This window comes from Rhopalosiphum maidis, chromosome 2 (genome assembly GCF_003676215.2).
Source record: "Rhopalosiphum maidis isolate BTI-1 chromosome 2, ASM367621v3, whole genome shotgun sequence".
Taxonomy (NCBI): Eukaryota; Metazoa; Arthropoda; class Insecta; order Hemiptera; family Aphididae; genus Rhopalosiphum; species Rhopalosiphum maidis.
Genome location: NC_040878.1, coordinates 19,339,251 through 19,471,645, shown reverse-complemented (window position 1 = coordinate 19,471,645; position 132,395 = coordinate 19,339,251). Strand labels below are relative to the sequence as shown.

The 132,395-nt window shown below is 24.9% G+C and overlaps 6 protein-coding genes and 1 long non-coding RNA gene across 14 annotated transcripts; 2 read left to right on the top strand and 5 right to left on the bottom strand.

Annotated features, from left to right (window-relative positions):
* Positions 1–33,390: 33,390 nt before the first annotated feature.
* LOC113554621 (syntaxin-1A) lies at positions 33,391–57,485 on the bottom strand. 5 transcript variants are annotated; one of them, XM_026958539.1, is made up of 10 exons: positions 57,185–57,485; positions 55,145–55,249; positions 52,100–52,199; positions 39,569–39,643; positions 39,308–39,490; positions 38,471–38,544; positions 38,280–38,417; positions 35,989–36,099; positions 34,905–35,023; positions 33,392–33,658 (listed from the first exon to the last, which is right to left on the bottom strand). In XM_026958539.1, the coding sequence occupies exons 1-9, from the start codon at positions 57,215–57,217 to the stop codon at positions 34,937–34,939; spliced, it is 906 nt and encodes a 301-aa protein (XP_026814340.1). In that variant the 5' UTR covers positions 57,218–57,485; the 3' UTR covers positions 33,392–33,658; positions 34,905–34,936. The 5 variants fall into 5 exon arrangements, with proteins under 5 accessions (XP_026814343.1, XP_026814340.1, XP_026814339.1 ...); XM_026958538.1 differs by having other exon boundaries at positions 34,915–35,023; XM_026958541.1 differs by lacking the exon at positions 35,989–36,099 and adding an exon at positions 35,542–35,652.
* A 6,805-nt stretch (positions 57,486–64,290) lies between these two features.
* On the top strand, positions 64,291–66,605 carry LOC113554622 (GTP-binding nuclear protein Ran). Its single transcript, XM_026958543.1, has 5 exons — positions 64,291–64,460; positions 65,245–65,499; positions 65,762–65,950; positions 66,010–66,180; positions 66,251–66,605. Exons 2-5 carry the CDS (start codon positions 65,257–65,259, stop codon positions 66,293–66,295), a joined length of 648 nt encoding a protein of 215 aa, XP_026814344.1. The 5' UTR covers positions 64,291–64,460; positions 65,245–65,256; the 3' UTR covers positions 66,296–66,605.
* A 1,511-nt stretch (positions 66,606–68,116) lies between these two features.
* Positions 68,117–77,603, bottom strand: LOC113551821 (centrosomal protein of 192 kDa-like). 4 transcript variants are annotated; one of them, XM_026954334.1, is made up of 23 exons: positions 77,237–77,603; positions 76,364–76,566; positions 76,159–76,299; positions 76,026–76,098; positions 75,803–75,964; positions 75,480–75,658; positions 75,239–75,412; positions 74,190–74,300; positions 73,913–74,111; positions 73,586–73,845; positions 73,034–73,278; positions 72,861–72,974; positions 72,667–72,798; positions 72,012–72,454; positions 71,859–71,935; positions 71,713–71,784; positions 71,496–71,650; positions 71,263–71,421; positions 70,569–70,731; positions 70,302–70,500; positions 69,054–69,177; positions 68,568–68,695; positions 68,117–68,271 (listed from the first exon to the last, which is right to left on the bottom strand). In XM_026954334.1, the coding sequence occupies exons 1-23, from the start codon at positions 77,296–77,298 to the stop codon at positions 68,253–68,255; spliced, it is 3,594 nt and encodes a 1,197-aa protein (XP_026810135.1). In that variant the 5' UTR covers positions 77,299–77,603; the 3' UTR covers positions 68,117–68,252. The 4 variants fall into 4 exon arrangements, with proteins under 4 accessions (XP_026810135.1, XP_026810131.1, XP_026810132.1 ...); XM_026954330.1 differs by lacking the exon at positions 74,190–74,300; XM_026954331.1 differs by lacking the exon at positions 74,190–74,300 and having other exon boundaries at positions 75,803–75,922.
* Positions 77,604–81,117: 3,514 nt separating this feature from the next.
* Positions 81,118–88,447, bottom strand: LOC113551631 (biotin--protein ligase). The gene is made up of 18 exons (XM_026953983.1): positions 88,196–88,447; positions 87,840–88,073; positions 87,625–87,773; positions 86,904–87,074; positions 86,653–86,812; positions 86,480–86,572; positions 86,312–86,420; positions 85,892–86,245; positions 85,560–85,814; positions 83,794–84,123; positions 83,565–83,724; positions 83,338–83,502; positions 83,092–83,274; positions 82,501–82,633; positions 82,119–82,282; positions 81,940–82,054; positions 81,658–81,871; positions 81,118–81,581 (listed from the first exon to the last, which is right to left on the bottom strand). The coding sequence occupies exons 2-18, from the start codon at positions 87,985–87,987 to the stop codon at positions 81,410–81,412; spliced, it is 3,075 nt and encodes a 1,024-aa protein (XP_026809784.1). The 5' UTR covers positions 87,988–88,073; positions 88,196–88,447; the 3' UTR covers positions 81,118–81,409.
* Positions 88,448–90,499: 2,052 nt separating this feature from the next.
* LOC113551817 (proteasome subunit alpha type-3) lies at positions 90,500–92,006 on the top strand. The gene is made up of 6 exons (XM_026954321.1): positions 90,500–90,650; positions 90,812–90,894; positions 90,962–91,085; positions 91,155–91,403; positions 91,551–91,663; positions 91,727–92,006. The coding sequence occupies exons 1-6, from the start codon at positions 90,630–90,632 to the stop codon at positions 91,896–91,898; spliced, it is 762 nt and encodes a 253-aa protein (XP_026810122.1). The 5' UTR covers positions 90,500–90,629; the 3' UTR covers positions 91,899–92,006.
* A 505-nt stretch (positions 92,007–92,511) lies between these two features.
* LOC113554474 lies at positions 92,512–96,385 on the bottom strand. Its single transcript, XR_003405269.1, has 4 exons — positions 96,249–96,385; positions 95,837–96,118; positions 95,595–95,784; positions 92,512–92,647 (listed from the first exon to the last, which is right to left on the bottom strand). It is a non-coding gene; the product is annotated as an uncharacterized LOC113554474 (long non-coding RNA).
* A 3,603-nt stretch (positions 96,386–99,988) lies between these two features.
* On the bottom strand, positions 99,989–131,699 carry LOC113552185 (solute carrier family 22 member 21-like). Its single transcript, XM_026954923.1, has 11 exons — positions 131,390–131,699; positions 109,084–109,250; positions 104,240–104,489; positions 104,062–104,168; positions 103,038–103,192; positions 102,495–102,663; positions 102,216–102,378; positions 102,009–102,103; positions 101,666–101,880; positions 100,673–100,854; positions 99,989–100,542 (listed from the first exon to the last, which is right to left on the bottom strand). Exons 1-11 carry the CDS (start codon positions 131,393–131,395, stop codon positions 100,396–100,398), a joined length of 1,656 nt encoding a protein of 551 aa, XP_026810724.1. The 5' UTR covers positions 131,396–131,699; the 3' UTR covers positions 99,989–100,395.
* Between the last annotated feature and the right edge of the window lie 696 nt (positions 131,700–132,395).

Below are 132,395 nucleotides of genomic sequence, written 5' to 3'. Positions count from 1 at the left end.
ATTGTAATAGTCAAATAATCACATGGTTAAGTATGGTTATTAATTAATATAACTATTTTTTACATTATTTAATATTATAACAGTTTCAACAAATAAATGTTCCATTTTTAAAATGAAAAAAAAATTCAGGTTTTAAAAAGATATTTATAAAAGTTAAATTCTCATTGCTAAAAATATCTTATGAACAATGACCAGCGGTCCGGTTCTGTAATTTTATACTTCAAACGTGTACTATAAAAGAATGCGGTCAAAAAGGAATGGATACATAGGGACTAAACACAAAATAATAGGTTAGAAAAAATTGAAATAAAATGTTTAGTGTATCATCTTTAGTATCAAGTTGTTATAAGCTTATAGATTAGTCAGGTGCGTTATTTTTTTTTTTTTTATTGCCCTCTAATCAATAATCAATAAGAACATGAATGGCAATAAATCAACAATGTTTATTTTATGCAGTTAACCGGTCTTTATAAAATAAAAATAAATTGTAAACGACCCAATAAAACTCCTCCCGTGTACAATAAAGAACAACTCTTTTCAACATCAATTTCGCACCAGTTGCGTTCAACGTTAGAAATAGATTGCCGCACAATATTATTAAATAATAATATATTAATAAGTGTATTAAAATCACTTGCCAAATATTTAAATGCACCTAGGTACCTATAAACTAGTTTTTTCACAAATTTTTATAAAACTAAACTATAAATTACCTAGGATTAATTATCGCTAACTAATCTAATAGGAACTTTCCGGTTTCTGTATTTTACTTATGCTAGACTCTTATTTATATTTACATGTAAATAAGTTTACTGACTACTGTACTGTATATATTATATTAATATCTGTATGTCTGATTATTTGATATAAATTATAGAATACCTATTATAACATACATTTAAATATACTTATTCTTTATACCGGATTTATAATATAAATACATATATATATATAGTCATATATAGTTTGATATATTATTAGTTATGTATATTTACTATATTTAAAATTATTATTTAAAAACAATAAAATTGATAAGTACCTAATTCAAACTTTAATTTCACTATTTTTTGATTTCTTATTTTAAAAATAAGTAAATTATTGAAGATTGAACTATACGCTATGCTTAATTATTGTACATATTTTTATATAAAACTATTGAATACTTGAAAATTTAAGTAAGTTTTCAAATCTTATGAATCCTTTATAGAATAAACATCGATAAAAAACGGTAATATTTATAATTACTCATCGACAGTCACAGTATTATCCCCGAAAATTTTTAAATAGCTTCCTCGATCATATTTGTTTTTATTAACTGAGAATAGAAACATTCAATCAAATATCAAATGTCTTTAAGTAATGATAAAAATCTAATTTTAATTAAATGTTTAGACTAGTATTTAAAACGGTTCACTGTGTTATGTAAAAACAAAAAATACACAACAATTTTTGTGTTTTAAAAGTCAAAAAATATATAGATTATTGAAATGCCTAATTTATACCTATAATTATACTATAAATAATAAAGACAAACGTGTTTAGATGTTTAAAACTAAAATCATATTGTTCATAACTCGTTTAATTAATTTAAATTAAATTAAATTTTCAATACATATTACTATAAGATTTAAAGTATACTATTCTATATATGTATTCCTTATTAATATTAAAATAGCAAAAATAATCAAAGTATAGTTCTTTACTATTACCTACAGATAAAATCCGCAATTGAGCGGTGTACGTTATTTAAACGGGTCAAAGACCTGAGTAATACCAGAGAGAGAAAGTGAATCGGTACCCATTTGACAACGACACGCGTTCAATTTATTTACACGTGCACGTGTTCTGTCATACGTACACAATACACCCAGCTACCCCTAACATTTAATATATAATAATCAAAATTTAAAAATGAAATACTTGTAATAATTAACCAAACTGTCCACTGTTTTTTTCTCTAACGGATTTGCTTTTTTTTTTTACACACAATGTTTCGATAACCTTTCAATATAATATAAAGTCAATGAACTGTAAAAAGTATATTTTGAAATATTTTTCAAGGCTTTGAATATATCTGTGGCTGTTTGATTGTAAAGATATATTTTAGTAATCGTATTACAATAAATTAATTATTGATTCAGCACCCCCAAACTTACGTCTGACCTTAGTATGTGGAAAAAAAAATGTAATCAATTTAAATATAAAAAAACAAATATAAGATAGTATATAATTTAAATGTAGAGAAGGTTAGTAACCTTTTTTTATTAGCTACTTAGTTACATTTTTTTTAAATTAGCATGTTTTTGACAGCTATTTTCAATGAGCATCGTCTTTGCGGAGAAAGTAATACTTCTAGCAAAAATCTCTTAGTTATATGTTGTGTGGGTCTGGTTTTCCCCTCTTCAGTGATTTTACAATCCAAAATATAGTAGCAGTGGTTCCTTAAGCCGGTTTTTTTTACATATATTTTTTTTGTATAAGCAAACTTATAGTTTACAATTTACGTAAATCTTAATGTAACTAATAATGAATAACGATATATAATATGATACACATTATCAAACGGTATTAATATAATATGATATTGAATTAACACTAATAAAATATTTAAGTTCCTAATTATCATAATCTAGATTATCATATTTACCTTCTCTAGAAGGGACTCTGTATATAGTAAGTATACCTGTCTTATATTTTAACTCTCGAAAAAATATCTTACACTATAGGACTAAAATACTTAATATTCTGCATAATATTATATAATTATATAACTGTAAGTAGCTTATAAAGGTACATAACTTTTAAAATTATTATTTTAATAACATCATACCATTTAAGTTATACTTATTAAGTCTATTCATAGTTGTATATTATATAACTGTAAAAAATTATTATATATATATATTTTTAACTGTATTTATATAAATATTGTTTTTATATCTACATACCTATGTTTTAAAATGTTTTTAAATTATCAAAATATTTCAGCTATAGTAGGTATCTATATAGATATAGGTACTATTTTAATAAATATCAATGATTGATTAACTTTAGTTACCATCATGGTCAAGGTGAGTTATATTTCATTAGCAACATTAAGCAACCATATGGCTTTTACGGTAGTTCGTAACTCGTAAGTTAATAATACAAATACTAATGATTAAGAACGATTATTCCAATAACCTGCGCAACACATCGTGATTTTTAGATTATAACTTTTCTGACCATTCCTTATTTAAGCAAAATCTACATAACAAACAAGGTTTAGGTAATATCCGTGTTCCCTCTGGTCGATCATCCAGACACAGCTGTTGCGTGACATCCAACCATACAGTGAACTGTATGAAATCAAACGAACCTAATTGCTGTACAATGTGTGTATGTGACTATAAACATTTTTAATGTTCTTTTATGAGAGGTTTTTCTTTTTTAAGAATATCAAACGATTGATAATTTAAATAACATTATAGTGGTCAGGTTGGATGTCTGGTTCCATTCAGTGTGTCACTGTGTCTAATGATGAACTGGTTTTTTTTTTACCATGCGGTCAATGACCTCGAACACTTGAGGCGACAGCACCTTTTCCTTGCTGGAATATAGTCAATTTGAAGCAAACACTACTATTTCTGACTACTGTACAGACAAAAACTGCCTAAGTATATAAAAATGAATTTCAATCAATATTTGTGTGTTGATATCATACCAAGGTTATCACAACTTTCATAGAATTGATGCAAAATTAGGTAAGTATACTATATAGGTATAGGCGTATAGCTAATATAATATTATACTTGGTTAATATAGTAATTCGAAATTATAAACTATTAAAATAAATAAATTAATATTTTGTTGTATAATTATTGTTAATAGATCTTTATAAAAATACTCAAGACTAAAAAATATAAAAAATCTATTTACCTATGATTAAACGTATACAAATGCTTATCCACGTATAGAATTTGAATAACAGTGACTCTCCGTGAATTTTACATTTTTACAGCTAAAATATAATATTTATAAACAAATATATATTATATATTATGTGTTATATTAATTTTCATGTATTAAACTATAAAAAATTGGTACAATTTGTATTAATTGTATTCTATATATTAATATAATTGCCTGTATCATAAATTTACATCTGCTTGAATGCTTGATACAAGTGAAGTAGTATAAATATCCAAAAAAAAATCTCTGAATATATTTATCCAGTCATTATAATATATTATTAATATAATATGTTTGTGACACAAAGATAAGTACAAGTCTTAATATAAAATAATAACAACTTATTATACATACAATTTTACTTCTTTGTATCATGTGATAAATATTTAGCTTAACTACATTTCTAAGTATGTTATGAAAACTGTGTATGATATTTAGTTTGTTTTCTGCATTACTATGTATTAAAGTTTTAAGGTTTGATGATAAAAATAAAAATGTTATAGTTATAAAAATGAAAGACAGCGTCTACATTTCAAAATGTCAACCAAAAAATAATCAAATATATTTGAAAGTATTATAAGTGTAATTTTTACATATAACGTTTCGAGTCGTAACATAACTACGTATAAAAATAGCATAGCAAGGCGAGAAGTACCTAATGAATAAGGAATCGTATAGCTAGCGGATGTTACAGGTTTAAAATGGTTTGACGCTTCACGCGCTAGTAGTATACGGTGTACACCGACCATAACCATGTTCTAATGATTCCTACAACATAGATTTATATAATACTTATTTTGTATAAATCGAAAGTGTGAATTTAATTATTATAATTCATAATAGGTTAAATATTCAGCTATTTAATGTTATATATTTTAGATGGAGGTAAGAGTTTAAAATTAATCGTTTAGGAAGTATAATAACTGTATATTTGATTTTTAACACAAAGTATTTACTTTTTTTGTTGAATTCGGAGAAAATATTTATAAAGATAAAAATACACGTACCTAACGATTTTCTGCATTTATTTTAATTATCTATTTGGGGAACCAGTTATTTACCAATTCAAGGTTATTGTATGTAGGGTTAAGGGCACTTGGTCCTGGATACTTGTGCATCTCATCTATATTTCCATAAGTGACAATGTGACATTATATTATACAGTCATAATTGGACTATGTATTTATCATTTTCAGATATTTATACTGATACGTACGAATTTATACAATAGGATCATTAGATAGATTAAAAGAGAGGTCGCTTCCTTGTGAAATACTAGCAATAAAATGGAAAGTTATAAGGATAATAAATAGAATCATTTCATCTAACCGAAATGTTGTCACTGTGATATTATTATGAATGAATTAACAAATAACGCAGTATTCATAAATATATTTATGGTGTAAATCTAAATTATAGGCAAATTTTAGATTCTGAGAGGAACAACTTCCATTACGGAAAACAGGGAATTATTTTTTTTCGTCGTTATTAAAAAATGAATAACTGTTGAGCGTATGGCGATTTCAATTTTTCACCAAATATATAAAATATAAGTATTTTTATGACACATAACTTTTTTCGTGTTTTCTTGTTATTCGTAAATTGAGTTCTATTCGGTATGATAGCATTTTTATATGCTAATAAAAAGAACATTTAATATTCGTCAATTCGTCATAAGTTGTTATTACTAAAATTAAAAAAATATCAAAATACATAGTTAAAAACAATTTTATAAGCATACACAGTTCAACATTTTATATTATTCATCAAAGTCACAAATAATCAAAAATTATGTTGTGCTTAAAAATGTATACAATTTTTAATTTTAACACTTAAGGATTAAAAATTTAATACAAAATTACTTTTAATTTTTTTTATTGGAAAATATAAATAAAAATAATTTAGAACCACATCATTTTTTTATGAGCGATTGAACTTCAAATTTTGATGACATTAAATATTCAAACATATATAATTATAATTTATACTTTAAAAAAAAAAATAAGCTATTGTTCGTAGATATATTATAAAACATCCCATTATTGGTGATTTTATTTTCTTTATTACATTTTATGTAGGTACAATAATAACATCTTCAAAATATTTACATTTATTTTTAGGTAGTTGTAGTACTATTTATATATTTCCTTATAAGTATATAACTATATAAGCAACATATTTTTTCAATTAGAAATATATTACTATCTAATATCCATATCTAACACAAGCTTTTAGCTTAAAATAAATAAATAAACATGTAAGCTAATTAGTACTTTATTTTATATAAGTAAAAGTTATGATGATTACAATAAAAAAAAAAAGATAGATAAGTATATTATACTTGTTGATATATTGTTGATTCATTTTTATGTATGGTCTAAAGTTTGCACGTTTAAAATAAGTTTCCTTAAAGTTGTACATATAAAAATATAAAAATATTACAAATACATAGGCTTAATTTTTTTATAAACGTTTAAAGTTTAATGTTAAAGTGTTGATGAAATAGTATATTTAATTAGCAAATGATTAATTTAGTTATTTTTTTATAGTTTAAAAAATATTATTTTAAAGGATTTGAAATGCAATTACTATATGAAAACACAATTAAATTTTTAAAAATTTAGAATAATTTTAAACTATTTGTGTAATAATATCATGAACCTTTTTACATCGTTCAAGTCATTCAATGGTAAATTTTATAGTGTTGACTAATTGATAATAAAACTAGTAATACTAAATGAAATAATATAATAACTTAGAAGTAAGTATATTATACAATATATGAGATTTGTTTTTTTCCAAAAACTAATTCAACAAACGTATTAGAATTCTATCACTATTCGGAATCATTTTTCGTATACAATAATTTAGAATTTAATTAAAATGTTACACATCTTCAGACTCAATGAATAAAATACAAAATCGTAATAGAAGTCTTTAAAACTATAAAGTAATTTATTTTTAAATACATTACAGTACGGATTAAATTGTATAAACACTTATACAAATTTTATTAATTTAAACATGTATAACGAATTCACTAACTTTTTAAATTATAAAATTAATATTGAGTATGTAAGAATACCTACCTATCTATTATTTTCAGTTATTTAACATTTATTTTTATATTATGACGTCTATTTTATAGATAAAAATTTACAAAATACATTATTATATTAGTAGTATTGTAACTATTGTATGGAAAACCGTATGGCATATACCACTCTGGCTACTAATGGCCATAAAAATCATTTTTTATTTATCAAGAACAAGTTTAATTAAATAATTATGAAGTTATTTTTATTTATTTAATTGTATCTTCGAGCGATTACATGTGTATTATTTGTATTACATCCATATAACATGGTTAAATTACGTAGATTCTAACACATAATGACATAACATATTAGTATAATACGGTACATTTTTATAAAGAGGTTTTTATATTTTAATTTTTATAAGTGACTACTTGTATAGAAAATATAGGTATATATTTTTTAATTACTTATAGAGATCGACTTAAAATACTCATAAATAGATAAATAATTACGTTCTCATAATCTTCTCGACAAATTTGAGAGATATCTAGTAAAATATATTATATTTTAATGTATATTACCTGAAGTAAACTAAAAGCTGTATCGTCAATGTTCATAAGCGATAGGAAACTACCTATACATATTTTAATATACCTATTACGCATATGTTAGTCGTAAGACAAAATACTCAAGTGTTGCGTATTGGGTCCTCTTAAAATGAATATTGGATATTATGATATAAGCGACAATGTGACATGATAATTTATTACTTTATTAGACAACCCACTCTGTATATAAATATTATAAAATATATTAATTTAATATTTATACAATACAACAGTGATGTTTAATAATTTACTGGTTAGGTACCTATTCAATTTTCTATAATATCATTGAAATCTAGTAGATTGCCTATTAATATTAATACCTTTATAGTAAATAATGTTATGTAATTTACAACTCCATTTAATACCACTACACCTAATGCTTAATAAAACAATTAAAAAAACTAATTGAGTATACATTTTAATAATACTATATAAAAAAAATCTATTATATTTTTTTTTTCATTGATTATTAAGGTATATCAGTAAATATTAGTAGTTACCTCTACCCATTCATTTATTTGCGGTACTTACACACTTTTCAAGGTGATAAAATATAAAACGTTACGTAAAACATCGTTTACACATTAAGCTGCTTTATGATTTCTGAATAATGTAATAGAACATAACCCACTTCGTACACCTAATATATATATATATATATATATATATTTAGTTATTTAAACAATTTTAATTAAATAATAATTAATATCTTTAGAATAATAAAATATAATTATCTTTTTAATAAATTCTATATTCATAATATAGTATATATTTGTATTATATATTAATGATATCGATTTTACAATTATGTGTTCTATATATGTTTTATTTTTAGCATGTATAATTCAAATATTTCATATTAACATACACATAAGTTAAGAATTTCATCTAATCGTAGTTTAATTTTCTTAATAATTTATCAGAGCACACAGAAAACAAATAAGGAGCTGTATTCAAACAATAAATTCCACTTAATGTTTAAAAAATGATTTTAGTTAATCAATCCAACAAGTTTGTATTACATCTTTATGTAGGTATTATCTAATAAGCTAAAAAGTAAAAATAAAAACAGTTAACTAAAATATAATGACATGTTACATAAATATAACAACAATTAGCTAGCTTTTTTCTAAACTATATAAATATAAGAAAGTATTATTGTCGTTTATTGAATGTACTAAAAATATAGATTATAAATAATCATATTATTACTTCTGATCTAACTAACCAACCTCCATAATACGAAAACTTTAGTTGGTACCTCGTATTCCTAATGTACCTATATAAATATTTTTTAGGCTGTCATAGAGACATAGGTATTGGCATATTTTTGTAAAACTTGCTAGTATCTACCTAATGGCTAAAACACCCATTTCTTATTCTAAAATAATATATTGTACTACTACTATTACAGTAACAACACAAAAATGTAGATCGGCGCCACTGATTTGTCACGGTACATTCTTATAAAAAAAATAATAATACATAATATAAAAGGACTGATTATTGATATTACGCTACATATTATAGTCTCGTGGTCATGATATTGTCGTGAAATTTCGGTATATTTTATAATACATTTTAAAATATTTATTGAATGTTTAAATAATACAATAAATTATATTGTCTTGTTAAATTTAAAACATAGTTAAATAAATTCCTAAATAAATCGGACACCTAAAATAATTTTTAAAAAAGTAAAAATTAAACCATAAGTTCAATAATAATTTCTTACATTTAACTATACTTTATTTATTAATTATTTATATGACTTTATTACCAGACATTGTTATATCATTTAATTAAATTAAACTCAGATTTAAAACTAAATAAAATTAAATCGGCGAAGGCGAATGAAAAAAAAATTATCTCTAATCTATAAACACGTGACACAAAATACTTAAAAACTACACATGTTTGCACTCTTACTGGAGTTATAATGTAATAAAATAAATGAACATGGCGTAGAGAAATTAAATTAGAAAAAAGTTAATAGCCTACGGGAATGGCAATAAGTACTGTTGAGAAAGCAGACAACCTAATCATGATTTAAAGACTGTAAACTATATGTAACTGTTAACAGCAATAGATAAAAACCGAAAATGTTTTTATAAATAATATTTTTTTTAAATATTATATTAGATGTAAATTGACTTTATTTTAAAACTTAAAACATTTTTCTTTACTAAGACCATTCTATAAACACGTACTTACTATACAAAATATTTCTGTGAAGTTTACTACCTATTTGTAAATAATATTTTCAATATAATACATAGATTAATTATATTACTACATAGAAACTAAATAATTTAAACAAAGGTTATCATTATTTATAGAATAATATATTCCTAAAACAAACAGAAAGCATAATAAAGACTGATTCTAACAAACTATTCAATACCTCACCTGGCTATGCATCTGTAAAATATACATATATTAACATAATATTATTATTATTATTATTATTTAGTTATTACTAAAATTTACGGCAGATAATTTACACCAAATTTGACACAAAGACGTTTAAATGTTTAAAACTAGTCAATTTTGGATAAGTAAAATATTGTTGTTTTATTGTAGTGTGTTGTTTAAAATATTTTTTTGTCCAATAGGTGATAATTGATGAATGTTAATGTGCAAATTTTAAAAATTATCATAGTATGAATTTAATCTTCACTATACCTATCCATAGGCTATAATAACTCTTTTCATTTACACCATAAATAATATGGTCTAACATTAACAACAAAAGGGGTAGAATTTTTATAAAACTACCTATCGGATAAAATGTGTAGATTGTGTAATTTACAGTTTGATATAGGTACAGTGTTTAAGACAACAAATTCAGTTGGTAAGTATTAATAAAACTGAAAAATAATACAGTTAATATACATAACAATAAAGTAAATATATAAAATAACTGATAAACTTATACATTCTTACTAACTACCTACTACACTTACATTTATTTATTCTTTACGATTATTATAGTTATTTTATAAATAATAGATCTATGATTTTATCAGAAAAATAATTTTTCATTAAAATTTCATTTTCATTTTAAGTAGATTACCAAAGATATCTTTATATCAATTGGAGCAAATGTATTTTAGATAAAGGATGCTGCAGCATCTAAGCATCTTAGCCACTTCTTGTCTGGCTATATATAAAGTTGTAAAACTAGATTTTGTAAACAAACCAAGTAAAAAAATGCATTTAAACAAATTAATTCTATGTGAGATACTTATTCCTTAGTAAGACGAATCCGTGTAAGATATAAAATTAATTACACTATGTAATTTAAATATTTTAAATTATATATTATCATGCCTCAACAGCACTTAAAATTACTTTAAATTTAAAAATTTATTATTTTTAATATCCTAATAAAAATTTTCAATCCTTGAAATGTCAATTTGAAGCAGTACTATTATTTATTACTAATATTTACATTGTACTTTTAAAAAATGTAATATTAATTATTATAATATTATGTATTAATCACTTTGAATAATATAATTTCTATTTATGGTCTCGTGATTCAACTTTAAATTTAACAAAATATACAATTTATTATTTAAAGAGAACTTTTTTATGAAGAGAAACATAGGTATAAGTACTCGATGACACTAATTTTCCGGGTAAACTATAAGAGTATGGTGTGTGGATAAAAATAGGCCCTTCCTAACTTTTGTAGCGATAATTCGGCCTTCAATAGAATTGATGTCAAGGCTAAACATTGCCTGAATGGTTGAATGTTACTAATATAACACCAATCAATTAGAATCCAATATGAACACATTCAATTATTATTACAATAAAAAAAAATTTCCAAGGTTAACTTAATAGTAGGTAATGCCTATACTTTATTTTTGGGATTATTTTTAGATTCTTATTTAATATATAAAATAAAAATTAATTAAAACTTAATTTAATACATACAAAGATAAATGTATTGCTCTTATTTAACATTCATTTTAAAAAAAAAATTTTTTACTTAGTCAACCAATCAAAATAATTAATTTAAACATTTTTCTCAACAAAAATGTTTAATATGAATAAGTAAATAATGTCAAATTGTCTGTTGTAAACTAAGCTCAATATTTAAATTGGTGGATACACTATAATATGTTTTATGTAACGACTAGTGCACGTCTCAATATATTATATATAGGTAAATATATATACCTATATTATATCATATTTTGAAACGAAATACGGGCCATGGTCAGTGAATTTTAAAATCTAGGTCCGTTATTCAATATTAATATTCTATTATTTATAAAACACGAATATTTATGTTAATATCAATATGTTATCAAAGATCAAATATACTTATTTTACGTTTATTTTATATACGATATAAAATTATAGATATATTGAGGTACTACTGTACAAGTCAATTTATTAATATTTGACATTAGGACTATTAGTAAAACTTACTCTAATTTTAATTTTTGAAATTATATTTCATAATAAAATAATAAATAATTTGAATCTCACTATAATACGCTAGGTTATACTGTTATATATTTGTTTTACATCGTAAAGAATTATATTATAACTAATTCACTTTGAATTTTAAACTTTAATTCAACTATAAATTACGATTATATTGTAATAGTTTAATTTGCAAATTTATAAATATATATGTATACACATCGTATACAGACGTAAGTGTAACAGCAGTAAGAAGTAAAATCTATGGACTAAGAATTGGGAATACAACAAATTTTCTTAAATAAAATATCAATATTTGTAAAATAAATAATATTAGTAGTTACAGCTATATAAGTAAAATAATAATGCATAGAATAATATTCCTATTTCTAATTTCAGCATATTAAATTAATCGTTAATATTAATAATACGATTTAATTATATCATAGTAGGTACGCAATTTGATTTGTAGTATAGTCTTTGATCGTTGATGATAATATAATAATACGATTTCATTATATCATAGGAAGTACGCAATTTGATTTGTAGTATAGTCTTACATAAAATAACAACAAAACAATTACATAAATATAAGACGTGTTTATAATATAATGTAAAAACACAATAGTTATCTTTGTAAACTAATAAATTAAAAAAAAATTTGAAAGAAATCAAAGTTATAATAAAGATATTTGCCAACTAAATAATATTGAATATTTGAATGAATAAATTTGATTTATTAATTAATTATTGGCATATTGTATTAATTATCAATATTTTTAAAGTACTATTAAATTACAGTTATGTATCCATTATAGTTTATAATATATTATTCGGAGTAATTGCATTCATTAATTATCACAGATATTGGACTAAGTACGTTCGTTTTTATAATAAATAAGCTTATTATACCATTAGTTACGTTTGTATATTAATTATAATATAAGTTAATAATTCTCTATAAATCTATTCTATCTTCGAAAAAACAATAATATTTAATATACCGTTTTTATTTAGTTTAGCACTGAAATTTATAACCGAATAAATATTAAATAATGATCTAAACAAATTCTAAAATGAACGAAAACTGTTGACAATATGCTATAAAAAATATTTAAGCCATAAAAAAATGAAGATAAATAATGCTTTTTCTAAATAATTGTAATGAATTCATAGTATAACAAATAGTTAAAATAAACTAACAAAAAATTAATTACTAATTAACCTAATTTTTTTAAATTAAATTTATAACTAAAATATGTTTAATCATGGAAAATTATATAGTTATTAATAAATAATGATACAGTTTATTTTTAATTTACAAAATAAAATAAACAATAATCTTAAATTAAAAAATTCTTCTATCAAAATATTAATTCATAAATATTATTTACAAGATTAAGAAAAAAAAGCCAAGTTACAATAGGTAATTTAAAAATAAAAATAATTTTATATAGTTTATAACCATATGCGTATGACTTACAATGTATTAGTGTCTTGTTAACAGTTTTATTTACTTGGATAAATAATTAAAATATAGGTATTTACTTAAAAATAAAAAATTTTGAAAAATCCTTATACCAACTTTATTATTATAAACCGTACATTCGTATTGACGTTTTTTTTAAATTTAAATTTTGACATTTAACCTTGAATTTTTTTTTGTAGCATAAATTAGATTGTTTCTAATTAATAGTACAATTATTAATTTCGCAGACACATTAATGTGACGTAAATGCATTATGAACACGTGCCATTCTTTTCACCTAGGTTAAACAGGACATTGACGGCACTTGTTTTTCATAACTAGTGTTTGTACTACATGCGCCAAAATCAAGGGAAACCACATGTTTTTATATACCTACAAAATACTTAATGTTTACCTACATTACTGGACTATACTGATGGATAATAATAATAATAATAATAATACATAATATTTATAAATAATATAAAAATACAGGTGGCTAATTTTTAATAGTAAGAAATATTAAGTTTGTCCAACTTTTTATTGATTTACTAATTACTTACCGTATGATCATATTAAACTTTTTTGTTAACTTATAAATTTATTGTGAATAAAAAACTGATTTTTTACTATAGTTGACCTAATATTTGAGATTGCTACAAACGTTCTGAAATTTACATAGAAAAGTAAGTAAGATAATATTACTTAGGTAGTCATTACACATTACACATTATCTTATATATTTTCTGAAACTCATAAATACGTAAAGAAACTGTGAACTTAAAGCATACCTACTTTAAAATCCATTTGTCTATACTTGTTTTTATGTATTCATAAGTGAATTAAATACCTATTTAAATGCCCCAAAATGTATATTCTGAAAAATAAATTATGATATAATCTACATAGTTATATAAAAATATAAAATATGACTTTTCCGCTCTGTTCACAACTTAAAATTATTTCCGACAATTTAGTTTATGATTGACCGGTATATTATAACCTTCAACTCAGTGAATATTGAAGACAATTTTCCCTGTTATAATTAACTGACACCTCAAAATACAATAATATTTGTGTATGAACGGTTGCTGCAATGCAGTAATAATGCAATATAATAATATTGCAAGGTCGTGAATCATCTAATAATTGCTGATTGCTCTATCCATTATTAATAGTTTTAGCTGAAGGTGTTTTCCGCATGCCATCACTGCAAATGTGTTGAAACATTTGTTAACTATTGTAGTAAACAATAATTGCATTTTGTATGCACTTATTATAGAAAAAAAATCGGACAATCATTGCACGTTGAGTAGGCCACTATTTTGGATGGGTCGTAGACGCACAAGGACACGGGTATACTACAGAAACTGGGTGTTGTCGTGTGGGGCCTTGCTCGCTTTGCTCACCTCTAGATACGACTACACGTCATTGTGTTAAATATTATTATATAATATTAAGCAATAATAATGATAAAATATCACATCTACCATTCGAATAACAAAGTTCGGTTTACTATTTACTATGGTAAGCCGAATCGCACATGGTTTTCAAGTCATTTTTCGAATTTTAAATGTTCGTTAAAATAAAAATATGTGGACATTTTTATTTAGTAATTTGCACACCTTACATATCGTACAAGTTAACTTGAAATTAATATTTTATTCTATTTTTAAAAATGTATTAAGGTATTTAAACCCGCATGAAGTGATGTCTCCGTAAATACCTATCTACAATATAAAACATTTGAGTTATTATTTTGTTAACTTTTAACCTAATATTTTTATTTGATTTTCAATCACTCGTGCTACTGCCTACCTATATTTTGTCGGAGTTAGGAATATTAAACTTTTAAAACATTTAACTGTGCAGAAGTAATCATTATACAACAATAAAATATATCAATAAATAATAATAAATTATATATTATTTTAAGTTATGTTAAGTTATGACATATTGATAATAGCTGTAATATTATAAGACATTAGAAAAACATCAATTGTTGAAGATATTTAATTGCATTGATAAATATTATATATTATTATACTATAGTAGATTTATCACTTTTTCATTTGTATTGCACTTTTATTGTTCATGTTAGATTATAATGTGAATGCAATTTAATAAAAATTAATCAAGTTATGTTTTCTTATAAAATTACAAAGATTTAAAGACTTTAAAGAGCTTGAAAATAATAAAAATTCTATACTTACTTTATAAAAAGTTATTTTATGAATTGATAAAAAACAAGTAAGGAAAAACATTCATTACAATTGTCAAACATATGATAATTTCGTTTGGTTGATGTGCAAAATATATCAAAACAATTGAATAATGTAGGGGATACTAATTGAATAATTAATTACAATTAACTACAAGATACCTATAAAAACGCGGTTGACCTTTATTTAATGTTACCAAAGCGTCCAAAGTTATAAGTATTTTCGATTAAATGAATATAAATTTAGCATACATTTTTTTAATATTAATATTTTTAAGGGTCTAATCCAGTGTTATCCAACCTTTTTTTACTCAACGACCCTTTTAGATTTTAAAAATCTCACACCGCCCCCCCCCCCATGAATTTTTTAAAATAATAAACGTTTTATTTTTTAATAAGCTATTTAATTTAAGACAAAATATCATTTAACATTTTAACGCTACAATTTAATTAATTTTAAATTTAAATACCTACTAATAATATGAATTATATAATTTGATAAATACTTATGTGACTAATGACTGCCCTGAGGTTGATGGTTTCCTGTTAACGAAATGATATCTGGCTATTGATTAGCCGCTAATCGGAATCTAAACGATAACTCCGATAAGACAATAATAACGTCAAGTACCTGCCTAGTATCTAGAATCTATAGTCCGATAAGATAATTATTTTTATGTTATTTAAGTGTCTATACTCTATACATATTATACCTACATAATTATGTGGATTACATTTGGTATTTTAAATTAGATTTTATTCTACGCAGTTATATATTTCATTACAATCAGTTATAAACAAAAAAAATTTAAATGATAGATGAGCGCCCCCTCATAAAAACGCCCCCTTCAACATAAAAAATGCCCACAAGGTGGCGGTAGCGCCCACGTTGGGAATCATTGGTCTAATCTATACCCTATAAAGGTCAAAAATATCTTCAAAGGAAGATAAGATAACTATCAAAGGTATTGGAAAGTACTTTAGGAATAGAAAAATCTTAATAAATATAGGTACTCGAATTCAGATATCTATTGTAATTAATTTGAAATTAGTTATAAAAGTTTAACTTTAGATGATAAATTCAAATCAAACTATTTAAATATAATAAAGTTTTATTTTAAATAATAATAAATTCAGATAATAAAAGTTTAAAGTTTATATTGAATAATTCAGTCAATACTTATATAAGTAATAAGGTAAAATTACAATACATAACATTATGATATTAAATAGTTGAATCGGATTTTAATTTTAGTACCCTATTCATATTTTTATATGAGTCATTTATGGTTAAATACTGTGTATTATGATTTATTATAGCATAATAAATATAACTATAATTTATTTATATATTTTTCATTATTGACCAGTTGTACCAAAACATCAAGTTGTACATAAAAAAAAATGTGGTTTCCCTTGATTTTTGCGTACGAACCTAATACAAACATCAAAGTCAGTGGTGGAAAACAAGTACCTACCTACCTACCGTCAATGTCCTGTAATAACCTAGGTGAAATTGGCACGTGTCAATTGACTTTATAAAATTATATAGGTAGGTAAAAAAAAATCACGCATTATGAATTTAATTATATTATATTATAAGTTCCTCATTGTTTCTAATTTTTATTTAATGTTATAAAAATATGAAAGTATAATCGGTTAACTATCTTATTCAATTTATATTTTAAACTCCAAAACGTACTTAACTTACTATAATAAGACAATAAACACTAGATGATAGATAATATATATTATAATTATAGATCTAAACACTCTTAACATCTAAATTACATACAATAATTGATTTAATGTAAACATTTTAAAACTTGATGAATTTAATGTTATGTTACACATTTATAGCATAATAGTACATTTTTATAGAAATATGAATAAATTTTTGAAGTCAGTGGATTGAATATAGAAGTTCACTGTGATTTCGGGTATTTTGATTTGTAAGCAGAACTATATTATTTCATAAAAATCGTTTTTAAGTGAAATTAAAAACTTACAACATTTTTAAAATGTTCTTAAAAACCATTAAACATAAAAAAGTATTATTTCTTATATTATACAGGCAACTGTTTTTTATGTTTTTTTTTAATTTTCAATATTTTCGGAAGTTAGAAGTTTATTAAAATTATATATATTTATAAATACCTTATACCTACATACGGAAAATTAGTGAAAATAGTACTTGAAGAGTTCAATTCCCCAACAAAAATATTTTTATTTTTCTGATTCCACAATATAATATTTTTATCTGTAGATTAATTTCAATACAATTTTATTTTATGAGGTTTGGTCTTAGTAAAAATAAAAATAAACTAGAAAATAAATTTAAATTTAAACACAAAGTTAATCAAATTAATTTGCACGTAACAATATATACCTACATAAGTATCTTAAATATAAAAATAATTAAATCCACAATTTTTTTATGAAATTTAAACTTAATATAATAAAACTAATTAGGTAGTTGTATTACTATAATATTATATAATATACCTAGCTTATATCGTTTTTAGTATATTAAATATTATTCATATGTCGCATCCACTTAATCATTTTCTCATGAAATTAATACCCATTTCATCAACTACGAACATATTCTATAAATCGAACTAGGGCTTTGTACCCGAATTAACCCGAATGATTTTTTTTTTTCAAAACACCCGAATAAAATATTCTATTTAACCCGAAATCCGAATAATTTTGTTTTTTACAATCTCCATGTGATATTAATTTCATTTTGTATGTATTTCTTGTGATTAGTTTAATTTTGTAAATGGTTTAACAATACTATTAACAGAAAACATTTTACAATTAATTATACGTAAACTCAATAAATATTTTCATGAAAATAAAATATAATGAAATAATTAATTGATTATGATTAAACCAAATAGCCTACTAAATATAGTATACTAATTTTTTTTAAAAGATAAATATTAAATATAATATAATAATTTATTACTTTAAACTAATTTTTAATTTAATTATTTAAAATAAATCCAAATATAGCCAATAACAATATAAAATATAGATATGGTCTTAACTAACTAACAACGTAATCAACGTATTGACAATCGTGACCAAATACTAATAATAATAAGTAATAATAAATTAATACCTATTTTTTTTTATAATATTATTTTCTAACCAAGTTCCCAAGCGGCGATATTATTATAATTAAGTAATGAATATCGTAATTCATTTATTATTTACCATTTTTCCGGAAATTTACTGAATCATAATTTATGTTTTATTTTTATCTCTAGCTCCTACGCCGCTCTTATGGTCTACAATTTGGTGTGACCTACCTAATTAATTTCCCATTATCTTAGCACTTGAGTTTAGAAAAGTTTCTCAAGCAAAATAATATGCAACTTCTGTACTTTAATCAACTGAGTTTGGTCTAAAACAAATATTGTGTATTCATGTTAAGAATTTATATTTTATCAATTGTAAATTTTTTTTTTCGAATTTACAACTGTGGGGGGGGGGGAATAACCTTCAATAAAAAGTTGTGGTTTTTCTTTATTTAAATATCCGTATTAACCAATATTAACTCGAATAATAACGATTAATAACACTCAAACGTTTGTTTAGTTTTATTATTCTGGTGTTTAAACACCCGAATACATCCAGCACCCGAAACCCGAATAAAGATTCGGATGCAAAGCCCCAAATCGAACTTTAAATTTGGCTTCAGGACATATGTATTGTAAACACTATATATATTTTTTTTTATCAAAAAATGAATGTTATCTGTTATGAAAATCATTTATAAGACTATAAAATAAGTAAAACTATGAATAAAGACTATGTTTTCAAGCTAATAAATTATTTCAGTGACACTCCTATATATTCATTTGTATAAAATTCCAATGTTTCCTAATGAGTTTATAATAAGATTAAAACAAATAACATTGGAGCTTAATTATTAAAATTATTTAAATTGTAATTTGTAGGAAGGTATGTTAAAGTGTATTGTATGTATTTTTTTTTATCTAAAATTTGTAATTTTTACACTTATTTAATACTATTTACTAAACATTGTTTAAATTATATGTTCTTTTAATTATAATTCATTATTGTAGATGCTTGTAAATTTCAATATGACTGTTTTGTATTAAATTTATTTAGTTTTTTTTTTATATTACAACATTATGTGTACATAGATTTTTTATTTAACCTTTCCATTATTCTTTTTACCGATAATATATAGGTAATTAAAATTGTTTTTTAAATTATTAAATTATGGCAATGATAACAAAGAAAGAAATTCCATCAAAATAATGCTAGTCCATCATAGTATTAAGGCATTGAGCACACTTTATAAGTTTCATTTTATTATTAATCATATGATTCCATTAATTATAAGAAAAATATTCCATTAAAATGACACTCATATAATTGAGGTGTAATCAATTTAATTAATTTAAAAGATTTTATATTCATAATTAAATGGGTGAATTTCATAGGCTCCAAATCATACCCGTTTTCCAGTAAATTTATAGTCATTTTTCATTAATAATAAAACATTTTTTTCTGGGTGTAGAAACCCCTATTTATATTGTGTAATATTTTTAATTAATTGCATCAAACAGATAACTTTTTGCGAAATCCAAATAAAAACATGACCTTAACATATTATTTTACAAGCTTTTTATACATGTATAACGAGTTATATTTTTAGACTGCGAAATGCTAATAAAAAAATATGAGAAGTGTTTAAATCATTAAATATATTTACAATAATACGAATATGTAACTCAAAAACTTATGGTAGAGTTAAATTCATAAATTATATGTCACCCCTTTTTACTATTTTGAGCGCGGTTTAGTTTTAGCAGCTAAAAACCTATAAATAATAACTTAATCAGAATTTGAGTACTGAAGTACTGTGATAAGGGAATTGAGGTAAATTAATTTGACAATTACTATGCATACAGACATAAATACATAGGTAGTAAGCATAGAAACTTCAGTTTTCCAATAGCCCTTTTCAGTTTTTCCTTTACTGGAACTAATTTAAATATTTTAAACATAATTATGTATTTTAAATACATCAATATCAGACAAACTTTAAAAACTGAATAAATTGAATAAATTTCATATTAGTTGAACATTTTTTAATATTTAGTCAATTTTAAATATACTTAAATCGTGAAAATTTAAAGATAGAAATACTCATTTCCCTACTGGATATATATTTGATTTAGAAAAAAACATGTAAGGAATATATTATGATCCATTTCATGAAAAATATTATTACTTAGATACACTAAATAGTAAATGGATACAACATATAATATAGATAGTACTTAAGATTTTTAGAAATAGTTTTCCATTTTTAGTTGTTTACCAAGTTTAGTAGTATTTACAGTTTTAAGTCTATTAAATTCTCAGTCCCGTTAGATAGGCACTTGTCTACATAATAACTACGAAATATGAATAAGCAGTGGCGTGCTCAGCTTTTTTGAAAGGGGGGGATATTCATTTTTGACTTGTCATAGAAACTACATTTTTTTTATGTAAATAATAAATCATTACAAAAAAATCCAAAGGAGGGGATATGACACCCTGATCTCCCCCCGTGAGCACGCCACTGTAGTGAATGAGTGTACCGTACCTCAACAGTAAATAGATACCAATATAAATACTATATAACTGTATACGATGAACGTTTAAATAGGTGTAATCATTTTAATCAAAAAATTAATAATCCATTTGGCAACTATCATTAATTCTATCATTTGGACGAGTGAAATAAATTTTATTATTATACCTAATATATTAACTTTGATGCGGACAGCGCTAGACATTAATTACACTAAATTACAATATTACTATACCAATCAATATACTTTAATATACGACTAGAGTTAAAGTTTATTATCAATTCGATACTAATAAAGTATATTGTACCTGTGGGTTATGATATTTTATTTTATTATTTATATTTTTTCAATTGAAAATGTACATAACTCTACTACAATTCGTACAAATATTAATTAATTTACTTATAAACCTAATCATACTTTTAGTCAAAACAATATTTGTTCTGGAATAAACATTCTCTCTCTTCTGGTGTACTAATAACTATTCGCGTACACAAACCACATTTTGATTTTTGAGGCGATTACATGACTCGTGAAATGTAACTAAATTGACCATTCGTTGGCTTACCATCAATAAGAGTCATCACTCGTTGTATGTAGAGTCATCATTCATCACTATAAAGATAACCACCATTATCATTACCTAAATATAAATTATTAGTCCTTGGCTCCTTGCGTATCTACGAAATTTTAACTACGATCGAATAGCGTCTCAACTAGTAACCACGATTACCTATTATTTTTTATTGACCTACATACAGGTGGAATATAATAATTTAATCTATTAAGTAAATAGATACCCGTATCGCAGTACTCATTACTAACTGTTGACAGTCATTTATTATAATTTGTATTTTGTAGTGTAAAAATACTGTTCTTAGTACCTACAATTACGTGAGCCTATATTAGATTATTAAACTATAGGTGACCTGTTTGCAACTGAATTATTTAATCGAGAGCTGGATCAAACAACATAATAATTAGTAATTACCTACACATTAAAGACATATAAACCCAAAAATTATTGTAATTAAATATTTGGGTAGATGACAAAAAATAGAATAACCATACAATTATACACACAAAAGGATAAATCAATTTTCTATAAAAATTCCCGATTTTCCTAATTCAATTTTAAAATTACTATTTACTGAACAATTTTAATTTTGTCCTAGAAGGCTAGAATTAGGTACTAAATACTAGAAAAACAACCGCTACGAGTAAAAATATTAAAGTTGAAAATTAGTTAAAATATGTACTCTCGTAAAAATAAAATTTATTAAAACAAAAAAATAAGGGATATGTGAGTACAACTCAACAAGTGTACCACGCAACAGTGGCAGCAACGGAATTTTTTCTACGTAGGGCCAATGGGAGGTCAACAATTATAAGATAGGGCCACAATAAATTAAAAATGAGTATGTATATTATTATGTCTAAGGTTAAGTTAATGGTATAGGGCTATGGCCGCTCTACTTTGTCCGTCCCGGGCGCCGCTACTGTTACGCAATAAGCCAAGTAGAATTTCAAGGGAAATATCAACTATTATTACTATTGATAAATATACATTTAGTTACGAGGTACCTATATAGAGTGTGTAAGCAAAAACTGAAAACACTCAATATGTAGTAGAGCCCTACAATTTGAATTCTGTTTTTTTAGTTGGTTGTTATGACATAAAAATACATACTTTTATGGCCTATGACTTGTTTTGACATAATTATACATAGGCATGCGCAGTAGTGCAGTGTAACTTTTTTTTCTTAAATGACAACTAAGAGCTACTTATTTTTTTACCATTTTTTTAATGAATTTTGGTAGTTTAACCAACTTTCTAAGTCCAAAATTGACTAAATTCAATAAAAAAACTACAAAATTCGCGAAATTTTCAGGTTTTTTTTAACTTTAACTCTGAAAATAATTATGTTAGGTTTGTTTAGATTTGACATAAAGCTCTATTTATTAAAGTGATACTTATAAATATAAACATTATTATAGTTCTAACTACAGTATAATTTTCACTTTAATTTGTGTATGAATTATAATTTATTTATTACTAATTTATTTAAAAAATACTTCAATACACAATAATACAAGGATGTTCTTGGTGCTCATATATATAACAATACCGTAACTGGGAAATTCAGCGGTTATGAGATTGTTATGGAAATTGTTGAACTAGATTTTTATCCAGTCTTAGAGAAAAGAGAAACTAGACTAACCTTAGAGCATTAGCCATTATTAGTTATATTCTCAAAAATTTGAATTTTATACTTTAAATTTTGTTGAAAAGGTAGAACAATTTTAATAGTGAATAATGAATATAGTTTATTAATTATAATTGTTTTAAGCATTTAGGCATTTAAAATAATATAAAATATATCATTTTATTTAATTCCAACGTCGTAATAAAGATTAGGATTAATATGCAAGGTTAGCCCAGTGGTGTATTTACAACTAACTTTTTTTTTTTAGGGGGGGAGGGTGAAAAGTTTATTACATTATAATATTATATTTATGTATATAAATGTAGTCAAATTATAAAATCAAGCTTTCTGTTTTTATTTGCTAAATCATCAATCACTTCATTGATCTCAAATGTTAGCTGTCAATGAATTGATGATAAAGCGAGGCCTTTTAATTTTGTTTCAATTCCAATTTTTTCTAAATTTTCTATGATCAATTCTGCTAATACTGCTCTGGATAAAACATAAGTGGGAACAAACTGTAAAAATCTTCTCGTAAAATGTTATTTTCTATCTAGCACATAACGAAACTTGTTCGACACCCGATACATCGGAGGTTTAATTGGCAATAATAGTGAAACATTTTACTAAATCTACTCGAGATACAATTTTTTTAATAATACATTGTTAAAAGAATCAATAATAGCGTTTTGACTTACGGGACTAATATATTTATTTCGATGCCCTGGGTTTTCAAAAACATTTCTCAAATGTGTTACCAAGTGCCCTGTACCGTAATATCTCTCGGAAATTTCCTTCATTAACATTCTTAGATGATAATTCTATTATCAGTTGACCAGAATCTCTTTGTCCTCTAAGTGCTAGGTCTTGTCTTTCGTATAAAGTTATGGCTTCAAGCTTCAATAATAGGCTTAATATTCATACGAATTTCCATGACTTGTCTAGCTCAGGCCGTGTCCACCTGATTTATTATTACTTTACTTGGACTATTTTTTGTTTTTATAAAGATATCTTGACAAATTAAAAATGTTTTTCAATAGGTTTAAAATAAACAAATGTTTTTAAAAAAAATTCCTAGCCTAGGGGGATGGAAACCCCAAGCACCCCCCCACCCCGTAAATACGTCACTAGATTATCCAGTTAAGTATTAGGTACAAAAGAGAATAATAGAACTTATAGTCTTATAGACCTAACCTGTCGGGCACAGAAAATCCAAATTATTTAAGAAGATAACAATTGAAGGCATCGGTGTAATAACCAGATAAATCCATTTCTTAAATTTTTCAGGAATCAAAAAAAAAGTTCAATAAATTGATAAATTAACTAAACATTAAAAATATGGTGTTATTATATATGTAAAAATAAGAAATATCAAATAAAATAATTCATAAAAACTAAAAAATGTTGATAAATACATTTTCAATAGTTGCAATAACAAATTTTTTTTTTATTAATAAAAATATTGACAGCACATGAATAAATTGCGAGGAAGTTGTTCATTAACAACACCTCAAAATAGTTTTTAAGAGCAGATCTCTGGATTCCGTTGTAGACGACATTTAACATAACCTGGGAGAGATAAGGAGGTCAAAGGACATATTGTGGATGAAGGGATTAGAGTGGTTTATTTATTTGGCGTGGTCATATGGACAATAACTAGTTATATCCATTTTTGATTTTGGACATACCCGGTTATTGCAACTACTTAGTAAGCAAATAATACGGATACGTCCGGACGGCAGTTTACCAATTGTGCTAAAATTACTTTTTTATATACCAATTGCGCTCTAAAAATTTTACATTACCTAAGGAAAATGTATTTGTTAGTTATAATTATTATAAAATAAATGAAAACACTAACAGATTTTTTTTGAGTACTAATTCATACGTAATATTTTATAATATAAATAAATAATTAAATTTTTTTTCGCATTTTACAAGTTACATTACATTACAATTCGTTTCATAAAATTCCCGATACTGTTATAAAATATATTATACCCAATTATTTTAAGCACTAATCAGTAATTAATTGATCAATAAATAAGTTTTAATTTGTAAGCATTTTAGTATGTGTTATACCTTTTACATGCTTAATTGGTAAACTTATTCTAAAATGTAAGGAGCGCATTGATATACTGACCCTAAACAAAAATGTTCTGTTGAGTGCGATTGGTCCATATACCCGTTCGGACATACCTGGTTATTACAACCGAAAAAAAAATCAAAAATGGTTTTATAACAATTATATCTCTTATAATAATGATCGGACGTATCCTGTTGTGTCAATCGACACTGACTTTTTTCCGAACAATTTTGTATTAAAAACGAGGTTTTGAATAATCTAGACTTATCTGGTTATTACATCGGTGCCTTACTTTATTGTAATACTTTCTTTGTCACCTGCATGAAATTATTGAACAAATTTGGTTTTTTATTATTGCCTTATTTTACTTTTTCGTAACGTAAGAATAGATAATTTGCTTACCCCCTCACCCACTTCCAATGCACTCACCATATACCATTAACGAATGAATAATTTGGAAGATACAATTATACACTTCTGTTAATGGTGTGATTAACATTTGTTGCGCTCTTTTATCTACCTACTTGACCTAAACAGTGGCGTACACAGCTATTTTCAGTGGGGGGGGTTATTTAAAAAATATTATATACATATATATTTAATAATCAATAAATCAAAATAATATTATGTTGTTTAACTAAGATTTATTAATTATTTTTATCGTAAAACAATATCTATTCTCCTGGGTTTTTATCCCAACTCATCAATGACCTTTTCATGAGTTAAATGCATAGCTCGCTATACCGACAACATGGTCAATCCATATTTTAATCTGTCCTATGTATAAATAATTATTTTTCAGTATAAAATGTAATGAATACAGATTAAAAAAACTTGCCAAGTCGGAGATCGACATGTAAACTTTTTTGATTTACAATTTTTAGAAATTTATTAATTGTATGCAATATGTATGTATAATGTATTTTATTTCATTTTCATTTAGTGAGATAGATCTCGTATAACTTTATCTTTTATAGTCAATTCACTACAGAGCTTCAAAAAAAAATTAAAACACATTTTATTGGGATTTCTTTTTTATGTTTTTCAGCTTTATAGCTTTATGTAGTGAGTTTATGATTGAAGATAAAGTTCTGGAGATCTTTACAGCATTTCTCCTAGCTAATGTGAATCTAAAAAGACCCCAAATAACAAAATCCGTTCTCCAGTTTCGGTAATCTACCACGCTAAATGAAAATCTAGCAAATAATAACTATTTTTTAACTGTGAAAAATTAAATAATTTTTTTTGAAAATTTTTAATCTCACATTTCGTATCTAATCGATCATCCCTTTTTAATGAATTATTAACCAACATTTTAGCTATAATAGTTTTGGAGAAAAGTTAAAAAATAGAAATTTTTGGACTGTTAACGCCGACATTTTTGTGGATTCAAATCGTTACACCGCTTGGGTGTGATATCGGATCTCTGTCATAGTCTCATTAATATTTTATGTTAAAGTTAGTTTAATTAACCACTTACTCATTACAACTGAGTTACATTTTTATCATTTTCCTATTTAACAAAAATTCTTGAAGTTTTAAAAATTCGAACCTAATCGAAACTCTATGATGACGATAACACTACGATTCGTTGAACCCCCAACCCCCACCGTGTATACGCCAACATTACTTAATATCTACGCAATTTGGACGATTTAAATAATTTTTTTTTAAAACTGCTGAAAATAATAGAAATGATAAAATATTTATATTTATGCCATTTAATTGGAATTTTTGCACTAGTTATAAAAAAACCACATTTAAATATATTCATTTGCTAGTTCAGTTGCCAAGGAGATAGTAAAAGTGATATAATACTTTTAGGACACACTCTATATTGGGCCAGTCCATTTTCCTTCCCAAAAAAAGGTTATACTTTTCATTTTCTCTCAAATTTTTTTTTTAACTAAAACTATGTCCATTTCCCACCAAATATTAAAATATTAAGCTGATATTTTAACTGACTACAGTGTTGTGTGCCGAACTATAAAGGGAGAGTGGATCATGTTAAATGCCTGCGTTTTATCGGTTACCGATTCCATTTTGTCATTTTGGTCACGGATCTGCAATTAAACGAAAAAATCTAGGAAATGATAAAAATCAAAATAGTAATCATTCATCTTTTTTATATTTAATTTCTTAAAATAAAAAAAAAAATATTACTGAAATATCCTATGGTTTTTTAATTATTCATAGGTAACAAAATTTTATTTATTTATGCAATGTAACTGACTTAAAAATAAATATTTTACTATATTATTAATTCCTAATCGGAGGAAAATAGTATCTTAATTTTGTTATTGGAGGAAAATTTCTATTACCTGTAGATTATTATTACTCTCCCAGTAGACTTTGACAATTAGTATCCTTTCATAATAAACATAACATGTTACCATAAAAATTTAAACATAAACAATTTGAAAAAAAAGGTGATTGAGTGGGTATTGCTCTGCTGTATAGTAGACATGGAGAGTAGGTCACTATAATGGATGTTTTAAATTTAAATACAATGACAGGTATCATTGTATACAAAAAACGATTCTAAAGTTCTGAACGGAGATGATTTGTCAGCCTAGGATAATTAGTAGGATATATTAGGTACAGTAAAACTTCTATATAAAAAAAAACTTCCATTTCACGAAATTTTCTGTTAAGCGAAATATTTTTAAAAATTACGACCTTCATTTTTAATGAATACGTAATCTATTTAACGAATTCCTCCATATTACGATATTTTTTTTGTTGATTATTTGACTTCGTTATATGGAAGTTTTACAGTATATTATTACCTATATTTAAATTGTAATATATCGTTATTTTACTCGATTTTGTAAAAAAATAGATTTCATACGCTCATAAAATTTTTTCTATATTAACGATGGAGTTTTTATAGTCACTTGAAGGAAAACTTATGATTTTATATTGGATTTTTTAACATTAGGTACAAATCATAAAAATTTTACGAATTTCTAAATTCGAATTTTATGATTTTATCGAAAAGTGATTAGGCGTAAAAATTTCCATTATTCCGTTATTTTTTTAGGGTTTTTCCTGACGCTTTTAACAACTATTGGAATTTTTTTACTTTTGACTCCCCCCCTCCGAAGTACCAACTAGATGAAATTTCCTTTTCAAAGAAAAACTGAAGTCAAAAATCAAAGCATTATTACTACTCCAAATGTGATGACAGACACAAAAATAAAAATAAAACACATATCATTGTAGAATCAATACATTTATCACTCTGTTCAGAATATAAAATACATAAAACATTATTATTTATACTAATACTTTTATTTGTCTAACATTATTATTATATTTTATTCTACAGTTAAAAAAACCGACACAACAATATTATTTATACAAAACTTTAAACGTGAAATATTATGATATATTTTATATTATTATTATTAATTTATAACGTGTATATACCTACTATTAATGTAATATAATATGTATACATTATTAAGTGACCGCAACTTGTACGTACCTCTAAACCTGGGCCGCTATTCACCAACACCACATGAAATATAGGTATTATGTCCGTTTAACAATTTTCGGATTTTCCAACACACTAAGTGTCTAAGTACCTATTTGAATATACTAATATATGGCATAATAAACATTAGTATTTTCTCCGATATATACAAATAAAGACATTATTTCCAAGACCAATAATCTATAAGCTATAATAGCTATAATAACCGGTTATTTAATATAAAGTACGTATATAGAGGTGTATTTAATATTTCATTTATTAATATTTTTAAATAGTGTATTGTGTACTAACATTATTAAAACATTTATTAACAAATCCTACAATTTACCTTAATCAGTCCTAATCCTATAAATTGTTTAATGGACAACACCTATATTTCATGAAGCGAAAAAAACATAGGAAATCCAGCTAACTTATGATTTTATACATATTAATCGATACGGTACTTAAACATTTCTAGTATAGGTAGTTTGTACTATAAAAAGGACGGTTTTGGAATTTTAGATATTTCTTGTAATACCTCGGTACTTTATCAAAAAAAAAAAAATTATCAAAGTTTTTAACATGACCAATTTGAAGTACCTATCTACATTTGGAAGATGGATTTCCATTTCCCAATAGATAAAATAGGCAGCTGTCTATGGCGGAAAAATTTCCAAGGTGGAAAATTCTATAGTGCTTTAATGAACATTAAGTTACATTATTTGTATAAAAAAAAAATAGAAAATTTCTTATTTAACATTATGTATAATAATATATATTTATTTTGATTCATTTTAATTTAGTCTTATGTGCATTATATAAAAAACAGTTTTTTTTGACACTTTTAAATATAAAAATAGTCTATACTTGCGCTAAACCAAGATACTGAAATACTGAATGTCAGCCATGTAGGATATAATATTTAAGAATTAATTCATGTTTAAATTTAATTCGACAATCCCGGTGGTATTTCTGTAATACTGTTATCGTGAACTACCTTATTAGAAGTAAGGCTTGTTTTTTTCTTGTTTTATTATCATAAAATGGAAATATAATAAAATCATTCGCCAATCAAAAAGCAAGTTGTCTATTTCTAAAATTAAACTTTCTTAAAGGTTAAGAACTATTATGTAAAAATATTTTTTATAATATCTATTTTAAATTCCTATTATTATAAAAAGTTTTAATTAATTACTAATTTTTTAAATTGGTTTTAATTTTGCTTCATTGATGACGATTCATAAAACTGATCAATAAATTTTCATTAAAATTTGGTAGACATCCATTGAAACTTTTCCAAAGTAAGCTATATAACTAAAAGTAAGCAAAAAATAGTCTAAATATTCACGTTGCTTTAGGTACTTTAAATTTAATATTTAGAATATTTTGGCAGGGGTATTATAACTTGTATACTTATAATGTAAAATTAATCAAATTTTTAGAAGTTATAGCAATAAAAAAGTGAAATTTGTCTATACCTATTTAATGTTAAAAATGTTCTTTGGAATGTTCACACATTATTCATAAGACTATAAGCTTTAGTATAATATATAAATAAACCTACACACACACATACATATTAATATATAGTTTATTATTATCACATATAGTAAGAACAAATTAAAAATACTTAAAAGTGGTATGTATCCCTTTATTTGTGGTTTGATCTTTGGTTCTCAAAATATTTTTTGATAATCATATAATATCTACCAAGTACCATCTGTGAATTAATATTTGTAAACAATTATAGAAAATTGTATTTACATTACTCATAATTATAATAGGTCCATAAAGCTGTATACCCTCATATTATTATAGTAAATTTAATAAAATAAAACAAAAAATACTAGATAAGTGAGTATCACTATATCCCCAATACAGAACAGTAAAAGCAAGGGAAATATAACCTAGATGTGTATATGCTATACAATAGAGTAACCTAAAACTAATGAAACAGATTTCTGAAAAACTGTATAATCTGAACATAGAAATTTAAAATTTATATTATATTATATTAAGTATATATTATTTATATTCAACAATAATTGGTATTCCACTGGTTAGTCTAACAAAAATTAGCTATATTAATAACGACAAATATATTAATACATTATTACGAGTTTATTACCAATTTGATATTACTTTATAATGAGTTATTATCAGATAAAATTAAAAAGTAGATACAATATCATGACTTCTGACAATGGTCAATAAAAAAATGTATTTATGACCAGATATCAACATTTTATTTTTTTAGAAAAAAAAATCTACAATAATTATAATACTTTACTTTTAAACTATATAGATCATACAAAAAATATAATATGTATAGCAAAAAATTTAAATACTTCAAGTTAAACAGAAAAACATCTTAAAATGTTGCTAAAACAGCTACAATTAAATAGTAGTATGATTTTGTTTAAAAATATGATTGACAATGTGTCAAAACAAAGTACACAAAATAGATGTGATAAGTACAAGTTATATTGACAAAAGAAAAATGACATTGGAATATATTAAGTGCCCAATGGGTTAATGGTGATTAGAACACTAAACATTTTTTTCTTTCAAATATCAAATTTCATTGTTCAATTGATTTTATTGTAAAGCTAAGTGTGCAAAAAAAAAACTATTTGTCATGGCCCTATTAAAATTACTTATTAATTAAAAACAAAATTGACGTACTAATTTTATAACTTAGGCTGTAAGAATTTAAAAAAGAAAAAAATCTTATTGATGATTTTCTGTATCATTTAATAAAATGCTCTCTTAATAACTAATAAAAACAAATTGTTTTATTAAAAAGACTTAAATTGCACTATTTTTACAATATTAACACTTAAACATTAAAAAAAATTAATATCTTCACTACAATTATAGGCAAAGATCAACAAATTTAACAAGAAACAATTTTTTCACTGTACAATTTTTATATTTTAGATATTCATAATTTAATTAATATTCTATAATTAAAAAAAAAAAACGAAAATAGTTCTCTAATCTATAAAATTGTATATTCTGATTGAAAATGTAAATTACATTTCTATCATTAACAAATAATAATAAAATAAAATAAAACAAAAACATAAATAAATAAAGAGAATAATAATTATGAAATGTATAATAAATAATCTATTATTTTTTCTAAAAATGGTATTAATTATTAATATTGTAATTTGATTAGAACACAATAACAGCAATATGGCAAAACATGTAGTATAATTAAATGTATTTACAGTAAAATTGTATGTATTTATATTTTTTTCTAATTTAAATTACATTGTAAAAAAAAGTCTGTAAATACGAATACTGTGACTAAAAACATAGAATATCAAGAAAAAAAAGCATAGTACCAAATATCTTTAAAATTACATTATAATTGTTAAAATAGTTTAAAAAAATTAATTACGAAAATACTAGTATAGTAGTTTAAAATAAAAATAGGTAACACTCTTACACAGGAAAAATAAAAAATAATTAATTAAGACATAATATTGTCAAATGAGATGTGTAAATAATTAAAAAAAAAAACTTCAGAAATAAATAATATGTCTTGAGCGAATTTCACTTTATATTAGAAATTTAGTAGTAAATTGAGATCTACAAAATATATGTTGGGAAAACATGTATTATGTAAACACTTTTTGAAACTTTGAATGGCTATACATTTCTAACAGTTTTGTTATTTATTATTACCATAATTTTAATAAAAAGGTGAAGGAAAATTAAATTTTCAAAGTGAAACAATAATTAAAAAAAAAAAAAAATTATGTTAAATTTAGAATTACAACAATAATAATACATAGTTAATGTACATTAATATTGATAATAATACGCATTTTCAAATATTAATAAGCATTAATGTCTAAATTACTGTTGGTATTTGATGACTACTCCAAGGCACTTTCACTTAGTTAAAACTATTATGGGATTTACTAAAACTAACACAAAAAATAATAATCTCAAAAGAAAACCAATGTAAAAACAATACATTAGTTCTTCTAAAGCATATACTGATGAATAATACTTAAGTAGAACAAAACAACTATTTTTTTTTTTTTTTTTATTTAAAAATTGACATTATTTCCAATTCACCTACGCATCGCACTGCAGAAATTATAAAATGATAAAACGAGGAAGCCAAATTTTTTTTGAATATCTTAACGAATTATCACATGAATGTCTATATTATAATATATAGTAAATAATTATTATATATAGATATATAAATTGGTTTTAAAAATCTAATAATTTTATCAATAACAATATAACTATAATAATTAAGAAAGAGGTTTTTAAAACAATAAATATTATAATATAGTTACTTTTAAAACAGGACAGACAGCGTTCATAAATAAATCACATGGACTTTTTTACTTGTTTTTTTTTTTAGGCAGGAAAAGGAAATAAAAATTTAATAAATTAAATGAATAAAATGTTGTTTTTCGTACACTATTCCAGTCTTTACAAGCCGAAGAACTAGTAGGTATTGAGTGACTGCTCTGCCGGATGTACCCGTCAAAAAATTGCTCTGTAAATTATTTAAATAAACCAATTTAATACATTAAATGCTTACATATGTATTAAGATTTGTACTAAAAATTTTATATTTTTTAAATCTTATTCTTGGTATACATTTATTATTGAATGTAAATATGAATATTTGTTAAGAAGATGTATTTGGAGAATTTTAATTGTTAATAGTTATACTGAATTTGAGTATACAACATATGATGATAATTTAATAAAAAAAGCAATTATATACATAATAAACTTAGTTAATTTGAATTATATATATATATATATATATATCATTGATCATAAATGTATGTATGTAAAGGTACACTTTCATATGTGCATCTAATGCCAGGAATACAACACGAGTGATATGCAGAGTTAGCAATATACCCTCCAACAATCATGACCATTGTCTGGATACACCTAAGAAAGAGTATTTTTATGAACATAATACCCATGTTTGCAAGATACAGAGCGAGAATTATTGAGTGGTTTTTACCTATAACATAAATGTTTATTTCAGGCAGGGAATTTAAGCTGACAATTATTGAGGGATGCCTGTAAACAGAGATTCAGTATATAGGTATTTAATTTAAAAAAACCAAAGAAAAACTGTAATAATTTAATGAGAATATTATTTTAGTATAGTTTATAAATTATTAAAAATTACATGAGATTATGAATCTTATATACTACATGCCATTAAGAAGTTAAAATTAATTTAATTAATTTGTAACAACAACAAAATATTCATCTTTACAATGGGATAAACTAGTCATATTCAGTATGACTACACTTAGAGAACAAAACATACACATTTGAGATAAAATCCATTAAATACAAAAGTATAATTTATAAATTTATGTATTACACTATACATAAAATAAGTCTTTCTACAGTGTAAATACATTTAAAAATTGGTAACTAACATTTAGTTACACAAAAATAAACAATAAACATAAATAAATATTTTAAATTTTTAAAATAAATAAATTATTCAATACAGTAAAAAATATAAATAACAGAAGGTAAAAAAAAAGAACCGATCCTAAGTAAAATTAATTGAGTATAATTAATTTTTTTTTAAATTATTATTATTGTTCTAATTAAAAATCTAAAAATTATAGATGTTTACAATAATTGACATTGGCGTGATAAAGATTATATATAATAACATTGTATCATAGTAAATAAATTATATATTTTAAATAATTTATTTTACATAAAATTATTATGAAATTCTAAAAACTTTAGTTTACCTATGCTTACTTATTTTCACGAAGATATAAATTTAATGGAGCTTGGGAAGAAAACTCATCACAAATCCTCCAAGAATAACAATGAGAATTGTCAAGCATATCAGGATCATGATTTTCTTCTAATCATTTAACAATAATAATTATATATTAGTATGAAAATAACAATAATTAATATAATATACAAAAACATCAATTAAGTAAAATAATAATGGGGAAGCTAATAGCATAAGCAAAAAAACAGTGTTTACACAAACAAACAGTGCACTATTCAATACTTATTGGTATTGCAAAATCAACTTTAACTAATAAAAAATAATAACAGCTAAATTTCCCTTAAATTTTTTGAAAATAATTAAGTTTAATTCAATTATCAAATAATAGTACAATACAAACACAATTGACTTGCCTTTTATTTAACTGTAACTTGGTGTTATATTGTATAATATATCAAACACAAAATAACATAATAAAAAAAATTAAGGATGTTCCTAGATAACTATTAGTAAATATAATTAGAAAAAACAATTTATGTTTGATAATATGTTACATAATATTAATTCAAAATTCAGTTATCTTATATTTTGGAAGGATACATTGTTTGATAAATTTTCTTTTTTGATAATAATTAATAACTTACTTTTTGGGCTCCTTTATGATAATCTTCAGCAACATCCAATTCTTTTTTGCCTTCAGCAACTTTTTCAACAGTGAATGATACATGATATTCTATTCTATCAATAAGTTCACCCTAAATTGTTTTGTTTTTTTTTTTTTTTTTTTGGATAACATTTTCAATTGGAACAAGATTAGGATAAGGAATTATTATTTGAAAAACCCAAAATTATTTATGTAATAAAAAAAAGTAAACAAAACATTTTGAAAAGGAAAAAAAACAAAACAAAACAATCTTTAGTAATAATTAATTAATGGCAATCAGTTAATATTAAAACACTAAAAACTAATAGTATTTAATTCTTCTAAATACAAACAAATATCAAATAAGTAATAAAAACCTACAAAAACAAACAAATGCATTCAGCAAAGCGAGTGGGACCATTGCAAACTTCTACGCCTTTTGACTTACTCTTCTCGCTTTGCTTTGATATTTTAATGCTTTCTTAGTATCTTGAGTTGCCGTCTGTACATAATCCACGGCGTGTTCAACATGATACTCAATTCGATCAATCATTTCGCCCTAATTTTGTTTTTGATTTATAAATTAATAGGAAACTAATTTTATTTATTTGTTTTCAATTGTTAAAAATAATACTAATGATTTTAAAATTAAATAATGCAATTAAGTTGAATACAATTTAAGGTAATAAAAGATATTTTTTTATTAATTAAATTAATATTTTAAAGGTATAAATTAATTTTAAACATTAAAAACAATGCTCATATAAATGTAACTTAATAATATTCTGATTAATGGGATAAGTATAGATTTTAAATATAGAATATAGATTATAATGTATAGAAAAATAGACCATAATGTGTTAAGTCCAAAGACTGTATTTTTAAGTGAAAGAGCACTTCAAAATGTAATGATACAAGGAATGTTCTTAAAAAATATAATAATATTTTTCCACTATATTTTCATTAGTTAACATTAATGGAGAGTGATGAAAAAAGTTAAGTTATTATTGCTGAACCTAACACAACTATAACAACTATAACATTTATAATGTAAGATTAAAAAACTTTTTATTGGGATATTTATTTAACTAAATTACTATCATTTAGTTTACTTTCTTTATTATTCAATAATACTATATGTAATAACCACAGCTATTTTTTTGAAATTTATATAGTACTTATTATAGAGCTAAAAATTGTTATTTATTAAAAATCCACAATATTTTTCCATAAAATGCGAATATAATATGCCAAAATATCTAAATTCTATAAAATTATTGTTTTTTAAATGACGCAATATTATAATTAATTAAGATTTTATATTTGTCAAAAAGGACTGGGGATCAGGGGCGCCATTTAGAGTATTGCAAGGTTTATTGGTGGCCTATTTTTTCCTGTACCATATTGACCTGCCTTAATTTTATACTACGTCGATACAGTTAAAATGTAATAAATAAACTATAATAATTATTATTAAAAATATTTTATAAATAATATATTGTTTTAATCTTTATTATAGTTAACTTTTCTTGAGAGTTGTAAGATTATATCAATGGATCAAAATTAAAAAATATATTTATTCTGTCTTATCAAAATGACACCATACCCGCATGGTGTTATCTTTGTTTTGTTAATTATTTAAAAACTCCTCGTTTCAAACTTCAAATAATTTAATGATTTACAAAAAACTATACGCTAACAGCTTACATTAATTTTTTTTATAAGATATTGCTTACAACTTCAATTGTATAATCAAATATTTGATTTGAATTAATGATATTAGTCATTCTTCCTTATTATAAATTGAGATGCTAAAGTTAAATTTATGAATTATATTTAAAAATAATGACAGTATAATCAACATTCAAAGTAATAGAATAGGCAATATAAATTTATTTGGCTTTGAAAAAAATATATTATAATAAGCATTATCTGAGTGAAAGTGTAGGTTTTAAATAACTTTAAAACTCACATCTACAATGTGTTGCAGAATCAATATTTGCATACAAAAATGTATAAAAAGTTATATTTTTTTCTTATATGTCCTGCGATCACCTATTGACTATTTAAAAAAAAACCAAATTATTCATCTTTTTAAGTGTGTAGGCTGGTTGTGAGACTTCTACAAATAGTCTAAAATGTATAGCAATAAATTTTACTATTTTTACTAAATTTTGATATGATGGACAAATTTGGCCTACTTAATAACTTAGTAGCCCTATTTTAAAGCTGAATTGACGCCCCTGACTAGGATATTTTAAAAGTTATCTAAAAAATATGTTTTCAGTGGCATCAAACTCTTTTTTTTTTGAAAAAAAAAAGGAGCATTAAATAACATTAGTTGGTAAAAACCCACAGCATACCAACCCATACTATTTTACCCAATAACTTTATTCACCAAAACACATTTTTTCCAAAAATAGAAAATTAAAACAACTTATTTTGAATAACAATCCAAATAACCAATTTCATAACATACATAAGAAATTAGGTATCAATAAACTATTATAAATACACAAAAAATTCACCAGCACATCATAAGGTTAGTACCTCTGGTATGTATTTGGTGCCATAATCTGGCATAGAAAAGATTTTATAAAACTATAGAATACTACTTTTATCCAAAAAATTGTTAACAGACAAAAAACACACATTTTAAATCCAACAGCTTCCTTGCTCTACTCAGTATCTGAATAAAAATTGGATTATAAACCATTACACAATTTTTAAAATACATACTTGATTTTCTACCAACATTGCCATATCCATGAACATATCATGAAGTTCTCTGATTGAGTTTTCCAGTTTTATAATATCAGCATGCCTGGCTTCAATATCAGCCAATGTTTGCCTAGCTTGTTGTGTTTCCATAATTATCTAAAAGAAATAATATTAAAAAAAAAAAAAATATATTATATTTTTATAATTACGCCTTGCGTGAACACAGCTGGGTTTCCTTGTTCTAACATTTCTTCAAGTTCATCATTAGTAGTTGTTCTTCCCGCTAAAATATAATATTGAATTAATACAAAATAGACTTATAGTAATTCATAAAAGCATTATAAAAACATTTATGTATATATAAAACACATTGTACAAACTTAGTTTTCACATTTTTAGATTCTTGTAAAAACTTATGAGTAACCTTATATTAAATTTGATACAATATTGAATATCCCCAATACATTATTCTTTTAACAGTTTAAAAATATCAAGAAATAAATAAGTAGACACAATTTTATAGTTTTATAAACTTTATCACAATTTGAAAGCCAACACAAAAAAATGTGCCCATCTTTTTTTAAGGTATTTTTAACTGCTTAAGTACAACTTATCAAAAGTATTTATCAAATCTTCAAGCTTATTGACCGAGTCTAAGATCATTTACTTAGTTCAAAATTCTAAATACCATGAAATGATTAGGTTTAAATATCTTGAAATTATTAATAATTATTGTGAAAATTATATTTTTAGAAATAGTGTTTTAAGGTTTTATAATCAAAATTTGTTGTATAATATAATAACATCATAACAAAAATTGTTGTTTTATGTTTAAATAACCAATGTCACTAAAATTTGAATGTAAATCACTTATAAACAATTTAAGCAGCTTTAATCTAAACTTTTTTTTAATTTCAGACAAAATAAATGTATAAGGAATTTTTTATTAAATTTTAAAATTTTAGGTGTTACAATTTAATAAAAATTATTTTAAAACTAATATATTTATTACTCTGCTCAGAACCTAAAATGTAGTATATACTTACTTATTTCTAATTGCCTTTGAATTCGACCTTTACAACGTTCTCTGTAATCTGTCTGTGTACGGTTATATTCTGTCATCACTTCAACAAATTTACGTGACAATGTTGAATGTTGTGTTTTGCGTATTCTTAAATCTGCTGATGATTTGTTCAATTGCTCTTCTGCTTCTATATTCTGTTCAATTTCTAATAAAAATATATATATATATTTAATACTTTCATAATACCAAAGAATATTATTGAATAAACAAGTTTGAAACAAACCTTTGAGTTTGGCACGGACTCTATTAGCAGTTTTTTTAATATCCACCATAAGATCTTCCAATTCTTGTTTCACTTCTAATAAAACAATTTTTGTTAATACAATTATAAAGAAATATACCTTAATAGTAAATAAAATTATTATACAGTTTATTTTCCATTTTATTTTATAGTGTTAAAATGATATAATTAAATATTTTTAGTTTTAAATAATTAATACATTTTTAGAAGGTGAATTATCATTCATATAAACAATAATTACACGCTTGTAAATTATGTATAGTGAACATTGTACTTGGGACATTTTTTGGATAAGAATTAGGAGTACTTAAACTACTTTATGTAGTAACTATAAAAATTAGAAATTAAGTCTGGGCCATAAATGGAAGAGAGGGTTAAGAGTTGATACCCACCCACCAAAAATAAATAATACAAAATTGTTTGTATGACTATTTTTATTCGCCACAAAACAACACATAATAGAAATGTAAAAAATATAGACTTTTTTAGTTTATAATTTTCATTTCTTATCTATTGCTGTAACAGAAATTAATCTTTTTGAAAAATAAAGTTACTTAAAAATGATAACAACATATTATAATAACATTTTTCCAACAAAAAAACCAAGAAAGAATTAATATTTTTGGTATGACCTCTCCTGATTTAAATGTTTTAATAATTAGGTATTGTTAATCATTTAATTTTTTTAATTTTTATGGATATTTTTTGTATACTATATACTAAATAAATTTCTTTATTTAGCTATTTTTTTATTTAATATATGTATAGTTCAAGAAATAATGTTTAATAGTTATGTGGATAATAATTTTTTTCTATGTAAGGAACCCCGAAATTTAATATTACACTAGGCTTGGTAGACTTAAGATTCAGCAACACTTAACGCTATTGAGAAATTTTGGCATAATATGTGATTTCAATTTGAGTAATTCAATGCTCCTAATAATATTTAAAATGCATTTTAAAATCCACACAAGTTTGTAAAACGCAAATAATCTAATATGCTATATAACCTAAACCAGAGGTTCCCAAACTTTTTATTGTACATTTTGTGAATTGTTTTAAATTTGGTGACTCACAATATCAATGAATGACCTTTCTTCTTTTTTTTTATTTGTTGCTGTTTTATAAACTAAAAGTAATAAATTATTAAAAAAAACATATTATTTAAAAATATAATGTGACCTACCAAAATTATAATCGCGACCCCCAGTTTAGGAACCTCTGATCTAAACATTTTTTTTTTAAACATGTATTAAAATAATGTATTAGAAACACGCTGTCACTTTAAACATAAACTCAATTTTGAATAGAACTAATTTACTCATGAATAATAATATAATATTAATATTCATAATATTTACTTATTTAATAATAAACAATAATACATATATTATTTTTTATACAAGTTTTTTTCGTTAAGTAGGTAGTGAATATTTTGTAATTTTTAGCAGCTTAAATACAAATTACGTATAATATTTTTAGGGAGACTTGATCTCATTTAACAACTTATAAAATATTTTCCAAAATGCAATCATTTCCACACTTTCTACAACCTTCCTCTATTTAACAAACCGTAAAATGTTCATTTAAAAATGTTTCTATTTAACGAATTTATTTTGTCTAAATTTTCTATATTAAAAACTATTGTATTATTACATATTTATAAAGTACATACTCGTAAATCAGACAGACTTATTTAAAAGAATGCGAGCATTTTTATAGTCAAAATGGTATAAAAGTTGTTGTCAACAAGATATCAGAGTTCTTTTAAAATAAAAAATAAAACAAAATTATAATTTACATACTTAATATAGTTTAAATGCATTATTTTATTAATTTATATATACATAATATGTATTACCTATTAATCATATTATATATCATAGTATTATACTATTTACATTATGTACCCTAAAAATGAGTTTTTAAGTAAAAAAAAATTATTTCTTTTGATAAAATTTCTATCTAACGAATATTTTTCAAAGAACTTTCAATTTTGTAAAATAAAGGTTCCACTATATTTATATGAAGTACCGTTCGTTACCAAAGTAATACCGGTTACCATATGGATAAACGATTTTTATTTTGTACTGGTCAATAGTACATATAATATCATTATCATATTAAGGTTTTTTGGTGTTTCAATATTACGGGGTTTCCGGTATATACCGATATAACCATATACTAATACTGACTTCTGTTTCTAATACCATCTTGTAATTAAAATACGCGTTTAGGCTGATGCATTAAATTGAGAATTCCCACCCCTAGTATTGAACTTATTAAAATTCATAGTAATTGAGATACATACTTTATACATAATGTTATATATTATTAATATATATGTTACGGGTAATGATGACATTAATAGGATAATATAATATTAGCCAAGAACTTTTGGATGATGTCTTAATAACTATAAAAATGCATCAATTATCATACACGAGATAAAACAATTTTAAATCATTAATAATATTAAATATACTCAAGACATAATTAGTGAGTACCATAAAAGCCATAAAGATAACATTTACTTTTTTAGTAACATGATTGAGAACGATCTTTTGAACGACGTTGTTGTTTATCTAAATTTTTAACAAGCATCTTTCTACACATGTAGTGATTTATGTTTTGAAGGAAACAATGAAATCAATCGAAAATAATATTATCAAAACCATGGCCAGTAATGACTATGATCGTATTATTTCTACAATTAATTCTAACTTAGAGTTTAAACAAAGTAAAGATATAATGACTTGATGCGATATATATAATTAACTGGAAATAAGTACTCAGGATAAAAATTTAAATTGTATCTTAAACAGACAAATAATTGATATTAAATTAGTTTATTTTTCAAATGGCAAAAAAATGTATTTCAAATATTAATAATATATCAATTATCATATTAAAATTTAATATTAGATATACTATTTTGTATTTTTAATCAATGTGGCAAAGTTGCATAAAAGTTAACAGGTAAAACGTTCTCAATCATGTTCCACCCTATAAAACAATATGAGTTTATTTTTAATGAATTATCTACTAATGGTACAACATTAAATTGATAATTATATTTTATATTCTAAATTATTATTTTAAACATCGAATTAAGCTATTATCCTTCATTATTACATGTCATGCTTCCATGACATTTTGAATAGCACAAATGCTAGATGATTTACACTTACATAGATTAGTGAAACATTTCCCCTTACATAAGCCCTTTTTGTATCCTTAACCACCACCCACCGTATGACATTTGACTCGCAATTTCCCTCAATGATTTGTCTACGTGTACCACCTCATCCAGTGGAATTAGAGTCGGACTAACACCAAACTGGTTTCTAGTATATAACTGTGGCAAAGTACCATATTTATTGGAAAGGTTATAGTATTGCCCATTCTCAATAAACACAGCTACAAAAAATAAAATATTTCTTGGATCTGCTTGTCTTCTGTCGACATCGGGTAAACAGGGCAAAGACAATGTCTAACCTAACCTAACATAACCTAACCTAACCATACAATGTCTTCATTGTAGCCTGTGAGAAACGTATGAATAGACCTAAATTTAATTTTTTCTGCTTGATTAAGTAAAAAAAAATCAGAATCGAGTCTATTATTTTCTATCATCTTATTTGATAAATAAGATCAATTAACTTCTCGTTTTGCGGATAACAGTTTCTTGAATAAATTATAAAATTCTATTTTTGTTTCCATTTTATTTAAATAAAACAATTAAAACACTTGACAATTGCACTCGCGAATATCATATGTGAAAACAGAATAACTACTGATTGGTGTCGTGTATTATATAGCATATAAAACATAATAGAATTATAACAAAAAAATCATACAATTAAAATATAATACCAACCTAAAATAATATAGTCCCGTTTATTTTTCAATTTAAATTATAAGTTAAGATAATATACGTTGTTATACTTTGGCAGTCCAACGCTTTATTATTGTGATATTAAAGTATATAGACCGTTAACAAAAACTTTCTCTATTTAATATATAACTTTTATCATAATCCAATATTGACTGATTAACGTTGACATTATCCGGATAATGTTAATATTTCATGTTTATAAACAAAAAAAATACACATTAGCCAAAAGCATGGCTAATGTTGACATTATCTAAATATTATCATTATCCGTAACATGTATACTTTTATGTTAAAAACTAAGTTAATAAAAATCATTATTTTTAAATAATTGTCGATAAAATGCGTTTTCTTGAAATACAAATATTTTTTGTTTAAATATTTTAACACATTTAATGTTTATTATTACACACAATATATTGTAATACCTACATTTGAAAATTATAACAGACATTTAACTTAATATTTCATCACTTTTTAGTTTTTTAATAACATATTATATTCACGTGGAATTAAGTTTTAAGCTTTAATCAAGCATACCCAATGTCAAAATGAAACAAACAAATTATATACTTAGAAAATAATGGCATTTAAATAATACACATACAGAACAAACTTAGAATAAGGTGATGATGGCTAGAAATAAAAATTAACAATATAGTATAAAAGTTATTTGACAATATTCATCGAGTTGTCAAGGTGACTAGACTGTATTAGAATGAGGGTAGTAACGGTAGAAAGAGAGTAGGTTCAGAGTTTTGGGTTGGGTAGTTTATCGATTAAAATCACTGTAAAGGCAAAAAGACACAGTATATTGCAACGTACATCGAATATTAACAGAAAAGTATACAATTATGGCAATTAATACTTTTAGTTTAATTTTTTTTTTTTGTTAGCATCTAAATTAAAATTATAATTTTACAGTACATTTTGTGTAGTTAAAAAACGAATTTAATACTTCGAAATTTTCAAGTACAAGTATTATATATTAAACAGGGCGTATCTCATATTATTATTTATTATCTTGTTGTTTATGTGGTTTTTTTTTAACGATTAAATAAAATTTCAAAAAAACGACAAAATTCCTTTATTTTTATAACAATTTTTAAATTTTTAAGCATACAGTTTTATCAACAAAAAAATCAACTTTATTTTATTTTAGTTTTCTAGTAATGTTTTTTTTTTCTGATAGTCAAATCATCAATTTTAGATACATTATATTATTAACTCTTTTTTCATTAGGAAAAATAAAGTTTATTTGTGACATAAGAAGCACTCTGTATACTTTTCATATAACACAATATTATAAACGATAATAATTATAATCACATTCATAAAATTCATTGTACATTGAAAGATTAACTAACTAACCTTTTAAAGATGCGCCATAAAGTGCTATGCCTATATATTTAACGCTGAATATATAAAAATGTGACTAATCAATGGGCTATTTCAAAACTTAACATTTTATAAATATTGACTTTTATCTGCTTACAAATTTCAAGTATTTTTGACTTTACATTCATGAACAATTTTAAAACAATATTTAAACAAATTTATATCAAATCATTAAAAATATTCTCAATAATTTTTGAAATGGATTATTTTACTCTAAGATTACTTGACAAAAAAAAATTAACGTGAACACGCCGTCATTCTCTTAATAAGAACTTCTTATGATTTTGAGTTAATTCAAAGATTAATCAAACAATGAAAGATCATACATTCTGATAATATTCTTCTATCAAATAGATTGTATTAAGAATCCATAAAACTAAAGTTTAACCAACGAATAACTGTAGTTATAAAAAATATTAAATGATATAAATTCGGTAAAACAAAAATACAATTTCTAGGAGATCTATGTTTATTAAAGTAAAAAGTGTTTATAAAACGTTAAAGATTAAGATTACTCGTAAGAAGTAACGAAGAAAAAAGTATTGATATAATTAATAAGTATTATGATTAATACCATAAAGCTTTAAATATCAGTGTGATTTCAACAAATAACTCAATTAAAAATTTAAATTTTTAAAATAATTTTTAGAATATTCTATAGTTAACATTTTATTGATTGTTAAGTAAAATAATTATATAATAATATATCCTAACTCTCAGGGCTATAAAATTTATAAAACAATAACAAGTTTAAAAATTATTTCGATAATGGTGAAATGTCAACAAGTAAATGTTGTAAAATTTTTTGAAAAATTTAAAAAATTTAAAAGTTGAACGTATTAAATTAAACCAATTTTTTTTTTTAAAAATGATTAACATTAGGCGTCGATTGAGAAATTATTATCGGTAAATTAAATTTTAATTCAATGATATAGGTATAATATAATTCTATACGAAAAACTATTCTAAGCGGAGTCAATAAGCCTATAAAACAAACAACATTTCATATTTTTACAGTAGGTTGATATATTTTTTTTCCGAAAATATTGCATTTAACTAATGTACATTTTACAATATTTAATCAATATACGTATATATGTTATATAACTCATAACTTAATAACATCTTAAAATAAATCAAAAATGTCATGCGTATAGTAAAATTCATAATAATTCAAAGTTCCCACTAATTATGTATATATTTAAATTAAAACAAAATAATTAACATTGTTATTTGACTTTAAATGTATGAAAAAAATAATTGTCTTTATATATTTCTTAGATTTTATGGTTTCAGTTTTAACCACTTATGAGGAATCTTGTATAACATTTTCAAAATTAGATAAAAAATAAGTTTTTATGAAATTCTCACTACAAAATAGTTTATTATTTTGACGACATACGTCAACATATATTTATTTATACATTTATCAACATATAACATCACCATATTTGGTGATAATTTCAAATATCAATTGTTATTCGTATTTTAATTACACAAAAAAAAAACAAGATTAATTTTATCAAAAATTGGATTTGCGTAAAAATTACTATTTTTCCTTAATTTTAACTTTATTTTCTTGATAAAAAAAAAAAAAGTATTTCCAATTTTTACTTTTGACCCACCAAAAATCAGTTTACTACCAAGAACCACCCTAATTTTTGAAAATCGAAATTTCAATTTTTTTTAGCCTCAGAAGTTGATGACAGATAGACAAAATACACACATCATTGTAAAATCAATACATTCATCGATTCTCTTAGAATCTAAAGTAAAACTACTCTTATAAGTACGTTCATCTTAAATTACGAGTATTTATCATATTGTGAGAAAAAATTTCAAAACTAACTCCTTCCATTATCAATTTTAACTGAAATTTTGCATTGATAATTTTTTTTAAATATAATGACAACACTTTCTACGTGGTAAGTATATCTAATTGTTTTATGTTATGTGAGATTAATGAAGATAATTATTATTATATACTATATTAAAATTATAATAACATTTTTTTTTCAATCATGTAAGTTAAAAAAATGAATAAAAATAAACCAAACAAAACTTCACAGTTAATTTTAACGTCAGCATTTAACTCTTTAAAGTACCAAAGTTATACATAGTTAACCGACGATGGTATTACATTTTTATTTTTACCAAAAATTGGTTGTTTTTTTTATATTAATTTAACATATTTTATTTTAGATACATAATCAGATTATCTACATTTGAAGAGGAAAATCTATATTTTAAATTTTGTAAATAGTAATTTTAGTAGGTAACTAAGCTATAAATTTATGTAGCATCCTTGAGTTTGAAATCAACTCATAATGAAGGACTTTACACATCAGTGTCATCATATTTTCTATCACAAAAAAAAAAGTGCTTACTATAGCTAAAATGTATACATTTTTTGACTACACAATACACGATTATGTATTATGTATTTTTCATTAATATGTATACAATTATCTTTTTATATTTCTCTATATATATAGCTTAATCCCACAACGATTAAATACATAAAAATAATTTTTTTGAAATTACTATTCAAATAGAGAATATGTCAGAGAAATGTTTATAAAAATAATTTACATAACGACCACGCAGTTTATAAATTAGTTACGATATTAAAATGAATAAAGTGGAATAATTTAAAAATCAAATTAAATATACACCTTTCCAACTTTCTTTGTTCTGCAAATTGATAGAAGTTATTAATAATTACTAAATAATAATAAGATAAAAGTGTGGAACCTCTAAATGTTTTAACTCAGCATAAACAATAAAATATACACAACCTAAAATGGCAGCATTGCATTTTTTCTGATCCCAACTAACTAATTGTCTATATCTTTAGTACAAAAATATTCGCTGTAATTAGAAATCAAATTTGTTTAAGAGTACGTAGTACCCGCATGCGTTGTCTCCGTCTTATATACCTACGAGATATAGAAATTTTTCGTTCAGCAGTTTCAATAGTGTGCTTTTAGTTTTGATATTAGAGTTAATTCACCAATTATAAAATTTTAAGGGTAAAATTATTTTCTAGAATACCACGTAACCTTTTATCGATATTATTTTTAAGTTATGATCATTTTAAAAAGTAAAATTAAAAGATCATAATTTAAAAATAATAATATCAATAAAAGGCTACATGGGACCCTAGATAATACATTTAAACTTTATAATTGATCAATTCACTCTAATATCAAAACTAATAACACACTATTGAAACTGCAGAACGAAAATTTGCTATGTCCTACGTGTGTAATCTGTAAGATGGAAACAACACATGCGAGTATTACGTCTGCTAAAACTGTATTTTTAAACAAATAAACACATTAGAAAATTACACTTGTTAGATTTCAACTTGAGCGTAATTAATAAATATACCTACCTAATTTTATACCATGCCTACATGCTAAATTTAATTTGATTTGTTAAATATTTTTATTTCAATACCATTAATTATAGGTGAATATACTCTGCATTGAAAATATAACTATACCCAATATCTTTAAATATCACAATCACAGTTAGTTAATTAAAAAACATTAATTTTTTAACAAGGATTAAGGAAATAATATGATCGTAACTATAATATTCGATTAAAGGAGTACGTAAACGGAATATTCTCAATATTCTACTTCAGTGTTATATTTCAAGATCTTTTTATTTTTAACTAAATAATATACCAACTTGTATATTTCTTTTATTTTCAATAAATTAAAAATATTATTAATTCGTAAGTAAATTAATTCAAATGAATTAATAAATTTACTATGGTAAATATTTTTATTTTCATAAAATCCTTATAGCAATTTAAAAAAATAGATACGACACGTGTTTTGAAAACAAATAAGAGACATCATTTTGTAATTACAGCAATAGCATTCCTAAATATAAATGTAAGGTTAGATTAAATAATTATAAAACTATAATGGTTTTTAGTTTTTTACATCGTCGTACCTTATTGTTTATAAAATTCGTCATAAGACCATAGGTAAATTATCTTAAATCGTGGTACTAAATTATCAACTTTCGGGAAGTATAGTATATTCATTACAAAACTATACTTAGAAATTAAAATAATATAGATTTATTATTATAATTAAAAAAAAACAAGAAACTCAAAATATTATATTAAGGCTGGAACTATAAAATATATCACAGCAATCAAATTACAATTGTCAATAAATATTTTTGAATATTATTAGTAATTACATAGCTACCAACGTCCAACACCCACTAGTTAAACAAAATTATGGCTAATAGGCGTTATAAATATAACCTTGTACTAAATTTTCATTCTTAGCACCTAATTTTACAAAGTTATAAATGATTTTTGAAGAAAACTAATATAACAATTCTAAAATTAAAATATTGATACATATTCAATATAATAAAGAGTAACAAAAAATAATCCTAACTGCATTTTCCTAATTAGGAAAATAGCTATAAGAAATTAGATTAATATAATATTAAATTAGTATTTTAAAATGGAGAAAACTATGTTTCAATATATTTTTATGCTCACTCTACATTCTGGCCGAGCACAAGAGTGTAGAACAGTAGTTTTCAACCTTTTTAACCATGCACAACTTCATCTCCTACAAAATTTTCGCGGCACACCAATCCATATAATATGAGAAGTATATTTTATATATATACATATAAATACATACTAATAAAACTATTAATAGATTTTTCGCGGCACACTGTAAGAGCGCTCACCACGGCACACCGGTTGAAAACCACTGATGTAGAACAATAAGTTAGATTATGTATTTCGCCCACGAGATGAGGCGAATCCAGTCAGTTTATGGTCACGAGATACGTAGCAAGAGTGTAGAGGTAGCATAGAATCAAAAAAAAATTGACTGTGAGTTGCCTAAAAAATAACGAACATCGTGGTAAAGAAATATAATAGGTTAGGTACCTATATATAGTTCATTGAGTAAAACCAACTAAACACCAATTTTCATAAAAAAAAATAAACAAAATTCACGATTATCAAGGAATTTGTGATAAACTAATAAATAATTCTGAGATCCCGTTTGGATATTTTATGTTTTATTTATAGTTTTTATTAGTAATTTAGTTTTCAAATAATGATACAGTAACTAGGTTATATTTATTTTTGACAAAACAATACTAAAAATATTGTTTGACCTTTTTAACATCGTAACTCAAAGCCATCATAAAAAAAAAATTGAACATTTAAATTTTTAACATCATCTTGTAAAACTTACAAGGAACTATAAATTAAATTTGATACAATATCCCCGATAAAAAGTTATGGCAATATTTAAACTTCAATCGCTTATAAAAAATTATTATAATATACACATTTTTAATTAATTTTCAGAAATTAACTTATAAAACATCTTATGTCAAAGTTTCAAACCTAGGTGATGAAATAAAATATTTATGAGTTTTTAATTATTTGCAATTTTAATACATTTTGGAAAATTTTGAACTTTTATGGCTTGTAAAAAAAATTGTGATTATGTATTTAAAATATTTTTATTTGTTATAAGAACAAATAACGAGAAAGTTTCTATAAATTTTCAGTTTTTTACTTTGAACCATCTTATAATATAGGCATGTCAAATATTTATGAATAGCGCAAAAACAGTCAAAATATTGATAATTGTATCATATTTGGTAATATAAAAATAAAATTGGATATTCATACCCACAAACACAAATTAAATTCAATACTTGAAGTTTATGATTGAATCTATTTATTTATATTTTTCTACTTAAAAAAGTGTATAGATATAAAATTTAAAAAAACAAACTTAATTTAAATACAATATCTTGACCAATACATTCATTACTTCACTCTGAATCTAAAATGTATTTTTTTTTTTTAAGTTAAATCCATTTTAATTAAATTATTCTAATAAATATTTTTCAAAAATAGAGATGTTTAATTTGTATACTTAAACTGCAAACTGTGTCAATAAAATATAATAGGATATAACTTATTTTTATTTTTAGAAAACATTATTTACGTCAAAACTTTAAAATATCAAACAAAAGACAGTAAAATAAAAGATATAAGTAGAAATATCATATTAATAGTAAACTTTAAATATATACGAACTAAAAATTATTGATTATACATATTTTTGATAAGGTTGACAATCATGCTAATAATATTATTTAAAAAAATTATAATTACAATATACGATCGCCGTTTTTCAATAATTTAAATATTTACAATTCAAATAATTATTGCATACCTAATACCCTATAACTAGGCTAGATTGGTTCACTCAATACAATACAATATAATATAATAATTGAAACAAATTTTGACAAGAGAACACAATGAAAAAGAAATAGCGTCACTAAATTGTATTTAGAACATTTTATGTATTATTTGTATTATTAATGTAATTATAAAAGAGAATATTAAGTTAAAGTCATAAACAAAACTAAGACCAATTATATATTTCAACTAAAACTTCAATTTTTTAGTTTACAACCATTATGTTTGTTTAACAAGAATCTCTATTCTTTGTTTAGGATAGACAGAGAGAGAATAATGGTTATTCTTTCTTAAGATAGTATCCTGCTTGGAGAAAGAGGTCAGAAGTGGCCAAGTTTTAGCTGGAACACTACACTTTGGCACTACCACTTTATTCTGATTGATTACTTATAATAATATAAATATTAAATATTTTTCTTAATTAATTTTATATTAAAGCTTTATTGCCTACAACTATTAATAAGCAATTTATATAGCTATAAAACTTGTTTATTTGAAACTTATTATGGTTTAATATATTCAAAGTAATTTTATTTCAGTACATATTAAAAATGTAAGTATAAAATAATATTTATTCATTTATATCATTTGTTACACTTTTAAACATTAAACTTTGAAGAATTATCAAAATCTAATAGTCTCAGTAGACAATTATAATATATCCTTAAAAAATCAATAAAAACTGCTTTAAAATAAACAACTCAAATATTTGATTTTTCTATTAATTTTCAAATTTGAGTTTTAAGCTTAATACTTATATTATTATAATATGACATAATTCATTTTTTTAATAAAAATATTACAAGCTTGATTTCTGCAGTTCAGTATATAAATCCTCAACAAATATTTCAATATTAATTTATATTACATTGTTGTAAGATGTTGAAAGAAAACCAAAACTTAAATTATTAATTATTTATTATAAATTAAGTTATATTACTTTCATCAGTCTGAGGAGCAGATAAAATTGCACTATGTTTTTTCTTCACTTCTTCCACATTTGCTTGAATCTTATCTATCATCCCTCGGATACCCTCCACCTATAACAAATAGTTTTGAATGTTTTAACAAATTTACACTTATCTTATATAATAAATATTTACTAATAGAACTAAATAAGATATTTTAAAAATAACCTCAAGCTTAAAATCGCACAATAAGGGTCTGTAAATTGATTTCATTATAGTAAACTCCTAATTTTTATCACACAAAAATGAACATTTTCTTAGCAGAATAACTTACAAACTGATACAATTATCTATACTAATTAAAAAAGTTTTATCTGTAAACAGGTTTATCTTTTATTTGACTAACTAATATTATCATGAAGTACTTATATAAAATATAGTTTTGAAGATTTTAATGAGTATTGAACTACTTTCATTTGTATAATACAAATTAAGAATACTCATTTTTGTACTTTACTAATAATTGTTTGTCAAAATTAAATGAGTAAATAAATCATTAATGTATATTATAATTTAAATTGTTAAATTTTAACTTTTTATTAACAATTAATATTTTCATACAAATAAATACTTCATGATACAACTATACAAGTAAGTATCTAAATAATACATTATATAACATAACATAGTTATTTATAGATCATAAAAGTATCAATTAACTAATTACATTTTATTTTATAAATATATAAAATAGAAATATGGTTAAATTAATAAGTCTTAAATTTATCTCAGAAAACTAATTTTAGTAGTAAATTTTTTTACAGTAAGTCTTTAAGAAAATTGTAGAAATTACAATTGACATTATTGGCAATTTAAAATTAAATAATTTTTATAATATAATAATCATTATGTTTAACACCTTGAACAACACCCTTGATCAACAACTATGAAGTTAACTTCGTCAGACATCAAGGCAATGCTTTTATTTTTAAATGTGACTATTCAGTGGTTTTTAGTGTTACGCTAGAACCAACATCAACACATAGTTTCTGATACATGAGCAATACCCATAAAATACTATAAGACATTCAACTAGTTAAATTAATATGAATATTTAAAAAATTAATTGTTTATATTATTTTATTTGTTTAATATTTTTGATTACACATAATTATCCAACATAGCAAGTTTTTGTTTAGTAAAACCAACTGTGAGTTTTTGGTTTAAAAGGGCGTTACACCCGCTTGTGTTGTCTCAGTTTTACAAGTGCGCATCAAAGCATGATTTACACTCAGCAGATCACATTTAGCTCTAGTAGTTTAAAAATTGAAGTAAATCGACATATTATAAAACTTGATGGTAAAAACATTACCTGAGTTTGTATGTTGGTTTTTACGATAGTTCAATTTTTTAGCAAGTTATGCATATATAATACAGTATAAATTAAAAATGGTCAAACTCACTTAAAAACTGAACAATTGTAAAAGACCAACATACCAACACAGATAATGTTCTTACCATCAAGTTTCATAATAGATTAATTCACTCTAATTTTTAAACCAACGGAGCTAAATGTTATCTGCTGAGCGCAAATCATGCTTTGGTGCACACTTATAAGACCGAGACAACACAGCAGGTGTTGAGTTCTTTTAATATGTAAATTTTAAAATAATATAACTAGTTTTAAAATAAGAATATCAATATAAGCCTAGAGGTGTTCTAGAAAATATTCTCACCTTTAAGTATAGTATTAGGTCAATTCATCTCAATATATTAAAGTTAACACAATTGGTTTTGCCGAACATAATTGTTGTATGTTGAGTAAAATTTGGAGAAAAAAAAACAAATAGTGAACTGATATCCTTTTAAAATAAATAATATATACAAATAATGTATTTAATGTTTATAATAGTAAACTATTAAGTATAAGTCATTATTAAACTTGATATTAATATTTTATTTATTAATCACTTCACCAAGTTTAAATTTCTAGTATTTTGCTTTTTAAATAATACTTATTAGCGGTATAGAACAGAAAAACATAAATTGCTCTGAATAACTAATGATTATAATTCATAAGAATTAGATATATCATTAGATAAAAATGTATTAATTTCAATAAATACTACAAGACCGTTGAATTTAGCAATACTAAAAATTAAGATGAAGTATTATTTGTTACAAATAAATCAAGTTTAATAAGAAAAAACCAAGTAAGAAATGAAATAAATCATGGTCCATTTTTGAAAATTAAATCAACTTTTATAAATTATAATGATTAACTATATTTTTTTAATTATTATAATATTATATTACATAACATTGGCTCATAAAGTATTAAAAATTTAAAGAATGTCAATAATATATTTATTGATATTTACTATTAAGTGTTAGTACAAAATAATTTTAAATTTTGAATTATTTAATCCTTTGATTTTATAACCAACCTAATTTTTTTAATTTGAAATATTTAATTTAAAACAAAAATGTTAGTTCACAAGTAGCAAAAATATTATTTTTAACAAATAATAAATAAATTTGAAATTGTTTTTAACACGTTCAAGTCCGCGTACATTTCAGAAGTCGGGCGCTACCAGCCACGTAAATATTGATAATATTACACTCATGAAGACTAGGCAAATTAAAAACACAAAAATTCCGAGAAATCAAAACCAGCTGTTAGTTGTTGTTCTAAATGTTTTAATAGTTATACTGAATGGCCATACTAAGTAAAATAATCGATCACAACCAGCTAAATATTTTAAAAAACTAATAAAAGTAATTATCCTATGATGACTACGAGTCGTCATCGGCTTATAGTGCCCGACATTGAATGACAACTACACGTCGTCATCGGAGCTGAACGTGTTAACCAATAACTGTTTATAATATTCACAAACTATATCATATTTATACAAACGTGGCATACATTACATTATTGAAATTGAAGCGCAGGATATGAACTTCAATTTATTTTTTTATTTATAAATTATAATTTATAAGGCAAATAGATTTTTGAGTTTAATAATGATCTACTTTGATTTATTGTTTTCATTTTCTATAGTCAAAATATTTACCTCCTCAAAAAATTTATCCATAAATCCAGCTCCCGATCCATCTTGCCGGCCCTCCAAATTGACAGCCACATCATCGGTGCCTCCTTCTTCATCATCACTTTGAGCCTAAAATAAATATAATTTATAAGTACAGTATTTAATAAAAACAACTTATGAAATTTAAAGAAAATAACTATTAATTAAATTGACATTTTTTAAGCAATTTCAGAAAGTATGTTAAAAATAAATGTAAGTTGATAAAAGCTAACATTTAACTTTATTCTTTAAATATTTGTAATTCAGTTCATATAATTAGAAAATATTGTATATACTTAATATAAATCCAAATCACTAAGGTCTTAATAAAATAGTGAGTAATCATAGAATGGTAATAGAACTAGTATGTACATACAGAAGTTGTTTTAGATCAAAATTGTAGATTTTTTTTATAATTATTACTTACTACAAATACTAAGTAGCTTGGTATAATAATTTATTACATAAATATAGTGCTAGCAAAAATAAATATTTTAAATTTTAAATGGATTTATAAATAGAAAAAAATTATACCTTTTATAAATTGATGGTTATAATGAAAATAAAAACGTTTATATAGATTAGAATTTTCAATATTTTGTTTTTGAAAAGTTAAAATATCACCAAAACTTTTTTTGGCACTTGTTTGTTATCACCACTACCATTCCATATAAAATGTATCACCCTGGTACTGGATAACCAACCATAGTAAAATATTTTTTGTATACGGTTACAAAACGATCATATGAATTTAAATAATAATAATAAATAATTTAAAATTAATCGTAGACATAGTGAATAATTAATATTTCACATTAATTACAAGAATAAAAATAAGAGTTTCATGCCCATTACACTCAATCCTTAAATATCACACATATTATTTATTATACGATAATTTTTGTAGTAAAAATTGAATGTTAATATAGAACATTGAATGGAAATAACTCATTAAAATTAATTTTTAACAAAATTTTAAAATAAGCTGGTAACATTTATATAAGATAGATATGCACTTTAAACCACACATACAATATTTAGCAATAAACTGACAATATACTAACATGATTTCAATATAGCAAAATTGAATTTCAAATATTATAAGTATTTACCCTTTTCCTATAAACAGATCATATGATAGATTAACCTACTCGTACATGATAGAGATACACAGAAATATTTTTTTTTAAAAACAGGTTATCTGATGGCAGGGTGATTAATAAAAATCGATGGCAGGAAAAAAATAAACAAGTACCTTTTATAAGTACTTACACCCATCATAAAGTTAATATTTAAAAAAATACTGTTCATTTCAACTATCCGAGTAAAATTATGACTGATTTTTAGTTTTTAGTTGGCTACCTAAGTTTAGTACTTTGGTAGGGTCATCATAATATCATATATTGTCTTTTAATAGTTCAGAACTAAAAACTACTAATACTTTTATTTCATTTAATACTACAGTAATAACTATACATAAACATAATATAATGATCATGAACTTGATTATTATATTGCTATTGAATGATTAAGAATAATAATTTGAAGAAATAATTAAAATATTTAAATAATTTGTCATCATTAAAGAAATAATAAACATCATTGACAATATATAAACATTATATTATTTAATAGGTAGGAAATCATTTATCATAAATTAAACATGGGTATATACAAAACAGCATAGGTCTAGTCATAGGTTCATTCACTCATTAATTCTTAACTAACTAGATACTTGGCTACCTAATTAGAATAAAAAAAATCAAATACATAGGTAGCAGATAGTAGTTATCTACAATAAAAAGTATACATCAATTTTACGTATACTCATTCTCAAAATTGAGTGCTTCTATCGCACGTCTAAGTAACCGTCTGATAACCATAAGTATTAAGTTAAAAAAGCAAATCGATGTTAGATTTTAAGTTGTTGATAATGATAAAACTCTTTTACTAGATGTACACAGTTAAGAATGTTTACAACGTAAAATTGTCACCAATATCAAAAATATTTTTTTTAAATCATACCGCTTTTAAAGCCGCTAGCCTGTCTTTAGCCATTATTTACAGTATGGAAACGCGAAATAGATACACAGACTAGCCGAAAACGATTGGGTCTCATAAACGCGTCATTTGGCAAAAACGGTGAAACAGACACAAGTATAAATAACACTATAATAAAAATTAAAAAAAATAACCGAGAAAAACGATAAAAAATTAACTTTTATAATATTAAACTCCGAACGTGCGGAAAACTCGAAAAAGGGACGAGATAAAAATCAATACATACTTCCTAACTACAGCACTGTCAGCGGCAGACCTGCGAGTGAAATATTGCGCGGCTGCGCGTACCGTGGACCAAAAAACGAATCTATACCAGTCTAGCCAACGCAAAAAGTTAGCGCCTTTCGATAATATTGATTAACATTTTCAATATTATATTTTGTTATTTCACCTCATATTGTTATTTGTAATTGTATATTATTATAATAAGTTTTATAGTAAAAGTTTAAGCAGTGTTTAATATATTATATAAAATCTAAGTTTCAAAAGAATTTTTTTTTTTAGGGAATTGTTTAATATTTAGTCTATACATACAAATGAATAAAATAAGTAAATGATAATGATATGATGAAATATAATATTGAAAGTTGGCTTGAATAGACTAGAAAATGGAAACCATTCAGCAACAGTACCTCCTGATTAATTTGATGGATTTTGAGGATAAAAAGTTTTTCTATTATTTTTATTTAAATAAAAATGTCTCTTCCATTTTCTTTTAAGTCTTTTCGGTGGGTTATTAGAAATGGTGATTGATGACATAGGTACGACCAAGCCCGTATACAAAATAAAATTTCGGGTAGAGGGGGGGGGGTACAAAATTGTACCATAACATAATAAAACCTAACCTTCCTCATTACTTAAAATTATTTCGGGGGTAACCCCGACCTACCCCCCTTCCAAAGCTGTATACGCATAGACTTGTCTATGTGTATACGTGCCTGACATACCAGCCTGTATACCTAACCTAACCTGGGTACAACAGATTATTCAGTTCTGGTTTAAATAGTTTGTAATGACATTTTTTGTAGTCTTGAGTTGCTTATTGCTACTTAATTTACTGTTGTGATTTATCGCTATGCAGAACATTTATAATGTATTATGTATCATCGGACTGCAACGATTTGTCTAAGACTTTTGATTAACAGCTTGTATTGGTCTTGTCTTATATTAGACTGTTAGAATGTTTAGCTTGGCCCCAGATCTAAATGCCATATGAGTCTATGACCAAAAGGCAAAAGAAATTATCAAAATATTTATTACACCTAAATAATTTAATATAAGAGGTACCTACTTACGTAGTCATAAATATACTTTGTTGCTTTAATAAAACACAGAACACGCAACATGTTAAGACCGTTTGGACATATATTATACATATACTATATTTTTTATACTATAATTTTACTGCACTATACAAATTTAGTCGTATTTGTTTATAGTATATACTTTTATTTTTAAATTAATGAATTTCAATAAACATGTTATAATAGTAACAACAACAAAAATAGGTTTTTTTGCAATAGATATTAGATACCATCTGAACTAGAATATAGTAATAGTCTAAACAAATATTCAAATACGTGTATATTGTGAAGAAAATATTACCTACTTAACTAAAATTCGATCCAAATAAGTAATAATGACTTAAACCAACTAAAACAATTTAACTAAATACATTTAGTACATTCAACAATAATTTATGTTGTCACATAATATGTAACTCTAAATTATAGTTGATTCAACCATAAAAATTGTTAAACCAGCTATTTAGTTTTTTCCGTGATATGTAACTGAAAACCGAAAAGACGACTGTAATAAAACTTAAAATACTTAATACAATTTAAGGTAAAGATAATTACAGATGACCAAAGATTAGATAATAAAGTATAGTACCTAACGTGGACCTAGTGTAGAATTGCAAAACTTGTAGAATTACCAAACCGAATTATTAGCACTGAATATTTTTATTGAATTCTATGTATATCTATGTAAAAATCAAGATTCAAACGAATGCCTGTCATCGAAAAATTTTGGTTCACTGTTCACTCATAAACATTTTAAATACTTGTAAAATTATAGATATCCACCACTTACCTCTTAGATACCTATATACCTAACTTATGTATCATTAACATTGATATTAAAAACTTTCTGCTTTGAAATATAATGAAATCAAAAGAGTGTGCTGTAATTCAAAAAAGTAAAAAACTTTAATCAGGTGATGAAGAATTTCATGAACCGAGTGATCGCTTGTAAGTTGTTAGGCTAGTAGAGGGAAGGTGTATGCCCAATATTATTTTTCATGTTTAAAATTTAACCTTTTCTGAATAGAATGATATGTTTTTTCGTTATTTTTACGTAAATAAATGTAATCCATAGCAGTTTTAAATCCGGCGTTCTTTTTAAAACACCTTTTATATATTTATGCATTAGGTATATACTATATATCAGGTGTTCAATAAGTTTAGAAACTTAATTACTGTATACATATTATTTTAATACCTACAAAAAGCAAAATCAAATATTATTAATGAACAGTTCAATGGTATTTTGGAAAAAATACAAAATTGAGGACCAATGGAAAAGTTATAGGTACAATATTTGTATATGGTATTTATAGTTAAAGATTTCATTAGATCTGAAAGACTAGGAAATTTGGACGGACATTTGAATGCTATGAAAAAATGCTTTCCTTTTTTCCACGCTTCTGGACATTTTTTTGTATGCAAAATCTGATCACTTGTATCTGCAGGATATGCTCAAATTAAAAAATAATATGGATGAACAGGCGTCTGAAAAATTTACCGACGAGTTTTTTACAATTAGACGCAGTATAGTAAATTTAGCTGTGGAACCTGGAATGATATGGTAATCAAGTAATCCCTAATGAAATCAATGAAGAAATGCAAGAAGACGAGTGCGAAGTTGATGATTAATAATAATTAAAATGTAATATTAATTACTTTGTTTTGATTATTAGATAACTTTACTATGATAATATAATTGTTGACTACATGAATTAAGCCTACTGGGGAACTATGAAAAAACTTTTTAACATATTCAATAGGTATATTAAATTTCAATTTAGAAAAAATAAAATTAATTGTAGATCTATATCTCGCTACCAGGTAACACTTTACAATTTAATATATGTATTATACACGGAAATATACATTATTTAAATTATATTAAATTACAAAATAATATAATATTGATAATAAATAATAATATCTTTACTTGATCGTTATTGTATCAAATATAAAATAATTAGGAAAAATCTTCGTTTATCGAAAAAATATGTCATATATTAGAGTTAAATCGAAAGAAATATATTATATTTAAAAAAAGATCCACCAAAAAGTTTAAAATGGGTATAATACAAACATCAAAATTCTCGTTAAAATATTATAGTACTTATTCTTAAGTGGGTAATATTAATTAATTAGCATTTTAACAATATAATAATGGTCTTTGGAAAAATAACGGACATACGGGACTCGTCGCTGGCTAGTAATAAACAATACTGTACCCGTCGTCTGGGAGATTTTCAATTTTTTCGTTACCAAGCGTAAAATATTTTAAAGCCTCTCTTACAATAAATTCTCCGGACATACTACACATTTATTCTAAATCATAGTACATACGACTAAGTACTGTTATTAGTGTAACAATGTCACAAAATATAGATCAGTTTATTGAAAAACTACGGTCATTCAATAACAAAAATGTACGAGCAATACAGAATGATTTACTCTTGCGACCGTTATTGTCTAGCGGAGATCGCTCTGTAGTTAGTGACGACGAACATGAAATTTATATGGGAATTGTGCAGACGGAATTAAAAGGTTCATCGCCCGAAGATGACTTGGCTGATGCAAGTAAAAATCAGTTAATAAAAACGTCCGTGATACCAGAAATAGTGGAGTCTTTGTCGATCGATAAATCACTAGAGAGTGATAATAAGGCGGCAGCGACAATCGATACAGACGTCGTGGAGATAGAACTACAAAATTCGTCGCCCGAAGATGATTTGGCTGGTACAAATATCTTTATTTGAAATAGAAATGTCCGATATACCAGACAAAATATACGAGCTGTTACGCGAAGAAAAATTGGTTGGTGCAAGTGACGAGGAAGCGGTAGAGAAAGGCAACTGTGCCGTCAAAAATCGATGATGATGCGTTGCCCGAAGGCACACTTGGTGGCGGCAATGAGTTGGAGCCGATAGAAAAGGACGTTGTGACAGCCAGAGGCGAAGGAGTAAGAGATAGTTTTGGAGAATTAGTCGGGTGGCTGGTACCGGGTATAACCATGTAACCACTCCGTCAACCCTCCACATTTTCGAAAATTTTCGACGGCGTGGAAACGGGTAGATACAACGGGTTTTGGGATGCATGTGTTGCATCCGGACCGATTAGCGGCACAAAGTCTCAAGATCAGGTGGTGCGCGACTACGGCCGGTACGCCGGATGCAAACACGGCAGACGGGATCGCCGGGACGAAATTCAAGTAGACTCCGAAGATAGCGTTGCGTCGTTGTCCGCTGACTCCCTTTTTCGTCCCGCGGCGATTCCGTCGGTGGTCGTCCGCACGCCTTCGGTCGTCGCCGATCCGTGTGTTTCGGTCTCCACTGTCCGCTGCCCGTCGCCAGATCTGCACCACATCGCGCATAAGCCGCTCCCGAAGCCGAAGCTCTCTGGACTCGCCTGCCGTCATGATGGTCGTCGAATCGCGCTGCCGGGCAAACGCCTCAGCAACACGCTCAATCTCCCGAGAGGTCGGTCGCGAAAACGCTGTACAAGTGACTGCAAAAGCCTTTATCTTACACGCTTGCGTGCCTCCTCCTTTTTTTTTTTACCTGATTTTGTTTTTCCTTTTTTAAAAGGCTAATTATTTTTGTTTAAGTTAACACGTTTTGTTTTGATTATTGTTTATACAATGTTTCACACATTTAGACAGACTCAAAATTATACACTTTTTATCAATTATATATTCAATATTACAAAATTTAATTTGATATGCTGTTTGAGTCCTTCGATCACAATTTGTTTTGATTTTTTTCAAAAAATTTTTACTGTTAAAAAATTGTATTTTTTTCGTATTATTAAGTATATTAATCAATTATTACAAAATTGACAACTTAACTTAGTATCATGAAATAGTGAAAATATCTTACACTACCTTAATTATACTAACCTAATAAATTTTTCGAAAATGGTAATAGAAATAGGTCATGCTTTTAAATAGAACTAACTACCTATAGTTTGAATAAAATATGGGTATTTTATTTGATGTACCTACCTACATGCCTTATTCTGTATTCATTGAATTAAAATGGTTGAAACCCAACAAAAATACCTGGAGTTAATTGTTATACTGTACTTACAACAGTAAATGTCGAGTTTAGTAATACGGCGGACAAGATTTCGAGAGTTGGCTATACAATGGGTGTGTGACTTGAATCACTATTTTGAATTAAATATAATTCGACTATACGAGTATTGTTGCAGTTTTAAACTGGACAAATGATAAAAAAAAATTGAGTACACATATGTCATCAAACATTAATAAAGGAAAAAGTTGGTAAATCACGAATATTTACCATATTTAAATTTAGTCAGCTCATATTTATAGATTAACGAATATAAGATTCTCTCCTAGTTAGATGATTTTTAACATTTTTTTTTTAGTTTCTGAGGGGTATTAGTCGACACCCCTGACCCTCCCTGTGTGTGCCACTGAGTAATAATAATAAATGTTTTATTTAAACAATTCATATATTTAAAAAAATACCTACCAACATTTATTTTTCTTTAAAAAGATCTTATATTATTTAAGTACATACTACTACATACAATATAAATTATTTTCATTCCAATAGGCAACAATAGTAATATAATTCACAATGGTAAATAGAAGATATAACCACTGTCCACTATAACCTACAATTTACATAATTATATATATATATATTTATTCAAAAGTTAGTACCTACCTATATATTTAACGCAAGTATTTAAAATAATGATCAAAAATTAATAAAATAAACAAAATATGTAAACCTAACCTACATCAAATGATAATTAATTTTGGAATACCGCGAGTGACGTTTATATCATTATAATATAGCCATTGATTAAATATACTTATGTTTAAACCATATTATATAAAATTATAAAACTCAAAATTTAATAATATTTTTCTGTAAATATCGAAAAATAGTAAAATTAGATTAATAAATATTATAGTACCAATAAATAGGGTGAATATCGATTGTCATAAACAATTTTACTTGAAATGCTAAGCAAAAATTAATTTAGATTTTTCATATCTATTAATTTCCAATTGCAAAATAATTTATGAATTTTCGTGATTTTTGTGAATTTTAAAACTTTAAACGCATGTGAAAAAATATTGTAATTATACATTTTCAATAGTTTTTATTAAAAAATTAATAAATTTTAAGGAGTTTTATATTAAGTTTTCAAAAATTTCTAACTGGTAAATAATTTTTATACGATATTTATAAAAAAATTTATGAAAATTTGTATTACCTATAAATAGCTCAATAATAGTAGAAATATTTTGAAAATTGTATTGTAAATAGAAAACGATAATATTATAATTTGGTGAAAATTTCAAGTATTTATATTTTTTAGTTTTTGAATTACATTGATAAAAAAAAAATCGAGTTTGTTGAAAATTGGATTTGAGTAAATATTTCCGGTTTTACTTATTTTTTTTTTTTGTTTGTTTTTCCAATTATAAAAATAAGTACTGGGAATTCTAAGATTGACTTCTCTATATAAACTAGATCCAATTTAAAATTCAAAATCATCTCCATTTTTAAAATTCGAAATATTTTATCGACTACTTATCGTGTACTCATACACAAAAAAACGCATCATTAATGAATACATTCATTGGTACGCTCAGAAAAACACAGTAAATAATGTTCAAATAATGGCGCTTAAAAATACAAATCACACTTATATTTTGGCGACACTGTATTTCATGACAGTTCCCTGTGGCGGGTTGTGACGTGATAGCGGCATCAGAGGCGGTCTCCTACTCTCCTGACGCCATCATTCCTTGTTTGCAATCACGATTCACCGACTCTCTAGCGCGTTTTTTTCACGTCTCCGACGAAGCCGTTGGAATCCGTTACAGTTGTGCTGTACGGCATTGTCATTACTTAATTTGTTTCCACCTACATTGCTTACACAAGTCTATTAAACACGTAAGTAATCCAATATTTTGCCATTGTTAGTGTTTAAGGAGAATACGATTATTGTCGCTTCTATTCTAATACATTATACTGAGCATCTTTTCCTAAACTATGATTCATAAAATCTTAGGTTATAATCTTTGGTTACTCTTGAATGAAATGCTATTCAATTCTTCTAAGTAATAGTCAATCATCTAATTTGTTTTAGGATGCATACTTCAATTACGTACAATTTTCCATCAAAATATTTTTCTCTAAACCATGTGATTTATTATAGTTACATAGGCTTGCTGCCTACTTGTACTTGGTAAAAGTTAAAATAAATTGTACCTTTATTGATAAAGTATTACTACTAACATTTTTCAATTGTCTATAATTTGATTTAATTACAACAATCGTCTTATTTCAATTATAATGATATTTGTACTGGTTACCAAGTATTTATTTGATTATTAGGTTAGGTGTCCTTATCAAAACAATTAACCTTTTTTTTTACTCAAAATAAAATATAAATATCTTACATTTTTATAGTACTATTTACTGATATTGGTTTTTGCCATTTTTGCTAAATTTAAGTAGTTAATATATGCAAAATTTTAAAAGTTTTGATGCATGTACAAAATTAACATAAAATAAGATGATTTTGTCAATAAAAAAAATAAAATATCTCAAAAGTATTATTACTAATTGAAACTATTACATCAATTTTGTATCTATATTTAGTAAATAATCAAAAACATTGTATCTAATTTTGACTATTAAAAACTTATTTTCACTAATTATTGATTTTATACAGTAAACATTAATAATGAATGTACCCGATGATGTTCCTACGTTCAAATGTGTATTGGTTGGTGATGGAGGTACTGGCAAGACGACATTCGTTAAACGTCATTTGACGGGTGAATTTGAAAAAAAATATGTGGCCACATTAGGAGTAGAAGTACATCCATTGGTATTCCATACAACTCGTGGTGTCATTAGATTCAATGTTTGGGATACTGCTGGTCAAGAGAAATTTGGAGGTCTCAGAGATGGATATTATATTCAAGTAATTATGTGTATTACATTATCAAAATCATATTTCATAATATTATGCAATTGTTTTATACTCCTTTAAGTCTGATTAGTTTAACTTATAATTTTATTTTATTTTAAATTAAAAAATTTTATAGTGTATAAGAACATTAAGAACTTCTTTTATAATATTATTATTGCATGTAGTGTCACCTTAAAATTAAAAATATATCACATACTTATTTTAAAAAGATTACATTATATGATGTTAAGATTTTAAATTAAATGATTTTCAGGGTCAATGTGCTATTATCATGTTTGATGTAACTAGCCGCATCACTTACAAAAATGTACCTAATTGGCATCGAGATTTGGTGAGAGTATGTGAAGGCATTCCAATTGTGCTTTGTGGTAACAAAGTGGATATCAAGGATAGGAAAGTAAAAGCTAAGACAATAGTTTTTCATCGCAAGAAGAATTTACAGGTTCATTTTAATACTTTATATTTAGAAAAAGGACGATTGATTATCTTTTTTTTTTTTAGTATTACGATATCAGTGCAAAGAGTAATTACAATTTTGAAAAACCATTCCTGTGGATGGCCAGAAAATTAATTGGCGATCCCAACCTTGAATTTGTTGCAATGCCTGCTCTTGTACCTCCTGAAATTAAGATGGACCCTCAATGGCAAGATCAAATTGAACAAGACCTCAAGGTAAAAATTAAAAAATTTAATTATGACAACAAAAACTTATTAATAATTAAAAAATTAATAATTATTTTAGGAGGCTCAAGAAACTGCATTGCCTGACGAGGATGAAGACTTGTAATTTATTAGTCCCCATAATTCAATGATTTGTCTGTCATAACTGTCTCAATTAATTGATTATCTTGCACATTAAGTTGAACCTTTTTTTTTTTTTTATATATATACTTATTAATAATAAACATTGCCTGTATTTTTCCAACAAACAAACAAAAACTAATAATAGTTAGTTATTATTTAACTCAAAAATCAGATTATCAATCTAATGTACAGTTTATTTATTAATTTTTTTATTTAATTTTGTAATTATATGTCATAGTATGTGTGGCTTATTATGAACATTTAATTACACTCAGTAAATATCAACAGAATTATCCTGTTTATGCGTTTTTTATTGAAATTGAAATATTAATTTTTTTTTTAATTCAACCATTTTACAATGGGGCAAACCAAAAATACATATTTTAAATTGAAGTTAGTTATTAATTCTTATTATTATTTTTTTTTTTTACATTAAAATCAATTATCTAAATCATTTAATGTAGTAGTAAATCTATTATATATATTAAAATTTTTTTTTTATCTTTGAAAACCAAGTTTACCCAACTATATTCTTTTATTATAAATTACTTAATATATAATAGAATAATATATATATTATACAATGATTTATAAACTAATTAAAAATTTGGTCTTTTTAACTCGTGTTACATACCTACTATAAATATTATATTTATTTTAGAATTAATAAAAACCTAATTTTTAAGTATTTACAAAATGCAATTGGACAACTTTAGAATACCCTGCTTAAAGTCTTAGAATTAATCTATTTTAATTGTTAGAATGCTGTTTAAAATGTGAATTATCAAACAAGATGTTCTAATTTTCTATATACTACTATCAATTCAATTTACAGTTAAAAATAATGTGCTTCATTATTAAATTAGTTAAGCTTATCCCATTTTAGTTTTATTGCTTAATTCTTATTAAACATTTACTTAATTACCTTGTTTTATGCCTCTCATTTAAATTTATTTAATTCTTCGGGTATTTTTCCATCAATTGCCGCAATAGCGAAAACCCAGTCAATAAGCAATCTAGTATTTATAATCATTAATCAATGATCTGCCTTATTGGGTGTGAGGGAATTTTACTCTCAAAGCAAGCCGCTAACTGTTAGAAAAGTTTGGAAAGTACTTTTATAATTGACAAGTTGACTATTGAATTCAATGCATTAATATGTTAAAAAAAAATCTTATTATTCCGTAAAATAACCTAGAAGCAACTATCCTATATCTAGCAAGTACACGCCAATTCTGCATAAGCCCCCCCCCCAATTATCTTACTATTAAAACTGCTTCGCCCATGGCTAGGTGTCACTTGGGAATGTGTAGAAAAATTGATTTTGGTTGGTCTGCAGCGCTAGACAAAATATAAATAGTTATTACATAGCATTATTTTGATAATTAGTTATTTTCATTATAGTTTTCTGAATAATATGACAGCTCTCCCAACAAAGTATCTGGTAACTACCCCTGGTTAAACATCATTTATAATAAACTATAACCCATCTCCCCCCTCCATAAAAAACCACAACAATATTTACCAATATCATCTACAAGTTACAAAATATTGATACACCTCTAAAGGTGACCAATGGCAACATCTTTCTTTTCAGCATAAATTTCATCACTAATAATTATTACAATGGTATCTTTTAGGTTATGAGAATATTGACTATTATTCTTGTTTTTTGTAGAAAAATAGAAAAAACCATAACTGCCAAAAGAAATATGTTTCAACTTATATTTATTTAAAAGCAAGAATAATATTAAACATGTTTCACATTGTACATAAAAAAAATAGAGATATGAGAGATCATCAAAATATTAAAAATGTATACCAAATAATATGATTAATAGTAATTCTAAAAATATAAAAAGATAAAAAAAAATATATTTATATTCAAAACAATTTATTACTATATTCTTAAAAATATTTGACAAGGAAATCGCCAATTTCTACGGGAGTCTGCTAATTCTGTAAAAATAATAAATATGTTAAAACAATTTTTTAATTACTAATTTGTCATAATATACAATACATATGTGTATACATGGAATTACTAAATTATATCGCTAGTTAATTTATAGTTGGTAAAAAAATAAAAAAACATTTTTAATACTAACAAAAGCCGAAATTAAAACATGTTATGTGATATGCACAAAACAGGTATCTTAAATATTCATTACTGTATTTTAAATTATAATGATAATAAATTATGTATAATGTAATTTGACATATTGAATCAGAAATGTAAACATGCATATACTTACACAGTTGTCTCTAATTCACTAAAAACTGTTGTTGTGTCACATAATAATGATTCTAAATTGCTTGTTTCCATTAAAATGACAATATTATCTTCACTTATGCCTGTTTTCCATAATTTAGATAATGATTTCTATGAACAAACATTAAGTTAAGATTCTTATTAGATGTGTATGATTATACTGGAGGTGGGAGATTATTTTTTGTTTGGAAATAATTAAGGCTATGCTAAGATACAAAAACTAGAAAAGAGCTAAAATAAAACCTAAAAATATTTATTCATAAGCTTTAATTTAGTTAAACATAATATATTAATAAAATAAAAGTTAAAAAAGAAATAATATTAAAAATAGTAGATACTTTTTTTTTATTTAAAGAATAAATTTACCATTAGGAATTTATCCATTACATTAATATTATTGTTATATTTTTAAATGACTTTTTTCAAGTATAATATAAGTATTTATTTATAAATAAACGTTATAATTTACCTCGGTGTCAACGAGATGACTCACATCAACAAGACTAACATCATTGAACATGTTAGATATGTCATCTAAACGTTGTTGATTTAGGTATACAATTTTTTTTTTATCATTACTATTTTTCCAGAGCCTATAAAAATACACATACTAGTTATCTATTATAAATATTTCTTAATTCAATAACATATAATTTTAAACATTGTACATAAAATGAGATAAATTATTTATTAATTTTAGTTTTTCTAAAAATTATAAAAAAATAATATTTTAGGAACTATCAAAAGTATAGAATTAGAATCCCTTCTAAATCAATATCATAATAATATAATCTTTTAAAACAGTAAATACAATAACAAAACTGGGAAAAATACTTAAGAGAATGTCTCATCTGCATGTGTTGTCTCAATCTTACACACGTTAAGACATAGTACATTTTCATTCACCAATTTCAATAGTGTGCTTTTAGTTTTAATATTACAATGAATTAACCTATTATCAAATTTTTTGGCAAGAACATTATCTGTGTTTTCTCGTTAGTTTTTTACGGTATGTTAAGTAGATTATGAGCATTTTCAAATATTTAATAATTTCATACTCAATTCACCTAAAAATTAAAATATTATGAAAAACCAACGAGAGAACACAGATACTGTTCTTGCCTTTAAGTTTGATAATAGGTCAATTTACTCTAATATTAAAACTAAAAGCACACAATTGAAATTGGTAAACAAAAATTTACTATGTCATACGTATGTAAGACGGAGACAACACAAAATATGGGTGAGATGTCCTCTTAATTATGTTTCAAAAGATAGAATAAATAAAATTTTTGATATGCAATATTTAAATTAAGTATATATTAATATACTTAATACAGAAATTAATTAGTTTTGGCAAACCATTGGATAATAATTTTTAAGGAAAGCAATTAAAATATGGTGAAATTAAAAGCTTTTCTTGTATAGCTGTATCATATTTTACACTTGTTTATTCTTATGTATATTTTTTTTTGACACTGAAAAAGATTATTACTCAATATTTTATACACAATAGTATTGTGACAATATCCACTGATTATATTATAATTGAGACTGTGACAAAGTATATTATATCAGTGATCATTTATATAAATATGATAATGAAAAAATAAATCAACTCACATTTCATCATAATAACTTATTCATAGATTTAATCTCAAAAAATATGATAAATAATATATATGTTTTAATAAATTTAATATCAACATATACTAACCTTGACACACGCATTCTAGATGCTTCATCACCATAAATCACTGATATTTTATTTATATTAATGACTTTAGAATTACAATTTTGTCCAATTAACATTTCTAACCGTTCAGGACTCATAATTATTGTAATTTCAACATTTATAGTTTCTCCTTTTTTTAATATAAACTCATGAGGATGAATTATATCTTCTGATGAATTTTCTAAAACATTAATTTTGGTTGTTATTGTAAGTACTTAAAAACACAAAATAATTAAAATAAAATGCAACCTTGAATAATTTTTACAAATGCAGCAGTATTTCCAGAGTTTGTAATGGACAATTGAGATGACATAAGTTGGGGATTTGGATATAACCACATGTTACCAAAGTTATCTTCAAATGGACCACGAATTACAATAACTGAATGACCGCAGTAGCCATATAAAGAAATCTGAAGTAATACATTAAAACAGTTACAAAATTAAAAGTATTTTACAACATAAATGACAAAAAAACTTTTTAACAGCAGAAAATAATGAGGCGTAGAAAATTAAAATAAAAATAATAAAAACAGTTTTTCAATTAATAAAAATTTATAAAAAAATTAGGTAATTTACTCAATCTTATAGTTTCCGCTATATAGAGATTAACAACTAATTACTCAACTTGAAAATTAATGTTTTTTTTATACTTAAACTTATGCCATACAGATATGAAAAAAAATATAATATTTAATTGAAAGTATTCACTGTAGAATTTTGAAAATAAATCAATTTATTATCGGTATGACCTTACATGCTGTTTTAAAAATATAAATAAATACAAAATTATATTTAATAAAAATCAATAGATTAAAATGAAAAAAAAAATTCTGAGCTAATTTACTCTTATAAAATAGATAATTTTTTTAAGAATTAAATAATTTTGCAATTAAGTTGAAAAATAAATCAATAGTATAATAGTAAATAATTTACAAACTAACCACACGTTTTTCATCACTACGTTGTCTTTGTAAGACTAATTGACCATAAGCCTGGCCTTCATTTGATGTTGATATAAGTGCTACACTCAGTTTTTGACTTTCCATTGGTTCTAATAATAATTTCATTTCTGATACTTGATTTTCACCAGAAGATATCAGCTTGAAAGTAAAGATAATTAAACATCTTATACAAAAAATAAAAATAAATTAAGTTTAAAAACAAAATTACATACTTTAAAACAATTTTTATTATCTCTAATTTTTAAATGCAATTTTTCCTTGTGTGAACCACGGTTACGTAAGGTAAAAATTTGTACAGATTTAGTATTTGGAGGTACACTTCCCCATATTAAACTTGAACTTGTAGATTCTAATTCCAACCGTCCAACTATAAACAAATTAAAAAAAAATAAGCTAGTAAACAAATATAATAATTAAATAAAAAGAAACCTGCACTAGATGAACTTGTACTCCAAGGAGATATAGGTCGTGAAGACGGTGAACCCATTTGTTGAAACTCAACTAAAAAATAGTAAAATAACTTAAAATATACTTTCGATTTTTTAAAATGTAAATATAAGAACACAAATTATTACAATTAGATTCAATATAGTTGACTTTGAAAAAAAATTGTTTCTGTGAAGACACAACTTGTAAACAAATACTGGTTTCACTAAAAATAAAGCAAATTAAAAATAATTTATGATTAATTATCAATAAAATATTTAAATGTTCAAAAATTATATTACTTGAAAGAATTAATTGACTTGGATGGGAAAAACACAACTTTCAATTTTACTTTTTCATTAACAGCTAATTTGAATTTATCAGGCTGAATTGTAAATTCTGCACATTGTTTGTTATTTTGTTGTACAACTAAACTTATTGGAATTTCACTATTGTTGGTTATTTCTATAGTACCATTCAGTGAAAACTGCCCAGTTTTTTGCAATAATAATGGATTTTGATCAAAAGAAATGGATGTAAACCCAACATATCCAGTTAAATTGGAACAGAATAATAACGGTGAATAATTGGTAGACAATTCTTCAACAGAATCTAAAACTATTTGAAGCCGACCAGTTAGTTTGCAATTATTTTTTGAAAAATGTGTTGTGAGGATGTTCACGTCACATTGCCATAATTCAGATGGTTTTAGAATGGCTTTACCCTGAATAACATCACAGTTATCCTAAAACAATTATAATTTATTATCGTATATAAAGTAGTAATTATGCGTTATAGTTTTGGTGAATATATTTCACATTGTAATATTGTACAAACCAAAAATATTCTTAAACTTAAATTAAAATACAATTATTTATAACATCATGATATTTATTTTTATATCATTATTTTATGTATAGGTAAGCGATATCATATGAATGATAAATTTAAACAAACCTGGCTTAAAATAAATTTAATTGGAACTTGATAAGTTCCTTTGTTTAAGAGTTTGATTGGTAAAGACTTTTGAGATAACTCTGGTAATAAGCCAAAGTCCATAGAGCCAAAACTGTTATTTATCCAAGTAACCTAAAAATAAAAATATTTTATTAAATGAATTATTTAAAAATTTTGACCAAATAATAAAATACCTGTGGCTCAATAGAATGAATTTGAATGTTACGGTAAATTTCTTGAGTTATATCATTACTTTTAAGCTCTATATAAATATTTATACTTCCAGAAGTTAAGGGAACAATCCCAATCTAGAAAAATAATTTCATAAATATATTTATACATCAATAACAATTTTTAGTTTCCATACAGTAAACGAAGCTTCAGACAATGGAGGTATGATGCAAGTTTTATCTGAACAAAATACAGTTGCCACATTTGATCCAAACAGCTTATCATCAACAAATTTAGAAGTATTTATATGGTTAAGTGACATGTCCAATAAATGTAATGTATATTTTGCTTCAATGGTTAATCTATTTTCCAATGTAATTACAGCTTGAGAGTAAGTTCCAATACATACATCACCAATTTCGAGTTTTTTACTGATTTTCCCTTAGAATTATACATACAAAAAAAAAAAAGTAAAATATAAAATAATAATATAGAAAATATTTATTTATATTCTAAAAATGTATATTTCATTACAAAATAGTAAATACTTTTTTTGTAAAATGGGAATCCAGAACAAGAAAAATCATTATTGTGCGTTATTTAAAATAAACTAAATAAAATATAACTGTTAAGAACAAATTTATCTAATATTCAAATTCTACTTATAATAATTTTTAAATATAATGATTTTTCACTGTCAAAATATTTTTAGAGCACTGTATTTAAATAAAAAGAAATTAAAACTAACTGTAATCTTGAACGTTTGACTGATTCAATTTATCTTGTTGTATAGCTTCATTACAATAGACAATTTTAGAAATATTAGTAGATTTATTAAATGACATTTCAGTCAGAACTTCATGGTTATTAGTTAAAATAGAAAAATTTGAAAGATCGATATTGTTTTCTGATATCTCTGATATTCCCAATGTGCAGTCTTCAAAATATCCACTTTTAGGTGTTAAAAAAAATGTGCAACTATTATTTATTTGTGCTTTAGTCTGTTTTCTGAAACATTTAAATTATAAATTAGATGTTTCAGTTTATATAGCATTTATTTGTGTAATGAGTTTACTTCTTAAAATTATTAGATAAATTGTACTTGTTTGATGTACACTGATTTAAGGTATTAATACATATTTCACTTTTTTCGTTTTTATTTTCATAATGTGTTTCCAAATTAACATTTTTATTCAATTCTGAAGTTGTTTCATGGATATTTGTAATATTTTTTTGAGGAGAAATAAAACTTAAATTGTCTAAAGATTGAAAACCTAAAAAATTAAAATATAATCCACATGTTATGTAAAAAAAAAAAAATGCATCCAAGAGAAAATTAAATAGAAATTTACATAGTTCTGCATGCTCAAGATTTTGCGAAGCAATAGAGAATCTAGTGGAAGTAGATAATCGTCTTTGAGGAAACTTATAAGACTCATTCAACTGTCTATCATCAGACAAATCTATATTTACAAGAAATGAGATACTTAAGTTAAGTAAAAAAAATGTATTATATAAATAATATATAATACACATTTTATGTGTATAAAATATAAATACATGTTGTTACCTTCAAAACTCGACCAAAATAATTAAGCTTAAATTTTAAAAGAAAATGGTATGATAAATTAATTATCACTAAAAAATAAAGACCAATTGTTATTTTTAGGCATTTGCTAAGAATGTTTCATAATATATTTTTAAACAAACCAGTTACTATTTTGTATACAGGCTTGCTTATTATGATGAATTAATTATATAATTTGAATTAAAAAAGAAATTTTATTTAACGTGGATATTCATTATTCTTATTCAATCTGTCAATATCAATACTATTAAATCATGATTTATGAGCAAGAAAGCTGTGGTTTTAAGACTGCCCATAAACAAACATGCCAATTTACAATGAAGGTGAAAATTATAAAAATTACAATAAAATTAAACATTTAAGTTTAGTTGAATAATATTGATATTTTATTCATGATATGGTAGAATAAACATTGACTGTGTTTGATCTTATAATTTTAAAAAATAGAAAGTGAAACAATTCAATTTTTATGAAATATTTATTTACTGTTAATTGACATTATTTTCTATTAAATTAATTAAATTCTATTTTGCTACATACAAAACAATGTGATAATAATTTATTTGGTTTCATTATTTAAGCTTAATTGTTTTATAAAAAAATGTTTAAATAATCAATTATATTAAGTTGATAAATTTCATATTATCTGGTAATTATCAATTATAACTTTCCTTCTATATAAAAAGACATTTTAAAATTACTAAGCATTTAGAATAAAACAAAAGCATAATATACAATATTATTTAATAATCTACAGAAGAATTAGTAAGCAATATTTCTTAAGTATATAATTTATTGAAGCAATTTTCAAACCTCCTGATAGCAATACTTCAGTCAATTCCTTTGGATTAGCTGAATTTGTTTTAGATGTTAATACTTCAGAAATATCAGACAAACTTGTTAAGTTTAACAAATTATTGGATACATGACTGTCAGTCCAAGATGTAATTGAAGACATTGTCTTGTAGCCTATTTGAGCTTGTTGATCTGAATAGTCAATAAATACATATTATACAGGAAACATAGTTGATTACAAAATGTAATAATAAATTACCTTCTTGGTTATTTTTGACATTATTAGGAACTAATAATGAACAATGACTTTCTTTAAACTCTTTTCTAAATGTTTCATTGCCGTTTTTTCGTTTAGGAAAAATTGCAGATAAGTCTTCAACAGGTATACTTTTGGCAGCAAAGTAATTTGCTGCAAATGATGCATTTTCATTTGATTGCCTATAATATTAATGTTTTTTACATTTTAATTTTATTTAATTAGTAATACATCTATTACTGGACTTCTGAAAATCATTATCACAGTAATAGGTTGTTAACATGTCTAAAAAAAAATCCAATTTAATAATTATGAATACTCATTACTTTTCTCCTTCTAAAGAAAAATCAAAACGACTTTCAGACAATGAACCAAATTCTTTACGATTAATTTCTTCAGTTTCAGCTAATTTTTCTTTAAATTCACTGCCAGATATAAAATCATCACTGGAAAATGAACTACTTGAATTAATAAAATCTTCTTTCAACCTAAATAAATTAAATTTATTAAGTAGGTACATTTAAAAATAATGTCAAATTGATAACTAACATATCATTGAATGCGAATGCATTGGTTACATTTGTTAAAGATGTCCTGACATTCAGCTTATTAACTTCATTATCTTTAAAAAATAAATAAATAAATTACAATGGAATTTAAACTTGGAAAAATATATATTTACTATTAACAATATTTTTTATTGAACTTGCTCTAGCAAGAGTATTTCTAGCTTGAGTAGCTTGACTTAAACGGCGTTGCAGAGCAGGCTGGTTATTATTAATATTATATTGAAATGATTCTCTTTTGTATGTATGACCTATATCTAGAAGTTAAAGAAATATTAAAAAATGTCAAAATATTTAGTAAGTATTATTATTTATTATTACCAGACATATTATCTAATTCAAGAATTCCCAAAGAAGATTGCCCACCAAATGACGAATACATACTTTCCATTTGTACATTTTTTTTATCGCTTGACATTCCTGATAAAGTTTTAGTTCCTAAATTAATATTGGTCAATTCATCAGAGAATGTTGAAGCAAATGTCTCATCATTTCTGGAATTCCTAAGATAATTTCTTATGGATCTAGAAAATATAAATTATAGTTATAGGTAATTTAATAACTAATTGCATTTTCCTAAGTTGTTGAAATTAAATTAAGTTAATTTTTTAATTGATTTTAAATTTAAATTTTGGCTTAAATGACTAAGTTACTACTATGGCAGTAAAATTATGGCATTTGCATATTTTTTTTTATTTTAGTACAATTTTAATATAATTTTAAAGTATTTTAGTCAATGATGTATAATATAAATATATTTGAATGGAAAAATAAAGTATGTAAAATGATTAGCAGAAGACTGCTGCTTAAAACAATGAACTAGTTTTTTTCTAATATGTGTCTATTACACTTACATGCTCTAAATTTTAAAGATTTTTCAGGAATGATAATATTTATTGTAGGTACTAGAACTGACAATTTGTCACCTTCAAACAATTAAAAAATCTCTTGTTATATAATGCAATAACTTAAGCAATCTTTAAATTTATTTTAATATTGGTTTATTAAATTATATTAGATATTATATTAAACATAACATAATCTTAGAGATATTAAGTTCTCAAATATTGCGTTTAAGGCACAATATGCCAGAATAATGTTCTCTTAAGTAAAAATTTATATTTTGTATTCTTATAAGCCCTATATTACATAATGTAACAATATTATTAATACTATTTATAATTTGCAACATACCGTTGATCTTGAGATTTGACAGCAGTAGACGAAGCTTTAGGTTCTATTCCTGATTTGGACATGATTATAAACTCAAATTATAACATCAATTATTTCTAAATACTAATGTATATTGTGATAATTAAACCACTGTAATTGATAAAATATCATTCTAATTAATAAGTATGTAATACGTGTAGTGAAGTCGTCTACACTTGTCAGATGAATAGTTTATCGTAAACATTAAATACTAAAAAACAGTTTGAACTATCAACAAAACTGATTTAAGAACTATATAGGTAATACCTATTTAGACGTTTAGACAGATCACAGATATTTGAATTCCGAACGGTCGAGTATTCAAAACAAACGAAGATCGTTAACCATGAAAAACGGATTAAGATAACAAATACAATAGCATGGCTATACAACCGTGATTATATAGAGACTGCATCACTTATCAGTAAATTTTGAGTTAAAAATATAAATTAACATATTATTAAATATTAATGTCTGTAATTTTTACAACTTAAAATCATAGGTGTTGATATAAAATCAGCAAATGCATAATATAAATGTACCTAAAACTAAAATCATGACTAAAATATACAATTGAACAACAAAAAACGTTCAAAGCGCAAAATGGATCATTATCTTATGTTCCAAGTGCTCCAATGACCAATTGTTCGATAATATATTTTTTGTTCTAAGGCTTATTATTACAAGTTTTAATTAATAATTAATCCAATGTTGGTTTATTCTATATCTAGATCATATTTGCTTTTATTTTAAATTTTTATTACGTAATATTATATTAATTAAATTTGGAAAGTTTTTGCCACCTTTTAAAATATTGCTACTTTTGCCGCCTGGAGCACTTGTCGTAATTGTCTCCTCCTCCCCTTTGAACGGCCGTGAGTCTTCCTTTAAATGTAGTGAATACTTGACAATCTAAATAAATACTGAATGCTGTTCATAATAATGCATTTTCAATTTTAATATAATTATATTTTTAATTTCATTGTTAAAGGAATCAATCAACTTATTTGATAATAGGTCCTCCAAAACGGAGTCCACGAGCGGTACTCGGAAAATAAGTCCCGAAAAAAGTTTAGTACCGATTTTTTTTCTGCGACAAAAATAAAAATTTAATGATGGAAAAAACTAAATTAACAAACGATTCGCCTATTCAAATTTGATATTTGATATTAATAAATTAAAAACTAAAAAAAAAATGTATTTATCATAAGCATCTCCTTTAGGTGCAACAAATTTATTTACGTATATGGCATATAAATAAATAATTACAAAATATTCAATAATATTTATTGTTAAATCAGTAAATAGTTAACTAATATTTAAAAAAAAAAGTATCATGAGGGCAATACGACACCCCCCCCCCTCAACCCATATACACCACCAAGCCGTATACAGGGGGTTTTAGCAGTTCAAACGCCCAGAAATTTTTAAAGTAGAATTATTTTTTTATTATTAAAACAATGTATTTTTATAATTCATGTATTATAAATATTTTACTCCCCCCTTGATAATTGAATCTGAATACATGCTTGTACTCAATGAATACAAGAAATTTAGTTCACATATTTACAAAAGTGTATTTATATATTTACTGCTTTTAGGCCTGTGGAAAATGGCCACCTTTAATTATGATATAATACAATTTAATTAGGTAGGTATATGTAAAACAAATTTTAATTATATTTTAAATAAAAAAACATAAGAATTGGAGTTGAATAACATTAGAAAAAAAAGAAAGGTATAATAAAATGTTTGTATACATTCTAAATTTCTTACATAATAAATTACTTGTTAGACGATCGATTTACGTCGACATTTAGTTCTTGCAAATGTGTCAATTAAATCCTCGCAATTCAATTCATTTAACATTTCATTCTCTATCAACAATAATGCTAACTGTTCAACTTTTAATCAGTTTGAATGGACCTTAAATAATTTTTTACGCGTTTGAGAAATGAAAACGATTTCTCGGTAGTACAAGTGGATACTGGTACACTCAGGAAAATTCTTAATGTTGTGTCAATATAGAAAATTTTAAAAATAATAAATTCGAATTTTATTTTAAACCAATACCATTGTTTTCAATAATTTAAAATAATCGTATTGGCTGTTGTGGCTATTAGAATATTTTACAATAACAGAAAATGATATAAGTCTCACCGAGTCAATATGCAATACCATCAATATTGAAAAAAATTTTCCTCTGTAGGCACATGCCTATAGTGTCTACATATAAATACGCCACTGCATATTTAGCTGTTTTATTATAAATTATAATATATCACAATATCAGTTGATTATTAAATATTTAATTTCCTTGCATTATTGTCATTTAACATTAAATCGTTTATTAAAAATAAATAAATTTGAATAAAATTGAAGAAATTAATTAATAAATAATAATTTTAAAAAACCGGGTAGAACCAAGCGTTCTATAGCTAAGAATTTTCGGGCAGGAAACTACCTAAATATTTATTGGGAACAAAATGGTAGAAACAAACTGTCCTTTAAGTCAACATTTTTTGTATCTAAAAAACCTATCTAAAATATTTTGAATTTCTCTTATTTTGCTTTTAAAATTGTATCCACAAGATGAACTTTTCCTCTATTTTTCATAGAAAAAAAAAGATCTCTTAATTAATGATCATGGGATTCACATAACGGAGGCATTGTTAGGATAATAATTGTGCATCCAAGCATAGATCAGAAAATTGACATTAAAAACTTTATCTATTTGACTATTTTTTAGGCTTCAATAAATATATATATATCACTAGTAGAAGTCTGCAAATAAGAAAAACCATTAATGTATGTTAATTGTATAATATCAATATTTATTGGTATTTGGTATATTTTATATGTTGAAACAATTAAATGAGCTAGTATAAATACCTATATTGTATTGAATGGATAAAACAAATTCTTAATAAGTGGTCTAAAAACTATTTAAAAATATTGTGCTTAATAATTAGTACAGTATATTAAACATTTTATTACATTAAAAAAAAACGAACATAAACAAATTACATTATCATACATCTACAACCGAAGATCACATGAATGGAATGATCAAGTACCAATTTATATATATATATATATATATATATATATTAAAAATAAAACAGATAATCAGTCTATTAAATACATAACAGTAAGATAAACTATTCAAACATTAAAGATATATTTTATAATATAATATGTAAAACATTTTGTTACAAATGTTGAACAAAACAATTGTATATTTATCAAACAATTTTATATTATGTGTATTAAATTAAAAAATAGGGGTAAAATGAGTTATGCTACACTAATTTTGCGCATAGGTACACAGTAAATATCAATGGATACATTAAACATATAACCATATAAAAAAGATAAAAATTTTAATTCCAATAACAAGCGATGAGCATTTATACAATAAGGAGAATAACAATTAATTATATTTTAATCATATTATTTAGTAGTTGCTGAGGTATCTATAAAGTATTTATTGTTTATTAGAAAAAATATTTCCTTTTAATTTTCTATTTATTTACTATGTACTAAATAATGCAAAGTATAACAAATCGGTACTTAAACATAACTTTTTTGGTAACAATATTTGGTACTTGAAATACAAACATACATACATATTATAAACCCCTAAACCAACTAGAAAAAAAATCAAAAATTATCTGATTAATATTAGTCTTATATATTTGAAATGCCAAGTAATTAAGTATATAGTTTATAAGCCGACCCAGTCTTGATACAAACAAAAAATGTTTAGTTGAAAACATTTTTCTATTAATTAATAATAATGATTATTAAGCATTGTAGCTTACTACAAAATAAATTTAAACATGCTATAGACTATTTTTAATTCTAAAAAATGATCCAATTATTATTATTATTTATCAAATGAAAGTTTTGAAATGTAATGAAACACGAGATTTCATTAAAATTGTAAAATAACCAAATAATTTAAATAAAATTATAGTTATTTTGTATATATAAGATTGATCATATTATAAAAAAAAAAATAATAATAATAATTATGAATTGTTTTAATTGATATGATAATATAATTATCATGAATAACTAGGCCTATAAGTATTGAAAAATAATAAAATTTGCAAAAACCACACATGGTAAACATAAATATCAGATTGGAATTTATTTTGGGGCTATGAGACCAGCAAGCATATCAAAGGAGTTTCCATCTGGTCTGACATCTATGATGTCTCCATCTTCTGAACGAACCCTTAGAAATCCATGGTCATCAAGTCCTATCACCGTGGCTTTGAATGTCGTTTTGTTCGGTCGAAGCACTGTTACTACAGTATTACTAATGGAAAAATACATAATAAATATATATTATGCAAAAAATATTAATATGATAACTAAAAGAAAATTATTTTTACCTGTGAAGCCAGTATTTATAATAAAGATCAAATATAATGTCTACATTGCCATTTTGTACTTGATTCAACAGCCTTTCGAGTTCAGTAAATACAGTGGCAAAATACTGCTCATAAGTCAATGTGTTGAGTTGGTTATGAGAGTTAGCATTATGTTCAATTATTATATCATTTATGCAAGTGGTAGGTAAATTGTTATTTAAATTTACACCACATCCTGCAAAGTGAATAATAATAAATAATCAACAATAATCAAATATAATCGTATCATTTTTATCATTATACCAATCGAACAGATGGCAGTGTTTCCTGCTGCAGAACTGCTGATGACTAGGCCACCAATTTTTGCATTTCCTCCAGCATATATATCATTTGGCCATTTTAGACCGAGATCAAGTTTCTATAAACAATTGAAAATAATAACCTATATAAAGTACAATAAATTAAATAATACTAATATTTACATTATAACCACCGGGCAGTGAACATATAGCTGACACAACTGACAATGCAACAACATGTTGTAGCAATGCTAATCTTTGACCAAGTTGAGAATCAAACGGAATGTGTAACTGTACAGAAAACATGGCACAGCCACTTGGACTCAACCATTTATTACCGCCTCTACCTATTTACAAAATATATAATATAATTTTTTTTTTTTATTTTATTAATAAAAATAAAGGCTTCAACAACTAGGCCATTAGCCTGCTATAACATAATTATTAATGTTAATATTTTAAAGCAATTGGATATATACTATATGCATATGGTTCACAAATGGTTTTTTTTTTTTGTTATTTTAATAAAAACTAAAATACAAACAAGAAAAAAAAAGTAGTTTACCAATTCCAGTAATTTGTTGTTTTGGAATGACTACAAGCCCATGTCGGGATATTGGATCATTTAATAGTTTCATAGAAGATGACATGACTTCTCCAAATATTACTAAACGTCCTAATTCTTCAGTATGAAGATTCTATAAACATTTAATTATGTAATAAAATATAATAAAAAAATGTATGAAATATTTGTTTAAATCATTCAGTGTAATTAAATGGCATTAAAATCCGTTTGATTTGTTTTGCTTTTTTACATTTATTGATAAATTTTTTTTATTATAATTAATCAATTTATAAAACATAAATAATTTATTAATGGGTCATTGAAAACACTTAATTGGTCGAGTAAGAAATAGTCTAACAAAATTAATAACAATTTTAAGTGTAAAATGTATTTTTTACAGTTATTTGTTTCATTTTTATTTAAAAATGTGTAGTACACAAAATGTCATTCTAAGACATCACTCAGTCTTATTTATTTTAATTACTAAATTATTAAATGTATAAGCAGAATTTATTTGTTTAAACATTTAATTAAAATGTCATAATATGTTATTTAATACTTTTATTATTAGTAATTATATGTAACGCTTACTTTGAAATATTCTTCTTCACTGAAGTCCACTGGGAAATCATTACAAATTACAGGTAAGGAGTATTCACTAGCTCCAATACACATTTCATCTTTCGTACAAAACTGAACTTTTAAGTCTTTTAATAACAATATATTATTTTTAGATACTTTTCCATTTAAAGAAGTTAAAAATTTAACTTTATCCTATAAGAAAATTTAAAAAAATTGAATATTAATGTAAAAAAGATAGATAAGATTACATTATACATTTTCAGTTCCCAGCAAATAAGCAGCTGTATGTTTTGGTTCTTGATCACATGACACACAATCCAGTCCCAAATGGGTGCTTAACAAATCCTTAATTAATAGGTATCTATCTTCAGTAGTTGAATGGTATTCTCCATTTTGATGAGGATCGATTTCCAAATGTACCTAAAGTAGTTATAATGTTAATATATTTATTTGTTTATTTATATATTTTAATACAATATTACTTGAGAGAAAATAACTTTTCCTCCAGATGGAGCAGTTGCTAAAATTAAACTTGGTGTTTCCCAAGTATCTTCAGCAGCTAGGACTTCAATGTTGATAGTATGATGTTTGTTGTTTGTATCAAACATATCCACAATGTCTAAATTCTTATCTTCTTTAATGCTAATGGTTTAACATATATAACTTTTATTGCAGCTCAAATAATTACTGAATAAAGTAATTTCTATTTACCCGTTTTCAGATGGAAAATGATCATTATTGGGGGTGCTGGGTTGGTAACAGAGAATGTGATGTAAGAGAGATGTTCGCATGGATAATGGACGGTATGTGAAGCTGACTATGTCATCGGAACATACTTCAGCTGTACTAAAAGCAGTTGGTAGCAGTGTACCAAGAAAATCAGAACACAAGCATAAGATTCGACCTCCTTCTGTTAACAGGTATTGTTCTAGTAATGGATAAAGTTCATCAGGTACAGCACCGTAGACGACTACCATTGTGGCCTGTGATGTCCATGGTGAATGAAGCATTTTATCTAAGCTCAATGTATAGATTGTGTATCTATATCATTGATTAATAATAAAATATAGATATTTAGTATTAGAAGACCCTACATCAATAATAATCAATATATTTTATAATTTAAAATGTTTTACAATATTGTAGCATCTTCTAAACTCTAACTAGGGAGCTTCAAAAACATTTGTTATTATTTAAAATATAAAATACTAAAATTTTATAATATTATCATATGTCAAGTATGAATTGTGCACCTATTGTGTATAATTATGGTTTTGGGTAGAAAAATGCATCTAGTTTGTACTTTAGAAATATTTAAATTAAAAATTCCTGGTATTTTTCAAAATACCTAAGAAAAACAAATATAAAATTAAGAAAAAATGGAAATTTGTATACTGAATTAGTTTTTAATAAATTCAATTTTGTTTTTATTTTGCTGTAACTTAAAAATGAGTAATAATTTTAGATACTTGTGTTGTCCCATTTTTATAAATGTCAAAAAAAATAATTCACTAGTATAATATGCTTGACAATTTAATACAAGATTCCTTATAAGTTGTTTATTTACCATAAGAAAATATCAAAAATGTATAGTCACAATATTTTTTTAATAATCTAAAATGCTAGCATAATTTTTTTTTATAAACATTTTAAATTCAAACTTGGACAAAATAACATATTCAAATTATGAATAAAGATGTTCATTAATTTTGTTATGATTTAAAAACATTATTGTGGAGTTATTAAACTCTTACGTTTATTATTGTATTTTATATATACAATTATATTTTCAAATGCCAATTATTTCAACAAAAATTTACTTAGTAAATAAAAATGCATAAAAAATAAAAAAAATAATTAAATTTTAATATAATTTTGAGCGTTTTTTCTAATCTTATATAAAAGTTGTGTACAGTATATACCTAAGGCAATTATCACTGAAAATAAACACAAGTATCCACATTGCATAAGGATACATCAGATATTTATATGTCTTATGGCTATTGCCTAATTTACCAATATTGGTTAACATGTGAAAAATAAAAACAGAGTATAAATTTATAGTTGTAGGTAATAGACACATAATATTATTGTGATACACATCATCATAAACATACAAGTGGTTCATGACACCATAGTAACACTCTCCTTGTTACACAAATTTATAGAATGACCTCAGCTATAAGACATATATATGTTAAAAACACATACATTATTAAATTGTAATAAGTGTGATGCTAACATAATCAATACTGTAGACTTAGACCTAATGTAACATTGTGGTATTTATATCAATAAATATTAAATACCGTTTTTAGTTTTACCAATACTTTATCATACCAATGAGAGGTACATAAAGTCTCAAAACAATCGGAAATTGTTTGAATCAATGGTTACCAATAAGATAATAAAGATAGGGAAATGCTAACACTGAAACCGATGACAGGTTAAATTAAGTATTTTGAAAATAATTTTACCTGTATCTATGCAAGACAGACTCCAATGAATGTTGAATTTGTTGTGCACTAGAAGCACTTTCACTAAATATAATAATATTTGGTGGTTTTCCAGTTTTTGATTCACCACTATGTTGTACAGGTGTATGACATCGAGGTCTTGATTCAATATTGTTACTAAAATCTGAAAATGATCGATGACTTCTCATCATCGAACTATTTAAGGAGTTATTATATATCCCAAATACATCGGGGCTACTTTTGATTGGTTTCATTCTAAAAAATAAAATAAATATAAATTATTGACAGAAATATTATCATTGATATTTGTTACACAGTTAAAATCTTCATACCCGCATGATAACTTTACTTCATTTTCTTCAATTGGAGTGAGTACTATTCTTCGAAAACTAATAGAATCAGTGGAACTAGTATTTGAAGCACTATCATAGTCATATTCACTATTTGATTTTCCATTAGATTCATTGTTTAATTCACATTCATTATTAAATTGAACATATTTTAAGTGATTTTCTTTTGGAATTTCAAGTGTAGGAAGAGTGTTTTTATGAATTTTACTCTCAGTAAAACATTTTGATTCAACATTTTTCACAATAGTACTGTCAACTTCATCTTGTACATTTTCAACGACAACATAATCGTCCATACTTATTTTATTATTTAGTTTCTTTGATAACACAGCTGAACTGAAAATATTGATAACTCATTAAAGAATTATGAAAAATTATTGAAGACTGGTTAAAAAATGTTACCAAAAATTAATGGGTTTTCCAAATTTTAACACATTTGTTGCAGCAACAGAGACAGCATAAAGTGTGTCACAGTAGTTTTTCCACTGAACAGTTGTAACATTATTAATACCTAAGTGGAAAATAATTCTGTAAAATTACATGTCTTCATAAAAATTAATTACAATTTACCATAGTTATCATGTAAACTATAAATAAAGTCAATATTAGAAGCAATTGATTCATTATTTTCAATATCACACGGCTGACCTTCAACTTTTACAGCTAAACAAAAAAAAAGAAGACAAAATATAATTTTAAATAATATAATTAGTAATATATTTAAAAAATAATATATAACAGACTTTGTATTCGTAGTAATTCCATATGGTTTCCCAAATATAATGATTTTGAATTGGCCATAAAATTACTAGTAAGCTTAGCAAAATGATCCAGATCAGTTTCCAACAAAAGTCCAAAATTTTCACCAGCGTTCCAAGCTTTAAGCACACCAAAATCTTCAATCTAAAATAAAAAAAATATAATATTATTAATATTAATATATAATTACAACATACAAATAAAAAAAAAAAATCAAGAGTTATCTTTAACTTACTAAACATCTGTCTATGTTTTGATGAACGTTGAACATTCTATAAGTGGCTTCAACCAATAAATGAAGTCTTGTTTCTAAACTTAAAGTTATTGGTTTGTGTGTATTCAAGAGTGCAGGAAATGTGATAGGATTATTTGGAATAAGAATCCAACTATCCACATTTAATATTTGCTAATAAAATAAAATAATCTAGTCAAGACTGGCATAACTAAATTAGATAATATATGAAATTTATCTATAATACAATTCTTTTATAGATTATAAATTATTATTCTTCTTCTTCTTCTTTAATCCAAACTATTTAGGATCAGCATTTTGTTCAACATTTTTATAGGAACCATATTTCTATCACATACACCCTTAGTACTCTTTTCCTTCCCACTTTTGAACTCTCCTATTGCTTTCCCTAAATGTATAAACATCATACATAAAAATATTTTCTTCTTGTACTTCTTCACAATCTGCCTTATACTTAATATTGGTTCCATAATCGATATTCTTTGAAATTATAATCTCACTTTCTATTACTTTTTCCTGAACTTTTATACTATAACTTATAAGTTGTATACCGCTATTAAACATTATTAATGTTTAATAGCGGTATATATTAAAAGTTGCATTGTAATATTTTTAAATCTAAATCAAGTAATAACTACTATCTTAAGGGAACATTTACAACTCTAACTATGTTATAAAATCTAAATATACATAAATATTTTACCTCAGGTAAAACTGAACATGACCTTTTGTGCCCAACAAATGATATGATCTGATCAAGTTGAGCAGACTTAGCATCTTTGCAACTGTCTGAAGTAATACCACGAGGTCTTATGGACAAAAATATATCACTATTTTCTTTACTGTACAACTCTAAAGTTAGAATCTCATAAAAATGTTATCATAAATAAAAATAAAGTTACTTAATAATATACATACGTTCATTGTCTAATCCTACAAAATCTTTTTCTTTGTACAGCACAAGAGTTAAATTCTTAGTCAAGTATTTTTTTAAATTTGATTTTATAATCGATAATCTATATGATTGAAACCAATTTGTAGCCATATAATAGAGCGTCAGCAGCATTGTCTCTTTAGGATACCATCAACAAAACTCGTAAATTTAAATAAATTGGTAACATTAGTGTTTACCAACAATCAAACAATTACTATCTGAAATATAAAATAAAAATAAATTACAGCATAACTTGTAATTTGATGAACACCATAATGATAATTATGTTCCATGTTTAAAAAAAAAAATTTTATTTGTAGAAGGTCATCTGTGCACTTACTTTCATCTGGATGACAATTACGAATTACGATGGCGATAAATAAGCATAATTTATTAAATTAAACTCGAAAAATTACATTTCTTATTAGATCCCATGTAATTACATAGCCAGAATGACATTCAACTGACTTTAAACCGACATAATCACTAATCAGATTAGAAATTATAGGAATATTATATTCGATAGTTGTCGATCGTTGTTGATATGAGAAAATTACATATTTATTTTTTATAGTTCTGTTTTTTGCATTAATTATTTGTATACAACCAATTGTAAGTACTATAAAAAAATAATCTTTGATAATATAATCTAATTTGTCATAATCCAATGCCTCTGACAGGTATGTAGATAATACCTAGATAGCAGCACAAATGTTGCATATTATTAATTTATTTTTGCCTTTTTGATGTTTTATAAATATTTTAATATAATTCTAATTTTAATTTAACCAAGGTGATCCACCTTGATTTTAATTTTGGGTAAAAACTAGTAATTTGCTAGAGGTGGGTGTTAATGAATGATTTGTACCTAATTTTTTCATTATAAATTATTATTTTTTAGTAAAATAGTATATAGACTATAATATACTATTATGTTATGTTAGGTATATAATATAGTAAGCTGATAAGTAACTAAGCTGCCTCATTTTGGAATTAACGTGATGAACAGTCCATTTTGGCACTTAATAATTTCTAATTTAATATAGTTATTACTTATTAATTATTAATATATATTACATATAACACAATAACATATATATTACGCTTTATAAATTGTATTTGGTAGGTACTAGGTAGGGTACCGCGAAAAAAATAACCCCGGAAATTTAGTCCCCGAAAAAAAACCCCATATGAGATTTTGTGAGATTTTAAATGATAATAATTATATAATATTCAAAACTGAAATGTATATTTTAATAAATACGTGTATGTGAATATTTTAATTTTTAAGTAAATTATGAGCATTTTCAAATATTTAATATTTTTCATACTCATAACTCACCTAAAAATTAAAATATTGTAAAAAACCAACGAAAAAACACAGATTACGTTCTTACCTAAAAGTTATATATATTTTTTATTCATTATAATTGACATTTAATATTATTAATATTACATACATTTTTTTATCTATACATTATTTACCGTAAATGAAAAAATTGACTATTTGTTTAAAATTATTATATTATTTATTTATTTATATGTTATTGATATTTCAAACTAATTTACTAAGTAACACGGGCAGATTAGGAAGTCTATATTTTAACAATATAAGTATAAATATAGGACTTATAGATATTAAGATATAGGTACCATATCTTAAGAGGACGTCGCACCCACAAAATACTTAGTGTGCTTTTAGTTTTGATATTAGAGTGAATTGACCTATTATCAAACTTTTAGGTAAGAACGTAATCTGTGTTTTCTCGTTGGTTTTTTAGGATATTTTAATTTTTAGGTGAGTTATGAGTATGAAAAATATTAAATATTTGAAAATGCTCATAATTCACGTAAAAAATAAAATATTAGACTTACACGTATTTATTAAAATTTACATTTTAGTTTTGACCTAAACTTTATGGTTTAATGTTACATCGTGAATTCGTGACGCGTTAAATTATTATAATAATTATTATTTTTAATTTTTCATCCAGTCTTGTTCAAAATTTGTGTATACGAGTAAATTATACACGTGCTAATTATTTTGATTATAAATTTAAATTAATTAGTATATTTCTATTTTATAGTATTTATAAATTAATAGACAATAATACTCAGGACCAAAATATTATACACATTTAACACGCGTCTAACAAGTTTTTTTGATTTTTTTTTCAAAGAAAGAGTGGAATTTTAATAAGGTTCTGATCAGGACATGGACATATTTTAAATAATGTATTAAAATAGAACAACTAGACTACCTACAATCTAATACTTGAACTCCTTGAACGGCTTGAACAGATTATTGTGATTTGCGAACAAAGCGGCGTTCGTTTTGTCCATGAACAAGGGAATACATTGATAATTAGTATAAGTACTTACCTAATAACTATTAAGTCAATGAGGCCACAAACTAAGAATTAAATGAATGAGTATTTGAAATGATTATTCCGTTTTGAAATACATTGTAGCTAAAATCAAATTTTTAAATTGCATTCTATGCATATTTTTACAAATTAGGGATATTTTGGATATAGGTATATGACAAATGGTCAAACTGGTTTTGTAAGGTTATGTTTTTATAATCAAATTTATTTGCATTATCAGTGTTAGTTTGCAATATTTCATACATTATATTAATTATAAAAAAGCTTGATAAATATTCAATTGAATACTAAATAGTATACATTTTTTTCTTTTAATTTATTTTATTATTTAGAGGTATTTAGAGTTTTTTAGTTTGTATAAATTGCATTAATTATAAATCATCCAAAATGAGTTCAATTGGAACTGGTGTAAGTATATGTTTTTATTTTTTAATAACAATACTCATTTTATATTTTTGGTAATTATTTGTCATTTATTAAGTTTGAATCACAAAAAAAAATTAATCAATTAAATTATTTGACCATTTTTTTGGATTTTATTAAATACATGTGAAATTTTATTTGTATAGTATGATTTATCAGCATCTCAATTTTCGCCTGATGGTCGAGTATTTCAAGTTGAATATGCCTTTAAAGCAGTTGAAAATAGCGGGTAATGCCATATAGCTATTTAATTGTTTTTTTTATTTTTAATTGAATCCATGATTTATATTTGCTAGAACTGCCATAGCTTTACGTGGTTCTGATGGTGTTGTTTTTGCCGTGGAAAAATTGGTTACGTCAAAACTTCATGAAGATAGTACAGGAAAAAGATTGTTTAGTGTGGAAGATCATATTGGAATGGTAAGTCTTGAAATATTCAAATATATATTTACTGTAGCCTATAAATTAATAATATATCTTTCCATTTAGGCTGTTGGTGGATTGACTGCTGATGCTAGTGCCATATTAGATGTTGCACGCGAGGAAGCGAAATCATATCGCCAGTCATATAATATGCCTATTTCATTAAAATATTTGAATGAACGAGTATCCATGTATATACATGCTCATACATTGTACAGTGCTATTAGGCCTTTCGGATGTGCTGTCATTATTGGTTCTTATGATCCTAAGGATGGTCCTCAGATGTATATGATTGATCCAGCTGGAGTATCATTTGTATGTTTTTCTTTATAAATATTGTACCTATACATTGATTGTAAAAAAGTTCATCTAAATTTCAATAAAATAATTTTTCTAATGCTATATTATAGTCAAAACTATGAATTTAGTTTCTCATATTTATTATTTTTTTTGTAATTTTAGGGATATTTTGGATGTGCTATTGGTAAAGCTAAGCAAACAGCAAAAACTGAAATAGAAAAATTGAATTTGAAGACAATGACATGTAAAGAATTGATTAAAGAAGCAGCTAAGATGTATATAAATATTTCCTATTTTGTATTAGTATGGTTTTAAACATTTTTTATTTTTTTTTATAGAATTTACATGGTACATGATGAATTGAAAGACAAACAATTTGAACTTGAACTTAGCTGGGTTGGTAGCCATACTAATGGAAAACATGAAGAAGTTTCAAAAGATGTATTTGATGATGCTTTGAAATATGCTAAAGCGTCTCTAGATGATGATTCTGGTTCAGATGGAGAGTAAACTATTGTTAATAATTTAAGGAAAATTGACTTATTTGTCAAATTATGGTACATAAGCTTAAAAATATATTTTTTTTTTTATTTAATAAAAAATAATAACATTTTTGAATTTGATTTATTTTTATTACTTTTTAATAGATTTATATTTAAGGTTAGGAAAATGATATACTGAAAATATACAGTAAAGGTGTTTAACAGTTACCAATAACACTACAATTTAGTTTTTTATAAGCTATATCCTGGAGTACTATGATAAAAAATACAAATGCTATAATTTCTTAGCCTTAGGTATAGTAATAATTAAAAAATGTTCACAGTTTAGTATTATTTTTTTTACTATACCTACTCTGATTACTGGCATATGTAATATTAACATTTTTTCAAGTGTTTTATAAATATTAATTTATAACAGTACAATATAGAAAATTATAACTCTTGGTAAATTCACAACTTACAAAATATACATCACAATAATTAATATAAAATTATAAAATAAAGTTTACTTAAAAAAAACTTATAATATTTACATTAATTACATTAACAAAAAGCTAAAAGCAATATTTATGTATTAATTTAATATTAATATTAAAATAAAAGTAATGATATAGATTGCATTAAAATTAAAAATAGACATATCCTGGTACGTGTAATTCCATAATTATTTGATACCATTTTCTTTAAACAGCTAATTTTCTTTATGAATCATTCCAAATCCAGTTTCAATACGTGTCATATGTGCAAAACTATTTTCTGAACATACAAAACAATTAAAATTAGACATTTATTTTATTTAGAGTCAATTATACTTTAAATTGTAGTTGATATAAATAAAAAATGTTAAAGTATAGTTTTAATATTAGTATAATAATACAATACAATAATAGGTTGTATTAATCTTTCCCAAAACACTCTATACATTAAATAGTAATAATAATATTATTAACTGTTTACTTTTTATTGAGTTATAAGTCAATACTAACATATTGTCAGGGTCGGCTTATTATAAGAAAACTAGGAGCCTGCGCCAAAAATAGGGAAACATTTTTTTAAGTTTAACAGGCTTATTCATAATTTATAACAGAAGATTGATCATTCAAGTAAAAAATAAGTGTATCTACTATCTATATCATAAATTGTAAAAGTTAATGAAAAATATTACATTAGTCCTCGTAAATGTAGTTGGAGGGATTGTTTAGGCTGTTTCTCTAAGAATAATTTATGAGAAATCTTATACTTAATTTTCAATCATTTTAAAAAGTTTTTTTTTAAATATTTTACGTTTTAATTATAAAAAAAAATTTAAAATTGTTGTTATTGTGATGATGATTGTTTAAAAATTTGAAATTCCATCAATTATGTACAAAATCCTGCCAATGTGTTTTCCATATTTTCAAGCTTTTATTAGAACAATAGGATATTGTATTTTCAAGATTATTAATTAAACATTTTAATTTTTAATCAATTCTGAAAAAAAAAACTTGAAAACATCAAATGCCTATTAATAGTTTTAAATTGGTAAAAATATTTTGAAATCTCTTTAGTGTTGTATACGTTTCATTTTTATCGGAACAATCTCAAAGTGGTAGGTAAGTTTTAAGTTCTATGATTAGTGTCTTTTCAATAACCACAAAATAAAAATGGTAAAGCCAATATCTTCAACATTTTCAATTAAAAAAAAAAAAAAGAAGGTAAAAATGGTTGAAAATGTAATACAAGGTTCTTTATAAGTTGTTCTTAGTGCTCTTACAGAATTTAAAAAAATATATATGTACATTATATAATTGTTTTTACAGATATCAAGTTAAACATTTTGACATTTTATTCAAAAATTCACGATTTTAGTTGTGATTAAAAAATATAATTCGAACAATTCATCAGACACTAAAACATTTCACCGTATTACGTATATTTATATTTTCTTTGGGTACACAATGAAGTTTTTAAATTTTTTGATTAATTATAAGCTATTTATAGCTTATACGACAAACTTATTCACCCCGATCTATTATGGTATGTCGGTGTTGACAGCTGGTGACTGACATAGGCGCCCGCCGCTACGTGAAATTTATCAAAGAGAGGCATAAATAAAATTAGACAAAAAATTGCATTTAAATAAAGTTAATTCTTTATTCCCCGGACGCTCATAATGCCTGATAATATAATAATAATAATCACTATATTTAATATTATAATGGTTTTTTTTTTTTTTTTTATTAAACATCACTTAATATTTTGATTTTTATTTTATAACAGACCAACTTCCTTGGGGTATTTATTTATGATTTGTGATGAAAAAAAAAAATTAAAAAAACTAGGTTGTAGGTAAACTAAAACTCGATTAGCTAATTTTTGCGAAACAATTTCTAATTAGTATGTATCTAGGAACCTATACACTACGAATTAACTAGTAGTATTACTAAGACATTTAAATTTGTGGTTCGTTAGTAAATAGTAATTTGTTCTATGGTTGGTTAGTTACATCTTGATTTTACTATTAAAGTGTAAATATTTTTTATTAGAACAAGATAATCATATTTTGTTTTCTTAAATTGCGATAAATGATAAGAAAAAAAGCTATTTTTATAAACGATGATTTCTATTTTAGGGTTATAGTTATGGAATAATATTCGAGATCAGTGACATACCTATTAGAATTATAGAAACATTTTTGGAGAATTTTTAACTTTTTAAGATTAATTGGTAATTATAAATACAAAAACAATTATACGATAATTGACTATTGATATTGAACAATAAAAATTAATATTATAAATTTCAAGTATTATTATGGTTTTATAATGAAAACTAACATCAAAATTATAAAAAAAATAAGTTGGTCATCGGAGGGGAGTAAATGGTTACAAATTTACAATGCAGTATTGCACATTTTCACCCTTTATAATGTAATTATAATGATTAAAGTTATCAAAGTTAAATTCCATTTTTCCAGTATGAAAATATAAAATTAAGGCCATATAACATATTATTAATACATATTATAATGTACGGTCGCCAAAGACATTTGGCAAAGATAGAAACAAAATTCATGCATTATCATAGGTACTATAAAGAGTAATTCATAGTAAGACTAAGACACTTAATATTTTAAAATCTATTTATATATTTTGAATTTTTGATATAATTTTCTTATAGGAATATATATTTTTTATTTTGTTTTTACTTTTTTTTAGTGACAATAAATATTTTAATTTCTTATGCTAAAGTAGATATGTAAAATATTTTTTGAGTACTTCGATACATATAAATTGAGTTATAATTAAAAGTATTTAAATTTTTGATGAGCGAAATGGGATGACAAGGATACCGAGCAATATAACCTAACCTAACCTAACCCACTATATTATACGTTAGTTTACACTTTAAATATTTATAATCAATTTAAACTACTTGTCCAAAATTTGATTTTTGTAGATCGAAATAGGTACATTTTTGATAATACTTGCCTTTGGAATACAAAATAACAAATTTATATTGTCATTAAAAAAATTAAAATCTTTTTTTTTAAATGATAAAAAAATTAATAAAAAAAATAGTTTTTCATAAGTGTTGTTTTGTAACGAATAAAATGATGTTTAAAAATACTAATTTTAAAAACGTTATTTTTCTGAAATGCTGGTTCGTATGATATTTGAATCACTTTGAATACTTAGGTACAACTATACTGCATAATACTTACCTATGTTGGCTATGTAGAAGTCCTTTTATTAGTTGGCTATACACGAACCGTTAAACTTTCAGTATTGTCTCTATGTCCTCCCATGTGTTGGCGCGCGCGATTCGTCAGATATGTCGGACGACGGTTAGTGATTGCAGACGACCGTCGACCATACTGCGGTGGAACACGATTTGGACTGCGGTCGCAGTATCTAAATGAATATTATGATCATGACGATGACAGTATAAATATGATTAATTTACTTGGTCGAGTTGGTCGTGAATATAATGGTTACGTCCATCGGGAGCAGTTAGTACTAGTCCGGTACCTACGTCCTAATAATAGTAGGATGTTATGCGGACGGTTTGAATACGTCGGGATTTGCGATGGAAATACTCTAACCTCAGCCAAACAGATAACCGTACAACGGATCCAATATCAAGTCGCTGAATAGCACATAGACAGCGGCTAGCACGTAGAACAGACATAATATGCATACAGCCAAATAGACGTATTTGAACATTTTTATTGCTGCGTTTCGTGGTCTAAAATAAGAAGAAAAAAAATAAGATGATTTCTGTAGAGTACAGTATAAATACACGAGCAATATATTATTTTTATAATAAATAATTATTGTCCATTGATAAAAAAAACAATATATTGGTAGGTACCTACTTAAATATTATAAACGTTGTCGTGCGCGGTAAACGCGTGCGCCGGGAACGCGTGTTACAGTTCAAATGATGACATACTGCAGTATTAACGTCAAAATAATACATAAATAACGACACTTTTATTATCGTGGAATCATCGCGGTGGGATTGTGTCGATTGTGGGAATGTCGAAAAAACCGATCATCGAACATACGGATATTAATACGCGATAACCCATTATACAGACATTACAGACAGATCAGAATTTCATTATTCCAGACGTTGTCACGTGAAAATGTAATTCGGTAAATACAGATAATTTTATAAATTTAAAACTTTATTAAATATAACGATATAAAAGAATTTAAAAAACACTTAAAAAATGCGGGAGGTTACGATTAGGTACTTTTTATGAGTGACATCGCATGTGAACGTTGCGTCTGCCGTCAATATTTTTTTCGTTATATTGTTGATATACAAACATCGAATACTATTGAACAGGTATATTATTTTTTTATCTACTATTGGTCAGGATTTAAAAAGGTAAACATAAATTATTGCGAGTGGCGAATTGTATAAGATGAAAAAGGGATACCGAATAAAAGCTTAAGCTGTGGTTAAATACTTAAAGTGTGTATAATACAGTATTTAATATTTATATAATGTAAAAACATTTTTCCCTAAAAATTCAGTGTTGAGTATTTGATATTTATACAACGAGAATTTTAGTAAAGTATTATTTTATTTTCTATACTTCTGATTATAAAAATACAATTATGTATACTGTCATTAAAAAATTAAAAAATCGATACGATATAAAATAATAAAAGATTAGATGATTTTTGTAAAAATGTAGAATCACGAATACTCATAAACTATTTTTCCAAAGTCACGTCGATTTGAAAATTAGTATACCTATATTATTATATCTACTCTATGAATGAAAAATTCACGAATTACGTTTGTTATTGAAACATAGGTAGGTGAATTACAATCGTATACAGATGATAATGTAAGTAATATAATATACATAAATTATTATTGTTCTCTCGACTAATTATTATTATACACTTCGTTCAAATCGTCGTACAATTATCACTACACCTGTAGATATAGCAAAACACTTATGTAAACGCATTCGTGTCACGATGTGTGCGTATGTACCTTAGGTTAGGTTTATGGCGCTCTTAAGTCAATAAACGCGTGAGAAACGCACTATATACATTATACCTACACACCTCGAAGACTTCAAATACAAAATAAACTTGAGATAACAGTCTATATACGTATAACTAGTATAAGTGTAGTCAAACTACCACACCGATATAATACATAACGTATGCAATACATTATTATTATGTGTAGTTATATAGTTATTATATAACACTACTCAATCCCACTGAATTCGATAGAGCATCATCTTCTACACTTTGTAATAGTACTGTAGCCGCGGTTATAATAATGGTTTGCGGTCACTAAAACATAACTTTAGCTCCCCCAATATAGTTGTACAGACTTAAAAGCTTGCTGGGAATTTTTTCGTACTAAAAATACAGTTTATAATATCATAATTACTTACAATACTTATTGTTTGGGTTTTTAAAGCCCTACTACTCATACTTTTTCTCTGGTTGGCGCAACATACGCTTAATGGTACCTAACTATTGAATAGTTCATACATACAACAACGTGCGTGTTAAATAAGTATATAACGCAAGTGTGTAGTGTATAATATATGTGATGGTATAGGTTCAGACAGCTGTACACATATATTATTATGTTACTAAATAAATACGAGTCTGCTGACTAGGATAGTATGAAAGTATATGTAGTGTCAAGATCTGTGGCGGATCTAGAATTTTTTTTTTTTTTTTTTGGGGAGGCTCAAAATTTTCCATATTATTATATTCATATCATATAATTTTGTAAACACAATATTTAGGATTTGATTTCAGGCCTTATATATATAATATAATTGCCGAGGGGGCTCGAGCTCTCACCCCCTCCTTGAATCCGTCATTGGTGAAGATCGTGCTGTTTGAGCTCTTATTATATTAGAATTTGTTACAGTGACTTCAGCTGAACGTTTACTCTCTAATCTTAACAAAATTTTGGTTTAGGTTTTGATTTCAATTTGCAAAACTTTCATTCAATTTCGTAATCGTAATCGATTGTAAACAGTTCTAAAAAAAAATTATCTAACCTTAAGATTCAGAGTCATTATTTGGTGAGGGAATGTGGAGTGTTAAGGCATACCGATTTTTGTCCGCATGACATTGATCTAGTGTTAAATAAATTATCCCAAAATAAAATGTTAAGTATCATGGATATTAATATCCCAGTCATAAAATTTGTGAACAATAAAGTCATACAGTTTATCATACGGCCAACTGTATATCGTCGACGGTAGATGATGGTGAAATGGTGGAAGTCAACATACCAATAATATGTACAATATTGTGATAGTTAGTGACAATTTGTTTGCAATTAGTAATAATTACGGACAAATGACTATAAGGCACCGGCGTGGCGCCGGTGTCTCACTGCAACTACCACACGATAAACACATTTATGTACATAATATGTTGATTTTTTTACATGTCTGGTATAGATAGGTATATATTTTTTAAATGTTGTATACACCAAAATATCAATATGCAATTTATTTCATCCAGAAAAATTTTTTTCGGACAAACTATAATGTATTTTGATATGTTGGCTTGGTATAGCTGCAAAACCATTTAAAATAGATGTCTTTTAATTTGTATTTAGTGCGCTTAAACACTAGTAGATTGTTGCATTTCAAGAACACCAATTGCTGGAAGAGATAGGGGAGTACGAATGACAACAAAGTGCAGATAACGTGATTCATTACAAAATTATAAATATCTGACAGCATTCGGTATGTCATTTGTGAATTGATAGTCAAAGGATCGCGGAACGTAGATAATTTGGAGATCTGATGTTATACATAATATATGGTATGTATGTATATACAAATTATAAGGTAATTCAACAATCATATGGTCAGCGCTATTTTTTTTTCAATAATTGATTTTTGAAATTAAGATATTCTTGAATATAATTTTTAAAATTCTTGAGATTTTTTGTATTTAAAATATTTAAATTTTAAAAATTTGAATTTTAATGAACATAATACTTCTTAATACTAGCTACAGAAAATCGTAAGAATTTTAAAATGAAAGGGGAGAGTATGTTTGATGAATTATCCTGTATATTTTATACAATATTGAATATCTATTATTTTTTCAACAAAATATTGATATTGATTATAACTAAATTTATTTTTAGTTGCTTAATAAAAAAAACTTTGTAATATAAGTGTTTTATTAATTTTTATAACAAAAATTGCCGATACATCAAATTTGTAAACAATGGTTTCTTTTTAAAATAAAAATATTATATTATATCATAGAATTTTGACTAAAATAATATAATAATATGATGTCTTTATTTCCTTAAATTTATTTATCCTAATATACATTCGTATAAGTATTTTCTAATAAAACATATTATAATAATAATCATTAATCAACATTATTGCTAAGATTAACAGTATTCATTATGTTTACAGTGTTGGTACACTATTAGCACTTTAATACATAAATATATATATATATTAACTATAAATAATACATTATATTATATACTATATAGTAATACAATATATAATTTTTTTTTAGATTTTAAAATCATGTAATTAATACATATTTAATATCACAGAAATTTTAGAAATATAAAAAAAGAACACCCGAAAAAAAGGGTGAGGAAATGGAATTTGTTGAGATATTATTTACCATTACATAATATTATGTAATATATTTATTGTATATACATTAAAAATGATCCAGATTGTGTAATGTATATATATATATATATTATGAATACATACATGCACAGTTAGTGGAGTTATTACACATGAATGATGTGGACTTAATGATTATAGAAACTTGTTTCCTTCTCTTAATGATTATAAAATACTATTGCTTAGTGTTAGATGATTAAAAAAATAAATTATAGTACGTTATGAGACACATGGAATCATTATTAAAAATAAAACTAATGTACAAATTTCATAAGGCACGACTGCAATACATGTGTTTTCTCGTGGTGTATTCTCGTTGAATTTCGAACAATTTAGAACCTTTTTAGACCTCTCCAACGAATTCAGCTTGTTTTACTGTGTCAGGTAATTTTTGATCTTTTGTTTCAGGGAACAAGAAAGCTAACGCTCCCGCCATAAACGATATGATTCCGAACAACAAGATTGGTATGTATGGTCCAAAATATGCACTCTGTGAAACAATATTTATATAATTATTCATGTCTGACGTAACATATTACAATGCATGTATGACGTATATGTGTAGTGTTTTTATTTTCATTAAACTTGATTATTGAAAAAAAAAAATGTCAAATACATACCAATAGCGTCATCTGTGGAGCGAACATAGAACCCATTCGACCAAACATGGAAGCTATACCAAATAGTGACATACGAAGTTCGGTGGGGAACATCTCTGCGGTGAACACATACATGGTGTTAAATGCCATGGTGATGGCGTACTTGCTGCTCAAGAACAATGTCAGTTTCACCCACAAATAATCTATAAATTTATGATACATGAATTTTATTGCAAAAGCCATACAAACATACCTCGGACTAGTGTATTTTTATAAATATGTGTATGAGTAAATTGAACCAACTAAGTCTATTGGAACCTTAATAACATACACAATATTTTAAGTCCTATTTTTTAAATTAACATTTTGTTGTTTTATAAAATCAGAGTATGTTAGAAGTTAGAATGAATATTTTTCCAAGGTTTGCAGTCTCATTTACTTGTTCTAACTCTTTAACTTAATTTACCAATGAATATATTCATTAATGATTTTAAAAATAATAAATACGGCATAAAAACGCCGTAAACAACAGTTTTATTTTTATAAAACTAAAGAAGATACTTAATAATTTTTAAGTAAACAAAACTAGAAAATTAGACATATATTGAACAACTAACTATTTTTTAACGAAGTTGCTAAATTAAAAATATGTAATATAAAATGCACTTGCTTTTTTAAGTAAAAAAAATGTATTACGTGTAATATTATACAATTAAAAATAAAATAAATATATAAAAATATATTATTTATCTCAATAAAATAAACTACAATTTATATATTATTTATTAATATATATATATGTTTGCATATTATGTTATAATAAGAGTTAGTTATAAACTTTTGAATTATAATATTAACTTAAATTCTTATATGTTTTGAATAGGATTATATTTTTACTTGATGGTTGGGCCATAAGTATCAAATTTATTTATTATATATTCCAGATAACATGCGAAGGTATTTGTATAAAGTAAAGTGGGACAAGATACTGTTTAAAATTAAGTGATTGCTTACGTGTAGGTATTAAGTTGACCATAATACACCCGATGCCACTGAAGAGGAATGAAAACGCTTGAGTATTTCGTCTGGAATAGTGTTCCATGAAGTACCATGATGTCAAAAACGCTGGTACTTCTACAATGTTTACAAGCATAAAGTTCAAGTATTTGTTACCGGAGAACTCCACAGAAGTTAATGAAAGGCCGTAATAAACTAACGTAATCGTTGTCCTGTAGTCATAAAAATGTATCAAGATATTTAATCACATAAAAATAATAAGATTGAAAGTATTAAATAATTTATAACGTAGAGACTTGTATAATGTATATGTTATATATTATTTAGATGTTGTACCAACCAGCAAAATGAACAGTTGACCAGTCGCAGGAAAATCTCCTTTGAACTAAATATTTTACTCATTAATTTAGTACAAGATAATTGGCTTTCGTCGGGCTGAAACGACACATGATAATATATCATGTTAATTTATAACTTTAATACAGTCGAGCGTTATATTTTATAAATCATTTTGCGGGTATATAAATATTACATAAATTATCATTACCGAGTTTGTTGCGTCGGAATTGGCTTTGGTGTTAGCGATCAGTGCTTCTTTAACGCTAGATGGTAGTGTTTTTCCATTAGATTTAGCAACTTTGGACAGTACGTTAGCCATTTCTTCGATTCGGTTTTGAGTTTGAAGCCATCGCATAGATTCTGGCACATACCTATAAACATATTGCAACGGCATCCAGACAAATGCGTTTAAAACATTACATATTAACTCAAACTGTAATCATATATGTATACGATAGCAGTGACAATAAATGATCATTAAGCTTACCAAGCATATCCTAATATAAGAAGTCCGGGCAAGTAAAGTACCCTAAGCATTATCCGCCAATCGAGAATCATGTAAGCCGCGAAGCCCATGATAACCGCACCCATGGGATAGAAACAGCCCATCAGAGTACTGACGGTAACCCGTGATTTTGGACTGACTAATTCTAGACCTTAAATATAAATTTTAAAATTATAGTGAATACTTTTTGATGTAGTTTTATGTAGTTTGATTTTTTTCTAATTAAATAAAATTCTTAATAACTCGGTTTGGTCAAAATAGTTTCAATTTTTGGTAGATAACAATTTGTAGTATGTACTAACTCTAATTATACATTATATATATTTATAAATACTTAAATTAAATATTTTTATAACAGTCAATTGATAATAATATTTTAAAAAATATATAAAACATTATATATATATATATATATATATATTTAGGGCTCGGTTTAATTAATTTAACTTATCTCTAATTTAATAATTAAAAATATATATTTATTTTAGATCATATTTTATGATTACGAGGGTTTAAATTTTTTACCTAATACAAATGTGGCTGCATACACTCCACTGGAAGCCATGGAATCCAAAAGTTCGAAAAGGAGGAATGAGTAGTAATCGGTAGTGAAAGACCGGGCTGTGCCGAGTATGGCCGATGAAACTGATCCTATAATTAAGATAAACTTGCGTCCATACCTTTATATTTATAAAAAAAAAAAGTATGTAATTTAATATTATATATAAACATACTCAATAATAGAAACACAATAGAAACAATTTGTATAAAATACATCTTAATAATTATTGTACAAAATAAAAACAGTTTTATTAATATATAGGTAGAATAAGTAGATAATTGAAAACGTATTCACTACGATAATGGATTTAATTTTATAGGTATAGTTTTTTTTTATGCCAATATTTTTCTAATTAATTACAAATTGGATTTTAGAATTTGCAATACAATTTTTTCCAACCCCCCAAGTACACATAGTTTTAATTATTCATTCGGAACATATATATAAGCTGTTTCGGAATAAATGCCTATCATGGGCCATGGCATCAGTAAATAAAACAAGTAAATGATTTATAATCTAAAAATCATTCTATAAACATGTAATTCATTGTTTGGTCTATGTTTTGAGTCGATAGAAAAAAATTGGGGAGCTACGTAAAGTTGATCCCTTCACAATAGTTTTTAGCTTATAATTTTTGAATGATTTATTTGTAAAATATTAGTAAAATAATCGAATTAATCTGACAAAGCCGGAAAGCTAATTTCCCATAACGACTTTCACGAACTTGAATGAATAAACTACGATTTTTATGATTTTTTTGATAATTAGTTAAAGTAGTATTCACACATTTATTTTTTTATGCCCCATTTTAGGGATTAGTGATATGGAGTTGATCCAGACAAATAATACACATAATATTTAAAAATAAATAAGTACTGCAGCATATTTGTCTATAAAAATTACTAACAAAATTGTGATAAATCGTGTGCTGAAGAGTGACGTAGCAGAGGCATATAACTTTATAGATAATATTATTATTATACTCACTTGTCTGAAATAAATCCTGCTAAAGGAATTCCAACAAACTGACCAATGCTGTTGATGGTTCCCACCATACTGAGTTTCCATTTGTTTTCCTCGCACATAATACCAAACTGTGACAAAATGGTTATTGAGGTATTGAGAGTTTTAACTAAAAATTATATAATCATAACTATAGACTCACATCGTTCACTATCGTTCTTTCTGTTTCACCAAATACCCATTTGTTGCACCTCTCTTTGGAATTTTCATCGAATGCTTTGAAATTACAAGTGCCATTAGCAGAGGTGTCTGTCCCGTTTATAGTCGGCTGGTAGTGGTATTTTAGACATTTGTATGGCTCTATGGTCTTTTCATTAAAAGGTACCACGCGATTTAACCAAACCGGATCGTATATTGGATTTTCAATATCATCACACTGCGGGATTTCGCATCTAGAATAATATTACAGTTAAAAATAATAATACGTTGAATACATGGTATCTAAAATAACCCTAAATTAATTTCTATTTGTGTTACGTTCGTTAGGTATCTAAAAACAGAGCTATAACAGGAATTGTGCAAGACACTATATATATATAGGTACCGCATTATGACATGACTTCGATTTTTGATACAGTGCTATTAAATTTAAAAGCAACCATAAATTATAATTTATCGTATTCACTAAACGACCGCGAGAGTGGAAAACGATTACAACTATGCTTTTGTTTGAATACAACAATCTGTGTATTTTTAAAATCATAAAAAATTAAAAAAAGTCCTCTTATTAGAAAATATTGATGAAGTTTTACTTATAATTTATATAATGGAAACAGTTGTTTGGAGTTTTTGAAGCATACCTCTTCCAGTCCGATAAGTTGCAACAGATAAGCTACATAAACCTTTCTAATTTCTAGATAATTACATCATTACTTTTTAAGTTCTAATCTAGAAAAAAATTAATAATCTATTTTATAATTGAATGGTAAATTTTAATAAACGACCAACGAATTGTTGTTCATAATATAAAACTATAAAAGTAAATTATTAATTACTATATTTAGTATTTTATTATAACAATAAAGCTGATTTGCATGAATGTACTACAAATGCCTATTCAATGCGCCTTGTTAAAAAATATTAAATATAATATTTTTATTTTACATTTTTTATTATTTCAAATAACTTTTTATTTAGAACAATACATATTATATACCTATACCTAATTAAATATTCAAAAAAATATAATTATTCGTGTAGATTTACGTATTCAAAATTCAAATGCATTATACTTATTAATTACCAATACAATTGATAATATTCAGTAATGTGTATTTTATTATGTGCATTTATAAAAACGCAGCAAAATTGACAAATTAATCATTTCTAACCTTGCACAGTAATTAAGAGTAATATGAAGTTAAATAATATAGTGATTGTTACGTTTTTATAATTATCACTTCTATTGTGTTTTTTAAATAATTTTTTTTGTATTGAATGTAATGAGGTAATAGCAAAGCACTTAATAGTTAATACTAATGTAATATATCATAATATTAATTTAGTATCCATCATGTTTGTACATTTAATATTTGCATATGACTTAATAATTATTTATAATGTGATATGTTTTTTTTTTAATCAATTTATTTAATTTATTTTGTTTTTATAATAAAATTCAAGAAGTAGTACGCCTATACAGTAGCAGCATATATTTTCTATTAATATAAATGTTACTGCATATGGTGAATAGTTTAATTGAAAGAAATGAGAGTGGATGTAAAAATTAATTTATCATTGTATTTTATTTGACACAATAATGCCTTATATTAGATTATAAAAAATTTATTTTCTTATTGGTACTAGGTACTAAGTGCATTTACTATAATAACATTTCATAATTAAGTAAAATTAATGTTATTTTAAGATGATTTATCATTTTTAAAAATTTGTTTTGTTTGTATTCAACTAATTTTAAACATACTACAATATATATATTTATAAATAAAAACTACTCAAAAGAAATGTATTTTAAATTAAAATCGAAAATAATAAAATAATTAAGCAAATAAAATATAGTCAAAATAAGTATTGTATACAATATAATACTTTTTGAACAAAAATCAATTAAATTAATTTATAAAATTTCGGAAGTATAATATCAATTATTGTAACAAAATTAAATAGTAGCTTAGAGGATTTATATATTATTTGCTTAGTACTGAACTATCCAAACTTTCCAAGATTCATTAACTTTGCATTTCAAATATAATTTTTTACTATTTGTACTGCAGTTAAATTATTTATTCTATGTATTATATTAAATTATTTGATTGTTTTGTGTAAGAAAAAAGATAAATTGGTTATTTTTTAATTATAAAAACTTTGTTTGTTGATATGTATTCTCCTGAAATTTAAATTAAATTTTTTTTTATAGATTTAAATTCAATTTATTTTCTTTGCAATGTAACGATGAAATTCAATTATAAAAAGTGTACCGTCGCCAACACGACAAAAAAAATTTAGCTTATAGATTTACAAGGGTTTTATATCTGAAGGAATATATTGGTTTTACAATGATGGAGTTTTTATTTATATAATCATATTTCCTTGTAAAATAAGTGGTTCAAAAAGTTTGTCCTTCAATATATATTGTAAATTGTACTCTGATGATATTTTTTAAATGCCACTTTCAGATCTCTCTAGAATTTGTTTAGAAAATCGCAAATCGTATTTGTGCTAAAAACTCACATTTTTTACATAAAAAAACTTTACCAGACTTGGATTAAGCAAGACATGAAAAAATGAAAAAAAAATAATATGTAATTTGGTCTTTTCTCTTATCTTTTATTATTTTATGCGCTAACGATAATTTTGGTAATTATTTAATATTGTAAATATTCAACTTCCAAATATAAATAGGTAGGTATTCGGTACTCTTTATATTCAATAATAATACCTATATTAATCTATATCTATGTTAATACATTTTTAACGAATCAAACGATTTAATGCTCGCAAGACATCAAAACATAAATACATTTCAGAATTAAGTCAAAATAAATCAAATAATTAAAATTGAAATTATAGGTACAGATTATATATTTTTAGTTATTAGTTATCACTTGCTTACTTATTACAGTTATGTCTAATACGAGTAGCAGCAGTAGCACTCCATTAGACAATTTATGTATGTAACTGTGCTATTTGATTAACTTTATCCATATAACAATATTATGTAGCTTACAAATTATTTATTAACTCATTTGACACTCATAATTCTGTTATTATACAAGTCTTTTATAAAAATGTAACTGTATTTTGTTCACTTCGAATGTACGTAGCGAAGAAGTGCAGTGAGGTACTCGCCTCCCCACTCTCGTGTCGGAGATTGTATATTATTTTCTTATATCTTAGTTTTAAATTTTTAATTATATAAATATATTTATATATATATATACACATAACACGTCGTGTAATTTGAATGTTATTACTTATTAATTTCAATTATTTTGAAATATTGAATAAATAATATTTAAGAATATCTTAGTCTTGAACACTTTTAAGTTAATAATTTTAAAAACAGTTTAGCGAGAAATGTGTATAATCGTGTAGGTAATAGTATTGTGATATGGATTTAACATTACTTTTGTGCTTTATACAATTTTATCAATGTGCACACATATTTAGTTGTGATCTATCCAATCTTTGAATACTTTGCCTTGTCCTCCACGGTCCCATCTCTCACTAATTAGAAGCCTATTTATGCCCAAGGTAATTCTTCTAACAGATCTTGCTCTGTTTCAAGACGATAATATGCATTGAAGATAAAGACTACAGCAAAGATAAAATAGTTTAATATTTTAATTAGACTTCAGAGGGTTTCCACAAGGTTAGAAAATTTACTTGTTATGTATAATAATATTATAGATTGTAAATATACTTTTGTTCAAATAAAAAATAAAATAAATAGACTAAACAGTTCTATTATACACCATAATATATTATAATTTATACTAATGACTAATGAGTGAAATGAACATTAAAATTATGATTTATTTTTTATTATCAAGAAATACTATTTTAACTATTTGTTACTTGAGTTTATTTAAATATCTAATTATAGAATTTGACTTTTTCACGAATAATTAAATTGATATTGAGTATATTTGACAATTTAAATTTTATTTTAAGCGTTTTGAATAGGTCATATTTACATATGAATTATCTATTTCGATAACACTGAAGTATAATAAATCTACACACAAATCTATAACATATTTAAGATTGATTAACTGTTATATAAATGTATAATAATTATTTTGAAAATAAAATTGCTTAATAGATTTTTTGGAGTTTAAAAAAAATACATATTGCAGATTTATCAAGAAATTTGTGTTTAAATGATGCCTTGTATAACGTATATAAAATAATTTATAATAAAATCATTAATATCATATTAAAATTACAAATTTATATCATATAATATGTATTAATTGTTAATTTTATAGTATATAGTATATACTATACACCCATTTAAATGATTATGTACTATTTGTACTAAGATATATGTTATAATTAAAAGGTAATTATTGGTTGCATCCAAGAACCACACAATTTTGATTTTGATTCAAAAAAGGTCCCTAGACAAAAATCGTACAACTTATCGGTCGTTTTATAACAAATTAATGAACATTTAGAGAGGATTAAAACCGCACACTATTTTCAGTGAAAATAGTAAAAAGATAAGATTATAAGATAAGTACTATACTGCAATTAGTCTTTAGTTGCCTATATAATTTTTTTTTGATGAAATATGAGAATAAATAATTATTTATACATATACATATGCGTTTTTGTTTATCGACCTTTTTGGGGTCGAAATCATCACTGTGTGGTTTTTGGATACAACAATTTTTAAAATTGTGCGGTTTTGTCCTGTATTTTATCAAAAGTGTGTGGTTTTTGGAGTCAATGATATTATTTTGTCCGATTGGCAGTCAAGTTGAATAGTAAAAATAATGAAAAAAAATCTTACAAACTTACCTGTATTTAAGGTCACTAGCTGTAATAGCATAACTAAGCGGTGATATGTTTGAGTACATAAGCACGAGTCCCATCAGAGCACAGACGGTTACTTGGTATGAGCCCAATCCAAAGTTGCTTAAGATCTCGTCTAAATCCATTATTTCTCCGGAGTTCACTTCTTGGTACTATACACGAAAAAAAAAATAAAAACAACGTTACCATCATTAAAATCACAGAACGATAGTATAATGCGTGGTTATATAATATTACACCATTACATGATCAGTGCGATGAGTTGAATACCCTCGAATAATGTCCTACGAAAATGGGCAAGCGTTTAAATAATAGTAGGTATGTACTATGTAGGAAGGTCTATCATAAAATTATATTATAGACTATATAGATATCATAATTATTTTTAGTTGGGTATATATTTCGGTTAAAAAAAAATAAATAATAATGATAGTTGACAATAGTAATTGGCCAAAATAATAGAGGAAAAAATTAATTATAGGTAGAACATAAAGATATAGGTATTATATAATATAATATGTATACGATACAACGGACGATATTGATTTTTATAGTATAGTTTCTCGAAATAAATAAAAATAACAATGATTTAAAATAGACAATTCTCTAGGATAGGATTTAAATTAAAGTTACAATAATCCACGCTGTAGTCTTATATCTATACTCGATAATTATTATGATGCTACTGCGATATCACTATATTATTTTATTATCAGAACCGTTACACTCATTCATATTGTAAAACTGTTGTAGTGTTGTATAATAGGTATAATAATAAGATGTATATGGTTAATGATACACAATAGAAATAATAATAACAAAATAAAAACAATCGGTGAATGATATACTGTAGAGATTTCAGTAAAATGATTTATTTTATGCTGTTAAAATGATGTATTTAACGATATGGGATGAAAATTATAATACAGCCACGCCGCTGGTGGTAAGTACATATAAATATAATATTATCGACTATAATAAATAATAATATAGGCAGTGCATCATCGTTGTTTTATTCAACACTAACATACGGTGATATGAGATAATAATATTCAGATACTAGATTAGATAGGTTACATTCAACTTTTAAGTGTGTAATTAAACGCACTAATAGTATTTAAAACGTTTGTGTAGTACACCTGTACGAGTTGTACGTATATTGTTGAACAAAAGCGGACTAATAATAGCGATGTGTTGAAAACGCAAACGAATGAAATTTCAAATGCATAATATGATAATTATATACATTATAATTTGTATTTTTATATGCATGGCAAATTAAAATGTTTAACATTAATACTAATAAGTAAATAAAACAAACGATAAAATATGTAATAATAGATATAACTTGAAAAGTTGGATCTAGAGTATGTTAAAATAAAAATGGGAAAAATAATATTATTATTAGGCTGAAGTTTTCTACAGTCCATATTATATTATGTGCTACGCTGAATATGTTTGTTCATCATGTCTATCATGTCTGCATGTTTATAGTAAGTAGCAATAGATATCATTATCAAATGTAGAACCTAATATGCTTACAAATATTTGTATGAGTATGAATAGTAAAACAATTTTAATAAAAAAATCTTTAAAAGATAGATAAAATTGTTTTAAAAACTAATGATAATCATATAAATATTATATATATCAAATAGGTAGGTATAGTATTTAATATGAATATTACAACAGTGTCCACATCAATTATTTTATAATAAATACTAATAAATATAGTTGTCACTAATTGATATACAGTTATATAAATAATCAATGGTAGTACTATGAATTAAATAGTCATATTTTATTTTAAATTCATTGGAATTATTCTTTAAAATATATTCTTAAAGAATTCAGTTTTTAATCTTATTCGAAATGAATTTTAGCAGACAATCGTTATTTTTAAAGATGTAAGTTGGTACTGTATTGACATTATAATACCTATATACATTGTACATATGATATAAGCAAGAAAAAAATCAAATTTTCTTTTTTCTTTTTTTTTAGGTATTACTTATTGCTCGTTATAAATGGTGATAGTTATTTTAGATTCTGACAGGAGTGATAAAAATATTGGTTTTGTAATATTTTTTTTTATATGTACCTATACATACGATGAGTAGCTGAAAAATGCTTTGATTTTAAACGCTGAGGGTTTCTGATAGAAAATTGAATTTAGTCTAAAAGTTCTTAATATTTTACAAAATATATGGTAAAAACAAACACAAAATTTAAAAAAAAAATGGTATAACTATTTTTCAAAAAAATTGATTTTGTTTTTTTTTTATGTAATTTAAAAACTAATAATCTTAGATAGGTATTTGAAGTTTTCACAGGATCTTCATAAAAATTATAATATTATAATATCTTATAAGATATCTGTTATATTATTTATTTTATATAGGTATTACTACTATTACTATATATTACAATATAAAATTAAAGAATGTAAAATTATTTTCCTGCCACTCCAATCACCTTATCATTAACTATATACTCTCATGATAAATAAATCACTTAATAATTATTATGGATTATAAGATGTAGTGAATGTAATTCGGCAAATAAAATGTTTAGAGTTTATTTTTAAAGCTTACATTAATATAAATACATATTGATTAATGATAATTGATATTATATTTAGTAGTTACATGATCACATATTATGCACATATTGGACTGAGTTATAAGAAATCTATCATTAACTCTGATGCTAGTATGTTGGCAGATTTTACTACTTGACCTACCTGTATAGTATATATAGTTTTCCGATGGTATTCGCATTTGAACTCCCAATGAATAAAACGATAGACAATTAAAAATAAACATGATCATTTTACAAGTCGATTAATATTTTTTTGAATTAACATTTAAAATATTGTATTATACTAAATTTAATTCCAAAATGTATTATTTATTTAATTAATATAGCATCAAGCGCCAATGAATTGTCAAAAGATATTTCTGCGTAATATATATTATATCTCGACGTAATTTCTGAAGTGAAAACCACTTTTATTATACATTTAATATTGTTTGTGATAATTTTTACGTAATCTAATTCGTATAATATAATTTATAAAACTGCGTAAATCGTCATATTTATTTTACATTAAAATTTTAAACGATGAATGTTATATTTTTACAATAACACTTGAAGAAATTTTATTAGAAATAGTTTACATAACATCTAACTATCTAAGTAAATCCTTATGAAAAGGAAAAGTTTACCAGTAAAATTGTAGCCAAAAAGGAAATTAGTCATTCATGACAATGGTCAATGGAAACATAAAGATCCAAATTTAATGCGTTATAGGGTTATAAGTTAAAATATTTATTATAATATAAACTAAAATAATTTTATATTATATTGGGCTATTGTTTGTTAAAATTTAAAATAAATAAATATTTTATAAGAATAACATTTATTAATATCTTTTTTTGTCGAGTAGGGGTGGGGAGGAAAGTTAATAATTATATTAATTATTGTATATGGCATGTCAAGGTATTTAAATGATTTAGTGGTTTTCCATTCGAGAACAAGAAACTTAGGGGGTGACTCGACTTTACCAATATCGGACAGCAACTAGTGTGTAAAATATGTATGTTAATTAATATGTTAATCGTGTAATTGTTTGAGACATTTACGATAAACGTTAAAATGTGATTTTTCGAAAATTAATTTGCTGGAATATAAATTCTATAACATAACAGTTATCCGACTGAAACACAATTATTCGGTATTGTAAAAATAAAATAAAGACATTTCAATATTTGTTATTTAATACTTCAAAAACTTAAAGAAAGTTTTAAAGTTATATTTAGTCAGTCTAATCTGTTTATAAAACATGTCTACACTACATCGTTAAAATTACTTAAAATATACAATGGCGTGGATTTAGTAGATCGTAGGGAAGTGAAAAATTAAATAAAACATTAATGTTAAACAGGTATTAAGTTATTATTTATAATGATTATGATACATTTTTCAGCATACGTTTTTGTTAACTGAAAAAAAAACGCCTAGGTATTTTGTTGTTTGGCAAACAAATAACAATTATGTGTTATATCTTCTGCGGGTTTTGCATACTAAATTATAACATTTTTTAGTAGGTAGGTACTCTAAAATAGAATCACATTGGCTCTAAGTTGCTGAATCTTAAACAGTTATATAAGTACGATAACAAGCAACATTATTGTATTAGACTATATTAGAATACAGATAATCTTTCCACATGGTATACACCGTATACGTACTACACATTGACATAATATTATGTGTTGTAATTGTTTCAGTGTCATCGTATACCGAATTGTATAAAGATGCATAGTCTGACTATCTTAAAAAAAAAAAAAATTAAAAAAACCAAATTAAATCAAACGCTAAGTAACATGTAATATAAAGAACTCCACACTTCTAGTAGAGTGCAAAAAATAAGTTTTTTGTATTTCAATTCTTCTCGTTCTAACAATAGGTAAATTTCAAAGGTTTTTCGAAACTTATATATACACACAGTATACACCCTGTGCGTAATGCGTGTTTTTGTTATTTTACTCGTCAACTGTTATATATAATTACAGAATAACGATGTTGACCTTGATTTTCTAACGTCACTTATTACTCGTAAAATAATCTTGCGTTTCACGTGTTAGGTCTTAAAAATTGCAATTAAAGGAAGTATCTTTAAAAAATAAAAGAAAAACTACGATTGCGGTATAGCCATCATATTGTACACAATTAGCGCATAGATGTATATAAATAATATATATATATATATATATATATATATATATATGTATATATAGTGATAGCGTAACATAATACTACATTGTACGTCGTAATATAAAACCTAAGCGCATTTTTTACAACGCACCTCTTTCGACACGGTACAGACATAGGTTTTTCTCTCCGTCCACCACGCGTCCGTTCGAGTAAAGCATAATCAGAGTACCAGCAAAATATCTCTCTCTCTCTATATTATACTGAAATCCTTAGGATGCCGATATTAGGGTGGGAGGGTTGAAGACCCCCTCACGCAAAACATTTTCAAGCACCTCCCAAAACAAAAATTTATTCATTCAGTTAACAACACCTATATATCCGCATGTGTTGTATGTATCATATACACGTAAAACATGACAATTTTCGTTCAGTTAAACCAATTTTGTGTTTAACTTAAATATTAGAGTGAAATAACTTATTATCAAACTTAAAAGTAAGAACATTATTTGTGTTATTTCGTTGGTTTTTAAATTTTAAGTGAATTATAGTTGTTTTTTTGTTATTAATATTTTACATATTCATAATTCGCTTAAAAATTAAAATTCCGTAAAAAATCGTCGAGAGAATACAAATAATTTTTTTACTTTTAAATTTGATACTAAGTCATTTCATTCTAAATGTTAAGTGCAACACACAAAATTGGTTCTACTTAATGAAAATCCACGTTGTACGTTTTTTTGACGTAGACAACACACGTGAGTGTGGCGTCATTTTAATATAGTTTGTAAGTTTATAGGACACGGATCTTGTCGCAAAATAAATCATTAAAAAAGTATTTATTTAATTTGAGTTTGAAATATTTAAAACAAATAATATCAAAATATTTTTTAAGTATAATATTTAAAGATTAAAAAATGAATTTACTATCATATAAAAATGTACATTGTCAACCATTTCTTTTTTTTTAAATTAAAAAAAGGCCGTTTTATTGAAACCACAATAACCTGTATTCTGATTATTTTATTACCGTCTATCAATTATAACCTATATTTTTCTCAATAACAAACGAAACAAAAAAAAATTAATCTATGTCTGGCGATAACATAAAGTAATTAACTTGGCTAATATAATACAAAAAAAGAAATTTATGGCAATATCGATTTTTGTAAAAATTATTCAGTAATTATAAAAAAAAGTACAACTAGGGAAAAAAATAAAGTAAATTTTACTTCATTACACTCAGAATGATACGAAACGAATGTATACATTAATTAATATAATTATATTATTTTAAGAAATTGCTTAAATTACTTGTTCAACATATTCGCCGCCAAAAAAGCATTTGATACTAAATCCGGGCCTTAAATTTTTATAAATTATAGTGTCAAAATATAAATTTATCATCATTTATTATATGTTTATTTACATTTATATGTATATCTATATCCCATGTTTAGGGGGTAATATTTATGCTGTTAGTCGAAGGTCGACAAGCCTGCGTTATTTTGATAATGGATACAAATTGTCTAGCCTATCTGCCAATCCCCTCCTTCGGACCGAATATCCGCCAATGCTGCAATCTTATTTATACTGTGCATACGATCGAGTGGATGATCCAGCAGAGTATAAAAAAAATATAATATTATGCATGTTATCATAATTCATAGGCTGCGAGTTTCTTCGCGTTAATGTTTTGTTTCGACCGACCAGCGAATGACCGCCACCCGTCGCGAACGAATGCGCATTCACCGTGCGTGTTCTTTGGCTGCGGTAGACGTACATCTCCGACGACGACATGACATGTAATTATTATATTGGAGCGAACGCACGGCCCAAGGACGATTCTCAGAGACGATCGGCCTATCGTCATATTACTTTATTATTGTTTGTCAACGTTTGTTTGAATCGCACTTGAAAAAATCAATGCCGCATACGATACACTATATATCATGATAATCACGCGTTTACAGTGTCGTCTAAGCTTTTTTCCTTAAATTTCAGGTCATAGATTTTGAAGAATAAAAAAATTCTTGAAAATATTCATGTATTGAGATGATAGTGATATATTATAAAATAGGTAGTCTATCAATAATATGTTTTCTATTTTCAGTGATCATATTTTAGTCGATTTCAGATAAACCGTGCTTACTGTCTGTGACCGGTATGGCGGTATGATGTATATATTACCGAATTTAACGTAGACTGTGCACTTTAGACATTGGTGGGTTTTTTTGATTTCTATGCGTGTATTTTCACTCTTCACGATGTATTAATGCATATAGACAACGAAAAACTTTCAAATCTATGACATACCTATTTTTTATTTGCCTATTGAATTTAAAAATTATCAATGCTATTGTGGTTTGAAACTCTTGCCCGTTGCTATTAGAATAGCAATATACACAAAACATTAATTTTTTTATTACATTTAAAAGTGCTAAGTATGTTTATGTATGTTTTGATTAATTCAAGATAATTATATATTTTTATTAATTCTTTCATAAAATATTGAATTTTTGAATTAGTTCCATTCAGAATCATTAAAAATATTAAATATATTGTTAATCGACAAAATTTAAAATTTTTTACAATACTCGGATATACTTATACTAAAAGATGGTGTCGAGTCTCAATATTCTGTTCGAATGTTGAAAAAACGAACTCTAATAACAGTAATATATATCTTGTAAAATAATATGCTGAATAAAAGTATTTTTCTTTACGTAATGTTTATTATACAATTGTATAGTCTATAAGAAAATTTGATCAAACTGTCGAATTATAATAGATATGGTAAAAAGATACCGAAAAATGTTTAAAAAATAATAATAATAATAATAACAACGAAGAAATATTAGATAATATATATATATGTATGTACATAATATATGTGAATAGAAAATTATTCATTACTATTGATATAAGTACTATAGAGTTTGACGTTAAATACATTATTTTAAAATAAGTTCTATTTATTTATTGTTGTTATTAGAATTAAATTATATCCACGAGCGCATATATATATATAGAACGTAATTGTAATGACATGTATCCTCGAAATAGGTATAGTTATAATTATTTTATAATATTATAATTTAGTTTAAATTATAACATGAAAACTATAGGTATATATAAATGGGTTAAATACGAAGCAATCGTCTTATGAAGGTATAAATTATACTGGCAGTATATAAATATTTGTAATCATGTCACACCTAAGTTGTTTGAATTTCATTAAATTAAAAAAAATAATAATAATAATAATGTGGAAATAAAGCATTAGTAGCTCGAGTGGATGGAAATTCGGGGTCATCTGTTAATTATTTTGGCGCCTGTGTGTTATGTTTCATAGACCGTTAAATTGAAATACAATAGTCGTGGAATCAGCTTAGGTTCACGAAATCCCAGTAAAAAAAACCACATGCGTTTAATTAATTTCATTATAACCGTACATTTAAAATATTAAGAAACGTATAATTTAGATCAATTAGTTTCTCATTAATACAACTCTAAAGACATGTACGTATCTTATGTAAACACCCGAGATTCATCAACTATCTAGTACTCAAGTCGAGTGTTAGTATATCGTAATAACTAATAAATATCAAGAGCAATTGGATTAATTTTCCGATTACTTGTTAATGTAATGATTTGTTTGCTTTTTTTATTTTTAGGCTTATTTATTGGGTATTACAGCATTGGTTGTAAATACTACCGTTTTTAATCAATGGTACTATTAAAAAATTTAAGAGTGTATATTTTAATTAAAATAAAACGAATCATACATATGAAGATTGGAGACAGTTATATTGTGATGAATATGAACAAATGAACTAATAATTTATCGAATATTATTCTGCGTAATAACTAATAATATTATATAATATTCTATTAAGCAAATGACGAACATGTCCATTTTGTTGGTGTGAAATTTAACCGTAAAATGTAAAGTATATTAATTTCCATTTAGTTAATACACATTATTTATTGAAATTATTTAATTATATTAAAATTATAGTAATTAATACTTTGAAAATAATTATAAATTACTTAAAAATGAAAAAATATTAATTGGAGCAAGATTACTTATTCTGTATATAGTGATCAAACTACAACTTGGCCTTAAAATGTCTACATTTTTAACATTTTTTCATTCTTTAATTATTTTTTAATATTAATATTCAATGTATTTTTCAATCGTACATATTTATTGTAAAAATGTAAAACATGTAATAATAATAATAATATTAAAATATTAATAAAATAAAATAAAATAAATATATTATGTAAGGTAACGCAATTTATCGTTTGCAGAGTGATCTTGCGTACACGTTTATGAATTAAAAAAAAAAAAATGTTTTAATTATACCACTGAAATCATGCGCATAGGTTTAGCTTTTCGAAAAACGAGTTTAAAATACAATCAAAATTCGGTAGGCACCTAATGTATAAATATATCTACAACAACTACTACCTACATGCCTATAGATATTGCAGCTATAAAAACACGTTATTTATTCATCAATTAAATAGAAAACAATTTTGGATAGACATAAAATATTTTTCATCAGTAAAATATGAGTAAGATGAAGAAATATTACGACTATTTATGAATAATTAAATTTCGAAAGAAAAAATAACGAATGATACTAACTACAGTGTACTGATGCAGAGGGTCAAGGTCAGGAATGTTTACGAAAACATTGCAGTTTAATCGATAGCGTTGAGATCTTACTTATTCGTATCAGGTATTTAGGTGAAATGATGTATTGAGTCCAATAGTCATATGAAATATTTAACAATACTATAGTTTTGAAACGGATATTTTTATTTAAGTTTCACTATACATATGACATGTGTATACCTCCTACATAAATGCTGTTTGCTGCAGGAGTATTATAATTCATGACGTTAAATACGTTATATTCAATGTAAAATATACCACGTGGTACAACTAGGATTTTTTCAAAGAGGGATTATAAAAAAACTACTTATCTTTTATTATCACAACGCAAGAAAAAAATCTTTATATTACAGGATAAAAACCAATTATAATGTGCAAATCTAGAAAAATACTCTTTCTGTTGCTATAAAAATTCCCACACTTAATTTTTACATTTTATCTAAAAAAATGTAATTTAAAGAATTGAAATTTTGATTTTTGATAAATTTAGCATTTTACACGCCCAAGAAGGGGGTGGTGGTAGGGGGTTGAACCCAGATCTTCTCTTTTAGTGATCATATATTTAGTATTTGAATATTCTGTATTATAGTGTACTAAAAAACTATATACTATTACTATAATATAACTATTTGGAGGGCGTTTACTTTTTATTAATATACTAGTTTGTTAGTATTTTTCTTTTTAAAATTTAAAAAGGTCGATCGATAAACGTTGGAAATGTTGACATAAATTTAATTTAATAATATAATTTAGTTTTCAAAAATATAATTTTACAATTATTATATAATCTAAATAATATGATTATTAAATTTGTGTTAGGGTTGGTCATTACTCATTATATCAGATTAACAAAACATTGATTTAGTGGTTAAAGAAAACAATTTATTCGATACTTTAACTATAATAAGAGTCTTTGTGACTCGTTTATCTTACCCCAATTTCAAAGAAAGGGAGGGTTATATCGATTGGCCTTTCCACTTTTGAATTATGATAATACAATAATAATATGCAAGGAAAATATTTAAAATCAATTAAAATTAATATCAATTATTATGAAAATTATAATCATATACATGGTTATCAACACATACAATATTTAAAATTAAAATTAAACGAATTAAATGTACAACGATTAAATAAATTATTCTATTGTAGGTATAAAATGAACCTTGATGACGATATCGTTGTTTTTAAACTTGTTTAAAAAACAAAATCATGTTTTTAAGAAGCAAGTATTACATAAAAAAAATATTTATATCGTGTGTTTTTAATTTATAAAACTGCAATAGTTTTAAGATTAATAAGAATGCAACAATTCACATAAGTCTAAAGTTCAATTGCTTTAGAGTTAAAATGTATTCATTTATTTTTAAGTATGCGATGTGTCTTGATACAAAACATTTATCTATAAATATTTATAAAATTATAACCAAAAAATATTGAAAAGTTTCCAAGCCGAAACAAACAATTTTTCACTATGTATTAACTATATTTCTTAGAAGTCAATTAAGATTGTTAAATGATTTTTAAACGTTTGGCAAACTCGTTTAATTTGTCAGACCACAAACTTAAAGCAATTCGACTGAATTCCAACCCCATTCCTCATAAATATGTAATGGCTATACACAAAATACTTTAAATGAAGATGTGAAAGTCGAGGATTGTTTTTCATAATATACATTTGCTTTAATTGTTATTTTAAATATTTTTTTTAACATTTTTCACGCAACTCGTTTCGTACACAATGATTTACAAGGTATTTTTATAAGTATAGATGAGTAGATGAGTTTATATAAATGGATAAGACTAGTGTAGTTGACAAATCTGGACTTAAATATGTTTGATTGATTTCTAATATATATAAATATATAAAACAATTTAAATCCGCCAGAATGAATCGAAACTATGTATTTTTATACACTTACTGATACGACTTTAAACTGTGTTGATTATAATGAACATTATTTTTTTTTTCAAAGCAAAGCATGTCATGTAGCACACACACTTACTGTACCATGATCTAAAGTCATGAGTATTGAGTGTATGAAATATGGTTTTATGAAGTACCTACCTACAATATATATGTACAATATCTTCGGAATTTGCATGGTAAAATATATAGTTATATACGTAAAATATTAATAACCATTTAATAACCTACATAGTGGATACACGAATTGTATTGCACCTTGAGTGTAGCTTCTACCTATATTAATTGATTTTACGTAAACATTTTATAAATTATTGGATACTTCAGTAAATGCATTAGTGTGAAACAAGAAACAGCAAACACATTCGTCAATTTATTTTAATCATCATATAAGTAAATATTGTAAAATCAGATTAATGCGTAATTCATTGTATATTTGTATATTCTAAACCCAAGTATCAGATTATAATAAATGTTCATAGACTGGTGACTAAAAATTGTGTTAGTACACAAGCGTTAATTATAATTTATAAAAAATGCTAAAAATGAATATATAAAACAATGTTATTAATTGTATTACTTTTTTTTATTTATATAAAGTACGATTTGATCTACGTCGTTGTGGTATACGATTATCAAGAAAAGTACCGATGCAAAATTTTAATATTCTTTTTACGCGTGAAGTGTACCTACGAGGCCCATTCATAGTTAATAACATTATTGTTATTTTTTTCTTTAAAATAGTCGATTCAGTATCTGTTAACACGTATGTAACACGAAGACGCAGGTAAATAAAATAATTTAAAATATTTTTAATAGGTACCATTTAAAAAAATTTAAAATACTTAGACCTAATGTACATCTTACGTTATGTAAATTACATGTTATAAAGTTATAAATAACAGATTTTATAATAGTCTAATGTGTTACAAATTACAATTATTATAATGGTATGACTAAATTAAGTCTACATAGGTATTATATATTATAGGTGTTATTAAAGGTAAATTAAATATATTCTATTGGATATAGTAATATTGAAGAATTCGATGTTTATAATTTTTTTTTTATCTATTTATATATTAACTCTGGGTCAACCATGATTACAATAAACATTTGACTTTTAATCATAATTGATATTTTTGTCGAAGCATTTATCCTATATGCCTGTTTTGCCTATTCTTATCTTGAAATATGTCAAAAGTAATTGCTGTGATATATTGGTATAGGTACCTTTGTAAATAACTTTATTATTTGTATAATAAAAATAATAAAAGATTAATTGTTGGGATTGAATTTAAATTTAAACATTGGAGGTTTACAAGAAATTTAGAAAAATTAAAATTATTTTTCATAAAAATGTGATAGCGATCAAAAAATGAAATATTATACATTTATTATGCTTAGATAAAATAAACTATATAATTTATTTACACGAAAAAATTTTAAAATTAATACTTATTCCAAATATTATTTAACATATTATAATATATTATAGTTAATATTAAATTTAAAATGTTTTCCGCATTGAAAAAAAAAATTTTCTCAGTGCAAAAAAAAACACTTTTATATTAAGCCATCTATAGAAAACTAAACACAATGTTCATTAATATGCACTTTTATACCCAATTTTGGTATTAAAGAAATACGGTTTTCATTATTTTTCCGATTAAAAATAAGTACAAATAAGAACGATATAGGATGTGTGAATCGCGTATACGTTTTAGAAATAATATCTATTGAGTAGATATAATTGATATTTAAGCGTTTTTATTAACACAATAATAATAATAATAATAACAATAACAATAATATGTATCAATTCATATTCAACAATATACGTCACCTGAGGTTATTGTTTTGAATGAGACTGTGAGTTTGAAACGGTGGATAAATATTAAAAAATAAAAACAGCGTCGGTGTTGACAGTTCTCGATACTTGATGCTACTACATCTAGTATAATCCGATTGCAATTTATGAGCATCTCTATAGTAGATCCCCACTAGAGTATCCCTACTATTATTTATTATTGATTACAGATAGAGTATGTGTATACCTAATTTATATATATTAACCGTTATACCTATTATCCTACTTTCGCCTTTCGTAAATCATATTTGTTTTTTGTCATTAATTTAACATTCAGTATATCATGAAATATAAATGCATTAATGCATAAATTGTGTTGTATACGTTATTTTTTTATTGAACAATTAATAAGATGATAGCGAAGATGTTTTATCCATAATTGTACTAATAATATTTACGAGACAAACACCTAAATTATAATTTATGCGCACTATGTGATCACTATTGTCATAAATTCATAACAATATTGATATAAATTTTATGTGAAATTTGTCAATGAAATTTTGGTGAATAATTTAAATTCATTAAACTTGTTAAAGTTTCTGGTTCTCTATTCAGTTCTAGTTAAATTGATAAAATCATGAAACTCGCCCTGTCGTATAAGAGGTTTGAGTGCACTTCATCATATAGAGTAGGTCATTGTGACACTATAAATTATAATAATGGATACGTTAAATTTGAATGTAATGATAAATCATTGTACACGAAAGACCGATTCTAACGACAAAAACAATGAGTGGATCAGTATTACATTAAAAGATAGTTTATGTTATGTTATATTATTATTATTTCTCAATTCGGTATGCTAATTTAACTTTTGCCAAAAACATGTAATTTAACTTATAATTTAATATCAACGTACGAACGTACGGAATAATGGTGTGAATAGTTTTGTGGTATAACGTATAAACAACTTAAAATTAATCTAAATATTTTGAAAATTGTATCGTGTATAGAAAATAAAAATGTATATAACGGTGAACAGTTTATAGTGTCAACATTTCATATTTTTTGTATAACAACAGAATAACTAAAAACTTTAGAGTAGAAATAATTATATTAAATTTGAATAACCATGCAATGCTGTAAATATTTGAACTTTAGACACTTATAAAACTAAATACAGTTTCAAATGTCTGTACAAATACATCGAAAAAAGCCAAAATATTCTGAAAATTATATAATATATATTTAAAAATATATTGAGGTTTAAATTTATGAAAATTTTAAATTACTGCGATTAATCCTCTATGAATACAATAAAAACAGTTTTGTATTATATAAACTGATGTTGTGTGAAAATTATAGTTTCTTGTATTCGCTATTTTATTTCATACAATTTTTTCTAATACTAAAAAATATACTGAGATTTTTAGATTTACAGGCAAATTTTCTGCTCCTAAATATAATCATTATTCATTGTAAATCAATTTATTCTTCGCACCGTTCAAAACTTAAAATGTAAATTTATTTTTGAAAACATATTTTGTATGCACAAAATAATTTATCTGTCTGGCGCCTGGACATACGTGTGTTATGTAGCAGGTAAATGTTATTATCATAAAATATGTCGATATAAAAAATCTATTCTAATATACTATCATTAAGGCATCAGAACTATAAAATATACACCATTAAAGACCGTGTATAAATAATTAGTGCTAAAAGTTATGTTATAAAAAAAAATATTTATAACTAAAGAAAACCTCTACTTAAAAATGAAGAAGTAATGAAACGGACGTCTTTAAAGTTGAATAAAACAGTAATTATTGTTATTCAAGTTACTATAATCGATAAACAATTATAAGTTTAGCTGTTGATACACCTTAAAATAATAAAAATGTGTAGGTAGTTTATTTGATGTTTTTATAATTTTCTTGAAATTTACTAGAATTTTGAAAAATTTCATTACTTGTGTTACTCTGCAAAGTTTATTTTAATAACTTTAAAAAAAAAAAAACAATAATCAATATAATATAGTAGATTATTGGTAATCCAGTAGATATCAGGCCAGAGAACTGTCGGATTAATGGAGGTTCACATAAAAACATATATTTTTTACTTATTGAAAACCTTTATTTTATTTTATTAAAACATATAAATGATACAAGTACTTATAGGTAAATACTAATTTATTACTGTGTTGAATTAATTTTTTGATTGGAATGGTTTAAAAAATTATTTATTTTTGATTTTTTGGTTTTAAATGATGCTTTTAATTTTTAAGACTTTTTCTTGTAATCATTTAAGCAAAAATAGAAAAATAAAAATAATATATAGCCGGATAACTGGACGTACCCGGATTATCGATTATTATTATTACTATTTTATTACAATTAATATTTATAAAACGTATCATCTACTAATTTATTTACCAACTACGTTATCCAAAAGTGAATTTGAAAACGAGGCAAAAAGTTTCGGTTGGCAAGTTAACAAAGAGTAATCTTTTTCCAAATGGTCACTACGATTTATTTATTCCTTCAAAATTCAATACAATAAACAAAAAAATCAATATAACAGGAATTAAGCTCGTTATATTAAACGAGCTAATAAGTTATATTATCAATTTCATAAATTAAATTACTGAATAAGTATTGTTTTTCTCACTTAAACAACAGTCTTTCATAAATATGAACAGTTTGATCAGTTTAAATTGTTTAATTTTATGGTACATACCTAATACAACAGTTTTAAGTAACTACATGTTCTTCATTGAACATTAACTCAAACTAACTTAATATGAGTATATGACTTACAACTATCCAACTTTGTTTATACATGAATTTGATTGAATAAATTTGAAATTTTGTCTATGAAATTTTAATATTTTCATATAGATACTAATTATAATATACGTGATATCTTGTATTCAATTTTCAAAACTTTTTAATCAGCAAATAACTTTTAAATGACAATTACGTAAGGAAAATAAACTCAACAATTTTGAAAATTTGTCATGTCTATAAATAAAAAAAAAATTAAAAATTTGAAAAATTTAACATATAAATATATAATTAAAATGATAATACATATAAATATTTAAAGAAAATTTCAAATATTTACTATTATTATTATTATTTTTTTGAAACGGAACCAATATAAAAAATTGTTTGTGGTGAAATAATTATTCAATGTATGAATATCTAATTTCAATTACCTATTTGTTTTCGAGTTTCACCAAAAAAACAAAACCAATTTTTTTTTTTTTATGTGATTTACGTGAAAATTGCCGCTTTTTCTTAATTTTTTATTTGGTTTTTTCCTATTTAAAAAATAAGTACTGTGAATATTTACTTTCGAACTCCTTAAAGTTTGAAGTGCAAACTAGATTTAATTTTCTATCCTTAGTACACTTATCATGTACATATAAACACAAAAGAAAACACTTATCATTGTAAAATGAATACGTGCATCGTTCCGCTCAGAATTTAAAAAAATTCCAACCAAAAAAAAGACCATGTATGATGTATGTATATATTATTAGCTTTTGATAATAAGTAATCTTTCTCTAATATTTAAACTAAAACACAAAACGCGTACTACTGAATTTATTTTTGCGAATTGTAATGTTACACACTTGTAAGACAAAGATTACAAAATAATGCAGGAAAGATGAGATTCATTCTGTTTAAAAATAATTTTTGAGACGTGATGAAACGTTATTTTGATGTGTACGTAGTGTATGATAACAATAATTTTAATATTCTCCGATAAAACTGTAAAAAGTTGCAAAAATGATTTAGTTCAGTATCGCTTTTATTATGTGATAATAATATATCAAGTTATTTTACAACATACCAGTTATACTTATACTTAATCAAAATAGGTTGTAGCACTGCACTGAATATACTTACTCTAAACTTTTTCTATGTAAATACTAAATAGTACATAGGACCAGCACTGAGTACCGATAAGTATTTAAAGTTTAGATGTACGGGGATAGGTACATTGTAAGATGTTTATTTATTAATCCGTGTACTTAGACTTTAAATATTTATAAGTTATAACTTATTAAAAACTCGTCTAAATTTCAATTTTTAAAAATTTAAATATTCCAAAAAATATTCTGTTTTAGAATATGAAATTAAAAATGTAAATTGTCAATCAAAAAAAGTAAAAATTAAAAATTATATAACACTAAATTTCATTATGTAGATTATACATATTTTTGAAAAAAAAAATTATAATTTGCTACTGCTTTTTTAAACGTTTTCCGAATCCAATGATATGTAATGATATGATATAATATTAAAATTTTCTATAATATCTCAATAATAAATACGGTGTAAAATAAAATTATGGCTCATTAGATTTTATTTCTTTATTTGCAATAATATAATATATGCATACTTAAGGAGTAAAATTCGTGTATAGTGGGTAGTTAAAGTAAAAATATTAATTTTAAAATAATTATTAATATAATAAAATATTTAAAAACATAAAAAAATCACCAAAATCAGACTGTAAAACCAAAAGAGCTAATATCCATTAAATATAGAACCGGATAATACTCTTAATTCTTAAAAAATGTAATTTTCACACGTTAATGGAAAATATATTGGACATGTGAAGAATAAAGTTTGTACTCTACGGGGGAACTAATAATAATATTTATTATAGATTGGTGAACTAACTGTTAAAATATAAAATAAATAATAGGTTCCTGGATTAACATAATATACACATAGGAAAAATTAACTTTATAAATAAGAAAGATAATGTTGATATTTGGATAGCTACTTAATATTTTGTTAGCATATATATTTTGCTGTCAAATAATTATTAAAAGTTACAAATTAATAAATAATAAAATTTGTATGTAAGACGATTGATCAATTCGTCATAATATAGGTAAGCAATTGTCTATTATAGTAGTATAATCTGGATGGTGTCCTAATACCATTGTATATTTGTAATATTTATTGATGTATATATATATATATGTGTGTGTATTTTTTTAATAAATATTGCTAAGGAACTGTGTTTTCGTAATATAACCATGGACTGAGCTAGTTATTTTTTTCTACCATTTTACCTATAAAAATATTTTCTATTGATAAAAATTGAGAATTAATTTTAATATCCATATAATTTAAACGTTGATAATTTTTTTCACAATTTTATCAAGACTCAGTAACACAAAAAATTACTAAAAATATTTTCAATCAATAGTTAAAATTGAAAATATATAAATACATATAGGCTATAATTTATACTATAAATAATTAATGTAATTATAAACAAAGCATTACAATTACAAACATGATATTTTTTAAATCAAAAAAATATATACATAGATTATAGTAAAAAATAAACAATTCCAAGTAATTTTGTCATTATGAAAATTAACTCGCTCAATAATTTATTAACACTTCTTAAAAATGACTAGTTTAGTTTTAGATGTGGGTTTAGAAATTATAATAAATTATAATTCATTTGATTTTAATCTCAACTTTGAATTTAACATATAAACATTAATTAATGTATATATATTTATTTATTAATCATTATCGATTTGTTCGAAAACTAGTTTAGGCCATCTCCCTTAATTTTTTCTCCCGAAGAATTAACCACTCTAAGACACTAACTAAATTTAATTTTCTACCAGAAACCACACTCAAAGTTGAAAATACGAGTATTTTGACTACTATAAAAGATGATGACTTACAACTTGTCGTTATAAAACTAATACGCATTTATCAGTTCAGTCAGAATCTAGAGTCTTTGTAATGATTTATAAACATTAAAAATATATAATATAATATTATTTTTAGTAAATATTTTACTGTAATTATCTAAAAATGTAGAAGTTAAATTAATTTAAAATAATTTTATTCTCGTCCAAAGTTACTAATTAGTTATTAAACTCATCTGTTTTTTAAAGACTAATAATATACACGAGTACTTATACATTTTATTCATTATTTATATTTATTTTGAGTAAAAATGTCATCTACTAAATGATAATAAAAGTTTACATTTATGTGAAACCGTGTAGGCAATAAAATGTATCATATATTATTAACTACAACTGATAGTTGAAGTACATGGTTTACTGTTTACAGAGAATTTAAGTGGCAACGAAAAAAATAATATAACTCAATTTTACTCGTATAAAATATATTATATGGATAATGGATTAGTAAATGCTTAAATTGTTATAACAATAAACAAATTATTTAATTTTAATCAATTAATAAATTAATATATTTTAGTCTACATAATCTGAGTATCATAGTGTCATAAATATTTCCATAGGTATAAATAATTTATTTAACTGTAACTATTAAGTATATCTATCATAATCGTTTTAAAATAAATAGTAGTTAAAAAAAATGAATCAAGATAAATGTCGCTAATATTGGATGACTGCTTAATCAACTCCTTCATGACAGCTTTCTCCCTAGCATATAACTTATAACGCTATTGAGCATTTTATGTATTTTATGATTATTTATTTTAATTAAAAATGTGTATAAAAATAAAATAAGTACGATTACAATCATGTCAATTGATTTGAAACAAAACTATACCTATGTAATATAGGTTTGAATATTTTTACAATAATTACGTGTCCTTTATTTTTTTGATTAGAACAGAAATATCTCATAAATTGAAAGTATTGCTTAATTAGTGACTTATTTCTCAATTAAATATGTAAAAATAAATTACAACCAATCTTATTCACATCACATTCGTTTATTGTACATTTTCTATTGCATAGATAATGTATAACTTATGATTAAAAGTAACGAATATTAAATAGCTTTTGTAAATAATAAAATGTTCATTAATTTAAATCATAATAATTTAGCATTGTTCGAATAACTTGATTACCGTTATTTCTGGCTATATTTTTCATTTAAAACATTTTTATTGTATTTTGGCTGCATGTTTAAATATTTTTTCATTTATTTAGTTTTTCCCAAAATTTTCAGCATTTGATAGAATAATGAATATGTATGATTTGTGGATCATAAATATAACGACTAGCTATAATACTAGTGTAATAAAATAAGTCTATGGTTGGATAAACTATAAAAAGTAGAAACTTACAATGATGGGTAATGAGTAATGAGTAATGGCTAATAAGTAATGAATATATAAGGTATTTACATGTATTATGTATTCTGTTTAACCTATATCTAAATTATCATGGTAGTCAATGAATATATACATTTTTAATTTCTATAAATATAATTTTGTACTTCATCTGTGTAAAAAATTAATTATTTTAAACACTTGTAAATTAAATATAGGTGATATTCAAATTTAAATCCAAATTAGAGATATCGAAGACATATTCTCACGGATTAAATAATTAAAAGTAATTAAATAACAAAGTAAGATTTGAATTATCAACCAAATTAACCAAACTTAATATGCTCTACAAAGACACAAAGTCTAAGAAATACAAATTTAAGTTAAACTAAACATTACCCAAATTGCTAAATCACAATAACTAAAAATTAAAACTGTTTTACTCGTTAGTCGTTACAGACAAAACGCACGGCTGAAATAACTGTTAAAGGTTTATACGAAATTTTTATAAACGACTAATATGCATTAACATATTAATATAAATATCTATAATATTATAAAACAATGAAAACCCATATTATAATCGGTTGTATATTTTTGTCACGGCAGTAGATCAACAACATGCAATTTACGGTTTAATGACTATCCGATATTGCACTTTATATTGTATTCTATAACGTATAGGTACAATCAAATAATAACCTAGTTATGACTGCCAGCGTACCCATACTGCATTGTAGGCGACAGATGAGTATAGGCGAGGACTGATACTCATCAGTAATGAGGACAATGAGGTCCGTATATTCAATGAACGGACGGCGAACTGGTATATAAAAAGACATTTTCCGATATAGCCAACGGTAACGGGTTGACGTCTGCGTATGTGGCACTTATTTCAGTTAGAAGAGACGGCGGTGCCAAACAAAAATAAAAATATTTAACAAACGTGCCACTGTTTGGTGTATGCATCAAATTTGGGGGGGGGGTGCCTGTGGCTTGAGCGATGACGACTGCAACAGCGGTGGCGGGAAAAACGATGACGCAATAAACGCGGTCTCTTACGCGTGACGTCGCGGGTCACTACTCGCATTATAATGTTATACTAGCATTACTGGCTTTAAAAGTGTTCGATTTCGTCTCCATCGTGATAAAATTCAAATGAACGAAAGAAATAAACATTTATCGGCATATACGTTTAAATAGTGTTTAATAATACTAAATGGATTAATATGATCAGATTACATAACCGATATAGAATAGTATATAATAATTAATAAGTATATTAAGTACGCGAACAAAGACCAATTTTGAGACGAATAACTATTTCATCTGTAAATCGTATGTACACCTATCCAGGAAAACGGTCCGCGTGACCTCAGTTTCTCGTTCGTTATCGAACGCGTACAGGGTGGAATATTTTGACGCAAATCGGCCAGCTTTTCATTATAAAAATAGGTATATAATAACTAATAAACGAGCGTTAATATATTGTTGTAATGACTGCGATAACTTTTCCCTTATTTTCCGAACGATTTAATATTTTGTTCGACACGAGTCTCGTTATTTTTCATCCTGTCCAGGCGCCGTTCCTGTACCGCACAATGCAACGTCCATTCCTACTTACAATTTGTAAATGATGTGTATTATAATGCAGTTTATTATACGATGATTTTTTTCAAAACTACCAAGGACTTATGAAATATTTTATTATTATAATTGTAATCGTAGGTAATCATAAAAACATACCGCAGTTCAAAAAATATATTATAGAATTATAGATGATTCGCGTCAGACTGGCATACAATATGTATAGGGATGCGAATATGCGATACGCAGCGCAACGTGGCGAGTAGCAAAAAATACACCCGTATGGAAGTTTAGAATATATTATTATAAATGCTTGAGATCATAATAATATCAATCTGGACTCTGCGGGTATATTATTATTTATTTTAAGCCGCGGACGATGTATTATTATATTAGTGCGTAACAGATATAAATAAATGCAAAAAAATAACAAAATAGGTACACGACGGACACTTACCAACATCTTGGCGGCGATCAGGTTCTGGAACGGTAACGGCTATATCAATACGATTATTTTTATTATTATCACAGTCCCTGCGGTTTGATCGGAGAAAAAAAGCACGTGCGACGAGACCGCGGCGGCAACGTGCGCGCATGCACGACTGTCGTCGGCGTAAACTGTGACGACTGCGAGCGGGTGCGCGTCTACCACTGAAAACGGCGAGGAGGACGGCGACAACAGTCTGGTCACGAGTTTCGCGGGGGCTGTGTTCTGCGAGCGTCGTGGGGTCGCCGTGTATGGACGTACGCCAAAGACGCCGCAGACAACACTGACGGCGCGCCGGAGAGTTCGCGTGTTCCGCGCCGGCGGTCCGTGCAAATAAATATATATATTTGAATGTGCGGATATCGTGTGTATATCGTCGTCCGCCGCGCAATACACAACATCGTGTACATTAATGGTACACATATCTTTGTACGCGGTGTGACGTACCGACGTCGCCGCCCACCCACCGACTGATCTGGTGGCGGTTGACCGGTGCAGGTGGTGGTCGACGTGAATTATATTATTATTATTGTTTTACGTTTGCAATAATATTTTGTAATTTCTTTCCCCGTTTTCGCTTTGCGCTCGCGTCACAGTGTCTCCCTCTGCGCATAAATATTATTGTAGAAACCTCGTTGCGTTCCGTACGGAGGTTTTTAATTTTTAGTTTTTAAACTACCTCGCCTAGGCTGCAGCTGCTGCTACTGCTGTTGCTGCTGGCGGTGTCTGGCGGCCGTCCGCCGTAACCGACGCCGCTCCGCCCATCGCGTTTACCTATAGGTTTATCCTATTATTATTGTACCTTTGCGGAAATCGTATAATATTAATTTTATCCTATTCCTATAATACTGTATATACATTGTACGCCACTACTGCGGCAGCTTCTGGATCTCGATGTCGTCGTTGTTAATCAACGCGTAAAGAACGTTGATAAGGCCACTGAATTAATGCAGTTTTGTACCGCGCAGTAGGACGT

Bases quoted from the DNA above. Each gene is read 5' to 3' on its own strand.
- LOC113554621 (XM_026958539.1), bottom strand. From the start codon at position 57,217: ATGGCTAAAGACAGGCTAGCGGCTTTAAAAGCG. The intron at 39,644-52,099 runs GTAATATAACTT...TTGTTTTATTAG, and splicing joins TGCTCCTCAGACTGATGAAA to AAGTGAAACAAGAATTGGAA. The intron at 39,491-39,568 runs GTTTGTTTCAAA...TATTTTTATTAG, and splicing joins AGTCCGTGCCAAACTCAAAG to AAATTGAACAGAATATAGAA.
- LOC113554622 (XM_026958543.1), top strand. From the start codon at position 65,257: ATGAATGTACCCGATGATGTTCCTACGTTCAAATGTGTATTGGTTGGT. The intron at 65,500-65,761 runs GTAATTATGTGT...AATGATTTTCAG, and splicing joins GAGATGGATATTATATTCAA to GGTCAATGTGCTATTATCAT. The intron at 65,951-66,009 runs GTTCATTTTAAT...TTTTTTTTTTAG, and splicing joins ATCGCAAGAAGAATTTACAG to TATTACGATATCAGTGCAAA.
- LOC113551821 (XM_026954334.1), bottom strand. From the start codon at position 77,298: ATGTCCAAATCAGGAATAGAACCTAAAGCTTCGTCTACTGCTGTCAAA. The intron at 71,785-71,858 runs GTAATAATTTGT...ACTATTTTTTAG, and splicing joins CAACTATATTGAATCTAATT to TTGAGTTTCAACAAATGGGT. The intron at 71,422-71,495 runs GTATGTAATTTT...TTTACTTTCAAG, and splicing joins ATAATAAAAATTGTTTTAAA to CTGATATCTTCTGGTGAAAA.
- LOC113551631 (XM_026953983.1), bottom strand. From the start codon at position 87,987: ATGCTGCTGACGCTCTATTATATGGCTACAAATTGGTTTCAATCATAT. The intron at 82,055-82,118 runs GTAAATATTAGT...AATTGTTTATAG, and splicing joins CACTGCCCGGTGGTTATAAT to AAACTTGATCTCGGTCTAAA. The intron at 81,872-81,939 runs GTATAATGATAA...TTCACTTTGCAG, and splicing joins CACTGCCATCTGTTCGATTG to GATGTGGTGTAAATTTAAAT.
- LOC113551817 (XM_026954321.1), top strand. From the start codon at position 90,630: ATGAGTTCAATTGGAACTGGT. The intron at 90,651-90,811 runs GTAAGTATATGT...TTATTTGTATAG, and splicing joins TGAGTTCAATTGGAACTGGT to TATGATTTATCAGCATCTCA. The intron at 91,404-91,550 runs GTATGTTTTTCT...TTGTAATTTTAG, and splicing joins ATCCAGCTGGAGTATCATTT to GGATATTTTGGATGTGCTAT.
- LOC113552185 (XM_026954923.1), bottom strand. The intron at 102,104-102,215 runs GTAATGATAATT...GTGTCGTTTCAG, and splicing joins ATTCCGACGCAACAAACTCG to CCCGACGAAAGCCAATTATC. The intron at 100,543-100,672 runs GTATGTATTTGA...ATTGTTTCACAG, and splicing joins CTCCACAGATGACGCTATTG to AGTGCATATTTTGGACCATA.